Source organism: Melanostigma gelatinosum (assembly GCF_949748355.1).
Source record: "Melanostigma gelatinosum genome assembly, chromosome: 16".
NCBI lineage: Eukaryota > Metazoa > Chordata > Actinopteri > Perciformes > Zoarcidae > Melanostigma > Melanostigma gelatinosum.
This window is the reverse complement of record NC_136649.1, coordinates 23395435-23539613: the sequence shown is the minus strand read 5'-3', so window position 1 is coordinate 23539613 and position 144179 is coordinate 23395435. Positions and strand designations below refer to the sequence as shown.

The following is a 144179-nucleotide window of genomic DNA, read 5'->3' as shown; positions in this document are numbered from 1 at the left end:
TTTGCAATAATTTGCAATAATACTACCTACATTGGGCCCCTTAGCTGTATCTGAGACTATACAATCAAATGGACCCTCTGTAACCTTGAACAGAGGTGGGGTATTATATTATACAGGTGGGTAATCCCAGTGTAGCCTCTGACAAGTGTGATGGAGGGGCAAAGTGTCATCAGTAAACAGAGTTAAAATACAACTAAATTCAGGACTTATGAGTCTGAATCTTGAAGGAACTGGTGTTGCTAGGGGTTGCTAGGTCCTGAACACACAATACAATCTGTACTACTGACTCTTAAAGGATTACATCTACCCACCCCCTTTGTACACATCACAGGCATAATATGATAACAGCTTCCCATACTTATGTGTGGCAGGCCCACACTGGTCAGTTATGATGCACAAGGTTTTGGACATCCACCCGTAGGTGTGTTCATACTTGGGACAGGAAACTACTTCACAGAAGTCGAACTGGACCGTTGATGTTGTACCTTCTTTGAACATAAGAGTGAGAGTTACATTTTCATAGGTGAGTGTCGTCAGAGAAGCCTCTCTACGTGGTCTGAGATCGGTTTGATTAGCTACTGAGGCTAAATGTCGAATCCTGATGTAGTCATGCATGTGATCTGGTTCCTGTCTGTGGTTAATTCCACATACTAAGAGGGAAGCTACTGAACTCAGGAATAAAATAATTACAGACTTCCATAACCCACTGACCCTAGAGTCTCCTAATGGACGCCCTCGCTTAAACTGTGGGGAAAACGGCATCTTCAGTACTGTCTAACCCCTCTTTTGAGGTGTCTTTGGCTTCAAATTTTCCTGTTTGATGTTCAATCCTGTCTCTGCGAGTGTCTTACTCGTTACCTTCGCTGCTGCACAGTGAGTGAGGTGGTGCCAAGTCGCTCCCATTTTACCTTTTCTGCATGTGAGGTTGCCAATACTACCTCCCATGGACTGGTCCACCTTGGTTCACTCCACCTGCGCTAGTGGACTCTTATCCACACCAGACTGCCTGGTGACACGTCAGCCTGCTTCCTTTCGTCAGCTGCTGCTTCTGCGTTTGTCACCTGAGAAAACAACACTCGGCTCATGTTAGTTAGAGCTCCCGTATATTTCTCAATTTCTAGAGTTAGCAAGTCTAGGCTAAGACCTATCACTGAGTTAGAGGACTTGGATTGTGCTGTATTTAAATTCAAAGTTGTGGTTTATCATGACGTTATTAATCTCAAAAATTGTGAGTAGCACCTTTACTGACAACTATTCTAAATGTGGATCTACAAAAATGTTTGACACCTTACCATATCCCCCCTTCACCTCGATATCTCTGCTGTAAGGGATCACATGGCAATCATCTATGTATCTTGGCTATACACTGAACCTCCCCATGGTCCTGGTGACAGCATGGGCATCTGTTGATGTCTCACGGGAGGAGGTCCAGATGGACCTGGTCGTAGGTACTGCTGATGTTGTGGTGGGAACGGAGCATGTTGTGGTGCTGCACTGATCGGTCCTCCTGCTCTTTTATGAGGGCAATCTCTCACCCAATGACCTTCTCTCCCACATACGTAGCACTTCCCTCTACCTACAGGTCTTTCATAACCCCCTCTGTAGTTACCTCTCCCTCTGTTGGATGCTCGTGCACGTCCTCTGCCTCTATAATGTGGTGGAGGTTGGTAGTACACCACTGTGTGGGCTGGTACTGCTGGATTTGGTTGGTATGAGGTCGGGGGTGCAGCTGGATATTGGGGCTGTTGTGAGGCCTGAGCCTTGGCTACGGCCATCTGTTTCTTGGCCAGATGTTTTCTGCTGATTTCTCTGTCGACCTCTGCTACTTGCAGTTTCAGCAGTCGCCGCTGCATTCTCCTTATCTCCTCGTCTTCTTTACTTTCTGCTCGTCTTTCCTCTATCTGCTGTTGCAAATCTTTTCTGATGCGTTCTACTTCTCTTACTTCACATTTTAGTCTTCTTACCAGTGCTCCTACTTCCTTACTCTGCTTCTTTAATGTAAACATTATGCAGCCTAGGAGTATTCAAATGTGTGTATTAAATGTGCACGCTTGTCATCACATGAATCAAAGTCAACTCACCCTCTGTGCTGTATGGTGTGTGGCCGCTGACTCCAAAACTGGGATCCACTGCTTCACTTCCCAGATCTGGACCCACTCAACCACGCACCTTGACTAAAACAAACACAAAACTGCCAAAAGTTCAGCAGTAAATGTTAGCATACGTCTGTAGTGTAAGAGAGGTCAACGATCTCTCAAATATGTTGCGCCGTCCGTGTCAAAATTGATTCTTAGGAACGATGTAAAATAGTAAATGTACCAAAATTAGTCAATACTGGATATGTGAAGGAATCTCGAATCCAAAATTGAAGCTAGAATTCCGAAATCAAACTCAACATCTAAATCAGAATCACAATCACAATCCAGTTCCAAATCAGAATTCGAAAGGTTTAAAATTGGAAGTAAAATGAAATTAAAAAACAATGAATAATTAATCAATTAAATATTAAATTCAACTTTAAAAATCAATAACTGTGTTCAAAGATATTCAATCAGAAATACCAATGCAAGTCAAACTGTTGAACTGCACTTACACTCTGGTCTGCACAATAATGAATCACAATTAAGTTCAAGAATTTAAGAACAACTGAAACCATTAATCTTTGTTAAAATGCTGAATTAAAACCAAAGTCAACGACTAAAGTTATAATGCTTAATTAAAACTAAGGTCAGGATATAAGCTCACAGCTCTTAGACAATGAATCTCTGAAAAATGTACAGATTCTAAACACTTATTTACGGTTATCTGCAGTTACTCCTTCTTCTGTTTAATTGTTTTTAAATCTCCTTTTCTTTTGCCTTATGTTTTGATGCTTTTAATGGTTTTATGTGAAGCACTTTGAATTACCTTGTTGTTGAAATGTGCTATACAAATAAACTTGCCTTGCCTTCTGCGCCGAACCGGAAGTTGTCCTGCGCCGAACCGGAAGTTGTCCTGAAACTGGCTGTTTAGATAACGGATATGCTAACCGCTATGCTAACGACAATAAACGGAGCTTCTAATAAAGCATACGCACACACAAGTATCACCAAAATCCCACACTTTAATTCCACTGGTACGCCCTCTGTCTCCTCTCACACTCTACTGGTTATTTTATTTTATAAGCACTTATTTTACATACAGAGTACCGCAACACCGGAGCTACACGTAGCTAGCGTTAGCTCCTCACAGCGCGGCTACAGATCATGCAATGTTATTCATAATTTTAAACGTATTTCCACGCTGCTAAAACACAGACTAGTCACACGTATTATTGGACTTATTGTCCGGTTTTATTAAACCTTAAATCCTCCGGTTAACAGGCTAATAGCTCCTCCAGACCTGAGTTCATCGTTACGTCTGATCACGAGTTATACACTGCCAGTGTCACACCACTCTCCTCAGTCTGTCTAGTTTCACCAAAAGCCTACTATTCTACCTCTTCTGAATCATCCACACGACCCTCTATTTATCCATTCACGGCCAAAACAAGCGAGAGTGTCTTTCCCGGAGCCGCAGCCTCAGAAGCTAACTCCCGCTAGCCTAGCCTCTCTATACAGCGTATGCTTAATAGCCTGAAACTCGTGGGCTAAGCCTACAAAGGTTTGCACACCTAAGCCTCTCAAAGCCACGATATTTCAGTTCGCCAAGCTACATACCTGCTTTTGAACTAGTTGTCAACAAAAGCCCAACCATGCACCCCGGAGCCAGAGGGTCTCAAAGCTGTGCAAAGTTAGTCCGCTTTAGCCAAACAACTGCTTGATACCAATGTGATGATTTAATTACAGCGCTGTCTGCCTTTAATTTCTTTATTCTTAGGATCCTTATACTCTGGACTAATCCCTTAGTTCATCATACTTCAGAAAGTAAATCGTAGCTTACCTCAGTGGAACGTGGTCATGAAACGGCTCTGCCTACCGATATTATGGGCCCAGGATGTCTGCTTGACCAACGCTGCCTTCAGCACACACAGCGAGGCCGGTAAGACTGTCCCTTCGTGTGTTTGCCAAATTTGTTAAGGTAGAATTTACCTCACAACAAGAGAAGGCCGGAGCACATGTGGCCGGCTTTGTGCCGTCGACACACACGCTGCAATAATAACGCTACCAAAACTGGTTTACAATTATAAGGAATTTAATTCCACTGATGCAAGTACGATCACAGTTATACATGGAGTACATACTCCTATGAAATATTACAATATTAACCCTCTTTGGAAAAAACTCCCTCTGGTCCCAGGACACAGCCGTCCTGCAGATCCACGCGCTATAGAGAGAGAAAAACACTTCTAACCCCCCCACATATTAATTCACGACTCCTCCCCTTCCGTCTATCTCAATTTCTATTGGCCAAATTCCCCTATGCACTTTTAGCTACTTAAACCTATATCACTTTATGTTTATCTTAATTATGCATTCCAAAACCCTTATGATTATGACTAATTATGAATTATTAATTATTAAACACTTTTATTATATCTACTAACTACAGTTTTTTGCTCAAATTTCTTACAATACTATGACTGTTTTTGACTTTTTTCAACATGCTATACTATGACCGTTTTTCGACATGCTATACTATGACTGTTTTTGACTTTTTTCAACATGCTATACTATGACTGTTTTTGAGTTTTTCGACATGCTATACTATGACTGTTTTTGACTTTTTTCAACATGCTATACTATGACTGTTTTTGAGTTTTTCGACATGTTATACTATGACTGTTTTTGACTTTTTTCAACATGCTATACTATGACCGTTTTTCGACATGCTATACTATGACTGTTTTTGAGTTTTTCGACATGTTATACTATGACTGTTTTTGACTTTTTTCAACATGCTATACTATGACCGTTTTTCGACATGCTATACTATGACTGTTTTTGACTTTTTTCAACATGCTATACTATGACTGTTTTTGAGTTTTTCGACATGTTATACTATGACTGTTTTTGACTTTTTTCGACATGCTATACTATGACCGTTTTTCGACATGCTATACTATGACTGTTTTTGACTTTTTTCGACATGCTATACTATGACTGTTTTTGAATTTTTCCGACATGCTATACTATGACTGTTTTTGAGTTTTTCGACATGCTATACTATGACCGTTTTTGACTTTTTTCAACATGCTATACTATGACCGTTTTTCGACATGCTGTACTATGACTGTTTTTGACTTTTTTCGACATGCTGTACTATGACCGTTTTTGAGTTTTTCCAACATGCTATACTGTGACTGTTTTTGACTTTTTTCAACATGCTATACTGTGACCGTTTTTCGACATGCTATACTATGACTGTTTTTGACTTTTTTCGACATGCTATACTATGACTGTTTTTGACTTTTTTCGACATGCTGTACTATGACCGTTTTTCGACATGCTATACTATGACTGTTTTTGACTTTTTTCAACATGCTATACTATGACCGTTTTTCGACATGCTATACTATGACTGTTTTTGACTTTTTTCAACATGCTATACTATGACCGTTTTTCGACATGCTATACTATGACTGTTTTTGACTTTTTTCAACATGCTATACTATGACAGTTTTTCGACATGCTATACTATGACTGTTTTTGACTTTTTTCGACATGCTATACTATGACTGTTTTTGACTTTTTTCAACATGCTATACTATGACTGTTTTTGAGTTTTTCGACATGCTATACTATGACCGTTTTTGACTTTTTTCAACATGCTATACTATGACCGTTTTTCGACATGCTATACTATGACTGTTTTTGACTTTTTTCGACATGCTGTACTATGACCGTTTTTGAGTTTTTCCAACATGCTATACTATGACTGTTTTTGACTTTTTTCAACATGCTATACTGTGACCGTTTTTCGACATGCTATACTATGACTGTTTTTGACTTTTTTCGACATGCTGTACTATGACCGTTTTTCGACATGCTATACTATGACTGTTTTTGACTTTTTTCAACATGCTATACTATGACCGTTTTTCGACATGCTATACTATGACTGTTTTTGACTTTTTTCAACATGCTATACTATGACTGTTTTTGAGTTTTTCGACATGCTATACTGTGACTGTTTTTGACTTTTTTCAACATGCTATACTATGACCGTTTTTCGACATGCTATACTATGACTGTTTTTGACTCTTTTCGACATGCTATACTATGACTGTTTTTGACTTTTTTCAACATGCTATACTATGACTGTTTTTGACTTTTTTCAACATGCTATACTATGACAGTTTTTGACTTTTTTCAACATGCTATACTATGACTGTTTTTGAGTTTTTCGACATGTTATACTATGACTGTTTTTGACTTTTTTCGACATGCTATACTATGACTGTTTTTGACTTCATTCGACATGCTATACTATGACTGTTTTTGACTTTTTTCAACATGCTATACTATGACCGTTTTTCGACATGCTATACTATGACTGTTTTTGACTTTTTTCAACATGCTATACTATGACTGTTTTTGACTTTTTTCGACATGCTGTACTATGACCGTTTTTGAGTTTTTCCAACATGCTATACTATGACTGTTTTTGACTTTTTTCAACATGCTATACTATGACCGTTTTTCGACATGCTATACTATGACTGTTTTTGACTTTTTTCGACATGCTATACTATGACTGTTTTTGACTTTTTTCAACATGCTATACTATGACTGTTTTTGAGTTTTTCGACATGCTATACTATGACCGTTTTTGACTTTTTTCAACATGCTATACTATGACCGTTTTTCGACATGCTATACTATGACTGTTTTTGACTTTTTTCAACATGCTGTACTATGACCGTTTTTCGACATGCTATACTATGACTGTTTTTGACTTTTTTCAACATGCTATACTATGACCGTTTTTCGACATGCTATACTATGACTGTTTTTGACTTTTTTCAACATGCTATACTATGACTGTTTTTGACTTTTTTCAACATGCTATACTATGACCGTTTTTCGACATGCTATACTATGACTGTTTTTGACTCTTTTCGACATGCTATACTATGACTGTTTTTGACTTTTTTCAACATGCTATACTATGACCGTTTTTCGACATGCTATACTATGACTGTTTTTGACTTTTTTCAACATGCTATACTATGACTGTTTTTGACTTTTTTCAACATGCTATACTATGACCGTTTTTCGACATGCTATACTATGACTGTTTTTGACTCTTTTCGACATGCTATACTATGACTGTTTTTGACTTTTTTCAACATGCTATACTATGACTGTTTTTGACTTTTTTCAACATGCTATACTATGACCGTTTTTCGACATGCTATACTATGACTGTTTTTGACTTTTTTCGACATGCTATACTATGACTGTTTTTGACTTTTTTCGACATGCTATACTATGACTGTTTTTGACTTTTTTCAAAATGCTATACTATGACCGTTTTTCGACATGCTATACTATGACTGTTTTTGACTTTTTTCGACATGCTATACTATGACTGTTTTTGACTTTTTTCAAAATGCTATACTATGACCGTTTTTCGACATGCTATACTATGACTGTTTTTGACTTTTTTCAACATGCTATACTATGACTGTTTTTGACTTTTTTCGACATGCTGTACTATGACCGTTTTTCGACATGCTATACTATGACTGTTTTTGACTTTTTTCAACATGCTATACTATGACCGTTTTTCGACATGCTATACTATGACTGTTTTTGACTTTTTTCAACATGCTATACTATGACAGTTTTTCGACATGCTATACTATGACTGTTTTTGACTTTTTTCAACATGCTATACTATGACAGTTTTTCGACATGCTATACTATGACTGTTTTTGACTTTTTTCGACATGCTATACTATGACTGTTTTTGACTTTTTTCAACATGCTATACTATGACTGTTTTTGAGTTTTTCGACATGCTATACTATGACCGTTTTTGACTTTTTTCAACATGCTATACTATGACCGTTTTTCGACATGCTATACTATGACTGTTTTTGACTTTTTTCGACATGCTGTACTATGACCGTTTTTGAGTTTTTCCAACATGCTATACTATGACTGTTTTTGACTTTTTTCAACATGCTATACTGTGACCGTTTTTCGACATGCTATACTATGACTGTTTTTGACTTTTTTCGACATGCTGTACTATGACCGTTTTTCGACATGCTATACTATGACTGTTTTTGACTTTTTTCAACATGCTATACTATGACCGTTTTTCGACATGCTATACTATGACTGTTTTTGACTTTTTTCAACATGCTATACTATGACTGTTTTTGAGTTTTTCGACATGCTATACTGTGACTGTTTTTGACTTTTTTCAACATGCTATACTATGACCGTTTTTCGACATGCTATACTATGACTGTTTTTGACTCTTTTCGACATGCTATACTATGACTGTTTTTGACTTTTTTCAACATGCTATACTATGACTGTTTTTGACTTTTTTCAACATGCTATACTATGACAGTTTTTGACTTTTTTCAACATGCTATACTATGACTGTTTTTGAGTTTTTCGACATGTTATACTATGACTGTTTTTGACTTTTTTCAACATGCTATACTATGACCGTTTTTCGACATGCTATACTATGACTGTTTTTGACTTCATTCGACATGCTATACTATGACTGTTTTTGACTTTTTTCAACATGCTATACTATGACCGTTTTTCGACATGCTATACTATGACTGTTTTTGACTTTTTTCAACATGCTATACTATGACTGTTTTTGACTTTTTTCGACATGCTGTACTATGACCGTTTTTGAGTTTTTCCAACATGCTATACTATGACTGTTTTTGACTTTTTTCAACATGCTATACTATGACCGTTTTTCGACATGCTATACTATGACTGTTTTTGACTTTTTTCGACATGCTATACTATGACTGTTTTTGACTTTTTTCAACATGCTATACTATGACTGTTTTTGAGTTTTTCGACATGCTATACTATGACCGTTTTTGACTTTTTTCAACATGCTATACTATGACCGTTTTTCGACATGCTATACTATGACTGTTTTTGACTTTTTTCAACATGCTGTACTATGACCGTTTTTCGACATGCTATACTATGACTGTTTTTGACTTTTTTCAACATGCTATACTATGACCGTTTTTCGACATGCTATACTATGACTGTTTTTGACTTTTTTCAACATGCTATACTATGACTGTTTTTGACTTTTTTCAACATGCTATACTATGACCGTTTTTCGACATGCTATACTATGACTGTTTTTGACTCTTTTCGACATGCTATACTATGACTGTTTTTGACTTTTTTCAACATGCTATACTATGACCGTTTTTCGACATGCTATACTATGACTGTTTTTGACTTTTTTCAACATGCTATACTATGACTGTTTTTGACTTTTTTCAACATGCTATACTATGACCGTTTTTCGACATGCTATACTATGACTGTTTTTGACTCTTTTCGACATGCTATACTATGACTGTTTTTGACTTTTTTCAACATGCTATACTATGACTGTTTTTGACTTTTTTCAACATGCTATACTATGACCGTTTTTCGACATGCTATACTATGACTGTTTTTGACTTTTTTCGACATGCTATACTATGACTGTTTTTGACTTTTTTCGACATGCTATACTATGACTGTTTTTGACTTTTTTCAAAATGCTATACTATGACCGTTTTTCGACATGCTATACTATGACTGTTTTTGACTTTTTTCGACATGCTGTACTATGACCGTTTTTGAGTTTTTCCAACATGTTATACTATGACTGTTTTTGACTTTTTTGACATGCTATACTATGATCGTTTTTCGACATGCTATACTATGACCGTTTTTGAGTTTTTCCAACATGCTATACTATGACTGTTTTTGACTTTTTACGACATGCTATACTATGACTGTTTTTGACTTTTTTCGACATGCTATACTATGATCGTTTTTCGACATGCTATACTATGACCGTTTTTGAGTTTTTCCAACATGCTATACTATGACTGTTTTTGACTTTTTTCAACATGCTATACTATGACCGTTTTTCGACATGCTATACTATGACTGTTTTTGACTTTTTTCGACATGCTGTACTATGACCGTTTTTGAGTTTTTCCAACATGCTATACTATGACTGTTTTTGACTTTTTTCGACATGCTATACTATGATCGTTTTTCGACATGCTATACTATGACCGTTTTTGAGTTTTTCCAACATGCTATACTATGACTGTTTTTGACTTTTTACGACATGCTATACTATGACTGTTTTTGACTTTTTTCAACATGCTATACTATGACCGTTTTTCGACATGCTATACTATGACTGTTTTTGACTTTTTTCGACATGCTATACTATGACTGTTTTTGAGTTTTTCGACATGCTATACTATGACCGTTTTTGACTTTTTTCAACATGCTATACTATGACCGTTTTTCGACATGCTATACTATGACTGTTTTTGACTTTTTTCAACATGCTGTACTATGACCGTTTTTCGACATGCTATACTATGACTGTTTTTGACTTTTTTCAACATGCTATACTATGACCGTTTTTCGACATGCTATACTATGACTGTTTTTGACTTTTTTCAACATGCTATACTATGACTGTTTTTGACTTTTTTCAACATGCTATACTATGACCGTTTTTCGACATGCTATACTATGACTGTTTTTGACTCTTTTCGACATGCTATACTATGACTGTTTTTGACTTTTTTCAACATGCTATACTATGACCGTTTTTCGACATGCTATACTATGACTGTTTTTGACTTTTTTCAACATGCTATACTATGACTGTTTTTGACTTTTTTCAACATGCTATACTATGACCGTTTTTCGACATGCTATACTATGACTGTTTTTGACTCTTTTCGACATGCTATACTATGACTGTTTTTTACTTTTTTCAACATGCTATACTATGACTGTTTTTGACTTTTTTCAACATGCTATACTATGACCGTTTTTCGACATGCTATACTATGACTGTTTTTGACTTTTTTCGACATGCTGTACTATGACCGTTTTTGAGTTTTTCCAACATGTTATACTATGACTGTTTTTGACTTTTTTGACATGCTATACTATGATCGTTTTTCGACATGCTATACTATGACCGTTTTTGAGTTTTTCCAACATGCTATACTATGACTGTTTTTGACTTTTTTCAACATGCTATACTATGACCGTTTTTCGACATGCTATACTATGACTGTTTTCGACTTTTTTCGACATGCTGTACTATGACCGTTTTTGAGTTTTTCCAACATGCTATACTATGACTGTTTTTGACTTTTTTCGACATGCTATACTATGATCGTTTTTCGACATGCTATACTATGACCGTTTTTGAGTTTTTCCAACATGCTATACTATGACTGTTTTTGACTTTTTACGACATGCTATACTATGACCGTTTTTCGACATGCTATACTATGACTGTTTTTGACTTTTTTCGACATGCTATACTATGACTGTTTTTGACTTTTTTCGACATGCTATACTATGACTGTTTTTGACTTTTTTCAACATGCTATACTATGACTGTTTTTGAGTTTTTCGACATGCTATACTATGACTGTTTTTGACTTTTTTTCAACATGCTATACTATGACCGTTTTTCGACATGCTATACTATGACTGTTTTTGACTCTTTTCGACATGCTATACTATGATCGTTTTTCGACATGCTATACTATGACCGTTTTTGAGTTTTTCCAACATGCTATACTATGACTGTTTTTGACTTTTTTCAACATGCTATACTATGACCGTTTTTCGACATGCTATACTATGACTGTTTTTGACTTTTTTCGACATGCTGTACTATGACCGTTTTTGAGTTTTTCCAACATGCTATACTATGACTGTTTTTGACTTTTTTCGACATGCTATACTATGATCGTTTTTCGACATGCTATACTATGACCGTTTTTGAGTTTTTCCAACATGCTATACTATGACTGTTTTTGACTTTTTACGACATGCTATACTATGACTGTTTTTGACTTTTTTCAACATGCTATACTATGACCGTTTTTCGACATGCTATACTATGACTGTTTTTGACTTTTTTCGACATGCTATACTATGACTGTTTTTGAGTTTTTCGACATGCTATACTATGACTGTTTTTGACTTTTTTTCAACATGCTATACTATGACCGTTTTTCGACATGCTATACTATGACTGTTTTTGACTCTTTTCGACATGCTATACTATGACTGTTTTTGACTTTTTTCAACATGCTATACTATGACTGTTTTTGACTTTTTTCAACATGCTATACTATGACTGTTTTTGACTTTTTTCAACATGCTATACTATGACTGTTTTTGAGTTTTTCGACATGTTATACTATGACTGTTTTTGACTTTTTTCAACATGCTATACTATGACTGTTTTTGACATTTTTCGACATGCTATACTATGACTGTTTTTGACTTTTTTCGACATGCTATACTATGACCGTTTTTCGACATGCTATACTATGACTGTTTTTGACTTTTTTCGACATGCTGTACTATGACTGTTTTTGAGTTTTTCGACATGCTATACTATGACTGTTTTTGACTTTTTTCGACATGCTATACTATGATCGTTTTTCAACATGCTATACTATGACTGTTTTTGACTTTTTTCAACATGCTATACTATGACTGTTTTTGACTTTTTTCAACATGCTATACTATGACTGTTTTTGAGTTTTTCGACATGTTATACTATGACTGTTTTTGACTTTTTTCAACATGCTATACTATGACCGTTTTTCGACATGCTATACTATGACTGTTTTTGACTTTTTTCGACATGCTATACTATGACTGTTTTTGACTTTTTTCGACATGCTATACTATGACCGTTTTTGACTTTTTTCAACATGCTATACTATGACCGTTTTTCGACATGCTATACTATGACTGTTTTTGACTTTTTTCGACATGCTGTACTATGACCGTTTTTGAGTTTTTCCAACATGTTATACTATGACTGTTTTTGACTTTTTTCGACATGCTATACTATGACTGTTTTTGACTTTTTTCAACATGCTGTACTATGACCGTTTTTGAGTTTTTCCAACATGCTATACTATGACTGTTTTTGACTTTTTTCGACATGCTATACTATGACTGTTTTTGACTTTTTTCAACATGCTATACTATGACTGTTTTTGACTTTTTTCAACATGCTATACTATGACTGTTTTTGACTTTTTTCGACATGCTATACTATGACTGTTTTTGACTTTTTTCGACATGCTATACTATGACTGTTTTTGAGTTTTTCGACATGTTATACTATGACTGTTTTTGACTTTTTTCAACATGCTATACTATGACCGTTTTTCGACATGCTATACTATGACTGTTTTTGACTTTTTTCGACATGCTATACTATGACCGTTTTTCGACATGCTATACTATGACCGTTTTTGAGTTTTTCCGACATGCTATACTATGACTGTTTTTGACTTTTTACGACATGCTATACCACACGTGTCAAACTCAAGGCCCGCCACGTCATTTTATGTGGCCCGGTCGAATCACGGCCCTGCTGGATGTGCTGCATCCGCCATGAACGCTCTGCGTTTCTCATGAGAGACCAATACAAAGACCATAGTACACAGTTGTTTGCCCAAAAAAATGTGGTATTGAGATAAAACTTATAGTATTCTTCTAGATATGATCTTAGGTCATGTATAATTGTGTTTTGCAGTGTGTAAAATGGCCCAGAATCTCTTTATTCCACAGGTATTTTTTTATTTTATTTTACACAGGGTACCCCCTCTAGTGTACCCCCTCTAGGTCCCCTTAAAAGGGGACCCTCGAGATTAAAAATCTTAATATTCTACTTATTATGAAGAAGTCAAGTATTTAATTCACTCTGAAGTATACAAAAATAGGCTTTACCATTTCACAGACTATTAATTGAATTTGAAACATGCTCTACAGATAGAGATATATTGTCATCGAGATAAGAGATGTTGTGCGTATGGCGCAGCCCTACTGTAACCTGTAAGTAACCTGTATTTACAGCATAGTTTATCACTCTTGTTAAGTTAACACAGAACTTTATTAATACTGAAGGAGTATATAAAGTTAAAGCCATACATATAGACATGTTTTTCAATGGAACTCCTCATGTGCATCCTGCAGCCGTGACCCACACGGCAGTGCTGCTCCTCTGTGCTGTTTACTGAAAGCTCCTTAGAGACCCAGGAAAACAAACCTCGCGCTCCTCCTCTCCTCCTGCCTGAGCAGACTGAAGGCAAACAAGCGCGTACGTGATAATGAGGACTAAGAGGTTTGTGAGGGGAGAGGCGATGCACGTCACGCGCTCATCTCCACTGGAGTTCAGTCTCGTATGCCAGGCACGGGCGAGCCGCAGTTCTATTTGTGTGTATAATGATTTTGGCAAGGAGAGTTTTAATTCGAGCCAATAATCGGGAAAATGAATCCGCCCCAGGAGAGACCCTCGATGTTCTCCTTTCCCCCATGTTCCTCGTGTAACCACAATGTACAGAGAATGGAGTGTTATTCATTTTGACGGGAGCCAAAAGCCCGTCCGCTCCTCCGCCGATGGCTGTGTTTCACCATTAGACAGCACGAGCCTCAATTAAATAGATCCTCCTGGTCTCGTTTGGTGCTTACCTCTGTTTGCGGCGGCCCCCCCTGTGCTGGGGCTTCAGATGGCCTTTGATGACTTGGTAATTGAACGTGATTTGGTTTCCTGCCTCTGAACTAATGAGGTGGACAGAGAGAATAGTGGCAGGGAAGAATACAGTCGTTTGTAGACGGGAGGGGAAAAGCTGCTGAAAAACAAATCCCTCTCTGGAACGAGCGCTCTCAGGTTTTAAAAAGCAGCTGTCACCCTGTCTTACCACCTCATCGCAGCGATAATAACCACATCCCGATGCAGAACTGCAGCTCTGGACTTCTTCCTTCTCTGAAAGCTGTGTGTGTCAGTGAAAAAAAGAGAGGACAGATGGAGGTGACGCTCATTTATTTCTGCAATTATTCAAATTTCTTTCTGGTAGTTAAGTTGGTGTTCTAACAGTGAGGGTAACCAGCAATGTGTCAGGAAGGTTGGGGACAGGAAAGGGGCGTGCACAGGCTGTGTGGCTTTGGAACCTATGAAGTCAGTAAAAGAAAGACGCCCTCAGGGAGAAACTTAAAAGTCAAAGAGATGCGAGATGGTGGTGCTTAAACAGCCGCGTCCAAACACTTACAAAGGAACTGTCACAACAGTTTACCACTGAAGATATCTATTGGCACTTCATCTCTGCGTGACAGCGGGTGGCGCGGCACGGTGGCGGCAGCTGGAGTTGCACCCTCGCTTCCCTCAGCCGTCAGCCTGCCGGGGGATCGCTGCAGCCCGAACCGCACACTTTCCCACCTGTCCTACCAGCACTAATGGCCCACAGCACCATTAGCACGCCGGTCCGCAGCCTTTCCTGCAAGGTGCTGATGTATAAACACACCGTCAGCCGGGTTCAATCTGCTCCCCTCACTACTGACTTCTGCTGTTGTAAGTTGCAGATTCCCTAATTAGCTGCAGAGCTGGCAAACCAGCGAACGCAGGTCGCCCATCTCCATCTCTGACGAGCATGCTCAGTGTTGCACCAGTGGAGGGAGTCGAGTCAACGCTCTGCATTGATTGCTGCAGAATTTAGTTTGCAAGGGCGATGGATGGATGGATGGATCAATTTGTTAGGACCCTGTGAGAAATCAATGTTTGTGTGTCACACCCGGTACTCCGCTGAAGGCTTTGAAATCCCTTCACGAATCACCAGCGAGTCGCTTCTGAAATCGGAGGTTTTCTTGCTGCGAACAGATGGAATAATGGTGTGATTCTCATTTCTAAGCACCCACATCCATCTTACAGTAGACGCTGTGGCTATTAATTGATGAATCTCTCATTCATGTCTTCATTTGAGCATATTTTAATTGAAGTGACTTTCATGCAAACGTAATTGCTGCAGGGTAACACATGAGCTGAATGAAAACGAGTGCCTACAGAATATGAATTCATCGTATGATCATAACTCATTCTGGTTGTTCTAAATCTAAGAACCTGATGTGAAGGGTGTCCTTTGGGTATAAGTGTGTTTAAGACCATATACCAGAGTGTAAGTTATACATATACTGTAACATCCCTCCAGTCATAGCCTACTGATCATCACAGACATCTGGAAGATGACAAACTGAAAGGCTGACTGACGATTTGAATCCTCTTTTAGGAAACTAAGTCAAAGTCCAATGTCACTTTTCTTTTTTGGGGAATTTTGGAGTTTCGATTGTATAAATTGAGAATCCCGGCTTGTTTGCTTGTGTCTCAGTCTCTGAATCATCTTTGCTGTAAAGTTGTTTTCAGTGCTGACAGCAAAAGGCGTGATTATCTGTTTCAGTCAGGTGAGGATTCAAACCCGAAACATCGAAAGCATCCGTTTGTTTAATAGAATTACATCCAAACCTGAACATCTGTTCCGTTTACAGCTGTGGAGACGAAACACGATCCCTAAAGAGTCAAATTCCTCCAGTAATCATTGCAAATATGCTACTGTTGCAACAACTTAACAGCAGTGTCGAACAGTTGAGATTAAAATTAAATCCGCTCCAGGAACTGTCGGCAGACAGGTTGTGATTTAATAAAACTATCTTCCCACTCTCTTATAATACTCTTATAATACTCTTTTATAACACACTTACTAATACTCTCTTATAACACTCTTACTAATACTCTCATAATACTCTCTTACTAATACTCTTTTATAATACTCTCTTACTAATACTCTTATAACACTCTTACTAACACTCTCTTACTAATACTCTTTTATAACACACTTACTAATACTCTTATAACACTCTCTTACTAATACTCTTTTGTAACACTTACTAATACTCTTTTGTAATACTCTTAGTAATACTCTCTTACTAATACTATTTTATAATACTCTTACTAATACTTTTATAATACTGTTTTAATACTCTCTTACTAATACTCTTTTATTACACTCTCTTACTAATACTCTTATAACACTCTCTTACTAATACTCTTTTGTAACACTTACTAATACTCTTTTGTAATACTCTTAGTAATACTCTCTTACTAATACTATTTTATAATACTCTTACTAATACTCTTTTATAATACTCCTACTAATACTCTCTTACTAATACTCTTTTATAACACTCTTACTAATACTCTCTTACTAATACTCTTATAATACTCTCACTAATACTCTTTTATTACACTCTCTTACTAATACTCTTATAACACTCTCTTACTAATACTCTTTTGTAACACTTACTAATACTCTTTTGTAATACTCTTACTAATACTATTTTATAATACTCTTACTAATACTCTTTTATAATACTCCTACTAATACTCTCTTACTAATACTCTTTTATAACACTCTTACTAATACTCTCTTACTAATACTCTTATAATACTCTCACTAATACTCTTTTATTACACTCTCTTACTAATACTTTTATAATACTCTCTTACTTATACTCTTATTACTCTTACTAATACTCTTTTATAATACTCTTACTAATACTTTTATAATACTCTGTTATAATATTCTCTTAGGCAAGGCAAGTTTATTTGTATAACACATTTCAACAAGGTAATTCAAAGTGCTTCACATCAAAACATTAAAAGCATCAAAACATAAGGCAAAAGAAAAGGAGATTTTAAAAACAATTAAGAACATTCATTGAAACAATAAAAACAGTCATTAAAACAAAATGCAGGAAATTGATGAATATATTAATTGAATTGGGTTCAATTAAAGGCAGCAGCAAACAGTATAATACTCTTATTACACTCTCTTGCTAATACTCTTTTATTATACATGTCACAACTTGTGACTGGGTCACGAGCCACAGATGGTCCCAGGAGATTTTATGAGGGTGGGCAAATATTATAAATATATATCCTGATAAGATTTAGCCCATCTTTAGCAGTACACGTGACAGAATTTCAAGCTCGGTTATTGGAAAATTCTGCACCTTTTCTGTTGATGTCCAATAAATTCCTGTTTGCTCGCTATATATCGACCGAGAAAGCAGATTTATTCTGCGAGCAGCATGCCGGCAGTGCCGATGTATGGCTCAATATCCGAGTACATTTCCCGTCAACACTCATTGAGCATCTTAAGAGGTGCAGAATTCTCCCTTTTAACTTCTCTTCTAAAGTTTTGTTATGAACAGAATCTTATTATTTAAAGAATGAGATATTTTCATCTTTTGCACTGGTGATTCCACCAGGAGCTTCATGCAGTCCGAGCTGTAGAAGTGCTCCAACTGTGAGTCACGTGACAGACGACGCGGCGGCGCTTGCCGGTAGCCTGCTGCGTCACGTTTCCACACACCAAGGCCTCTGTCGGAGTCAGAGATGACGGAGGAACGATCCTCTTGCTTCCCGGCAACATGTTGCCGTCCAATGGAGTTATGTAAACAAAGAACGCTTGATTGACAGACTGCTGCAGCGGATACAGGGCGAGTATTTGCCCTCCACACTGCTGCTCTTCTGTACGAGTATAATTAGCTCCTTAGAAATTCTGTCAAACTCACTTCCCGGTCAAACCACTTGTTCGTCTCACACGAGCAAGTGGTAATCATGGTGTGTGTGTTAGTTTTTTATAATATGACCAGAAACCCCTTTTTGCCATTAATTGAATGTATATACTGCGCAGCCTTTGCCTGACACACTCTTCTATTAACAAGCTTTCTCCTTCTAGATTTACATTTGTACACAGGAAAGTGAATTCCTGCTCACACAACACTCCTTCCTCTCTTGTGTATAGTTGACTGTAGCACTGCAGTAGTTCTCGCCTTATGAATATCATATTTAAACTTACCCCGCAGCCATATGAATAACACATGTTACGCATTTGTTGGCAGTTTCTTACACTAGCGGCCCAGAAAGGCAACAGGATGTATAAACTAGAGCAATGTGAAGGTCCGTCATCCAGAGTCGGGTGGAGCGGTCACGAGTGCTTGTATTTCTCTGTAACTATGATGCATCGCTGGCTGTGAGCACAAAGGAGTACATATTTTCATTTTTGGTCAAATATGTCAGATCCTGCTAGTTTTAGTAGCGCGTCGTGTTGCTGGTGTTTCTGTTAATGCAGTTTGCAGGAGCTTCCTCCATCTATTGCGCCTCGAGTCATGTCCGTTAACACTGCTGCTCTTGTGTTCTAGAGAATGCCATCCTGGCCTTTGGGAACAGGTCGGATGAGAGAACAGCCAGCCAGCCCGGGATGCCCAGTCCAGCAACCGACAACCAGAGCCCGCACCTGGCGACCACCGCCCCGGGCCTCTCCGTGGAAACAGAGCAGAACATTCTGAGAGCACAGATACCGACTCAGGTGAGACGAGACGGGAGACGGAATTGTGACGCGCGACCATTTTGCCGAACGGAGCGGCACTAGCGGAGGAGAGGGCCTCGCTCTGCTCCAGATAGCTTGGGGGCGTTTGTTTCATTCTGCAGAGACCAGCAGACAGCGTCCGGTGCAAAGTCAGTCACTCAACAACCGAGACGCCGTCTGTTTGCTGCCATGTGCACAAAGTACACTTCGGCTTATTTCAGTGCCCAAGATTTTTGCATATATCATTTAAATTTAGAGTGTATGGCAAAACTTTTTAGAGTGAAAAATTTGCTAAAATGACGAGCATGTAGATTACAATTATGTTACTCGACACTCGTCCAAAAGAATAATGATCCACGGCTTTCCTAAATGTCAATTTGCTCCTCATTAGAGTCCAACTTACATCGATTTGAGGGCCAAATCGATATTAGGGAGTTAGAGAACGAAACAAACACCGTATTAGATTATCCTTTTGTACAGAAACACAATAATAACGAGATTTTTTAAACCGTGAAATTCCCTCGAGTCCAAATAAGGTAAAAAGATGTTTGCAGTGCTGACTTACAGTACATGTTGCAAGGAGCTCGTACTGACTGACCCATCGTGTGCTCATGATGGAGGGTTCTGATGAAGGAAGCTTTCAGATCGGATGGCATTGATCCCAGCGGAGTCATTACATCTCTGCAGAAGTAAAAGCATTCAGCAAACTAAGTAGAGCATAAAACAAACAACCTTATTGAAATAAAAGAATTAAGACACTTTGACTGTACACAGATGAGTGTTTGTAGTTTTGAAAATACAGCATGAACATGTAAATGGTCTCACATTCATAACTAGACAAACAGGTTCTGTAAACATCATTAATGTAGTCCAGTAAACAACGTTAAACTCTGTTGAACACAGTTTAATGTGGACAGCCTGTTTTGCATTAAGCACAGTGTTTGAGATGTTAATAATGAGAAATATATGAATCATATAATTTGGCTCCTAATGGGAACCCTCCCCAAAACATAATTGACAATCTGCCAACAGATATAAATAAACTTCACAACTGACGTGTATAACTGGGCCACTTACTTACTTCCAGAGGGAAACTGAAGCAAAAACCCAAATTACATATTCGTGCCTCGGGTGCTCTGAACTCCTCGTCATCCTCTGATTCCTCTGGCCTTCATATTAAGGTACAGAGATGAACAGGGAAGTGGCACCTTAAACATGATATTTCTTCACCTGATAGTCGAGTGTTAACTCAAGTTCCTATTTCATGGCTGTGAAACGCCTTCACCCAGTCAGCTGGGAGTAGAGCCAAAGCTGGTGCTAGACTGACTTCATATGTTCGTAGAGAGAAGCGTCTCTCGCTGTGAAGAATGTCGTCGCCTTCACTCGTCTCACACTCGCATAGTTGATCATTCAAATTGTTTTTCTCTCTCGGCTGCTGCGTGGGAAGATGTCTCGTGGTGGGAACCTGGAAGCAGATAACAGTTTGTTTTATTATTTTACCAAAAAGAACGGACGACTAATCACGCTCTCGTTTCCTTTTTAGGTAAACGAGAACGATAGATTGTGGGGCGACGAGGGCGACTCCACTCTTCCCTCTCCGGGCCTGTCTGGCCGCGGAGCCGAGCCCGTCCACCTGTCCCTGATGCTGGGCCTCGGTTGGCTGCTGCTGCTGCTGCTCTCCGACCAATAAGAGGCCTCGCTCACCGGGCCTCCATGGACCAAACTCCAAACCTGGTGTGGGGGGGTGAGAGAGAGACATTTCTGTGTCAAAGCTCCATCTGTCACAAAAAAAAAAAATCACACTTAATCTCTTTTTGTGAATCATGACTCAGCAGATGTGTTGTTTAGGCCACGCCCCTCAGGACCACAGAGAGGCGGCCGCTACCCAGGAAGTGCACACCTCATTTCTTGCTTCATGCCACCCTGAATACAGACTGTTGTACGACACACACATGCTGACTTTGCTCATCTGAAAACAACGGCCACGCTACAGTGGAGGAGAGGGTGTACAGTGATGAGCCGCTGGTGATGCAGCGCCAGAAGACTCTAAACAATATATATATATAAAGTAAAAAAATACACTGCATTTTGTTTTGGTCCCTGAACATTCCTTGGTGTAAAAGAAAACTATTAAATGTTAAGACCTTAGTCTCAGATGAACTGTGATGACGTGTTCCATGAGATTTAAGGTGGACGTGTGTGTTCGTTCAGCTTTGCTCTCGTTCTCTTATTCTCACACTTTTATTGCAGATGTTTTTGTTACCCAGAAAGCACATAATATATATCTCACTAATCACGATGAAGTTTTTTGACTGTTGTGTTTAAGTGGCAGGATGAAAAGATAATAAATATATATATATATATAGAAAGAATTAAGTTGTTAATTGACATTCAAATAAGTTTAAGAAAATCTCAAAGTCTGTAAAAGTGTTTTATTTTGTCAAACAAGGACCTACATTACTTATTAGCCTTCAAGAATTGTAATTCATATTCATTTCAAAGCTAGAAATGATTTGAAGTGTGAGGGCCTGACAGACGTTTGTTGGTTCCTCTTCAGAAATGTAACAAAAAGAGATGAAATCATGTGGATTTTTGGTGATGCGACGAGATGGAAACAAGTTTATATTTTTTAACTGTATGTGGACTTCGCCGCAGGGAAAACATACCGATCGACAAGTTTGTGGCACGTCACGCTGGGCCGGTGGGAGGACAGCCGGCGTGGGCTTTGATGCATGAACGAATGCGTCGCTCTCTGGAAAAACAAACGTGTGCGATGAAAGTGGTGACCCATGCCGGCCCCGCTGCTGGCTGGGACTCTTCCCTCAACGTGGGACGGATTTACAATATGTACTGTGGAGAAGCAGACGCGTTGAGAAGACCGCGGTCGGTTCGGCACAAAACGAGGAAATGTGTCATCTTCAATACTGCCGTTGAATTCAGTTCTCTGAAGAAACAGCTATTTGTTCCACTGCGTTAATAAATGACAACATATGCTGATTTTAACACAGACTGAACGTGTTGCCCCGAGCCACAAGCACACCTGATGAAAATGACACACTCGTTCAAGTTGGACCTAAACCAAACCTCACCATATGAGCTCGTAATATTGTCATAACAGCACTTGTTGGATTTTGCCTGCCAAGTCCTGCCCGAAGGGAAAAAAAGCTGTTAGTTATTCCTCACTGATGTCTGTGTAGTTTGTAAGGATCTGAAAAACAATTCAACACAAACGGGCAGTTCACTCACATCACAGATATGTCCTCACCACCCTCAGCAGTACTGGGGACACGTGTTTGGTTTTGAGAAACTCTACTCTGACATTGCTGCTGCCATTCAAATACAATAAAGATCATGACATCTTCTCTGAAGAAAGTTGTTCTGTTGATACCAAAGCTCTGACTCATCTGTTACACACACACACACAGAGCATCACTCAAAAAATACAAAAACATAACTAACTAATATATATATATATATATATATTTGGTTACCAATTTCAACCCAAAATGTATTACTTGATATAGTCTCAAACATACAAGTAATTAAATGTATTTATGGTCAGTAAACTGTTGATAATTTACACATCGAGCAGCCATGAAGCAACATAAGCATTTATTTAAACTCCAGTAACTCCTGAGGGAAATACCTCTTCATGGGCTAAGTGCTCGACATGTTCTCCATGTCTGATGTTGGGCCGTTTGTTTTATCAGAGAGGAAACAGCTGCGTGCTACAGCTGCAAAAGACACTAACGAGGGTGTTGAAAGTGAATTTGCTGCTGTTGGTTTAAAGACGACGCTGAGGGGAACTGCACAATCAAGTGTGTCTCTTAGCATTACAGAAGTCATTTCACTCATTGGTAATTAAAACAATGTTAAACACATTCCATAAATTGTATTGTGTGTTTAAAAACACGTCGATTACAGCAAACCTAGCCGGAAGGTTACAGTAGAATTCTAAATTGTTAAACGTGGTCTCCAGAAAGGGACAATCAGGTCTTTAAAGACACCTTTCTGTTTCTTACTGAAGAAATAGTCCCTACTGTCCACAGGACGCGTGACAGAATACATTTAAGAAGGACAGGTGTCTCTAAGCCTGGGCGCATACAGATAAATGCTCTGCATGGCTGATGAATTAGCAATAGATGTGAATGAAAAACACGTTTGTGCTTTGGGTGAACAGATATTTAGAATTCAATTATTTAAAAGAAAATATATACATATATATATATATATCAAAATATAAACATACATATATATATACATATATACATACATATACATACATACATACATATATATATATATATATACACATATATATCACCAAACCTGCATTTCTGTGGTTTTCTGGCAGTGTGCGAGTGGTACCTCTGGTTTTCACAAAGCGTCGGGTCCTGTGATTGGTCCGTCAGCGGGCGCAGCGTCGGGTCCTGTGATTGGTCCGTCAGCGGGCGCCGTGAGGTCACTGGACAACCTGCTCCCTCAGAATCCCAAAGGTGCCGCAGGTCACTTCCTGCACATGACAGTAAACGCAGGTGAATTGAGACCAGTTCTCTCGTGCAGGACGGAGAGACTTTCTTTCACCTCTCTGGAACTTTCTGGTCCCCTGATAAGATGTGACTCTTGACCCCCCCCCCCCCATCCAGATTCATCAGCTCTCTGTATCTCAGAGAGACTCTGGCATTAAGTTCTAAAATACATTTTTCATCACACACAGCGTGATTTGTAAAGATGTTATATTATAGTGTATATACTACACAGTGTATACCATATGATGTCTATAACATTCATACCGTGGGTAATAATAAAAAGGAATTTTATCGAAAGTTTTGCTTTTGATGTGTCAGAGAGAAAATCGCCGATTCTGACAACTTTACTAAGCACAAACTTGTGCATCAGAAACTTTAATAAATGAGACCCCTGGTGTAAACAGACAAAATGTGTGTTTCTTCTAACCCACTGTATACCTTGAGGCTATGGACATATTGCACATTGCAGCTGGAAAATGGGGGCAATAAGGTACCATATGTGAGCTACAAAATAAGTCATTGTTCTTGGAAAAAATATGAAAAAAGTACCTGAAGGTAACCTGGCATAAATGAGAAAGCAGTGCATCATCAACTCACCCACGATGCTTATTGTGGCCAAACAAAAAGGCTCAGGCAGGCATCCTCTGACAGAGTGAGACTCCAGCTGCCTGTTTGCCACCTGTGCTTTGCATATGGCGGCTGTAATAGATGCCGGTCTCCATGTTTCGGGTCAACAGCTAAGTGGGACAGAGCTCCTGCTGCATTGCTGATAAAAGACAAACAATCTGACCACCAACAGGAAGCTGAGAGATCTGAAACTCTGAAATATCTACAAACATTATTTCTTAACTTGTCCGTGACAGGTTTCAAAAGTGCAGAGGGAGCACCAAATAAACTACATACATACTAAAGAGAAAGGTTTTTAAACTGTCAAATGGAACTACTTCTCAACAACCCTGACAACTAAATTGTATTGTTTTGAATGAATAACTTATGTTATTTGTGTTTCTCTGCTGTCAGAGGTTCGTTTTCTCCAGTAAAGTGTGTAAAAATATCTTTATAGTCAATAGGTCAACAAGGTGCATATCTTTTTTAATCTAGTACATACAGTACATAGTTTATAAAGATTTACAACATGACAGCCTCCCAAAAGTGAAGCCAAAACATCCTGATTGTCCCCTGGTGGCTGGCCAGTACAGGTCATAAGGCCCGAATGGCATATGAGCAAAACTAAAAAAATCACATAAATTTCTCCCAAAGATAGTTTCTATCATTGTTAGTAGTTTTTAGTCACCCTGACATCGATTCAAGTGTTTATTTTTCTGATAGAAAGAGGGCGGAACACAGAGCTGGAGTATGTACTCAGAGTAGGAACATGGAGGAGGTGCAGCTCTAACCGTCAGTGATCGTCTATTTCAGACAAACTGTAGATCAAGACCTTTATACAGTCTGTGGTTCATACAGTCTATGGTGCAGTATTTCTGAGTATACTTGCAACAGATGTGATGAACAAAATCAAACTAGATGACATCGAGAGAAGCAAACTATTTCCTTACTTGAGCAGAAATTAAAAGGAGACTTAAGATGTGCTCGCTGAAACTCACGAGCACATACATACGAGCACCACATATAAGCAGTAAACATAATTGCATTTCTGCAGTGCCCATTAGGGCCTCGTCCACCTTTTACCACATCGAGTTCAAGGTAAAAACATCATTATACTCACAAACAAGACCAGAACTGATGTGAGCCGCTTGCTTCTGGCCTCTAGACGACACACAATGTGTTACAGTCTAACTGAACAGTTTGCGTGTGTTGTGTTAACTTACCTTGTTATCATACATTTGCCGTTTTTGGCCTTTATCCTTCTTGTTCTCCAAACGACATTTGGAGTGACGCCAGCGTGGAGGAACAAGCAGCGACATCGTCTGTGACGCTCAGAACACTCACTGACTGTTCAGCCTCACCTAAAGAAAATGGTGATAAATAATAGAAATTATAATAAGTAAATCCTCAACACGTCACATGATAACAGGGGACACCTGAGGCTTGCAGACAAGTAGCTGCTAATGCGATGTTAGCGTTTTGGAGCTCTTTCACTCGAGGAGGAAAACATCTAAAACTTCCGACATCACAAAGGTGACAACTTTCATGTGATAAACACAGCAAAGCTGAAAATCATAGCATGTATTGACCACTCGGGGCCATATCGACATCCCAAAGGTTCTCTGACCCCCGATCAATATCTTCCTATTATGACACATTAAGGAGACCTTTCAAAGATGTTTAGTCCTCAGTTATGATTTCCCCCTATTTACATTGTCAATGTGTTTAAATCACTCACCTACAGCTTGAAGACTACAACAGAGATACTCCTTCAAACCTAAGCCCTCAAATTTGCAGGCAGGACCATTTTCTTGACATCAGACTGATATCTGCACAGCGGCTGAATGGATTTTTAACCATTCAAACTGCATTTGAAACGTCTACCCCACTTTCACGCTTACGCAATTTAAACTGCGAAGAGAGCCCTTACAAATCTGTCACAATGAGCACACTGGGGCTATAGATAGGAATGAACTGGACCAATCACCTCCACGGGTACAAGTGTGGCGTTTAGAGTTTTGATCAAACATCTCAAGCATTATTAAACGTGACAAAAACGATATTGAATCTAAAGGAACTGCTGCATGCCTGCACAAGTCAGTCAATTCCTTAAAAAAAAAAATATATATATATATACACACACATATATATATAGACACATATATATATATACACACACACACATATATATATACACACATATATATATATATATACACACATATATATATATATATATATGCATCATGTGACACACACACACACACACACACACATACATATATATATATATACACATATATACATATATATACAGATACATATATACACACATATATATTTATAAAGTTCAGAGGTTCATACTGTATGGAAGGCAGCTTAGTTTTTTACTATAAAGTAAAACATTAGTATCATATTGTACTAGCACCTATTCAGAGTATCTCTAGCTTCAGATGATGCAACAAATGATGACATCTTTTAAACCATAGTGAAGGATTTGGCATAATTTGATGAGCTTTTACTTTAAGGCGAGTTTGTATTTTTCAGAGTCAGCCACCCTGAAACTTGCTTAGTTAATTATTCCGGCAGCCCAATGGGATAATTTCTCAAAGCAGCAATCTGGAGAAAAAAGAAAACTAACATTTTGTACAAGCTGCAGTCTGGGGGGAACTTTTACTTCCACAACAATAAAGCAGATAACTGGGTTAAGAATTTTAATTAAAGGCCAATATCAAACCATAAGCAGGGCCAGAATAACTATTTTCGTTGGTGTTGCATAATACATGAAGCTAGACAACACTTCGTAAAGGATCATGATCTTAAGTAGTAAAGGTGTTTAAAACTCTTTAGCAGTCGTGGTAAATGGTTGGTTCTTTACTCTGGTTTGCAGGTCACAACGTTCGGGTATATAGGCCTTTAAAGAACCTATATTTTATAGGACATTTGAATTCAGTGACTGGATTTTCAAGGTAACCACATACCACACTATGAATACAAATGTCAGTACAGTGCTTCTTCTGATTATCTACAGAACGGAAATGTTGCAAGCTGTACTGTACCACCAGCAACAGAACTTGCATTAAAGTATCCGACTTATACTAAAGTACACAAGTATATAGTAAAGAATACACTAGAGACACACACCAATTCACAAACTATACTGTAAAGCAGCTTACTTCGAATATGTTGCAACACATGACGTGAGGGGGCGGGGTTAGCATTGCAAGCGGCTAATGTTGCTAGCTTAATTGTCCGTCCGGTAACGTTCGCCAATTAACTTCATTACTTCACAATACAAGAACATACCACACTACAAATACTTCCCGGAGCACACACTGTACACACATTCACCTAAGAAACTGATAAACATAAACCAATGAGGAGACTCATACCTGAAAAGGATTTTTAACTTCTCTTCCGCTAGGTATTAGCATATTTCCCATTGAGACGCTATATTGGAGCGGAGTGTGAGTGGCGTGGCAGTTACAAGAGGGATTAAAATCCTTCGATTTTCATTGGACCGTTTACACGTGGGCGGGGCTTAGAGAACCGCGCAATACGGAGCTCGAGAAAGGACATTTTGCGCCACACACACGTGATACTACAGTCAACTGCTCTTTCCAAAGTCAAGAATTAAATTCTAAATCATTCAGCTAACATGGAAAAGAAATCCCCAAATAATAACTTAATCTGCTGTGGAATATCATGCCATGTGATTGAAAGAGCCGCTACTAAATGGGCCTGACTTTAATGCTCAAAAAGAGTGCGTTTTGAAAGCCAGACATCTGAGCTCCTCAAAAATGATTCTAAGAAAAATAATGCCGTCTTGTTTGTCATAGTCAGTTCGTGCAGTTAGAAACATCTGGCATTATATCTGTAAAACAGCTGTTTTTATTTTAGAGCACCTCCTTCACATCAGGAAACAGGTTTCCTCTCGCAATATGGATTTACTGCAGATTCATTACGAGTGAAACCCTTCAACGGAACAAGTACTGAGGCGGGAAACATCATCATAAGTCAGAATCTGACAGCTCAGTATATAGGATGAAGCGGGAGTGGATAGATCGGAACTCCTCGGAGAAATGTTGACTAATTGTGATAATGTGTCTAAAGCTGTCAGCAAGACGCGCGAGAGAGAGAGAAACAAACGTCTGCAACAAGAAAACTCAAATGCAGCATTTCTGAGTTACATGTCACCGTGTAACCTTTGTTCAGCACATTTGAAATATAACGGGGGAAATTTCCTTTCAGACATTATTGCCCCTGACAGCTCCGCCGAAAAAAACCCGAGGAGAGATAATTATATTGGAGTGTTTGGTGAAAGCAATAAAGACTAGATGACCTGAAAATGTGTTGACAGATGTAAAGTCTGCAAACAATCTCAGCCTACTTGGAATTAGACTCCAGGGGGGGGTTCATAAACAGCATCACCATAATGTGAAGGAGGGGGGGAATAAAGAATAAGAGCCTCATTATCAGCCACGCGCCGCAGAGCAGAAGTGTGCAGGCTGTCAAATGATCAGGATGGATTTAGTCAAAGACCTGAAATCAAAGGGCGGCACCTAATCATCTGTTTACACCGTATAGGAGTTCCTGAGGCGGGGAGGAGAGAAAACAAGTGAGTCGAGAAAGAGAGGGAGGAGGAGAAGGTGTTTAGGAAAGGTGGCAGATAAAGACATGAAGGAGAAGAACATGTCGGAGAATGGCAAAGGAAAGAAGTGCAGTTGGGGATGTGGGAGGCTTGGAAGAGAAGGAGAAGAAGAGGGAGAAGTGAGGGAATAGAATCAGAACAAATAGGGAGCAGGAGTGAGGAGAAAAGGAGGGATGGATGAAGACCATGGCAGGGAAAGAAGAGAAATATACTAATTTAGGAAAAAGGACAAAAAGGAAAACATATTCTCATGCTTCCTTGCGTCCTCTCTCCTTAGTGGACCCATAAATCATCCCCTACGGCCTCCGCCATTATGGAGGATCTTCAAATCCCTTGAATGCACCTCGGGGAGACCAGGAGGCTTCTGGAGGACCTGAGAGCGAGGAAACACCGGTGTTTCCTTTTCCTTTACGGGAATGCTCTCAAACCATGGCAGGGCTCTCCAAATGTTCCGTTTAGTCTCTCGTTGTATTATTTAAGAAGATCAGATGCCAGATCGAACTTTGTGCCCTTCACCGTGTGTCCTGCCTAACGACGCTCCACTTCTTCTGTTTCCATCATTGCATGTTGGCTGTCCCCAAACTCAACTGATATAATCGTGACTGTCTAGAAGCACAAACAGCTGCTGTCGTCAAATTATTATATCAATAACAATATTCTCTTGCTTTCTGTATTATACATATAAATATTTATAAACATCTAAATTATTTGTCACTCACTTCACACAAACATTTGTCGAGCTTCAAATATATAAACACTGTAGTGTGTGTGTGTGTGTGTGTGTGTTAAATAAATGCATGCCCTATTCTTCACATTATGAATTCAATTAAAAGTAAATAAATTGTTGTCATGAACACTGTTCGTCTGACAGAGATCATAAACAGCGGACTGATGCTGCAGCTGGGCCACACATCGTGTTCGCTTTAAAATGACGGCTCGGCGGCGGGGATGATTCCTTTTGTTCAATGTCTGTTGCCTTGACTCCTCTCTCCTCGCGTCTCTTCTTCGCCTCCTCCACCTGCATTTACCGTGGGCTGGACAAGGAAAGGAATCAAGGAGACACGTTCAAATAGTTAAAAGTACACAGTGAAAGAGCTAGAGAGGGAAAGAAGGAAGGAAGAAAGGAAGGACAAAAAGCTAGAGGTGAGGAAGAGGTATGGATGAACAATGGGGAAGAAGGAAGAGGAAGTTGTAGGGGGAAGGAGGGGTGAGAGGTGGAAGTAGAAAAAGAAACAGAGAGGGTATAGAAAAGACATTGAGGAAAGATGATGAAGAAAGAGAAAAGAAGAGAGGTGAGACAGAGATGGAGGTGATGGAAGAATATAAAGACAGAAGGATGGGTGAGTGCTAGAATGGAGGGGCGGAGGAGGAAAGAGGGAAGGAAGAAAAAAAAAGGTGGCAGACAAAGCGTGAGAAAGTGAAAGAATAAGAGAGGAGGGGGGGAGAGAGAGAGAAGAAACGCGAGCTAAGAGGAAGATGAGGAGTGACGGGAGGAGAGAGAAACAAAGAGACGGAGCGAGGGAGAAGGAGAGGGGGGGGGTGAGGTGGGAGATTAAAGGGAGAGAAAGAATGAAAGAGATGCAGGATGACTGTGATGAATAATTGGTGGTGAGAACACAACAGCTCAGAGACACTCAGCCTCTCCTGCTGCCGCTGAGCTGGAGGGCTCAGAGAAACATCCAACAGCAGCATTAAGACAGCAGCCAGTGCTGAAAACAGGCCGGCGGGAAGAAGTGTTTTTACAAATAATAATTCCATTAATAATTCCAACATTTGTTCCAGCGGATTGGCAGCTGCAGACAGCTGTGGTGTGTCTCAACATGACAATCCAACGTGGGGGACTGCGTCCTCTTCCTGCCTGTGATCCAGAGCGAGACCGACTGTGGAACTGGGTTCATTTATTCATGATCCCCTGAGGCTGACCTCTGACCTTTCTTCACGCTCAAAACATCAGCTTGACCAAAGCTGACTTCATCTCAGCCTCATGATGCTCAGCTGATGAATCCTATTGTTGTTGTGACCTTGACTGATAAATGCCAGAACATAACCAAGTATATTTATTCATGTACTGTACTTGAGTATTTCTATGTTATGCTTCTACTCCACTACAGGGAAAAGTACTTCTTACTAGAGGATGAATTTGTTAACCCTTGACCTTTCACTGCACCACTAACATCTCTGTCAATAACCACATCTGTGAGCACATCTGTGAGCACTTGTGTTCCTGTAACGTTGAACAATTTTGGAAACAATTGAAAGTTTTCCTTTGACTCCAAACCGAAGTCAAAGGAAAACTTTTCAACGCAGCAGATTGCCGTGAAGTTTTACGATGCTCCTCAGTTGATTCATGCTTTTGATTTGAAAGACTCCCTGTGAGGCGCACGCTGCACCTCTAGGAGCTGCCAGCATCCTTTTTGCAGATGCACCATCAAAGAAAATCTTTCAAATTCCAGTATATTCACTTGAAAGACATCTTATCAAAAGAACTGCATTGAGGCACCGGCCCTCTGGCAATCCAGGCAGCAGAGTCACAGAAGCACTCAGAAAGCAGTTAACACGTAGTTATCAAGACAAACAGCGCGGGTGGATTTTCACATTTAATAATAGACAAAAATGTTCTGTCATTCTTTTATGTACATCAGTAATTACAAGTTCAGTATACTATCATCCTCAAGTTGTACATGTAGTTTCATCAGCTTCCAGTAATGCTTGTTCGTCTTTACGCTGCCGTGTACTGCACTCGCATTTATAAAAGCCTGGAGAGGTTCTTTCAAAACCATTCAACAAATGTCATTCACAATACTTTCTCATTATTTACAAAAAACAGCAACTGCTAAATCATACATATTAACAAACTACTTCCTCCGTATATTTAATGCCACTACACAAAGAGAAGCGGAGAGAACGAGCGGGCAACGCCCGACGATCTTACAATGACCTTATTCCCATGCGTCCACCTGTGTGTTCAAGCATTCTACATGTTAATGCTGCCAGAGTTTGAGAAAAAAATACGTCTTCTTACGTGAATATTAGGAAGAGTTCCGGTAATTAATCAACGCTTTTATAAATACGCATTTGCTGTACATTCCTACCAGTTAATACAGAGGTTAAGACGATGGAATAAGGCCACTGTAAAGGTAAAATGCTACCCCATTAAGTCTGAGGCTTGGAAAGCGCGGCGAGATGGAGGGAGCTGCTCGTCTCTTTCAATCATACAATTCGACGGGTATGTTATGGGAACAGAGGCTCGATGGCTCGATGGTTCCTTCACATTTCCCTTTTTCAAACTTCCACACTCCGATATTTAGAGCTGCTCGGGCCACTTCACACCCGGGCAGCTCCAAAGGGTGGCGATGGGTCATCATCTGGAGAATCTGAACCTCAGCACCCAGTAAGTTGTGTGAAGCAGCATCAGCACACAGTTGGGTTCATGTCGGGTCAACAGAAGGAGGCTTGTATTGTGCTCTTAGGGTTTAGACTCGTCACTTCTACGGAGTCTCAGGAACGCTGGGACTATTGCAGCTTGTGATTCAGGAACAAATATGCATTTTGACATAAAATTGTGGATTTGAGACACCAGCTACACCCACACAGGTTTTGCCATTTTCTGATGGTGTGGACTGAGCTGTGAGCATCCACCAGCATTCAGAGCCATGCAGGCGTCCTGGTTCTTCCTCATGTGATCACTGTGGGAGTTCTTCTACCACGGTAAGAGTCAGCTCACCGTGGCCGTCTCTGCTTCCACTGCGACACGCTGCAACGTTTAGAAATATATCCGCTGACAAACCGTGACCGCTAACAAAGCTCCACCGACTCATTTCAAATGGCCGCTCCACAAAGCAAGACATTGCTGGTTTGCCTCAGCATTAACGTTTGGTCCCTTCGGCTCCGTGTTCTGATGAGTGGGTTGATACAAGTCCCTGCTACTGAGTTCACACTGTTCCACGGATCTACAGGTGGCAGGAATAACGCAATATTGGTGGTAAAGTGCCTTCAATGTTCTTCAAACAGCTGGGACAGGGCTGGAAACAATCCCTAAACAGTCAAATAAAGCTGATTTCTGAGAATCAAACAGGAACGTTGGAGTAAAACTAAACTCCAAAACCCCAGAGATTTAGTGAGAAGCCAGAAAAACATGAAGAGCTGAACAGGACTTAGATCTGCTCGCCAGCACAAAGACGAGCTCAGCCGTCAGTTCAGCAAAAGTCAGGACAGGAGGGGAGAACTGGTCCCAGGTGGGCTTTGGGTGGATCCATCAAGCTGGACTTTATATTTATCGTTAAAGGTAAATGAGGATTTATTGTGATTTAGATTTGAGGTGTTATTGTCCATGGAAGTCTAATTCATTGGCACCATGACACGTGTAACAAAACTACAAGGAGCGCGAGGGAGATGTCAATAAAGCATTGTTTGTAGAAACAATACGTCTAATCAGCCAAGAGTAAATGAAAAGGCCTGTGTGGGAGGACCAGAGGTGAAAGGTCATGAATCACTGCCCCCCCCCACCTATTCCTAATCGCTTTGGATGCTTTGAGGCGTTGCAGACGTCTGCAGGAACCCGGCGTGAGGCTGCTGCAACAGATTTGGGTCAAATAGTATTTACAGGACAAAAAATAAATCTTTTCTTTGTGAGATTATTACTTCAGTACATTTGAAGCCGTAGAACAGATTCTTATATGAAGTTTCTTTGCAAAATGAGATTTCTGCGTCGCGTGAAACTAAATAAAAGCTGCAAACAGCAGTCGGAGTCGCTGGATATTGTTACCATTGAACGCAATGATGCGATTCTTTAAGGGTGTTTTTGTAACCTGTAGAAAATCCAAAGTCCGAGACGTTGACTGATCTCAGAGCTGCTCCCGGTGAAGTGTTTGGGCTGCTGACGCTGCAGAGAACAAGGACGGACGTGTGCACTTAGTGTCAGAAGACCATCGCTCGGTTGAAGACCAGTCATGTGACTCTGCAGGTGATGCTTGCTCAACTCTCTCAGGGTCACATTTTTACACCAAATACTTGTTGTACTTTTGCTTTAAAGCTGCTTGGAGCAGCACACGAGGGTTTACTAAGTCTGGGCGTCGCATCAACTGAGCCACGCAAAATCTGTCAAGCAGGTTCAAAGAAAACGGAAATAAAAAGAGTAAAAACAGTTTTACCAAGGATGTAAACTTGTCAGTAAAAGTTCAAGCCTTGTGCATCCCAGAATGTTCTCCCTCAACAACATGTGTGGGAATGAAGAGCACCTCCAACAGACAAAACAGCTTCTGCAAACCTGAGAAGAAGCAGCGCGGGAGGACGTTCCCGACTCAAACGTGTTTCATGAAATGCTCCTGTAACCCAGAAGGACTTGTTTTCTTGCAATGTCATCACGTGGACAAACTGACCAACTGCAGATCAAATCTTCTCACTTTCAGGTGATGACTGGTGGGTATTTCCCACCGTCAAGTCCCTGCAGACGCAGCACCTCAGCCCGCTGGCTGAACACGGGCTGCTGCAGAGGAGAGAGGAGCAGACGGCCGTTAATGAAGAGCTTTGATTCCTGCGTGAGCAGAGTTGACTCGTTAACCCTCTCCGGGGTCGCTGAGGAGTTGTGAGCACATCCAGCTCTCTATAATTACAGAATGTCAGCTTTGTTCATGCTTTCTGCGCTGACCTTTCCCCAGTGCTAACAGTGTGCCCTTTCACAGGCGCTGAGCAGCTCTCCAGGATGCAGAGCCTGGAACTACAGATGACGCATTCTTCAGGGCAGAATGTGAGTTATTAAATTGTTCTATTACTGTACCTCTGCGAGGGCGGGAAGTTAATAGCTTTGGGAGTCAACCATATTTCTATATCAGTGCCTTCAGTCAAAGACCTGCAGATGTTATGGAATGGAACTTATATTTTGCAACGATGACCATCGCGGGCTAATTCACGCCCGCTCTGGAGGTCAGTGCTGAAGGAGGCAGAGCGATCCGGTGCCCTGACGCCTCCACTGAACAGAACAGCAGCCTGAGCTTTTCCTCTTTGTGTTTTCTCTCATTTTCCCCCAGTTGACAAAAAGAAGTAATGTTTCTTTGAAGAATGGAGCAGTGATTTCAGATAAGGACTGTGGGAAGAGCAGGTAGAGCGGAGATAAAAAGGAAGAGGAAATAGAAAAAGGACCGGCTGAGAGCAGCGTCACACACGGAGCACAAAAAACAAAGTGAGCCCGAGAGACCACGCAGCGAGATCATTCCAGGAGCCGAGCTTAAGAAAGGCGATGAATGCTCTTCTGTCCCGTCACTTCTGTTTTTTAGGATCTTCCATTAGATGAGAATTCAAAAGTCTCATTTAGCAAATGAAGAAACATTGCTGACACGTGCGTCGTGGCTTCTCGCTCCACTGGCGTTTCTTTGTGTGCTTCGTGTTCAGAGTCGGCACAGTATAAATGTTGGCATTAGAAGCTCCACTGTACCTGCATCAGTATGAGCACTAACGTCACCGCGGCAGCGGCTAATTGGGCGGCTGTAGATAGCTCAGGGATACGGAACCATCGCCATCGAGCGGCAGCGGGAGAGCAACAGGATCTCTGGCACCGGCGGGGGGCAAGCGTTGCACTGGGAGACACAGGAGCAGCGATTACAGGCTGTGGATTTGGGCACTGATGATCACAGAGGATGCTGACCCGTCGCGCAGATCAGCCTCATCACTTCAGTCAGACCTTCTACAGGAAGCCTGTTTCACGTGAGCTTGAGTCGCGGCGCTGCCAAAAGGGACAAATCGTTGAACACCAGACGGGTTTTCTCACCGCCGGCTGTGCTGCCGTTTGTGTGGGATCCATGCCAGTGCACCTGTGTGTGCAGAGCCACCGGCTTTCGCGTCAACTGGAGGCGTAAATTAGCTGGAACTGTTTCATTCGGCGGCGCTGGATTAGGAACCGGCCAGCCAGCGTGGACGAGATGTTGCCGTGGTCTTGTTTTGTACTCGGCTGCGCTGCCAGAGGAAAGGTGGTCGTCTCTGAAGCCAGATGGCCTCAGAGACAGAGAGAGATTGGAAGGGGAGAGAGACAGAGCTCCAGACAGGACACAGAGAACACATTCGACATGTCACCGGCTCTTTAGACGGGCGTTGGCTGCACGGCCGGCCTCCTGCAGTGGATCCTCGTTAAAGGAAGACCGAACACGCAGTCGGCCTGTTCGGAGGTCAAACTGTGCGGGACTCCGGTGACGGTCGCCCTCAGTGCTGAGCTGTGAACACGACAGCAGGCGGCAATGGGCAACGAATGGGTACAAGGGCAACTGCAGAGTTGCCTTTTGGAAGTGTGTGTGTGTGTGTGTGCGCGCAGCTGAACGTCTCCAGTTTGTTCCTGCCTTCAAAATAAAACACAAAAACAACAATAACTTAAGTCAAACAATAAGATTGAGGATCTCTTCTAGCAGCAAGCCGAGGCCGCCTCGACTCTGACGAGGCGGCTTCGACAAATGTAGCATGTTTTTGTTCTTATTTTAGGGGGAGGGGTGAAGTCAGCACCCCTCCCTCCCTCCCTCCCTCCCTCCCTCTTTGTCCAGTTTCTGTCATTCAGTCCGTGGGGACCCACAGCCCCCGCAGGAGGAGAGGGAGGGGAAGCCCCGCTGAGGCTCCAGTCCACCAAACGACACGGCCCCTCGCCGAAATCTTCCAGTCCTGCGTCCCAGCATGCACCTCTCCCCGCCGTAGCGCAGCCGGGCGGGAGTCTGTGAAGGAGGGGGCCGAAAGCGGGGGGGCTGATGGGGTGGCGGGGTGGTAGAGGAGGAGAGGTGGGCGCGGTCAGATGCAGGTGGACGGCTGTGCGGTGGGCTGCTGTTTGCGGCTCCTCAGGCCTCCGGACTTCTCCTTGTAGCCCGCACACATCTGCTGAGACACGTCCACCAGAGCGCTGGCCACCGCCAGACCTGCACAGAACACAGAACACAGGAACAGCAGGATTACAGGGCGACGACGCAGACATTCTCAAGCATCGATTTCTGTTCCAGAGGAGGACAAATCATAATCTATCATCATTTAGTCCGAGTAAAGGTGGAAAGAGACAATCGTTTTAAGGCGTCACAAGACAAATACAGACAGGTGATACTAATTGTAGTAATTTTGTGCAATAAGTAGACAATAGATAAACCTACCTTATAGTTTTATAGTCAGTAAAAAACACGATGCACAAAGAGATGTCAATCAAACTGAAGTTCAGTCGACATTCAGAAGAGGAAGCTCAGTCCTCTGTACGCTGAACGCTTTATGGAGCTGCATGACGACCAGCGGCGACTTTAGGAGCAATCAAACCTTAAACCTCAACTTAAAGCTGCTCTGTCTTTCATTGATCCATTTCTCTACTTCACTTCTATTTCCTTTGGCTTAGAGCCAGATTATCAGTCAGCATCAGCTCATTGAAGATGAGCCGCAGATCCATGAGTCTGCCAGAGAACACTGAAATGTGCATGTCTACACTGTAAAATGTTGTTTTTAACACGTTGATGGTTGATGGTCATTAAGATACTTTTAAACATTGAAATACCAACATTGACAGAAGTCTCAACAAATTAGGAATCAGTTGCGAAATAAATTTGGGGCAACGAATGACTGAAATAACTGCACTGAAAATGTTTTTCTTGTCGATTATTTCTTGCTTTTTAAATTCATTTGTGATTGATGAAAGTATTTTATATTGTCCTTTGTGTTTGCTACACCAATAAACAGGACGGTTCACAGCACTGAAAGGAGGCCGGATACAGATCTCAGACGGTCGACGGCGCTGACCTCCTCTCGGCTGTTTTGGAAAACCAGGAGGGCGGCCATTTTGGAAGAAGCTTAACCGTAAACGGACGCGCTGCGAGGTCGTGACGCTGGCGACAAGTCGGCAGCAGCCTGAGGGTTGAAAACGAACGCGGCCAGATGGGAAGCGAGTTAAAAGCACGATAACGGGGAGACGGTAGGAACACGGCGAACACGGCCTCAACAAACGCTGGCCGAGGGGAAGCTCCGCCGAGAGCCGAGGCGGTTCTGTTGTGACAAAAAGGACTACGTGGTAATTAATAGGGGCCTGCGGCACGCTGATGGTCTGGGGACTGCAACTGTGGGAGGCAAAGAGGCTGTGAAACACAGACGGGGAAGAAAAAGAAGACAGGACAAGGAATCAAGTTGAGTTCTTGTTTGAGTCCTTGAAGAAGACAGTAAGGAAGAAAAGGCAAGTGAAGTGCTTCGTCCTGGGTCCTATCAGACCGTCTCGGGAAAGAAAGATAAGGGAAACAGATGAAGGACGGATGGGAATGTAAAGAGAGACGGCAGAGGATGAGAGGAAGCTTAATCAGACAGAAGGAGGCAGAGAAAGAAGAGCGGCGAGCATGAAAAGACACCAGACTGCACTTTGCACCCAGAGCTCAGACAAGAAGAGGAGAAAGAGAACAATGAAAGTGGGAGAGAGACGACAACATGCAGAGAGAAAGATGAGGACGAGGGCAGCGGCCTTCATCTCACCACCAAGGACCGCGAGGACAGGATGAGGGAGAGGGAGACAGCGCCGCAGCGTCTTAAAGGCAATACGTCCGCGTCACATTATTGGCACAACCGTGAAACAACGACTGTAAACAGAGGAGACCACGGTCAACGCGATTGGTCGCCTCCGCTTTGATGATTTTCTCAGCGTCTCCCAACACGTATTCCATCACCTCCCATTCTTCTGTTCTGCCTCTGAGGATCGCCGGCTGTTTTTCTCTGCTCCCTCATTTGATGTGAGAGGATTTCACTGAAGAGGAAAACAACATTCTGCTCTGTTTGCACTGGAAGAGCCTCATTCCCTTTGTTTCATGAAGAGTCTGTCGAGCAGCGGTGCAGAGAGACGTCTCTGTGAAATGTATGTAATACGCAGTGTAGACAATGACAGAAAGTGCAAATATTTAATCTTCGATCTTATGTGTAAGACCTCGTCCCTACTATAAGCACAGCTGAATTAATCAGGTGGCCCCGGGGCGGACATTGGAGTTCAGACCCCCTCTGACCTCTGACCTCTCCAACTCCTGTGTGTCGACCACGAAGCCTCCAAGTTTACTTCAGTGCAACCAGCAGACTGTACTGCAGGCGGTGCCTTTATTATCCGCCTGCACTCCCACACAGGCTGTGTGTCACTGAGGTTCAGGCATTTCTCCAGGAACATAACGTGAGAACAATAACGTTCTAAAGGCCTTCGTCAGCGTTTTTCCGGTTCCCTCGTCTCGACGTGGTGGCTTTCTGAACAGATGCCTGACACAAGGTCAGTGGTTCACACAAGCTTGAGCGGTTTTAACTTTTGTTCAAATATAGATTACGTCAGTAAATCAGCGCTTGTGATGCTGAACCTTTTTAGGTTTCTTAAAGAGTTTGCTAACAGGAGGCTAAATGAGACGAGCGACCTTCATCACCTTCACGGCCTCGTTGTGTGCACTCGCGCTCATGTGACGCGGTGCAGTTAGCGCTTAGCTTTCCAGCCGAACGTTAGCCTTTAACTGCTGCTGATTGCAGCCACGCTTCAAACATGATAACAGTGGTGTTCATTTGTGAAGATTATCTTGCTGAACAAAACATGTAAGGATCAGAAATGTGTGTTTGCAATAATGCAAAATCCAATGGAAATATCCAATTGGCTTTTTATAGAGGGAACCGGTGACGCTAACTTCCGTGTTCCGTCATCCTGCAGCACTCTCTATATTAATAACACCAGCTTATGACGCAGAGACCCTCAGCACAGGGCTACAACATAAGTAAGAATCCAGGATCTACCTTGATGGGTGGTGTATTATAATTTCATGAATGCAATGAATCTAATTGCCAAAGAGGTCTGGAACCCAGTGGCCCACTGTCTGTTTATAGACCACCTATGAGTAAGCTGGCTACGTCTGCTTTGGTTCATGTCTCGGCCTCTCCAGTTCTCTCCAGAAAGAGGCGGCACACTTCGGTCGATACTTAGTCGTTTGTCTGACGGCAGAAACAGATAAATACACGATGTGAGAGAAGAACTGAACAGAAGACAGAGTATGAAGAGTTTTGACATGTGTGCTTTGTGTTGCAGAGATATCTACTGAAAGGAGCATGCTAACCAGCTAGCTTAGCATGAGGCCAGGTACTACACGTTGCACCTTCAACCAGAGGAAACAGTGTGTGCTCAGTGAGAACCTGTCGCAAAACAACCTAAATCTCTGGTGTGGACAGACGTCATCTGCAGACGGCGTAGCGATCTGAAGGATATGAAAGAAATAAGAAAAGGGAGTGAAAGTAAAAGAGCTTCAGCAGACGGAGGGAGGACAGGGGCTCAAGGAGAGGCGGTGTAAAAAGGTGAGCAACAATCAAACAAAGACGGATGAGGAATGAAAACAAGCGAAAGGTTTCAGCGGCTTCGTCTTACCAGACTGTCCTGGAGGAGGGATGCCGCCGGTGCCCCTGGGTAACCGCACAAAGATGGAGAGCACGGCGGCTTTGTTGCCGAAGCACGGCTCTAAGGCGATGGGCTTTGGGACGGACTGCGGAAAACAAAGAGAAAACAAAAATTACACATCACAACCCTCCCAGATCCTAGGGAACACACACACACACACACACACACACACACACACACACACACACACACACACACACACACACACACACACACACACACACACACACACACACACACACACACACACACACACACACACACACACACACGGAGGCTTTGCTGTTACTGTTCTTTGTGTCAGCAACATGCACAGAAACCACAAAAAGAAATAACTTGAGCTACACGGACTGATCTGTGGGCACAAATTGGATCCCCCCCCCCACACACACACATTCGCCCACAGTGCACAAATCCATGACAATAGACTGTGTGCAGCGCGGGGCTGCGACTGGATATCAAGTGGCGGTCCTGGGAGTGCAGATTTGTGTCGGCGGTGCACTCCTGTTTATCAGTAATTCATCCATATGTGGGGATGAGTTTCCCGCCGGATCTGCTGCCGCTCTCCCTCGTACAATATTCATGGTTTACCTCGACGGAGGCCATGGAGGACGCCGCCACCTCAACCGCATACAGATAGCTTCATATCTCTCTCTCTCTATTTCTATTTCATGAGCCGGACAGGAAACTGGGCCATGGCATGGTTTCACACACTCCTGACACTGCCTCTCAATGCGCACACACACACACACACACACACACATCCCCACCCACCCACTTCCGAACACAAGTCCCTTCCCACGGCGTTCTCTGGAGAGTTGAGCTTAACGCCCCAAGTGGCATTGCTGCAGGACTGTGACACACTAATTTCTCACACTGCAACACAGTTTTCACACTTACATGCAACTGTACACACACACACACACACACACACACGTTTCCCCGATTCATCACAGCTGTCTTACACGCACACTAAGTGTAAGTGTACACATGGGGAGCGGGGCAGGAATGATATTCAGGCTCTGACCCATTTTACACAATTATTCTCTGCTGCGTCTCTCTGAGGCTTACCTTTCATACCGGCTGTCACACAGGTAGCTGGGGAAGTGGCACAAAGACCTGGATGCCTCTGTGTGTGTGTGTGTGTGTGTCTGTGTGTGTGTGTGTGTGTGATGTTGTACCAGAGGGGGGATTCAGTATTTCTTCATGCTGCTACAGATGTGTGTTTATAGCACCTATAGGCTTTACTGTGCAACTGTCTGTTGAGAAAGGCGTTTTATCCTCTTATTTTCACATGTGTGTTCGTGGTTGAAACCCCTTCACAGACGTGCTCCTCGCTCAGTAAATGCGCTGTAATGTCCGCCTCATGTATCAATAAGCCCTCAAATGAGTTTTCTGTAAAAGCCACGACTGCAATCGTGCTCGGTGGGACACGTTTTATATTTTCATCACACTTGCTGTGTTCAGCGGTGCTTTCTAAGGCAGTGATTATGGTTCTCTGTGGGTCCACACAGAGTCGGTGTTATTGATAACTGTGACTGTAACAAAGAAGATGTGTAAACGTGTACTTTGAATATAAACGTATTCAAAGCTTTTATTGAGGTTTTAGTGAATGAAGTTTTGTGCAGTTTTGTGCAGCAAACTGTTATTTCACTGCAGTGAAAAAGCTAAACGCCAACAAATATGGATCGAAGGACAATATTTCAGGGCTTATCAAAGTCGGGCCGTGGACCGAAGTTGATAGTAAGAAGTAAATGATTATTACAGCTTGCTGTTTATGCCATTTTTATTGTTGTGAGGTAAAAATGCTCTTTAAATATGAATTTAAAAAATGATAATTTTTTCAATAATCTGAGAACAGTGGGCAGAGTTTGACACTCGTAAGAGACAATAAGTTATTAAGGTAAGAAAAGAAATGGAGAGGCAGAAAAAGTGGAACACAACAAAAGGCATTTCAAATAAGGGAATAAGGGATCTACCATTTTGCATTTTAACAATAAATTAAATTCATTACAATTGGTGTTATTGACTTTTGGGCTCTGGAGTTATTGAGAATGTTTGAATCACAATCCTATGTAACTATCAATGGAACCTACACATCTAATAACATTGATGATGTTAGTGTAGCCCGATCGGTACAAGGCTAACACAAGGCTAACACAAGGCTAACACAAGGCTAACACAAGGTTAACACAAGGCTAACACAAGGCTAACACAAGGCTAACACAAGGCTAACACAAGGCTAACACAAGGCTAACACAAGGTTAACACAAGGCTAACACAAGGCTAACACAAGGCTAACACAAGGCTAACACAAGGTTAACACAAGGCTAACACAAGGCTAACACAAGGCTAACACAAGGTTAACACAAGGTTAACACAAGGCTAACACAAGGCTAACACAAGGCTAACACAAGGCTAACACAAGGTTTAAACAGAATGAAATAGCTGCGCACTGTTCAAAGTTTTTGCAGAACTTGCTCTTGCGTTAGATCAGTCTTGTCTCTCACTCTCAGATCAGTCTTGCAAGTGTGTTTTAATCAGTTTCTTTTCCTCCTGCAACCAAGAGGGGAAGAAATGCCAAAGAAGCTAAGAAACCCCAACGATCATCTGTTTGCCTGCATTCTCTTCCAATTTCATTATTGCCGACTGCTTATGAATAGCCAGCATAAAGCTTTACACATAGCATGTGTGTCATCAGGAATATACTGAGAGTACGGATCCAACGTCTTTTCATTTCCAAGTCTGCTTGGATGTTGTACTCATACAACAGTGAGCAGAACTTTATATTCCGTCTGACAAGTGACTAAATGGACGAGAGCATTTATCAGCGATGAAAATGATGGAAAGAATACATGTTTCAAAACCAAAAACCAATTACTGAAACAGATAATGAAGCCAGCAAAATTACAAATGTATTACAAATGTGTGAAAGGGGCTTTCAGTGGTTTCAATATGGCTGCTGCCATATGAGTGTATAGTTATGCACACACTGTATCTTTGGACACAGACGGTTATTAAGAGGTGTGTTTGCTCTTCATGGATGCATGCAGCGTTACACCCCCCCCCTCCTCAAATAAAACTGAGAGGGGGAAAAACACCTTGAACAATTCAATTATCCAACTCTTTGTGCATGTGTATTTTTATTTAATTTTTTGCCTGAGATGTTCCCCAAAGGTAGTGTGTCTTCTCCCGTGGTCTTCTTCAGAGGCCTCGTGTGTTTCCCAGCAGATGCCTTTGTTTTATAGCGTCCCCCCCCGCCCCCCCCCAGCATCACTCCGGAGAGTTATAACCAGAGGTTTTGTTAAATTACCTCCAGTAATTAGCCCAGCACGTAGAATCGCTGCTGAGCGCGCACACACACACACACACAGGCTGATGTGGGCATACACTGCGGCTGCATGCTGCTCCGCTTTCATCTCCACTTCAGCAGCAGCTGGGGATGACTTTTCCTCCGCCAGCGCCGAGTCAAACTCTGCTGTGACTCACCAGGTACAGCCACTTCCACTGAGCCACTTTGATGACTTCTTCAGTTGGCTTCTCTTTGAGAAAGCAAGTGTTTTGTGAGCCCGCGATAATGAAGCTATATTGCAACGTATTTAAACGAAACAGAAAGTGATTTAGATCAACAGGATGAGTTTAAGTGAACTTTATCTTTTCATTTTGGTTCTTAAACTGAAACGCGAGGAGGACTCTTGATGTGAAACGGACGAGATAAGAGTGCAGCTCTACAAACCAATGCGAGTCAACAATGAGCAGCATCATCATCGCTGATAGAACTCAAACCAACACGACTCAGCAGCAGATCCTCTGAGAAAGACAGGACGTAAAAAACTGTGCTGACGTTTACAGTCTCGGATTATGGCAAAAAAAACAAAGCACCTTTTGTCTCCGCTCTCACCTCGATCCGTTTCTATTTGAACTGTTGAGGTGAAACTACTGGCTACCTGAAACATCTTATGCGTTCTGTACATGGAACAGTTCTTATCCAGGAGACCATTCGTTCTTCTGAAAGACGCCATAAATAACATCACAGACAAATCGACAGATATAAATAACACGTGGGACGTTACAGGTGCGGTTGTATCACGCCTCTACATCTGATATTCAGATCATCTGCCGTCTGCTGCCGCCTCCTGTTTGCTGCGCTTCCTCCTACGCGCATCTCAGCACAGCGGTGAGTCCGTCTGTTGGCTTCTGTGTTAATGACACACTTAATCATCACAAACCATCAGAATTGAGATTCCTCTGGTGTTTCATTTGACCTCACTTCTTTTGCCTGTAACTCGGCCAATCATGTAATTTAAGATTACCACATCGCTGCTGTTGTTTGAAACAGCTGTATGCTTTTAATTGAATACAATGTCTAGTGAGTGGAGGTAGACAGCTTGATAGAAGATCATGTTACCATAAACCAGACTGCTTCCTGCCCCCCCCCCCTTTATTTTGCATCAAATGTCCCGGTTTACTCTCGTCCCACGATGTCTATAAATACAAGCAGAGCAGAAAGGTAATCATCTGCCCGTGATGCCGGGGCCGCAAGCTCCATTTGGCAGAAGCCGAGTGAATATATCTCATCGGCGGAGCAAGTCTGGACTTCCCACCGAGGCGATAAAGAACTTTAATGATCTTCAGCTCGCTGTGCGGCGCCCGGCCCCCCGTACTCTCCGCTCGCGGGTCTTCATACACGACTGTAGCATCCTGATAAAACAGCATGGAAACAAGGGGAGGAACCCGCTGCGAGCCGCTCAGTCTCAGCCTGGGAGCAGATAGGACAGCGCGCGCTCGCCGTTCCAGCCGGTGAAGGCAGAGAAAGCTGAGGAGGTGAATCGAAATTGGATCTTCTGGGACGCTCCCGCCCTGATGAAGAGGAGGAGAGCAGGCCGGGAAGAATGGAAGAGAAGAAGAGTAGAGGTGGGAGAAGAAAAGGTAAAGCAGAGACGGAGGAGGAGGTGGACGGCGCTGGATTTCCCCACACACACACACACACACACACACACACACACACACACACACACACACACACACACACACACACACACACACACACACACACACACACACACACACACACACACACACACACACACACACACACACACACACACACACACACGGACAGATAAGGCCGACAGGAAACCACAGACAGCCGATAGGATCAGTGACGGGCTCGTAAATTAGAGGAGAACACCACAGCAAAGTAAGGATGTCAGACAGGAGACGAGAAGATACAAAGGGAAGGAAAGGGAGAAGAAGGAAAGGAAGGAGGAGGAAAGGAAGAAGGAGGACAGTGAAACTCGTAGAAGGCAAACACGTACGCTAGATCATTAAATCTGACAAAACAAAACAAAGTGAATCGAACAAACGATTGAACAGAGACGGGAAAAATGATGTGAAAAAACAGGTGAGAAGAGAAAAAAAGAGATGATGAATTGAAAAGAACATAGAAGATAAATAGAAAGTAAGGAAAAGGGACAAAGAGGGGACAAAAAGAAGAGACAGAAAACCTGAGGAAAAAGGAGAGGAAAGGTGTAAAACAGGTGAGAAGAGACAAAGACACGTAGACAAAGGAAAGAAGAAGAAAAAGGAGGATAAACCCAAAAGTGAAAGGAGAGAGAGAGAGAACTTTAATAAAATGAATAGAAGACAACCTAAAGTGAAAAAGGAGGAGCGAAAAGAGGACAAGATAAAAGTCTAAATGAAAAGCACAAAAATAAATCGCAAAGAACAGAGCCAAGAAAAGAAAAAGGACAAAAGAGAAGAAGACAGAAGAAGAGACGAAGAACATGAACAAAGGGGGGAAATAGAGAACAGAGGAACAAGAAAGAGGCAAAGAAGAGAAGAGAAGAGAAGAGAAGAGAAGAGAAGAGACGAGACGGAGCAGCGACTTGATGAGCCGCTGATCTTCCCGAGGGCCCTGCAGCCTCAGCCTGGAGTCACCGTGTGCTGGAGCCCGGCCCCTTGAGATGCATGGTCCCTGTCAAGAGCCGAGGGGCCCCGAGGGGCCCCGAGCCCCCCTGCTGAACCAGCCCTATAATCCTGTACTACATCTCATTCAGAGGCCATTCATCACACAGTGCACAGTCACAGCATTGCCCGCTGCGCCTGCCATTTCTATAACTCGGCACAATTCTGCTTTCTCAAGGTGCTCTGCTGCAACCGCCTCCGACCCGCCGGAGCGTCAAACTCTTCTCTTCAAGGGAGTCTTCTCCAGGACTCCAGCTCCGCTTCGTCTTTACCTTCAAATCGACCTTCTGCTACGTCAACGGGCCCGAGGTCGACTCTCAATCCGATAAACCGATTCTTCTGTGTTTGCATCTACTACAACACCACTGAGCTTCAACTCCACATTAAAATCCATCTCAATAGTTTTGCAACCAAGTCTGCCCTTGGCTCGGTGACAAAGAGTGCGATCAGAACATCCTGACAGCCAAAGAGTTGGTCATGTTATGGACCTCACACATCAAAGTCTGTTTACAGGTCGGCGGTGCTGCCGCATGAATAAAAGAAAGTCTTTTTGTGGCTCCAGAGGGAGCGGTGTGAAGTGTGTTTAATTGCCTTCAGTGATGTCAGTTGAGTCGGCGTCGCTCAGGGCAGAAGACGATGAAACAAATGTGTGGAGGTACAAAGACGTGAGCTCAGCACTGCTGCAGCCCGCTGCCATTCTCTGGAGGCCACGTCAGCGCAACGCACCCACATCTCTGACAAGACTGCCAGTGGTCGCGTTGCATTGTGGGTAATGCAGAGCGCCAGTTTTTGACTAGGAAAAAGAAGTTGTCCAAAATGCCTGTCTGTCATGAGTCTGACTCGGGCCGGGGTTACACGTTCAATAGGTTTCTCAACGTGACTTTTGTCATCCGATCACGGCAGGACGCCGCGTTAACTGTCCAGTCTGCGCGCTGCAAGATCGGACCCGGCTCGCATTGGTGTGCCGAGGTGGCCTGGATCAGAACTCAGTGAGGCTTGGACAGTGAGCAGCAAATATAACTTTTATTGACAACAATTTACAGGTAAAGGAAATGTGTTCATCCAGCGTTTTACAGCCGCTCCTCTGACCATGAAATATATCTGATCAGCAAGTCTCATTGAAGTGTCAATGAAACAAGAGACAGAGGGTCAAGTGGTTCTGAAGAGCAAAGCTGCAGCTGTGCTGATTGTTACCAAAGGTCAACAGAAGCCCTCAGTAGAACTGATAAATACAGGCGACTAAGTGCTGCACTGGATTACAGGGTCCATCTTTCCAAATCTCACTCTCTCTCACACACACACACACACACACACACACACACACACACACACACACACACACACACACACACACACACACACACACACACACACACACACACACACACACACACACACACACACACACACACACACACACACACACACAGAGTTAATGGCCCGGGCGTCTCAGATTTCTGCCTCCTCTCTGATACAGTGGAGGTGGAAGACGTTTGCTTTGTCGTGCTCACAGCATTGATGCAAATATATATTCTAAAAGCTAAAGAGCTGCTGGCATTTTTATGGGAACTAGCTTTCTACCTGTGGAGGCAGATTACTGTGACGGATTGTGTTTACACATAATGGACAGATGGACAGACTTTATTTCAGACTCAGGGTCCAGAGAGACAAATACATAAAAGGACAAACACAAACAATAAAAGCAGCAAGGCGTTTTTGAATGCTTTGAGCATTCAAACGATGGTGGTGGCAGGAGCTTCATAGAACGATATCTACAGACCTCAGCATGACCAGATACCACGAGTTATACAATGTGTTTGTGATTTGGAAGTATGAGACTTTTGTTTTCTTAGTAAAGAAACACATTCAAATGAATTATCTCAAGACAAACAACAATTAAAGACACGACAAGTAATGAACGCAAAATATTACACAAAGGCGAACATGTGAACCAAACGTTTGCCGTGTGATTCCTTCGTCACTTGATGAATATTGTATTCACTTGTTATATTGTTGAAAACTTTGGTTTAGTTTAACACTCCTTCTGTAGCTTGACTAAAACAATAGTAACGCACCCAACAACCTAAAGGTGAGGGTTTGTGTCTGCTCTTTAAGGGGTTAAATACAATTCCAACTTGTGTCATGTGACTCAAATCTTAACTGCAGGACCTTCATTAAAACCTTGAACCCTGTGACCTGGTGTAATGAAACACAGTGCCAGCAGCAGCATGAGCGGTTCTGAAGTTAGAGCGACGGAAGCTTCACTTCTGTTTGAATGACTTCGTACCAACGAGCCGTACGTCCGTATCGACAGACTTCGCCACCTTTTGATTTCTCCGTCAGTGTTTCACAAATACAGACGGTCCGACGCACCACAGCACGACGAGTCCTGACTTTCACAGTGTCCCCTCATCTTCTTCATTTTCATGCCAGCAAACACTTCCTGCGCGTAGGCGTTAAAGAATTATTCATTTTCCAAATGAAGAATATCTCAATGTTGGCATGAAGCTCTTATCTCATTTCTAAGTATAGCATCCTAATCTACAAGACTCTCATCTGCATGTGTTTAACTCCAGGGTTAACTGCATTCCTTCTCATTAGAATTCACAGCCTATCCACAATAACTGGTGTAACAGCCCACTGGCATCATCATCATCGGGCCCTCACGGGGTCCCAGCTGAATGTAGACTGCGTTGACCCTCATTGGGTGTACTAGACCTGCACTACACTACAAACCTCTTCCTCCTAAGAGAGCCTCCTGGGCTTGTTGAAAACTAACGGAACCACCATTAAGAGCTTAGACTGAGACATGACGTAAAACAGATGGTGTGAAGAATATCTACCAACACATACTCTGAGACATACGGGTTCCAAAGGGGTTCTTCCTGAAGGGCCGAGGTTCTTTGCAAGACTTACAGCCAAAGAACCCTTTTTGGAAGAAAGGGTTCTTCAGGGTCTGTTGGAAGCATGGGTGTTAAAGATCCTCGCAAGTGCAAATGAAAAGCAGTCGATGCAAAAGATATTTAATAATTGACCAACGTTTCGGGTTTTTACCTTGAAGAAGTCTGTCAAAATGTTGATAAATTATGGAACATCTTCTGAGGGTAAAAGTGTAAAGTTCATGTGTGGACACGATTGAGAATCCGCAATGTGTTATATTTTAACTTTAGTTGTTAAAACAGGAGAGCAGGAGTCTTACAAAACATTGGACCTGAAGTTTAGGAGTAAAACTCAGCACCTCTGCAACACCTCTCCTCCCCTTCGTGGGTTCTCCATGAAACCCTCGCAATATAAAAGAGAGTTCTTGGTAGAACCCAGGGGGTGGGTTTAGGAGGAAAGGTTCTGGAAAGAACCTCTAGAGAGACTTCTGGGGGGAACCATTACACCAAAGAAGGTTCTCTGTAGAACCTCTCATAGCAGGATCTGAGTGGAACCTTCCATAGATGGTTCTAGGTGTAGCCCTTTATGTTGGGCTCTAGGTGGAACCCTCTGAAAGGGTTTATAAAGGTTCCACTAGGAACCAAAAAGGGGGTCCTGTATTTGTAAGAGAGGACGGCGGACTGTAATCACAAACTGCCGTCGACAGGAAGAAGACGGAGCGACGGCACCGATGACGGATGGAGCTTCCTGTCAGCCCAGAAGAAGAAACAGGGAGCTCTCCGGGGTTTAGATAAAAAGGTCTGCGCTCACCTTGACGTTTCCTCCGATCAGGTCAGGTGGCTCGTCGTCCGTCTCCAAGGCGACGTTGATGGTGGCGAAAGGCCGGCTGGCCATCTGTTGCATCTCCCTCAGCAGTTGCTAGGGAGGAGGAGGAGGAGGAGGAAGAGGAGGAGGAGGAGCAGACAGATAAGCAGACTGTTCGTTGTCACTGCACAGCAGGTCTTTCACTGCTGGATAGAATGTATTCACACACTGTTGTTTTTAAAGGACTACTTCACACACAACTTGAAATCGAGGAGGCGATGATGGAAGAAATACTTTTACTGAAGAAACAAAAGATCAATATACTGTTCTGCTGGTAGAACTCATCACTGTGACAGTACAGACAATCATTTAATCAATTCAGAATGTGAATACATTCATCAGTGCAGCTTTAAGTTTGGGAAGTGGAAGTTATCATTAACCAGGACGATGCTTTCAATGCTTTCTAGCTTCTGTACTTCCTGTTGGCCACCAGTAAAAAGTGTGTTTTATAAGCACATTGTTTTGCGTAGTTGTCAGATTAATATGGTGGAGTGAAAAGTATTTCTTAATTTCCCTGTTAAATGTTGTGTCATGGTACTAGTGCAGTAAAGTACCCTTTTAAAGTGTACTTGAGTAAATGTACTTTAAACGTAGACCCAAAGACCCCAGACCCAAAGACCCCAGACCCAAAGACCCCAGACCCAAAGACCCCAGACCCAAAGACCCCAGACCCCAGACCCAAAGACCCTAGACCCAAAGACCCTACACCCAAAGACCCCAGACCCAAAGACCCCAGACCCAAAGACCCTACACCCAAAGACCCCAGACCCAAAGACCCTAGACCCAAAGACCCTACACCCAAAGACCCCAGACCCAAAGACCCTACACCCAAAGACCCCAGACCCAAAGACCCCAGACCCAAAGACCCTACACCCAAAGACCCCAGACCCAAAGACCCTACACCCAAAGACCCCAGACCCAAAGACCCCAGACCCAAAGACCCCAGACCCAAAGACCCCAGACCCAAAGACCCCAGACCCAAAGACCCCAGACCCAAAGACCCTACACCCAAAGACCCCAGACCCAAAGACCCTACACCCAAAGACCCCAGACCCAAAGACCCTACACCCAAAGACCCCAGACCCAAAGACCCCAGACTCAAAGACCCCAGACCCAAAGACCCCAGACCCAAAGACCCTACACCCAAAGACCCCAGACCCAAAGACCCTACACCCAAAGACCCTACACCCGCCCGCCTCAACAGTTTGTAGTTAATCTGCTGAGCGTCTTCATCCTCCTGTGAGGCTGTCGATTGTGTCTATTGACTTGCTCGCCTTTCCTCTCTTAATTAAATGCATTATAATCATATCCTCAGCAAGGGAAAGTCTCTTTCTCTCTCCAGCACAGCCTGAGAAGAGAAAAGAAATGTCTCACTGCAACGTCCCGGGTTCTCTTTGTGGAGCGAGCCAGCTCATTAAATTCCTGCATGCGTCTGAAGCCTGAAGCCAAATCTCCCAACGCTCCTCTGTGCTGAACCAGCTGGCGAGGAGGAGACCAACCTCTCCTTTCCCTGAGCCACTACTTTAAAAAAGAGCGATTTAACATTGAGGGAATATGCTTTTTCACATTCCTGCCGACTAATAAATGAGATCGATACCATTTTTTATACACATTAAATATGCGGCTACAGCCAGCGGCTGGTTAGCTTAGCAATAAAAAATAAAAAATCTGGAATATGGGGAACTGCTCGCCTGGCTCTGCACAAAGGCAGCAACATGTGCCAGCCTGGCAGCATCACTAAAGCTCGCTATTTAACATTATACTCGGACTTCTGTGAGCTTACCTTTGACTCAGCCAGGCTAGCAGTTTCCCTCCGTTACCAGTCTTTATGCTAAGCTAACGGCACATTCATATTTAAAGGATAACACAGAGTGCTCAACGGGCCATCAAGCCTCTAAATTTAGTGGCCAAAGTACACTTTCTGTGGCCCAAATGTAAACTATGTTTCATAAACATTTAACACAACCTTTCTACTACGACACTTGCATAAATAAAAAGATATTAACAGAATGAAAATATATAATTATTTATCTAAATTGAAAACTCTTCGTTCATTGTGGAACTAAAAAGGAGCCGATGAACCAACCTTTACCTGCAGGTGACCTGATTAACATGGAGTCCATCTTGTTGTCCAACAAATAACATATTATTATCTATTTTGATAACGAGTCATGCAAGTCATTTATATGCGCAATTACAGCTTCTCAGATACGAGTCTAACCGTCATTTTACTTCATTTCATGTTTTTTTTTGACAGTTCACAAGAATAGTGGAGCAGTTTTTCAGACATCACTTCTCCTTTAATTGGGACGGCAATCATTATTCCTGACATTTTATGAACCAAAGGATGAATCAATTAATCACATTGGCAGATGAATCGGTAAATTATTCACACTGCAGCCACTTTAATGTCATCTGATGGAGGATGGTGCACAACCTACTTGGATACTGCATGAATTAATATTAAGATATTTCAGTGAGTGAGTGAGTTAATAAAACATGAAAGTGCTTTATGAAACAAAACAGAAATAATTGTGGAGGAGATTAAGAAATGACAAGCTACAACCAGACGAATAGAAACGCTGTAATGCAGAATAGAACAATAACAACCATGAAGTATGAATGGATCCCAGCACAAAGCCTCATTACCGCGAACATGAATATGAACAGGCTGAAGCCTCCGACGTGCCCGGTGCAGCGTCTTGTTGCCGCCACAGCAGCCGCCGCGCAGCAACAAATGAAAACACAAATGAGCACGTCATTGTGCCGAGTCTCCGATCTGTCACGATTAGACGTCCCACCGTGTGAAGCGTCCGAGAGCCAGAACATGCAGCCCGAGTGGTGCGATGACTGTGAGCACCCTGGGACTCCGCCACCAAGCTCAGCACCACGGGCGACCGGGCCTTTGGCTCGGCAGCTCCACGCCTATGGACCAGATCCCTGACCACCTAAGGGCAACACAGACCCTGGTCTCTTTAAGACCGGCCTAAAAACCTTTTTATTCAGACCTAAATCACTGTCAGTTATTTCTTTTGTGTTTCTGTTCATTCACTGGTGTTTATTTTAACTATGTTTTTACTATGTTTTTACTGTGTTTTAACTGTGTTTTTACTTTGTTTTTACTGTGTTTTAACTATATTTTTACTATGTTTTTACTTTGTTTTTACTGTGTTTTAACTATGTTTTTTACTATGTTTTTACTTTGTTTTAACTATGTTTTTACTATGTTTTTACTGTGTTTTAACTATGTTTTTACTATGTTTTAACTATGTTTTTACTATGTTTTTACTATGTTTTTTACTATGTTTCTACTATGTTTCTACTATGTTTTTACTATGTTTTAACTATGCTTTTTACTATGTTTTTTACTATGTTTTTACTATGTTTTTACTATGTTTTAACTATGCTTTTTACTATGTTTTAACTATGCTTTTTACTATGTTTTTACTATGCTTTTTACTATGTTTTTACTATGTGCTGGCTCTGTGGCACTCTGAGATTTTTTTAAAATGAAAAGTGCGTTACAAATAAAATGCATTATTATTTATTATTATCTTGCACTGGAGTCCCGGCTTTGACACAAATTACAAGCCATTAACACGAACTCTCGTTAAGCACAAATAAATTCTGCGACTTTCTGGCCGACCGACCGGAGCTCAACACTCAGTCAGTCAGGTTTCACTCCGAGGGAAGACAATGGACCTCATGGCTGAAAGAAGTTCTCGCAACTTCATTCACAATGACGCAACGGGCCGAGCACATCGCAGTCTGCATCCGTTTGGCAAACAGCATGCAGAAGAAGTGAGAATCTGCATGCAGACACATCCGTTTTCATAATCGGAGCTCCTCTATAAGCACAATGCCACAGGATTGATTTACTGGATAAAGAGCAGATGGAGGAGCATCTGAATGTTGCAGTAAACACACTTTATAGATTCAGTCCAGCACCGCCGGCACCGTCGGCACCGTCGGCACCAAACACCCCCGCAGCATCAGATCCAACGTTTGTCATTCATTTGTTTGTTTTACCCGTCGTGTTAATCCTGTCACCATTAGCTTCACTAAATATAAATAACAACAATGTAATGCAGTCTCAAGTATAAAAGACATTTTCACACTGACAATAACTACCGTCTGCGACTGGAAATGACTTCTTTGAGTCTGAACCAAAGAAAACATGTGAGGGCTGTAGCATGACATCAGCATGGATCCTGTATCCATGGCCACAACAACAACAACAACAGAGAGCCAGAACAATGTGCTCAACAACAATACCGTTAACAGGGTTGACGAGAATGTAGTCCTTTTACAACATGGGTCCTTCTAGCAAAGTGTTGGCCCTCATTCTGTTCTGCTATGAGAACATTTCACCCTCAGAATCCCCTCCTGAGGTCTGGGAACATCTTCTCATCACTGCAATCGAGTCCAACACACCATCTGCTGCTACATCACCAACATTCTGATTGAATTGTTTATGTGCCGACAGAAATGCTGGCCAGAAACTACAGCAAACTACCTGAACAAAAGACCTGATATCGTTTAGTTATAAGTGATGCGTTTTCAAAATGAAGTCCTCAAACCTACAGTTTACAGTCGTGTCCCGAATGACCACACTGAGCAGCTGGCCAGATGTTTCACACCAGAGGGACCAGAGGAGGGCTGCAGGCGAGAGAGAGAGAGAGAGAGAGAGAGAGAGAGGAGAGAGAGAGAGAGAGAGAGCGAAGAGAGAGCGAGAGAGAGAGAGAGGAGAGAGAGAGAAGAGAGAGAGAGAGAGAGAGCAAGAGAGAGAGAGAGAGAGAGAGAGAGAGAGAGTGAGTGTGTGAGTGTGTGTGTGTGAGAGAGTGAGTGAGTGTGTGTGAGAGAGTGAGTGAGTGAGTGTGTGTGTGAGAGTGAGTGAGTGAGTGTGTGTGTGTGAATATCTGACTGCGGCAGAGCCAACTCTGCATAAATAAAACTAATTATGAGACGTGTGCACAGAGACGGGCACACACATGGAGGCAGGTAGTTCGGAGATTCCGGCACATGAGCAGTCACGTACGTGTGGGAAGGTTTTCATGAATGAAATGAATTCTCTGGAACACACACACGGAGCGGGGAATTGGAAAATGGCACGAGCTAATGTTCCTGCAGGTGAAGTTAGCATGTTTGAATAAAATGCACATCACAGAAAATATGAATACATAAATAATGATAAGCTAACATGAGTGAGAACACACAAGTGCCACAACAATTACATCATATACATATATATCTATCACAAATTATCTTTGGCCAGTTGGGGCCCACACACCATCACACTGTAATATACGTGTGAGTGTTTATCGCTCACATACACGCTGAAAGAAGACGTGCGAGGGAATCGTGTTCTCAAAGCGAGCAGCCGAAGAGATCGAGTGCGTCAGCAGAGAAAAAGAGCAAGAGACAGGAGAGAAACAGAAGAGAAGGGAAATGAGACGAGAGAACGAGGGAGGAGACGGACGAGAGACGACAAACACACGGTGAAGGACCATTTATTTATTGATGCGTCTGTTTAAAAATGCTGTCGCTGGAAGAGCTCTCAATCATCCTTCAGCATCACTGAAGGAAAACTGGAGCGAGAATCATGGAGAGGGCGGGAGGGAAGGAGGGAGGGAGGGGGGGAGGGAGGGGGGAGGGGGGGAGGAAGGAAGGAAGGAAGGAAGGGAGGGAAGGAGGGGGGGAGGGAAGGAAGGAGGGGGAGGGGAGGAAGGAAGGAGGGGGGAGAGAAGTTGGGAGGGAAGGAAGGAGGGAGGGAGGGAGGGAGGGGGGAGGAAGGAAGGAAGGAAGGAAGGGAGGGAAGGAGGGGGGGAGGAAAGGAAGGAGGGGGGAGGGGAGGAAGGAAGGAAGGAAGGAGGGAAGGAAGGAGGGAGGGAAGGAGGAAAGGAAGGAGAGGGGGAGGGAAGGAAGGAGGGGGGAGGGAGGGAAGGAAGGAAGGAAGGGAGGGAAGGAGGGTGCGAGTGACCTTCACTGCTCCCTCTCTCCTTGCCTTTCACTTCAGGATTGATCACCTCAGAAGTAAGCCTTTTGTTCTGGCAGCTCTCTTGGAATCTTAAAGCATCGCTCTGGTTAATCTTCAGGGGCCTCGCAGCGCTACAAAGAACACCGTTGACGTTGCTGCCTCCGCACACAGGAAACAGTTTCCCATTCATGTCCGCATGCCTTCGTTCATTTGCATCATGATCTGGAGCTCAGGCAACGCCGATAGCTTCCTTGTTGGCAAAGTTATCACGTGCAAATTATAAATCGTACGCCAGCAAACAAACAGGAATCCACATTCCAGTACATAATCTATATGACATATAGAGTTGAACTGCATAGATCTGCACGTTGCTATTCGAGTCAGTACCGGCCTGATATTTGTATCCGTGCATCCCTCCAGCTCACCGATAAAAAACAATTGCTATTACAATATTTTATTGACTTACGCCCTTGAAAGGTATAATTCCCTGCTCAGTGTTCTGTCCTGCATTATTTAGAAGCTGCTTTAGACTCATGCGGTCGGATCAGCAATGGTTTCAAGGGAGAATTTTACTGTTCAATCATCTCAGCACTGCAGCACAGACTTTCATTAGCTTTGCTTTAAAATCATAATTTTTTTACGGCTTAATGCCGTTTCGGGGAACTGCAGAGAATTAGTGCAGTATTGTTTGTTTTTTTATGGGCAGCTCTTTAGAGTTATGAGCAAATGAAATAAGAGGATTTAATGAAATGTTTCTCTAAATGGAGTGAAAGTGTAATAAAGTCTGATCCTGTGATAATACATTTCCTGATGATGTAGTACATCATTACATTATAAGGACTAGGAGTTCTCCAGTGATCATAATATGTCTGGAGAGGTTATTGTATTCGCTGCTAATTGACTACATTAGCATGTTCCATTACGACAGCTCTGGCCCATTAAGAGGGGCACAGATTTCTACGTCATCAACCCACCGAGAAAAGGCGGAGTCACACGGCAGCACGCTGCAGGGGGAACGCGGTGGGGGAGTCGCTGGAACGAGACGCCGCCTGTGAGCCGACAGCTCAGAGTGGGAGGTGGGAGGGGCGGCGGCACGAGGGGGCGGGCAGAACGGGGGCGGGGTCACTTTGACCGATCAAACACCACCTGCAGCAGACCAAATATGGTCACTTCCGTTCACCGGTTGCAAAAAGTCAAGATGGCGACGGCCAAATCGCCGAACTTGAGGCTTCATAACGGCGGTCCACAAAGCAGCGGGTGACGTCACGATGATTACGTCCACTTCTTATACAGCGTGTGGTCCTAACATCCCCGACAGCTGAGACAAACATCCGTCTCATGTTTGCTTCAATGAACGCTTTCTTCCTCAACTTCTTAGACTGTTTTCTTTGTTTGCCAAAAAAGCAGAAAGTCTGTGATTTCATTTGTAGACTGCCAGAAGACAAACAAACCACCCGTACAGCAAAAATAAGATATTAAATGATATAAAATTCATCAGCTGAATATTTCTTACACCACAATTTCCCCCGGAGAGCCACGTGGCGTTCCGGCGCGCAGTCAATCATCATGAGAAGTTTGGTTGAAGTGTGCTGGTGCTTCAGAGAGAGGGAGGAGCAGCGGGGGGGATAATATCTGCATTTTGTTCACATGCAGAGCAAGACCCACAAGTGACAGTAACAGTTGTTAATAAAGTGCTGGGATGACTCCAACAGCAAGCAGTGTCCCGAGTTCCTTATATTTCATAAAGCAATGATGCACTTTTGCAGCACAATGCCAGTGCAGCTCACTGTACCGCTGAGCCTGCACAGAGACCACGGCCTCAGAAATCTGCCTCCAAGGGCGCAATTATTCTTACCGAGTGCCGGCACGGTTGAACCCAATTTCAAGGGTGCACAACGGTAACACTGATCCACCTCCAGCTTCAGACAGCATTACAACAGTTCTTTCAAGAGACCGAGAATATCACGCTTCCTGGGTCTACAAGGATCTTTTTTAATACCGTAGCTGATGCCTTTTCATCAAGTGGCCTCAAATGAGAAGAATGTTTAATGAGCAAATGAGAAGAAGAGTTAGAGTGGCTTCATGTTTGCCAAGTCTCTACACTTGGGGAATGAATTTCAATCGGACAATTACTCAAATTTGATGAATTTATGACCTAGAAGCAACAGTCGAGGGTTTATGCACGACTTCTTTCTCATGTCTTGTTAAAATGAACAAAGAAGAAATCACTGTGTGTGTGTGTGTGTGTGTGTGTGTGTATGTATGTATGTATGTATATATATATATACACATACATACATACATATATACATATATACACACACACACACTGTATATATATATATATTTATTTGTTTGATCTGTTGTTACGTTGTGCTGCTGACACAGTTTACTGAGCATCGTTTACCATGTTGAACCAAAAACTCGCTCCACCGACGCGTCATCGGGCCTCACAGTGACGTGAAGGAGTCCGGTTTGAAATCGCTGCAATGACGTCATCAGTGCTGATCAGTGTTTCAGTGAGACTCAGCTAGAAGCCTTTGCACCTCTTTAGGCAGCAGTTTGTTCTTTTGTTGTTGAAGCTGGCAGAAACTCTCATTGATCCGGCTGTTGTGACTCATCAATGGGTTGTTCTTCCCGCTCTCTGCAGAGTTCACTTTGTTTATCTCCGTAATCTTTTTGGAATAGAGAATGACAACATGTGGCATATCAGGTTTGGGCCGAGTGTATCAAACTGCTATCAGGGGAGGCATCCACACATCCGCTCTCTGGATTATGATGTGGAACACACTGAACATTAACACCATCCTAACATCATAATGTATGACTGAGCTTCATGGAGGAGTGCTCGGTGAGGGCGTAACAGCTGCACAGTGAAGGTGGAAAGATGTTTCTTCCCTGCTCAGGTGTGAACCGCATTCACATCCAGCCGTCTGCTTCTGGGACCCGGAGCGTGCGGGTTCAGGAGCAGCCACGCTGGTTTGAGGGTCCTCATCATTCCGGAAACTGATTTGATGCGGAGCTCCACCGTGCGTGCTCAGTGATATCGGCATTGTATTCCAGGACTCGGCGCTCGTTCAGAGGACGCCGGTGCCAATCCCTCCCACTCTGCTGAGCTTCAACACCAAACCATCTGCTGCAGACGTCGCTGCATGTGAGGCGGTGCGTACGAGGGGAGTGCGTGTGAGCGAAGTCGCTGGATGTTTAATGCGTTGGGAAGGATTCTGAGGGAGACGCAGTGACCGATTATGAAGATGCCATTCACAAAAATGCCTCTGAGGTTCATTACCGACTGCTCTGCCCATCATCGTGATCCGTGTTGTACAGGGACGCAAACACGTGTACGGTGAGAAACGGAGCGCATGAAGTCAGATGACGGTGTGATGAAGGCCTGTGTTACATGCTTAAATCAACAGGATGTGTGTGTATAGCCAGTGGGAAGACGCAGCCAGATGAAATACTATGGCTGTAAAAGCTCAACGTCAGAGGCCACTGCAACACTGTTCTACACTTCTCTCCATTACTGCATATCTTAACGAGTTTGCCAGCCTGATTGTAAAGATGTATCTGTTAACATCCGTGACTGTTCAGAACCTTTACAACTAAGAATCAGTCTTTATTTATGATTTATCTCTCTCAATGTAAGGTTCACCAGGACAGGACGGTTAACGTCCTGTATTACTAAAACACTGAAACGCACTCTTATTCAATGGACATGTCACATCTAGTGTTGCTTTTCAATTTGAAGTATTTCATTTGCTGCCACCGGTGTTTATGTACGTATTAATTACATATCTCTGTAGAACAGCAGCACATTTACCAGCTAGTACCAGCTAGTACTTTACTAGATGATCCTTCTGATTGTATCATTGTTGTTGTTTTGTTATGATAATTCTCTTCCATGTAACTTACATGTTATCTGTTCTATGTGCTGCTACGTTGTGGTCAGTGCACTCAAATTAAAGATTTGAAATCTCACTGAGGGACTTTCCTTGGTTAAATTCAGTTATGGTGTTGAAGGTGTGTGTGTGTGTGTGTGAGGAGGTAGACGGAGGAGTGTTTACGTGCACGAGCAGCAGGATTGCTGAAAGCAGCGGAAAGGATCGGCGATGGCACGGGGCCAGAGGTCCCAAAAAACAGACGGTCAGCAGTTTGCGGTGGCAGAGGGCACGGACACAAGGACGAAGCCGCGGAGCCGTTAAACTACTTCATTGCAGTTCTGATACACAGAGGAGATGTGTACTCATCTGGTGTAAAGTGAAGTTTATCTCCTGACTGGAGGTATTCAGCAAAGTAATTCAGGGATACAAAGTGTGACTTACAGAAACGAACATTTGAAAAGGAAGAAATGAAATCACCTTTTTAATAAAAGGCGGTTTCCAGCAGTGATGAACCAGATCACTGAAGAGGAAGGACAAGCGCTCCATCTATCAGAGCTACAACCGACGCGCCGACCCTCGTGAGCTTTGGGTAGTGAAAGAACGAGACGGTGGAGAGGAGCTCAGGCACCGGAGGAAGCTCGGAGTAGAGCCCTCGAGAACGCTTCGGTTCCCCAGAAGGTTCTGGAGAACGTTGGTCTGCTGGCTCCGCGACCCGGCAGAAAGACAATGGACAGATACATCCAAGTGTTCAGGTGGGGAACTGTGCATCTATCCACCTACATAGGTAGAGCTCTATTTAGAAGTGTTCATTGAAACAAAGAGTTCTGAGTAGATTATCTGGTATTAATCTACAGAACGGTTTCATTGATATCATCAAATGCAAACCGACATAAGGACCAGCAAGGCCCACAACAAGCCAGACAACCTGGAACTTCTGTGACGGTACATTTATTGTTTCCGTCTCCATCAGAAACCGTTTCACGATCAAGATGACATCATCGCACCCGGTGCTTGTTGAACAGGTGACGTGTTTAACACACTCCTCTGATCTTTGCTCTGATCTGCTCTGATTCTCCACGAACCTTTATGTGCCGACTGAACACGCCCCCTCACAGAACCATCAAACGGAGAAGTCAAGCGTTGGCCGCTTGCTCCCGGCAGGGGAGTGTGTGTGTGTGTGTGTGCGTGCACGTGTGCGTGCACGTGTGCGTGCGTGCACGTGCACGTGCGCGTGTGTGTGTTTTCAGAGAGAGAAGACTCTTCGGGGGAGCTGCACCTCTGCACATCACTTCATTACCAACACACAACCTGAGCTATAAAACATTTGATGAGAGGAAAAAGTTAAGTTTACACATCACAGGCCATTGAGCAGCTTCCCACTCATTTTATGACATAATAGCAGGAATCTCTAATCGGGGGGGGGGGGGGGGGGTTGGGGGGGGCCTGGGCCTCGACACCCGAGGTCGACATTCATATTTATGTGGAGGGAGGCGGTGGTGAGAGGAGGCGGCGGGGGGGGGGGCAGCTTAATAGGGTAATAAATATGTGAGGGTATCTGGAGACGTTTACGCCGCCCCCCCCCCGCCTCTGGCGGAGTGTAAAGAATCTACAGCTCAGTTAATCATGTGGCACGCCGCAGCACCGATCAGACATTATCGCATTCTGCATTTCAGTCAACACCTCGGGGCGCAATAAGTGTCTCATATACGTCACGTTATGTGTGATGTATGTCCGTGTTGGGGCCACGATGGATGTCGGGGTAAACGCGATGTCGTCGTCGTCGGGGGGGTATTTCTTTGTGGGGGTACAGCAGGAGAGGACGGTTTCACAGTGTGAGGCGCCAGGGCGGACAAAGAACACTGTGAACATGAAAGACTGAGTATTGAGCATTATTTATGAATCAATACATACGACTCAACTCTTACACGGTCAGGTGCTGAAAACTCGAGTAGAGTGAAACTAGAACGTCCGTCCCGGAGGCAGAGAAAGCGAGCGTTAAAGCGGTGCCATTATTACAGTATTTTGCATCATGATATATCACCGCGCCACAGGATGTTCTGCTGGATCTCTGCTCCAATTAGCTGGCTTGCTCATCTGTATTCCAAAACAATGTACTTCTGTAATTCGTGTCTGTTGCAGGGCTGGCGAAGATGTGACTGAATCCTGGAATTGTTGGCTGCTGATGAGAGAAAGCTCTGCGCCTCCTTTTTATGACTTCGTCTCTTTAAAGATGAATATAAAAAGGTAAATACTGAACTCAGGGGAGAAACGTGTACAAGTCTGAATGTCTTCCACCTGAAACATACTGTACTCAAATGTTCCCGCAGGAACAATCAAGCAGCACCGACAGAGCTCAAATTATTTTGGACTGAAGGGCCAAAGATGGCTGCCGTGGTTGGGTCTGCCTTTTGCCATCTGGCAGCTCCTTCAAAGGGACTGCCGGGTCTCAAAGGAACCAGACAGTACAGAGACACACACACATCCAACGCACATCGATGCAAACAGATGCACGGCAGACACGCGCACGTGAGGGAAAACATGCAACCCAACGCTTTGAAACGCACTCAAACAAGCACACAGGCCGGGTCCGCTTTGCTGCAGCCTTCAACCTGCAGTCCGAAGCGCCGTTGGAAGGAGGAGAGCTCAGCAGCAGCGTCTCCTCCTCCGGCCAGGAGCAGAGCTTCTCCTCGCCGCTCAGCCGGGTCTACTGGAGACCCGGGCCGTATTACTGGAGGGAAGACTGGCACGGGAGACCCAGAACCAGGGCTCAGCGGAGCAGCCCGTCAGACCCTGCTGCAGTAAAATGAGCTTCTCTAAAGGACTCTGGTGCTCGGAAACACAACCGCTTTTGTCCACAGGGACGACAGAACCAACACTCAATGAAGGTTCCTCACAGTAACGTTAATGTAATCCTGTTACAGTCGAGAATATATTTATTTTTCACAAATGAATACGTTGGAATAAATGCAATGACGCTATATTTCAAGAAAACTGTTTTTGTCAGTAAAAAAAAAGAAACAATGAAAGAGTTGCTTTGAAGTGGTGTTTCTCCGGCCTTTCTTAAAAAGAGCTCACAGTGACATTTACATCTTAGAGCTTAAGCTAACTGTTACCCAGAGCCACTCACAGCGACTGACAGCACAACAGGCTGAAACTCTGTACGTCAGATGACAAGCAGCCAGTCGGTAAGAAGTACCAGGACCAGGACCAGGCCCAGGACCAGGCCCAGGACCAGGCCCAGGACCAGGCCCAGGACCAGGACCAGGACCAGGCCCGCAGAGTCCTGCAACCCTGAAAACGCCCCAAACTAAATGCAACGGCCACCGTGTCTCACGGCACCGGGCCTAAGTGAGGCGCCTGTGGGCACAATCTGTTGCAAATGCGTGTCACTGTTGGGCTGATGCAAGCGCAGAGTAACACAGCGTGAACGAGGGAAACGAGCCCTGGAGGACGGTGCCGAGAAATAACTGAACCAGTCCCGGTGTCAGAACAGCGGGCGCCTGCAACGAGAGTCGGCCTCGTTGGAAAAAACACGATTAGCTTTCTGCTCGCCGAAAATGATGCGTCACGAGGAAAGCAGGTCTGCTCGGTGTAACTGTGCACCTCTCTGCATGAGTGGGACGAGGTAATTACAGCCAAAGCTGGATGAAGAAATAAGGTTCCCACAGTTCCTCTGGCACAATTACACGCTTTCCTTTCCTCCGTCCTTCATGTGAAATGTTGTTTGGTTGGTGTTGTGTCTCCTCTACCTTTACCACAATGCATCACGTCACTCAGAGCTGCAAATGTGTCAGAAATTCAAAAGTCCAAAATCATATCGGTTTGTATTTTGGAGCAGTAATACAATTATTCTCCATTGCTCAAGTTATGAGTTGTGTGTGTGTGTGTGTGTGTGTGTGTGTGTGTGTGTGTGTGTGTGTGTGTGTGTGTGTGTGGGATGCCTAAAGCTACAGCTGAATATTCCTAAAGGAATCACAGCCTTAATTCAACTCGACATCTGTGATAGGAGCCGCTCACCACATAATTAATATTGTATCTCTTATTCCTAGATACTCCATCATCATCACTTCTGCATTTTAAAAGAAACGTAACTTTCAGTAGAATTGATGTTGGTCCTGGTTCTTTATGAGGACCAAAACAGAAAAGTAGTGTTGACTTCCAGAATGGGGTCAAATCAAAAAGTAACAACAAATATATCTGCAAGCAGCGATGAACGGCTCCGAACACTCAACGGCTCGGCTGGAAGAGAATCCGTCTGGAGAAGAGGTGAGACCGATCCCACGCTGGCTTCATCAACACAATGATGCTGCCTTTCAGGAATTGCATGCTCAGTCCCGCCAGTCACCAGAGAGGATCAGAGCAGAGAGGACCAGAGCAGAGAGGACCAGAGAGGGTTGAAGAGAGGAAGTAGTTCAGGACTTACACCACATCGAGCCTCAAACTATTGTTTCCAATCAGTGCAACACTTGGAACAATGTTGTATAGATTCCATTGCTATCGAAGAAATTCAACGTTTCTTATGATTCATGGCGTTCTAACGGTGATACGTTATCATGTTCGAGTTCTCTCTAATACGAGCCATTTTTGTGCTGTTTCCATAGAGGTCTTATATGTTGAAGAGCCTGAAACTGCTTTAAAAGATCATGTTGTGAATGTAAATATCTACATTTCACTCATGTTCCCGTGTCTTTAGGGGACACCGAGCAGATTCCATTGAAGGCATTTTAGCAAACCCTTCTGTTGGGGAGTTTAATATTGCCCCCCCCCCCTCCTCTCAACAAAGGTCCAGAGCTGATTCTGTCTCAAGGCTGGCCTGTAGAGGCTCCAGCTGGACCACCGTGGCTGTGTGATGGTGAGAGGGAGCAGGTGAAGGGGGCTTTGAGAGGGGTCCGGAGGTCCGGAGGTCAGGGCGATGACGGCACTCTGGGCGAGGTTACGGCCGAAAGGCACTTCAAGCGGGCGAGACGAGCGCGGGGAAAAAAGCCCAAACCGACATCAAGCACAGCAGAGGAACACACTCCTACGTGCACAAAACCTTTCAGCCGCTCATTCAACAAGGCGGTTCAAGCCCTTCAGGAAGCACCACGAAAACACGCCGACACTTCTCTCAGGGAGGAAGCGTTTAATGTGCAACAACCATTTTCATAGTTTCCACATGGCCTTCGTTAGCCCCGCCATAAACCGCTCAAACAGTTAGACATCACGACACAAGTTCATCAAGCACGCCAACAGGCACCTCATGCCATGTTGCAGGCTACCAACATCTCATCGTGTTCCTCTACAGACTAAAATACCATCACATGCGTGTGAGAGTGTGAGAGTGTGAGAGTGTGAGAGTGTGTGCGTGTGCGAGTGTGAGTGTGAGAGTGTGAGAGTGTGTGAGTGTGCGAGTGTGTGAGTGTGTGAGTGTGTGAGTGCGTGAGTGTGTGAGTGTGAGAGTGTGAGAGTGTGTGAGTGTGTGAGTGTGAGAGTGCGTGAGTGTATGCGTGTTTTACAAAGTAGGTTGAAGCCACCGAAGCTGAAAAGCTGCAGTGTATCACATCTGTAACACATCTGACGAGTTCGTTCCCTGATTCAAAGATATGACACAAACAGCACGACGCACGACTTTCCCTCCGATAGAATCACGACATGAATTCATGGATTTACTTCATTTTGTTTCCCAGAATTGCCAGATGTTCAGTCCCGTGTGCGTCCTGCAGGGCTTCCCTCGGTTTGACTGCGTTGGCATCCTCTGTTCAAACAGTTGAAGGACAGTGTGTGCTGAGCCATCGGAACAATGAACTCTGCTCACTGCACCTCACTGCACCTTCAGCGACCAACAGCTTAAAGTAACTACGCTGTTTCATAGGATGAAACCCGGTGCTTTCCATCGATGTCGATGAACTTCGGAATATCTTCACATCTGCAGGTTTACATGAATATGCACCTCGTTTATGCATCTATAGAGGGTTAATATTCAGATGAATAAATGACTTGATAGGAAAGAAACACCTGCACGTCTAGGATTCTGTATCATATAGTTTTAGCTGTATCGAGTATAAAAGAAACATTTGAAAAAGGCACAATTCTACTAAACGCTCCGACGAGCCAAAGAACAGTTTCTATGAATAGAATCTGTTGACGAACATGAGACGCTGATGTGCGCTCGGCCTGCGTCCTGGTCAGCATCCGTACGGCTTCATGCTGAATGACATTTATGTAATTTAAGGTTTTCTTTGGCTCCTCGTGTAAAAACGTCACAGCAATCAAGCCGGCGTGAGATAAAAGCACGGACGGCTTTTCGTACGAGTACAAACCCAGAGAATAGATTGAAGCTCCATATCTCCTCTTCTCGTCTTTGCTCCAGTAATTAAAATGTTCAGCGGGGGTAACTGTTCGTACTAAACCAATTATCAGCAGGACAGATTTATCACCGGTTGATTCAGAAATATACGACGACGAGCACAGATAATAAAGACAACAGAACATCGATGCTGCGCTCCGCGGTTACATTTCCAGCGGCAGCAGCTCGCCGGCAGCAGGACGGAGCCTCGGGGGACATGACCAGTCGGAAAAAAGGAAAAGTTCAGCATTTTGGGAAATGAGCTTCTTTGCTTGCTTGACAAGACGTTCGATACTAATCTCATATCGTCTGTCCAACACGAGGCTGCAGCCGTTAGCTTAGCATAAAGAGTAGAAGCAGCGACCGCGCTCTGCGCAGAGGTAGAGCTTCAATCGAACGTTTTCATTCAACGTTCATCTCCGTCTAGGACTCAAACAACACCGAGGTTCTCTAAAACACAGAAGGACAAAGTTGAAGTATTGTACTTTTTCTAAAAGATATTTTGAATGGGACAACATCGTTCAGGTGTCAAAGTGATTCAACGGGTCGTAAGCAGGCATGAAGCGGTTAAAGATGTGTAGCGTGCAATGAGGGACAATCACTGCAGCATCCACTGAACCAGACTTCAGCCCAGAGCCGCAACTCAGCCCAACGCTACTTCTGATGAAGTGTACCTTCATCCAACTGTCTCTACACGTCCAGCACCACACCGAGCATGACTCAGCAAGCTCGACTGGTTCTGATGGACGATCGGCCCGTGTGTGTTGTCTTCATGCATCTTCTGCTTTTTGACCGTCTGCTCGTGGAAGCGTTTTGTTCCACGAGGCGTCGTCTCTGTATTAACCTGACGTGGACGGTGTGCTGGACAGCTGAGGGCGCTTTCAAAAAATACTGGTCCGATGTTCTTGTATTTCAACAAAACCAAGTCCAGGTTCTTCTGTCTGTCGGAGAACCGAACACTACAGATGCGGTTAAATGAGTGATCGGAGAGCTCGCTGTGCATCTGTTCTTTCCTCAGTGGGCCACGTTGTTTCAAGGGTACAAGTTGGATTCAAAGCACACAAAAGAAAGTAGAATTACAATTCAGCTGTCGTCTTTGATATCTCCACTGCTTGTTCCATTCTCCTTTAAGGACGGAGACAGATACAGGGAGGGGGTCCTGCTGATCTCAGTAGAGAGTTCAGACACAATGTTCCTGTTCTTCTCAATTAAAAATGTTTTCTGATCATAAACCTTGGTCATTTAAGAACATACAATTAAAATTCAACTCTGAAAAGCAAAACCCATCAAAGTGAATCATCTGTGTGACTTATGTTGCAGCTGTCGTGCAGAGATGCTGTCGCGTGTCACCGAGGGTATCTTTATACTTCCAGCGGTGAACAGCAGCTTCACGGCGAGACAAACACAATCTGTGCTCTGCTGGTTGTTAGTTCACCGACCAGAGAAGCCAAAGTCAATGTTTGCAGTCGGCGTGGGTCTCTGACTCACCTCTCGTCGCCTAGACGCCCAGCAGCTCTGTTTGATCTTCCAAACCACGGCGGCCACGAGGAGCAGGGACAGGAAGCAGCTGTGGACAGACGGGGACAGGAGGACACCGATCAAAGAGGGACACAAAGACTGACTCTTGAAGAGGGAAGCGACAAACACTGTGGAGCATCCGAGGTTCTATTTGTAGCCAAAGAAGTGCACGACGACGTCAGTTCCAGGCATACTGTACATGAAGCAATGAGCAGATTCTCTCTTTTGTTCATTCACGAGTGTTCGTCTGACAGCGCTTGGCAGAGGAGGCGATGACATCGCTCTGTATTATTCATTGATGAGCTGAAGCTCGGGGACAAACCTTCAGCTTTGCTCTGCCATGATAAGTACGAGCTTTACAGTGCTTTGAACATTTCACCGCAGTTACACTGTACTTACAAGAGCATGTTACAGCGAGAGAGCTGACCTCAAGTTATCCAACACTCCATCTCCAAGAAACGCAGGGAAGATGAAACAAAATCAAACCCAGCCTGCTCTGCAACAGGACATAGAATCACAACTAAAAATATCTCCACAGCCACAGTTCACCAGATAGCTGAGGATGATGTCACTGGTTCACAACATTGGAGGTGGAAGTGTGAAACGCTGCCAGACGAAGGAGGCAGCTGTCGAGGGAGGAAGACCGCGCTTTGCACTTTCCACGATATCGCCGAGAGGATCGGGAGGCTGGAGGATCAGACACACGGCTGCTCGGTGTGTCAACACCTACCCCTGCATACACACACACCTCCATCCCCTATATATATATATAAATAAATATACATACATACACACACATTTTGGCCTCACGAGGGAGCCAGAATATTTGTATTGTTTTACTGATAACACTGACTCTAATATGAAAGGCTGACGTACATTCTGTTTGTTTTTCTGATTCGAGGAAAAAAACAAGAGCCTGTTAACTCCTCTTACAGAAAGATCTGTAAAATGTCTGGTTGCCCTACTGCAGATGATATGAGCTGATGCAGAACTGGAACGGACCGTCGCTCTGCTCGTGATCCATAGAAAGACTTGAAGGACTGTTGTGAACTGGGTCCTGGTGGTTTGACCCGCTCACTGTGCAGATGTGAAGGGCTCATTCTCACCAACACACACCATTCTTGGTTTCAGGGGATTAGACACAAATGAAAACATCGTTACGAATATTATATTCCGTTTCTGCTAATAGAGCTCCCTAAATCCTGCACACTCAACTTTCAGTGTTTTCCACATTTGCAAAAATAAAATATACAAAGAATCAAAACCGGGGTTCTCTCTGCACTCTCTCGACAAAATCACCTCGAGGTGATGAAAGTAGCGGTGACATGTGAAGAGAAGGTTTTGGAAGCAGTGTCACTGTGTGTGCGTGTGTGTGTGTGCGTGTGTGTGTGTGTGTGTGTGCGTGTGTGTGTGTGCGTGTTCCCTGCCTGCCTCCACTTCCCCCGGCTGCTTTCACACTTGCACTTAGGAAGCTGCTGAAGATGACAGGTCAGAAAACCACAACAAATAAAGACAAAGAAGGAAATAGAGTGTGTGTGTGTGTGTGTGTGTGTGTGTGTGTGTGTGTGTGTGTGTGTGTGTGTGAGTGAGTGAGTGAGTGTGTCTGTGTGTGTTTAATTACATCAGAGACAACATCTCCTGCAGTCTGAACTTCATTCCCTGACTGTTGGGCCTTTCACTGACTTCCTGTCTGAACTGAAGAAGTGGGCCGTGGGACCCTGAACCGTGACGTCATAATGAGACACAATGACCCGGTTAAGAATATAGTGTGTGTATTTTGGGTTTCGGGGACGAATGAGCTACATTTTACATAAAAAAAACGAACTAAACTTGAAGATTCATCTGCGTAACACAAAGTGTCAATGCAGCCGCTGTGGATTCATCTCAGCAGTTATATTTAGCATCTAATTCACCTGCAGTCATTAAGCCTGTGTTCACACAGCTCACAGCACCATGTACCCAACACTGAGCGTGACAGAAGACACCATGTTCACACTCTAAATGATCACAAGTGGGTGGATGTGGATGTTTTAAAAATCCCTTATCTGTCCAGGCTGAGGACGAGTCTTAAGAGATCCGTCCGTTCAGCCAACCTATTGATCCGGCTTCCTGCTCGCTGCTTAAAGAGCGACACGGCGCTGATGAATGAGCTGCGTGAATAGATATCAGCCCCTCATCAAAAAGACCTCCCTGCCCAGCGGGGTGGGAGGGAAGAGGGGAGACGGACAAAGGAGGAAAGACAAAGGGACAGAGGGGAAAGGACAGTAATGGTGGAAGACAGATACGAGATTGGACAGAAGACAGATGTAAGTAAAGTGATGAGGCAGGGTTAGTCAGGCTTCAGCTCTCACCCCCCCATCACACCCAGGAGCTCCCACTCTCACAGGGAATAGAAATCAACATCCACCGGCAGACGCTGCCTCACCAGAAGCGCCGGTACAATCGCACTTCGCCTCCTCCTTTGAAGCGCCACCGTCACATTAAAGGCACATGTTGCCACCTTTTATATGGATGCACAATCAGTGTTGATGGTAAATGTAGACGGTCAGAGCATTTCAATTCCTCACTTTGAAATCTGTTGCTCTTCTTGCATCCAGTGGTGTCATCAGATGTGATTTCAGCTTTGATTTCTAGCCTCTTGGCAGCCGGAGCGTGTTCTCAGAATCTGAGCCATACGGCCAAAGGAACGCAGCGGAGAGGTTACAGCCGGCAGGGACTCTATGGGGGCCAGACGCTCGAGTGCAATGCATGCTGGTAAGTGTAGGCACTGCACTGTAACGGATTTATCATGCAGCGGTTACGTGGTGTCTCTGCTTGCAGCCGCTATAGAGCACCACATGGACTCTCTGGTGTCACTGAGAACAGACGGAGATGCAGCGGCGTCATGGAGGTCAAAGGAAAGGTGTCAGAATGATGCGGTGCATGAGGTATGAATACATGTATGAATAATACATGTATAAAGAACGAAAATGAGTATATCCTGTGGAGTTTTCCATCATATTGTCCTCAAGGCCTCATGAAGCGTTTATGAAGCTTTTTATTGAACGTTTGCTTTGGCTTCGGTCTTCTCTCATTTTATTGCCACACTGCTGCCAACTCTTTCTGTAAGACATGTCATGTCAGACATCTGTGTGCTTCACATTGGCTGGCAAAAGATATGTGGATTCCCTTTTGAAAGTTTTTTTTAATTTGTTTTAATAATTATTTTATGCCCCCCCCCCCCTAGTGGCCAAAAACTCTAAAGATATCTTTAAAAAATAGTATTTTTATTTTTATTTATTTTTATTTGCAGAAACTGTTTCCTCTCGGGCAGCTAATTGGCGAAATGTTGAAAACACATTTTTTAAATGAGATGATAATTTTGAAGCCACCTAATTTGCTCCGCAAAATGACGAGTTAAAAAAACCATGTTCGTGTTCTCCGATTCTTTTTGTTTTCACAATCTGGTTTATCATGATGTCATCATGCCTTCACAACAAAGGCAGTATGTGCTTCATTAAACACGTTCACTCCAACATGCTCTGATGTGTATCTTTTGTTATACATGTGTACCAAAGTGTAATCAATTCAAATCAGTTTCACACGTCGTATCATCATCCAGCTCGTGCTGCTGCCTCTCATTGGTTCCTGATACTACAGTTTGTTAAATGCCCTGATGAAGACCTACAGTGGTCGAAACATGTTGGCTTCTTTTAATGATTTAGCCGCGGATGCTTTTTAAATATTTCCTTCCTTGCGTGTAAGACTTGAGGGCCTGGACTGCCTTCCTGTTTGTGTGCTAATGCACGTCGTTCTCCAGGCTCAGCAGCTTTTCTGCATGACATTCATGCATCTTCCACTTCAACAGAAATGCTGGAAAAAGAATAGTTGATTGATAAATGCTAAATAAAAAGACAGAATGTAAAAACAGAAGGTTGCGCCTCATGAATCAGTGGATCATAGCTGATGAAGAGGCTGATCTGTTCGGTGATGTATTGTAGATGTTTTTTTGCAATAAATGATATTATATTGATACGATATTGAGTGATACTTTTGCTACAATGGACAACGTGTTGAATTAGTTTAGTACTGGAACCCATTTCTTTGGCAGTGCAGTGGAAAAGTAGGTCCACAGTATGATTATGTGACTGTAGGCAAGAAGAAGTCCTGAACGGCAGCTTTACAGATGATGGAAGCTGTCCAGTCAGCGGCGGACTACAGTGTGGACAGAGAGTGTATTATATCCACGAGCTGCCGAGGCCAGAGAGGTGAGCTCTGACGTGTCATTGGCTAACCTGACAGCCAGACAACAGCCACAGGGCAAACACCAACAGACCGCTCTGCTGTCCACAGCCAGCTGAATACTAATCCCGCCGCTGGCTTCTACCCCAGAGTGGGAAATTAAACCTGCTCGACAGCCAAACGCCATTTTCCGTTTCACTATAGCGGCTATAAGTCTGCTGAACCGCACACCAAGCAGCAGCCGCTCCGAGGTCCTATTCTGGCCGGCACTTGTCACCGTTACAAGCCCTGCAGCGCAGTGGGTGGTGGGACACTGCAGGCTCTCTAACCCAGCTGAGATGGAAGCAGAGCTGAACATGTGGCAGAATACAAATTCTCCTCAGCTTTGGTTCGTTTGTTTACTCACTCCGAGCACAATAGGAGCTGGGAAGCAGTCACCAGATGCTCTTCTGGTGGGAGAGACCAAAAGCTCAGTGGAATATGTGCTTATCAGGCAGGTTAGCAGCTTTCTGTCTGAGTCAATTAATACTTCTTTAATTGATTGTTTTTCATGCTGATTGACAGATTTCCAAGAAACCTAAGAGCACGTCTTCGGTAAACAAGGTTTAAAGTGCTGTATTTGCACGATTCTTTGTTTGTGGATCTGTTGATTGCATCAACTTATTAATTAGTCGACAAAAGATTCATTTTCCGCTTGAGGAGCAACAGAAGACGCTGCAGTGAGGTGTGAACAGGTTGAACTGCACTTTCTTCAAACTGCCTTGTTCATCGCTCCCACTGCCAATTCATGGATGTTAATTAGCTACAGATAATTAAATCTGCCACCACAGTTATCGTTCCACCTCTTGAGACGAGAGGCTTACGGCTAATTAAAACTGACGCTTTTGGTTTGAAAACTGTCCTTTTCGGAAGTTCAAGAAAATAACAGCCTTTGAGACAATTTTTGTGCTAAAACACGTCATTTATACTGAACATCTGGAGCTGCAATGGGTGCACTGATATCTACCTGTAGGAAGCCATTCAAGGCTGACAACTTGCTAAATGTGAGTTTGTTGGGGAGGGGAGGCTGTCTGAGATGTGATCTAGTGGAAAACGCAGCAGTGATAAAAAAACAAAAGCTGCAGTGAAAGAGGGACGAAAACAAGTGAGGGAAGAGGAGGATTTAGAAATGGATTGGTGAATAAAGGAGCAGCTTCCCTCTAAAGCTGGAGCAAGTCGAGCCAACTGCTCATTCTGAACCGGTAAAGAGATCAGACCACAACCAATAAAAGGGCTTTTCCACAATCCTGCAACCGGGAGGCCCAGAAGCACGAGGACTCCGAGGACGATGCTTTTCCATCAAACAGAAGCAAACGCTTGCAAATTCACCGATAAACAAACCTTCAAGAGATCCGTAGCACTTAAGACACACGAGGCCGGTGGGAAGGAAAGACTTGGCCTCCCTCTTGGGACTCCCTAGGAGGGCGTTACGGCCCTGCTCACCTTCCCTTTGCTCTCCTCCCTGCTCATTACAGGTGAGGAGGAGGAAGAGGAGCAGCAGCAGAGGGTGAATGCGGCGAGTCAAACTGACTATCAGAGTCATGCATTATTAACCGGGACGGCTTTCAGCTCCTCGGAAGATGAAGAGAAGGCTGCAATGTGGAAGGAATAAGAAAGAAGGTGGAGAGAAGCGGCACAGAGATCAAAAATAAAAAACAAGAGACAAACCAAGGCAGGGAGGTAAATGGACAGGCATGATGCAGCAACAAAGGTCCGGATATAGATGGAGCGAGTGAGAGGAGACAGAGGACTAGAAGAGAGAGGAGAGGAGGGCCGAGCTGCACCAGCCCCTACTGAGTGCCCGGGAGACCCCTGAGGACAGGCGGTCAGGGTTTGAATGAGAGTTGAGAGTCTCTCTCTCTCTCTCTCTCTGGGGGGAAAGAGAGTAAGAGGCACATGTTTTTGTTGTAATTCTGTTTTGACAGGGGGAGAGACAGAAAGAAAGATAGAAAGAGAGAGAGAGAGACATTTGCGTTGACATCTGACTGCTCATAGAAAAATGAGGAAATTTCAAAAGTTTGAACAACATCCGCTCCACAGTTGGATGAAATCACCGCTGCGCTTCATGTCTGGTTGTTTGCGCTGCAGAGTCCTCCACACACCGTCCTGCTGTCAATCACCAACCAGCCGCCCGTCAGCGCTGCCGGTGACGCTGACGGAGGCCGACGTGTGTGTACAAACAGACGAGTGTGAGAGGAAACAGCGAGGCGGCGCGCTCCGGGCCCACGTCACGCTTTGGGGTCAATGTCACTCTTTTTCACACAAATCACGGCGATGGATCGCCGTCCGCATTGGAAGACGGGGAGGCTCTCTGCTCCACAATGAACCACTGAGAACAAATGGCACGGGGAAATAATTGGAACGACCCGTCGTCGGTAAAGTGGTCGCAATTTAAATTGACATTTGGAATTGATTGCATTGAGCAGACCCCAACACGTGCACTATTGCAGGCTGCTGTGCCAAAGCTTTGAAGATGCAGTAGAGACAAAGAAAAACAGGTGTGTGTGTGTGTGTGTGTGTGTGTGTGTGTGTGTGTGTGTGTGTGTGTGTGTCCTAACATTAAGCAGTGGCAGTAATAGTGACTGATGTCAACAATTGCTTTCTGACTCGTTATAATTCCAAGTCATTATATCTATAATGTAATTCTGACTGGTAGCAATTCTAATTACATTATATCTGTAATACATTAATTGATATCAACAATTCATTTCTCACCAGTGGAAATGTTCAATGACGATATCTTTAACTGAATTACAACCAGTAAATGTTGACCGTTGACTTCTATTCAAACTGAGTTACAGGTCTCCATCATTCAATTCTGACCTTTTATCATTTCAAGCCAAAATATCCATGAAGTTTTTGGACTCGTGGCAATTCCAATTATCGGCATCTACACAACTCAGTTCTCTCAAAATGTTCACTGCAGACATCGAACCGTTTCTACGTCACCGACGCCATGAACGCAATTCTAGATATGAAATACTAAATTCTGATGAGCCAAAATGTAATTATTGATCGGCTTGGAATTGTAAGAAGGTGATTACAGATGCCGGTATGTAGAATTGCAATGAGTCAAATAGTAACTGGTAGAAAATGTGTTGGTAAACTATGACATGAGATATCCAGCATTCCAGGTGAAGATGACAGAGATCTGAAATGGATGAACCTGACGTTCTACATCTGATATCTGAAAGGGAAATAAAACAATCCTCTTTCCACATGTGGTGGTTCAGCTGTAGATGTCTTCAATAGTTATTCTTAGAGTAGTGAAAGGTGAAGTACTGATACCAACAGTGTCTTCAGAAATCTTAATCTGACGAGTCAAAATGAGAAATCGATTTGTTGAAATGTCATTTCCACTGATGCCATGTGTAAAGGCCGTAGTGTGATGGATGTGTGTGTACGAGAGGCTGGTCAAGCTTAGATTTCTTCCTCGATAAGATGAACCCACATGCCGAACTGTGTGTGTAAATGGGAGATGCTGAATCCTCAAAAGCAAAATCAGGAGAAGAGCAGCAGTCCGATCGACAGACCGTGCAACTGGCAGAAGTTGCAGACAAAAGAACTTCTCCCCACGGATGAATAACTGAAGCTGTGCTCTTGACTTTAGACCACTTCTCGGAGGACCGGTACCTTTGTGACCCAAGACGATTTATTTCCCCCTCAAAATAACTGAATTCAGGCAAAGTTGAGGCAACAGCGCAGTCCTGAAAGTCTCATTCCAGCACATCAGACAAAGGAAAGCAAAAGGAGGAGGCAGAGGTGAGGGGGAGAGCGACACACTCAGCCCGCCCGCTGACTCCAGAGACCCGGGAGTGACCCGGGAGTGACCACACTCATCACCGCTCCGCTTTCACCAGCTCAGCGTGGAGAACACGGTCTGCGAGTGTAAGAACGCTGCTGCGTGCTGATGGCCAGCGCCGGCACTCGGGCGATTAAGAATTCATCGTCGGGTAGATTTTGACGACAGCGCTTTGATACTCAAAATCACAACAGATCAAAACCAGTACAGAATCCGTCAACCTGCTGGTGCCTTCTGTTCACGCCTGTGCTGCCCAGAACCAACTCACGTCTCCCCTCTGTGCAGACATGAACCACCGATCCTTCAACACGCTGCAAAGGGAGGTAAATAACGATAATTAAGTTGATATTTCAATAATTCATCTGGAAGAGGATGACATTTCAAGGGTGTTGGAGCTGCCAGGTGCTGATGGAGCTCTGCGCTCATTCATGTGGACCGTGATGAGGAGCAGGTCACCAGGTGCTCACTAATGCCTTCTTACAGGAATGCTTCGTGGACAACAACGGAGATTTGTGGCGCAAAGGAATAAGAAATAAAGCTAAACTACACAGAATACTTGTGAGTAGGATTCATTCGTTTGCTTATTTTGGTCTTTTTCAAGGGATTTTTTGTACAATCATAAAACCAGCTGACTTATCCTCTTAAATGTGCTCCTGTGGGCTTCAGCCAGCAGCTGTGTCAGGCGTTCCACGACTAAGGCGTACTTCTGCTGAGGTGTGAACTCGGTTGGGCTCCGGAGTCTCAGGTCCACCTCAAAGCATCAACAACAGTGAACGCCAACCACTCCATCCACACGCAGACCTGAACTCGAGATTGAGACTATGAACGCATGTTTACTGAGGTAGTAAATCAAGACTAGTCCTTTTCCTAACTCAGCTGTTCGCCCCCTGCTGGCCATTAGAAGAGTTGCAGGTTTAAGACGCTTCCACTGGCTTCACAAGCAGAGGGTTACATCTTCAATATTCAGACTCGAGTATCTTTGATGAGTGACACTTCCGGGTGCTAAACACCGCCAGCATTAAGGGTTCCTCTGGGACCAGACTAAAAACACATGCAGGCTCTTGGTTGGATGTAAGTGCAAAGCAGAACGCTATGGCAGCGAGGAGATCTCTCAGGGGAAAAGAGGATGTTCTGGGACATCAGGCCTCGGTGCCGCGCTGACTATTAGAAGTCAAGTTCTTCTTTCACAAAAGGCGCCGCAGCGCTCCAACGAGTGGTCAGTGTGCTCGGGGACGAGTTTCATTCCTGTTACTTTAATGTACCCATCGAAAAGAAAAGAAGATCTGGTCCCACCACAAAGAGCCGGGATCCACTTCACTGCCAGACAGACATGAACACTTGGCTGAAAAGGACTTTCAAGAGTTGTTTCATCATTTTGATGTTGTTGAATTATATATTAGAGTACAAGTCATTCCTCTAAGACACGTTACACTGCGTCGCTTAAGTCTCGCTTTCATTTGCACCTTTGCTGAACACTGGCTTCACGAACCAGATAAACTACTTAGAAAACATACAAACAAACTTTTACTTTTCTCTTTTTGAAGGAGCTCCGGGCGAGAGAAGGATGTAGGCTAGATGACAAACATGTCCCACTGTGCAATGTTCAAAAGGTTGCACTTTATGATCGCTCTTTCAGCTTCCTCCATGCAGCACTTTGGACTTCTGTATCGCCAAGAAATCTGTCATTCAGGTCACTTGTACGTCAAAGGATGCTCGCTTTAGCAGCCGCAAAGTTTTAAATTAAAAACGTGACAGGTTGAGTGAAAAAAATAAAAAGCGCACAAATACATTTTCATTGCATTTCAAAAAATATTTGTTTTTTTTTCCTTATTTTTTTACATTCGCAGGGGATTCTCCAGGCCTGGAAGAAAACATTTAATTTGCACAACAAGAGACAACATTCTGTTTGTCTGACAGTCATGAAAAGGTTCCTGACTTGAGTTTAAAACGGGGTAAAAAGAAGCGTTGATTCAACACAACGAGCCGAAGGTGAGAAGCTGCTGGACGTGAACACGTGAGTGCATTTTACTGTTACTGCTGATGTTTAATGCATCGGTGTTTTTGTTTTTGCGGCTGGAGAACGCTTGTGGGGGAATCTTTGCCGGTGCTGCAGATAACGGGACGGCACCACCTTCATCTGTCCCCACAGGGGAACATGGCACGAGCGAGAAAGCACCGACAGCGAAGGAAGAGTGAGATTAAGACGCAGAGAAAGACGGGAGTGAAGAAGAGCAAACTATTTCCACCTTAATTCGCATCCCTCTCCTCCCCCGCAAACCACAAACAATGCGGCGCTCCAAAGAACCAGAAGCAAACAGGGAGAAGGCTGCGAGCTCGCTCACACACACACACACACACACACACACACACACACACACACACACACACACACACACACACACACACACACACACACACACACACACACACACACACACACACACACACACACACACACACACACACACACAGAGCTGTGGGATTAAGAGCAAATCAGAGCGAGAGGTGGGAGGCTGGGAGGAAAGAAAACAGAGGAGAGGAAGAGAGGGCGATGGAACAAGGGACAGAAGAGAGGGAAGCAGAACAGAAGGAGGAGATGAAAGGAGAGTGAGAGGAGAGCATGAGGGGGAGGTAAATAAGGAGGATGGGAGAGACAAAAAGAGGAGAGGGAGGGAGAAGGAAGGAGGGGGGATGCAAAAATGATGAGTGAAGGAGGGATAGAAAAAGAGAGGGAGAGGAGAAAGTAAACAGAAGGGGGAGATGGTGAAGAGAAGGAAGAAGGGAAGGCAGTAAGGAGGTAAGGAGAAAGACGGAGAGAGAGAGAGAGAAAGGGGGTCGTTGTGTTTGTGCTTTGCTGCACAGCTTTAGTCGCAGGCTGCACGCTCCCAATGCTGACATGCAAACATTCAGATGCTGACGCGAGCGTATGAACATACGAGCATCATGAGCGAGCAACTGCAGCCTCTGCATTCATCTGCAGAGGGAGCGAAGGAGGCACGGGCAGACCGCAGATATTACAGCAGAACAACAAACAGACAAACAAACAAACAAACAAACAAACAAACAAACAAACAAACAAACATCAAGAGTGGACAGCAGAACCAGACACACACACACATGATCCACAGCAGAACCAAACACACACACATGATCCACAGCAGAACCAGACACACACACATGATCCACAGCAGAACCAAACACACACACATGATCCACAGCAGAACCAGACACACACACATGATCCACAGTAGAACCAGACACACACACACATGATCCACAGCAGAACCAGACACACACACACGATCCACAGCAGAACCAGACACACACACATGATCCACAGTAGAACCAGACACACACACATGATCCACAGCAGAACCAGACACACACACATGATCCACAGCAGAACCAGACACACACACACATGATCCACAGCAGAACCAGACACACACACATGATCCACAGCAGAACCAGACACACACACATGATCCACAGCAGAACCAGACACACACACACATGATCCACAGCAGAAGCAGACACACACACACGATCCACAGCAGAACCAGACACACACACATGATCCACAGCAGAACCAGACACACACACATGATCCACAGCAGAACCAGACACACACACACATGATCCACAGCAGAAGCAGACACACACACACGATCCACAGCAGAACCAGACACACACACACGATCCACAGCAGAACCAGACACACACACACATGATCCACAGCAGAAGCAGACACACACACACGATCCACAGCAGAACCAGACACACACACATGATCCACAGCAGAACCAGACACACACACACATGATCCACAGCAGAAGCAGACACACACACACGATCCACAGCAGAACCAGACACACACACACGATCCACAGCAGAACCAGACACACACACATGATCCACAGCAGAACCAGGGCCTCCATCTTTAGAAAGCAACGCGTTGCTCTGACGAGGATCCTTAACGAGCATTTTAAAGCAACCGTCTGTCAGTGTGAACCGCGGAGGAATGTGTGCAAAGCTAAAAAGACATCAAATACATTTTCCATCTCCTCTCCATGATGTGGAATCGTGGGTTTGAATATTTCATCTGCTGAATAAATAAATACAGAATATAGTGTACATGTGATACTGTCATACATGGTCGACTTCAAAGGCTGGAAGCTAAACGCCAGCGCTTCTGAACTCCTCACGCTGACGTGTTGCTCTCGCTACCAACAGCAGCCTCTCAGCTGGGCTGACAAAGAAACATGTCGGCTGAAATCAAACCCTGTGTGGAGAACCCTGTGTGGAGAACCCTGTGTGGGGAACCCTGTGTGGAGAACCCTGTGTGGAGCTGCAGAGACCTAAACCAAGTAAGAGTAGAAGAGCTATGGGTCAGGAAAAGACTGCTAGCCGCCAAGCTAATCCATGCACTGCAACATGCCAGCTGAGAGATTCAGTAACTGGTGAAAAAGCTGCAAATATAAAAAACGGATGCTAAATATGGAGATGCCTCGAGAAGCGTTGATCGGTGAATCTTAATCACAAGCTCCACACCTCTACTGCGCAGCCTGAGAGCCTGAGATGGGACCGCGCTCTTCCAACATGCTACATTAAGGGAAAGCTACTTTCCGCTTTGGCACTAAAAAGGTTGGTGATGTAGAAGACAATGTGCTGCCCAGTTGAAGGTGAATGAAGGGCTGTGGGAGCAGGTAGTTTCCCTCGTCACCTGCAGCTGTTAGAAGTAGGCGTAGCTGTCGACCGATGACAATAAATGAACTTTGTGTGCATAGCGACAACTAACCAGCTCCTATAAACCAGTGAGCTGCAGTGCTTCTTCACAGTAACAGGCACAGCGCAGCAGCTTTGGTGATCCATCAGTGGGGTTCACACACACACACACACACACACACACGTCACTTCGACATCAACACATCTGTGGTGTGGAGTTCATGAATTGACGGGGGGGGGTGGGGGGGGGGCTGCTCACCTGAAGAACGTGACAAAGAACTGCACCAGGTCCATGAAGTTACTGTGCTGCGAGAAGGCGATCTGCAAAAAGGGAAAGAAACGGACAGAAGGCCTCGTCAGAAACACGCTTCAGTAAGAGAGATTTAAAACAGGTCAGCGCTGATATGACAAAATGTCATTGCTGCACATGTGGGCAGAAATATTCACCATGTAATCATCACAAGAGCAATTGTACTGACGATAGCCCGTCTTAATCAAGGTTGCCAGGGTAACGTCCTCCTCCTCACACTTACTCCTCCAACCCCCTGAAAATGTCTCGCCACGACCATAACACGCCACTGCCTCTCTCTGGTGGCATCAGGGTGCTGCACCTCCAGAACCAAGCAGCAGAACTCCACTCACACATCTTCTCTTCGAGGTGACACCTCGGACCAGAACTTATCTCCGCTCCTGCTCATTATTCCTCAGCAAAGCGGGGATTTGCATACAATTCCAGGGCAGAAAAAAGAAAAGAGCGGAAAGGAGGCCCAAAAGCTAAACGCCAGATTAGTATGTGAATACTTCATGTGATCAGGAAGTACAATAATGCAGAGAGAGACTTGGTGTCATGTGTGTGTGACGTTACACAAGAGCAACGCGGGGCCAAAGGCAGGGCCTCTGTGGGGGACGGGGTGACGGCTGGGTCTAATTTACTGGTGTAGTCAGCACCATCTGGATCGCTAATGTGTTGCTGTTGATTACTGTTGAGCGCCGAATCCTCAGTGTGATCATTTTTCTCCAGACTGTTGAACACTGAAGAGAAGTTCAGGAGCCAACACGCCCACAGAAAACCTTTCAACGGCGTCAGCGGTCCGGCGGTTGATCCCCTCGGGCCGCAGTGGACGGAGCGTGGCGCCAGAAATGAAGAATTGAAGCTCCCTAATATTTTGATTCATCGCTTATTCTACAAAGAGTCTTTATCGACAGCATGCCCTCTCTCTTTGGGATGCCGGTGTATTGGGGTATTTTAGGATCTTGATATGTTGGTCTCATCAAGTTATTGTTTCTGATTTAGTCTCAGTTTCTTTACTGCTTTAAACAGCTCTTGAGTTATTTTAGGGGAAGTTCACACGTCACATTTTTAGCACCCTGAAATCCATTGTCTCCAATGTAGACGCGTGGGAAGGAGCGCAAAGCAAGGACGACTCAAAACTGCTCATTATGTCCAACTAGCTGCTCAATTCTCAAATATATCCAATTTATAGTGATGCCAAGCAGAGAAAAGCAGAGACTCCTCACATTGTGCGAGGCTGGAACCGGCAAGTTCATGCAATGCTGCTTGTCGAGTGTCGAGGACTGATCTACTCATCACTGCAGCACCAATGGAAACATACAGTGCCTGTACCGCCACAAAGCACTGGAGAACTTTTTGGAAATAAGTTTCTAAGGTGCAAATTAGGAACATGCGATGAATAGAAAACGGTTTGGAGGGAATATCTCACTTCCTGTGCTCATGAATGTAAAAATGAAAGGATTAGAGAACTCTCACAGATTGTGTGGAGCTCTGAGAGGCAGCGTTTCTGTTGGCAGCAAAGCTTAGAATCACCACAGAAGCCTCGTCGGCCGGTTCGCTCCGTGTCAGCGGCCGATCAAAGCCATCGACTCCTCCATGGTTCCAGACCCATGAAGTCATTCTCTTCTCGTGACCTCGTCCCCTTCAAGGCCAACGCTAACTTCCCCAACACACTCAATGACATGTGCTTCATGTCAGCAGCATAACTTAACATTACTGTAGCGGCTAATCTCAAGTGTCAGCGGTGTGCTGTGTCACCGAGAGGCAGGCCGATGGGGGCGGCGAGATGTGCCCAGCAGAGGGCCACTCTTTTTGGGGCCGCAAAGGAGCTCGCAGCGCAGCAGGTCCCGTCAGCCGGCCGCCGGGCAGCTTCTGCTTTTAATGGCTTCTGACAGCTACGTTGGAGTTTTGAAGGAAAGCGTCGTTGACGGAGGGAGGGAGGGAGGGAGGGCGGGAGGGAGGGAGGGAGGGAGGGAGGGCCGCTCAACAGGTTCCACAGAGATAAACAGAAGGACGGGACAGAAGGAAAGGGAATAATACGGTGGAGCCGGATGACGTGTGTGTGATCTGTAAGTGCCATCGAGTAATGTTTCACAGAACATTCCTTCTTTATAGTTTGATTGTGACAACAGAAAGAAAACTGATGAAGCTACAGGGTACATGCAGATACAGTTTTATCCTTTATTATGTTTACGATGTCAACACGTGCAGCCATGCTGGTGCTGTGACTGACATTTGGTTCAATTCTGTACAGACATGCATGGTTTCCAGATGATGTACCGTCTGGTGATGCTCGGACTTGTCTTCATCTTCAGGTTCAGACTTCTGTTTAAATGCTATTGGATGGATTATTCCCATTAATCTTATGTAATATGCATATTATCTTTGCATCGTGTCATGTGTCTGCATAAACTCTAAATCTACCGTTGAAATAATAAGCAGCCGCTGTTGCACGCTCCGTCTGTGTTTTCTAACCTCGCGTGTGATCAGTGTCATCAGGCAGCCGTGGAGAAACGCTCCACGAGTCCACAGACGCAGAGCGGCCGCCAGCTGATCGCTGCAGCTGCTGCTGCTCCACAGCGGGTATTCAACTGGAGGCTGTTCTAATCTCTACCATATCACGACATGTTCACTAAGGCACGGAACAGGAGATCGCAGCGCTTTAATGTAATTAGTCTGGGATTTGCGTTTCATTACAAACATCATTAAATTCAGATCCATTCTTCATCAGGAGAAATGAATAAATAAAAAGAAGGGTGGGAGAACTCCTCGCCGACTAATCTGGCTGCTTTGATGTTGCGAGCGGTTTAACGGCAATGAAGCCGTCACAGAACACACTTTGAACATCGTAAAAGATCTCCATCGTGGTGGGTCAACGTGCTGGTGACTGCAACAAGTGGAGTCAACGCAAATGGACAAACTCCCTCAACTGCATATGGCATGCACGGCACGCCTACGCTACTCCCTAACCACGGGAAGGCAAACAGAAGAGAGAGAGAGAGAGAGACAGAGAGACAGAGAGAGAGCGAGAGAGATAGAGAGAGAGAGACAGCGAGAGAGAGAGAGAGACAGAGAGAGAGAGAGACAGAGAGAGACAGAGAGAGAGAGAGAGCGAGAGAGAGAGACAGCGAGAGAGAGAGCGAGAGAGAGAGACAGAGAGAGAGAGCGAGATAGAGAGACAGAGAGAGAGAGAGAGAGAGAGAGACAGAGAGCGAGAGAGAGAGACAGAGAGAGAGAGAGAGAGAGAGAGACAGCGAGAGAGAGAGAGAGAGAGAGAGAGACAGAGAGAGACAGAGAGAGAGACAGAGAGAGAGAGCGAGAGAGAGAGACAGAGAGAGAGAGCGAGAGAGAGATACAGAGAGAGAGAGAGAGAGAGAGAGAGAGCGAGAGAGAGCGAGAGAGAGCGAGACAGAGAGAGAGACAGAGAGAGACAGAGAGAGCGACAGAGAGAGACAGAGAGAGCGACAGAGACAGAGACAGAGACAGAGAGAGAGAGAGCGAGAGAGAGAGAGAGAGAGAGAGAGAGCGAGAGAGAGAGAGAGACAGAGCGAGAGACAGAGCGAGAGACAGAGCGAGAGACAGAGACAGAGAGAGAGAGAGAGAGAGCGAGAGAGAGCGAGAGAGAGCGAGAGAGAGCGAGAGAGAGCGAGAGAGAGACAGAGAGAGACAGAGAGACAGAGAGAGATAGAGAGAGAGAGAGAGACAGAGACAGAGACAGAGACAGAGACAGAGAGAGAGAGAGACAGAGAGAGAGAGAGAGAGAGAGAGACAGAGACAGAGACAGAGACAGAGACAGAGAGAGAGAGAGACAGAGCGAGAGAGAGAGAGAGAGAGAGACAGAGCGAGAGAGAGAGAGAAGCTTGCACACTGCCCACTCTGAATGCAGCATGTGTTTCAATTTAACATTCCACTTTGCCTTCGCTCCGCTGCTGTTTATGAACCGCTTTCCAACACTGCGATCTCTGCCAACTGCTGGATTACCAGCCGCCTACGAATACCCAACACACACACACACACACACACACTGAAGGCCAGGAGAGTGAGTGAAAAGGCAGGAAAAGAAGGGCTGTTATTGAGAAGGGATGATTTGCAGACGAGGAGGCAGAAAGAGGACAAACAAAACAAAAAGTGGAAAATGTTACCTCGCTGATGAAGGTAAAGCTGCATGAGTGCGAGGAAGACAAATGAAACGCTATGATGGGGGCGATCTTCTCTATGATCCCACCCAGCAAGACGGAGGGTTTAGGTGGACCAGAGGAGGCCGAGGACTCTCAGAGCTGCACCGGAGGGCTCCTGAGGCCGGCAGTCTGAAGCGGAGAGGACTAAAGGCCCTCACATGGAGGATGGAGGCAGGACGTTCTCCCTCCTCTTCAGGAGGAGGAGGAGGAGGAGGAGGAGGAGGAGGAGGAGGAGGAGGGCAAAGGGGGAAGGAGCTTCGCACAGGGCCAACCAGTCAATTCACTTCCAGAAGTGATCGGGGAGTTACTTTTCAAACACGGCATCTTCCGTGTTGATCTCATGCTGCACCAGTGCGTCTAAATAAGAAATTCATCGAAGTTTGATCAAATATCTTTCGTCTCTCTCTGTGTGTGTGTGTGTGTGTGTGTGTCTGTCTCTCCAACCTAACACTATCTAATAAAACACAAATGGCCCAAAAGATATCCCAAAAATGGATTTCCACAGCTAAAAGCCCGTTGGTTTACACGTTACATGGATTTGTAATATTCTGTCCCAGAACAGAATAAAACACGAGACTTGTTTTTGTTGACACAGCTTTAGAGAGAACTTCATTTCGGAGGCTGTAGTTTGCGGCGTTGAATACTCCATTAAACTGAGAGGTATCTAGAATACACATGTTGATTTAAATGGGGTTGGGGAAGTTTAGCTAAGTGTACCTAATAAACTGGCAGCTGAGCGTAGAATATTGATTACTAAATTCAATAATAACAAGCCCTAATAACAACTGTTGGACTCTATGAATAAGTAATAAATCCAGGAAGATCGATTCTCTCACGTTTCTCTCTTCTACGTTCATGTGATGGTGAGTTTCCTTTTCTGCAACATCTCATTCACATTCATTCCAGTCATCGCCGACGTCGCTCATGTTGTCAAAGCACAAAGCCTCCCATTTACAGATTTCAAGCGTCATATCGAACCGGTCGGCTTTCTTCCCCTGAATCAACACGACACCGTCAGTGGACGCTAAACCTCAGATGTCACAGCTGCATGTGTCCGTCAGTCAGAATTAAAGCTGGCCAGTTAAGATGAATCTAAGCAGCACAAAGACTCCTCTGTTGTGGATTTCAGCGCACTAAAAAGTATTTCATTTCTTCTATAAATACATTTATCCCAGTGTGCAGCGTTTAGACTCGTGCTGGGATGAAGCGGTATACCGGTTTAAATGTCTCGTATGATATGAATGTTTCATGCCGGTGCACAGCCGGAACAACTGCTGTCGCTCTTCAACAGGCAGCACAATATATTGTGTTCGCCGCTAAGCGCGCTACGGTCGGAGCTAGTTGTCTTAAGTGTGTCGAGAGGGAGCCCTAGTCATGGTTATAACAATTAATAACTCACAACTAACGCTCTTCAGCACGGCAAAACACCACGACACAACAGTTTGTGACACTAAAACAATTTGTAACACTAATAATTGTACATTTATAAGATTACACCACCGAACGGCATGCTGGGTACAACAGTCGGCTAACAGCTAGGAGAAGCTCTGTCGCTACATTAAAGAACAGAACAGAGCGATGCAGGAGGAACAGAGAGAGACCGGAGATGCACCGATACAACTTGTGCCCAAGGGAGGAGCGGTGTCCGCTGGTTGGAGGTTTTTTGGTTGTAAAAAATCCGACGTAGATCAAAAGATGATATGTTGTAAAGTTTGTCGAGCCGCTGGTATTGCAACACGAGCAATTTACTCCATCACCTCAGCCGAAAACATGTGTTGGAATACGAAGAGTGCGTGCGATTACGGTCCGCGGATGCTTTTTGGGGTATTTTGGTCAGACACATATGCACCGCTGATTACCGTAATGTGTGTGGTATTGAATGGCTGTTGGTACAGAGGGTGATAAGAAGCTGTACATGGAGGGACTTAGGGGAATGTAGGTGAAGGAAACAGGAAGTGACGGAAACAGGAAGTGACGGAAGACACGCCACACAAACAGCTGTTCACCGCTCGCTGGCCGGTTCTTGTTAGTTTTCGGCGTTATTTAATTAATGCGTTAACGCGGAAAAAAAAAATACCGTGATATACCGTGAAACCGCCAGAATCTTACAAAATACTGTGATACACATCTTTGGTCATACCGCCCAGCACTAGTTTAGACCTACATTTTAAAACACGGTGAATTATGGTAGCGGGACGGTAACGATCATAATGTGAGCAGGATGTGCTTTAAAATGCATTGCAATAGTCTTGTTTCCTCACATATGAAAGCATGTGCATTTATCTCAGCGAAGCATTAAAGCATAAGTAGCGTAGCTTGACGAAAATGACAATTGATTGTACTGAAGCACAAAATGGTTCAGACGTCAAATGAACGAGCTGTACTGGCGACGCTTACTTGAATCTTAATGGGCCACGTGAAGTTGCTGACGTAGACGAAGAAGGTTATGTTCGGGCTGTTGCGGAAATCAAAGTTCTCGTTGGAGAAGCTGTCTTTGAACTCCTTGATGTTGCTCCGGGAGACGATGGGGATCTCCTCCCCGCTCTGAGTGCCTGCTGAGTGACAGAGAGAGGAAGAGAAGAAGAAGGACGGAGAGGGAAACGAGGGTTCAGAATGTGAAGAGGTGGACAGGAGGATGGGGGAAACATGAGGGCAACGATAACAAAGCTAACGGGATCAGGCCACAAGCTGAAGGCAGACGAATGAGGAGCTTGTGAAAGACTTTTTAGAGATTTACAAATAAAAGGAATACTTCCCTCGCAGAGTAATCATGTGTTTAGCAATTACTCACCCTGTTAGTAGAGAAAAAAACGTAAAAAATCTTCACCGACTAAAACGAGCTCCCTGGTTTATATCCGTCTCATTTAAACTCAAGAGAAGATGAACTTAAACTACAACCAGCAGCTTATTTTCCATCTATACGAGATGAGCACATGGAAGATGACAGCGCTCTCTCTGTGTGATAACCCCACGTTAGGATACCAAACATGTTGAAATGGCAGGAGGAGTAACGAGCGGCTGAGTTTAACCGTCCCTCCGTCATTAACGCTGAATCTGAGCCGTTCCTCGCAGCACCTGTCCACGTGAGAGCTGCCAACTTAATTAAGTGTTCAGCTGCAACCACATTTTAATTATCAGTTAATCTGCTGATGATCTTTTCAGGCAAATTATTGAGATGATTGAGACATCTTCAAACTGCTGTTCTTGCCTGACAGTAAATGACGAAGGATCTTCAAATGACGATGAAGTAAATCAGAGAACTCAGAGAAAATCCTTACATTTGAAAAGCTAGATCAAGAGTGTGTGTTTTCTACTTGCTGAATGATTGTTGGGGACATCTGTTGTGCTCTTATTGTCTTGGGGGTGATCTGTTGTGCTCTTATTGTCTTGGGGGTGATATGTTGTGCTCTTATTGTCTTGGGGGTGATCTGTTGTGCTCTTATTGTCTTGGGGGAGATATGTTGTGCTCTTATTGTCTTGGGGGTGATCTGTTGTGCTCTTATTGTCTTGGGGGAGATCTGTTGTGCTCTTATTGTCTTGGGGGTGATATGTTGTGCTCTTATTGTCTTGGGGGTGATCTGTTGTGCTCTTATTGTCTTGGGGGTGATATGTTGTGCTCTTATTGTCTTGGGGGTGATCTGTTGTGCTCTTATTGTCTTGGGGGAGATATGTTGTGCTCTTATTGTCTTGGGGGTGATATGTTGTGCTCTTATTGTCTTGGGGGTGATCTGTTGTGCTCTTATTGTCTTGGGGGAGATATGTTGTGCTCTTATTGTCTTGGGGGTGATCTGTTGTGCTCTTATTGTCTTGGGGGAGATCTGTTGTGCTCTTATTGTCTTGGGGGTGATATGTTGTGCTCTTATTGTCTTGGGGGTGATCTGTTGTGCTCTTATTGTCTTGGGGGTGATATGTTGTGCTCTTATTGTCTTGGGGGTGATCTGTTGTGCTCTTATTGTCTTGGGGGAGATATGTTGTGCTCTTATTGTCTTGGGGGTGATCTGTTGTGCTCTTATTGTCTTGGGGGAGATCTGTTGTGCTCTTATTGTCTTGGGGGTGATATGTTGTGCTCTTATTGTCTTGGGGGTGATCTGTTGTGCTCTTATTGTCTTGGGGGTGATATGTTGTGCTCTTATTGTCTTGGGGGTGATCTGTTGTGCTCTTATTGTCTTGGGGGTGATATGTTGTGCTCTTATTGTCTTGGGGGAGATCTGTTGTGCTCTTATTGTCTTGGGGGAGATCTGTTGTGCTCTTATTGTCTTGGGGGTGATATGTTGTGCTCTTATTGTCTTGGGGGTGATCTGTTGTGCTCTTATTGTCTTGGGGGTGATATGTTGTGCTCTTATTGTCTTGGGGGTGATCTGTTGTGCTCTTATTGTCTTGGGGGAGATCTGTTGTGCTCTTATTGTCTTGGGGGTGATATGTTGTGCTCTTATTGTCTTGGGGGTGATCTGTTGTGCTCTTATTGTCTTGGGGGAGATCTGTTGTGCTCTTATTGTCTTGGGGGAGATCTGTTGTGCTCTTATTGTCTTGGGGGTGATCTGTTGTGCTCTTATTGTCTTGGGGAGATCTGTTGTGCTCTTATTGTCTTGGGGGTGATCTGTTGTGCTCTTATTGTCTTGGGGGAGATCTGTTGTGCTCTTATTGTCTTGGGGGAGATCTGTTGTGCTCTTATTGTCTTGGGGGTGATCTGTTGTGCTCTTATTGTCTTGGGGGTGATCTGTTGTGCTCTTATTGTCTTGGGGGTGATATGTTGTGCTCTTATTGTCTTGGGGGAGATCTGTTGTGCTCTTATTGTCTTGGGGGTGATCTGTTGTGCTCTTATTGTCTTGGGGGTGATCTGTTGTGCTCTTATTGTCTTGGGTGATGCACAGAGACCTACCGGTGAAGCTCGAGGCCCAGGTGATGTTCAGGTTAAAGTTCTTCGAGGCGTTTATGAACATGTCTAGATCCCGGTTTGGCTGAGGAGGAAGAGAAGACACAGAAAGTAGTCATCATCATCGTCATCATCAGTGTTATTGTAGTCTATCACAGAGGTCTTCCAACAGGGGGTCTGCGGCCCCTAGGGAGTCCGCAGAGGTACTGCAGGGGGTCCGCAAAATTTTTGGTTAAAAATAAAATAAAAAAAAGAATTTTGTTTTTCTCTAAACATGAATGTGTCCATTGTTTTAATAGTTCAGTATTGTATGAAAGGTAACAGGTATGTTTATGCATGGCAGTTGCACTAATCGGCCATCACTCATTTTCGTTTCCACATTTCTGTTTAAAATGAAAACATCAGTTTGAATATCTTGTGTGCATGATTATCATGCCATCAACAGACAATGTTGATATTGGCATCAGCTGACAAGGTGTGTTTATAAACTGCAGTGGCACGGCCTCCCTAATCACTGTACCTTGCACATGTTTAAAATAAAAACATGAACATATGAACCTGTGGATTATTTGAATAGCTTAGTATTGAATGCAGGGCGGCCGTGGCTCACTGGGTAGAGAGGGTCGTCCGGCAACCGCAAGGTCGGCGATATATATATCTCAGTTTGGGGCCTTGGCCTGAAAAACGTTGAAGACCTCTGGTCTATCATATTAATGTGCAAAGGAGGATGAATCACTAACAACATGTAGAAATAGTGTTTCTAGATCAAAAGGCCTCTTGGCATTACAGTAATGCAGAGCCCCCCCCCCCCCCCCCACACACACACACACACCAGTCTGCACTGCTAATGGAAGCTGCATTAGCAAAACAAATGTTTGAACAGGAGTCGGTGATGAAAATGATTTGCATTAAAGAGGGAGTTGTTCAGCGATATCTGCTGCGATAACCTCGAGTGGGTGCTGAGATGTTTACTTTACTGGCTGACAGGCAGCGTTCGTTAATCATCATTTAAACACATTTAGAGATGACTGAGTAAAGATGCTCTGAATATTTGTTGTTACATTTGTGTAATTTATACATTGTTGTTCTGACTAATACCTGCTGAACATCACACGACACCCTCGTGCAGAAGGCTGGAGGAGAGTAACGTCTCTACAGGACATTATACATGAAGTCACAGAAGAGACACATCATCACAACGCTATTTCTTGTGACTTAAAAAGCACAACGGGATTACAGCTCTTGAACTGGTACTTGTTGTTGGGGGGGGGGGGGGGGGGGGGGGGACCATCTGCAAAGTTTAATCAGATCCTCGTGTTGCAGTTCCGTCTCCAGATGCTGCAGCCGCGTGAACAGGACCGGACCAGCTTCCACTTACAGGGAAAACATCTGTGTGATAAGTGTAGACGCATCATTCATTTTATTATTTTCTCTTTTTTACGATCTATAACGTGTTCTTATATTATTAGAAGTCATGCTTCTTTGTGCCAGTGCTATATTGTAAATGTTCTTTAGTAGCTTGTTATATTCTAAAAAAATGTTCAGTTTAATTATGCGGATATACCTTTTTATGTACTGTAGATATGAGATCTCAGTCTCAAAGGGACTTTCCCCTCTTAATAAAGATACCATGTTGATATACTGTAATATATCGTATACTGTAATACCGTTTATATTCTTTTAACCGGGTTGTAACGGCGCCAACAGGGGAAGTACTCCCATCATTACGGTCGCTGCTTGACTTTACACTGGAGTTGAAATGTCTCTCCACTTCTCAGCGTGGTCTTTAATGTGGAGCTCGTGGTTATTGTGGATGTAGATTGGGACTTTCTGTGTTCTCGAGTTAAATAAACCTTTAAAGATCCTTTCGCTGGAGAGTGAACCGTCACGAAGCAGAAGACGGGGCCGTCGTCCTTTTGTACATTTAGTTTACAGGACAGCAACATTTTACATTAGTTCTTGAGCACCGGCCTCTCTTAAGACTTTCTTATCGTTACTATTATGTCATAATCTCTGTTATCATCATTACTGAATTGGTGAAGAAACAACAGGAGAAGTGTCGCGGTGAGAGAAAATCATGGTCGCCATCCTGCACCGGCTTTGCGATCTCTAATCCCAATAACAGCTGCTGCGACGGCGGGGCGCTCGCTGCTCGCCGCTCACATACCTCCTCGGGCGTGGCCACGAAGTTGATGGCGGTGTAGTAGCGGTCGTCCTCCTGCGACAGGCTGAAGGTGAACTGGTAGTCGATGAGGAGCGTGTCTGAGCGTGGAGGGGATTAGAGAAGAAGAAGAGCTCGATTAGTTTGAAAGTCACACAAGAACATGTTCTCACACAGCGCTCGGGGCGGAAAATGACCCAGAATCCTTTTTTGAAATTGATTGACTTTTTTTGGGTGGGCCTGAACATTTCACTGCGTCTGTGGCGACGGTCTGAGCGAGCTGCACTGAACAACAGCTGGACGTCTCCGTCACAGCAACCGTGATGACGTGTAGAAAGCCAAACTCCACCCAAAGTATTTCCACTTGTTTCAAACCTGTCTGTCCACTTGTTGCTCCAGCCTCTCGTGAACTCTCCTCATGCCACCAACACACATCTGAACTCAACGAGTGTTTGTTACTGCTGGCACAGGCTGACGTTCAACAAGATTCACAACACTGCAAAAACAAAGCTTCACCAGAACGACACTCGATATGTACCGCGAACACGTCTCACTCGCTGCTGCTGCTTCAGTCTCTTCCCGTCTCCATTAAACAGTTCAAACCGTTTACTCGCAACGGATGATTCTTTTTTTACTGTCGATTGATCGGTAACAGTAAGTATCAGAATTCAAGAGGCAACCTCATGAAAGTCAAGATCAAAAGATTAGGAAATTATTCAAAGAATATTAGAAAAATATGAGTAAAATATGAGTACAATATGAGTAAAATATGAGAGAATATGAGTAAAATATGGGAGAATATGAGTAAAATATGGGGGAAATTATTTTTAAAATATGTGAAAAATACTAAAATATTATTATTATTATTATATAATTCATTTAAACTGCTAGACGCACGTCAGAGAGGCGGGTTACTAAACAGCAGCGGACGACACGAGTTGACCCATTTAGTTCGACAGCTTTGTGTTATTTATAGCTCCTTCTGTACGCTTCAAAAATACATTATTCAATGATAAAATAATGAGGAATAAGTGTCTATGTGCCATGGAGGACAGAGTTAGTTAGAATCCCACGGCGTCCACATGATCATATTCCACAGCACGTAATGATCGTTGACAGGAAGAAGAACGACAGCAGACTGCAGAGCGTGGAGCGCTGCAGTCTGCGGCGTCGCAGCGGGGGAGGAAGAGGAACGTCACGCCGTTCTTCAGGAAAACACTTTTCACCTGCGACTTGTTCTAAGAAGCGCTGTTCCTCCTCGGGCGGTTTTCTTTTTTCCCTTTTTAAACATCAAACTACTTGAGACCTGCTTTGATTTAGGAGTCGTGTGTCTCGGCACACACACACACACACACACACACACACACTGAAGTCGATAATTGGATTTCCACTTACAGTAGCATGTTCCTTTGAGGGGGTTTCCTTGGTAGCGATTCTCGATCTCACACCTGAAAGAAGGAGGCGGCCGACAGGTGAGGGGAAGGGAGGCGTAACACGGGAGGGAAGAAAGCAGGCACATTAGGAGGATTTAATTGCCGATCGTGGGAGAGGTGTTGGTGCTCTGCTTCAGTCACAAAGAGAAGCAGGAGAAAGAGAGTGAAGCTGACAGACATCACTGACACGCGACAGAGAGTCGCCTCATCTTCACACTGATGGTTTGTGAAAGTTGTCGAGTATTTAATGGGTTTTGGGGCCCGATGGTAATGAAGGCCAGAGTTGAGATTAGTGCTGCGAGCACGAATGAACAGCTGCTGTTACTGGACGCCAGACGAAGAGAGGCACCGAGTCTATTAGCATATTAGCATCTTCGCTTCAAGGTTTCTGTACATTTACGTTTCTAATCAAAATCCTTGAATTTAAAGTGGGTTTTTTTTTTTGGCACTTAACAAAAAGAGTTGAGTTTTTTTGAAAATGTGTGCAAATACAAATTCATTTCAATGAAGTTCACACAGAACACGAGTTTCGGCAGCCTAGAGGCGTGTGTAAGAACACACGTAAAGTTCATGGAAACTCCTCTGAACCTCACAACACACAAACATCTGGCAAGCTCCTGAAAGAACACGGCCGGAGTTACACCGTGTACAGGAGCCAGAAACGGTCCTTGAACGAATCACAAACAACAAACGAATAAATCATAAATTTGTTTTAATCAAAATTGCTGATATAGTATCGCATGTGAGAGCCTGATCCAAAACATCCATGAACTGCTCGAGGCTCAGAGGGTAAAACATTTTCCGAGGCAGGACAGGCGGGGACAGACTGGGACAGACGTGGACAGACGGGGACAGACGGGACAGGCGGGGACAGGCGGGGACAGATGGGACAGGCGGGGACAGATGGGACAGGCGGGGACAGATGGGACAGGCGGGGACAGGCGGGGACAGGCGGGGACAGACGGGGACCGGCGGGGACAGACGGGGACAGGCGGGGACAGACGGGGACAGGCGGGGACAGGCGGGGACAGACGGGGACAGGTGGGGACAGGCGGGACAGACTCACAGGTGGCAGCGGTCTCCTTTGATGCCCTTGGTGGTGCAGAAGCACTTGCCGTTGTTGGGGTTGCAGATGCTGGCGTGGCCGTTGCACTTGCAGGCTGAACAAAAGACACGAGACATCAAACTTTAAGTGCATCAGTAAGTGAAGACACACCACCACGCTTTTATGAACACACATCGAGTGACGTTGATGGGTTGACTCTTATGTAACATGGTTTTTATATGTTGTGTGTGAATGCAGCAAAGCGAGAGGTTTTCTGAACGGACTCTGGTGCTTAGAAACACGACCGCTTCTGTCCACATGTTCTTGAGTATCACATTTGATTCAGTTAAGAGTACTTGTGTTTTTACTAAATACCAGCTTTTCCTGTCTTACATGAACTTTGACACGTTATGAAAAGTTCGATGGTAACTCTGCTTTTCCTGACCGTCTCATCAAGTGTCTCATTCTCCAAGGAAAGGACAAGAAGGGAATAAATCCAGAAGTTTAGTTTCAGAGCCGACGTTAAAGCTGCATCTCCCACAGGAGGCAGAAATAAGAAGCATCAACAACGAATGCATAATACTGACAAGATGAAGATATGCAGAGCGGCTGGTTTATGGCCGTCACTGATGTAGAACTAAGTCGAGATAAATACACACATATTCCAAAGGGACACATGGAATTAGAGCATCCCGACAAAAAGAGAGAAACGTGGAGCGGCTGTGCTTATATCGGTACGCTCAATTACGCTGTTGAAGGAATGGACGACTGATTTGTTTTCTGATCGACCGACTGTCAGCGTTAGCTGCAGGGAACATCTGCAGGCAGACATGAACCACTGAGGAGTTACATGAAGCCGCTTCACTCGGTGGCGGGCGGACGGATACTCACGCTGGCAGCTGCCCCCGTTGGTCGGATCTCCGTAGAAGCCGGAGATGCAGCTCTCGCAGTGCCGGCCGGTCGTCAGGTCCTCGCACTTCTCGCACACGCTCTGGTTGACACACTGGCTGTGACCGTTGCACTGACAGGCTGTCGGAGAGCAAACAAAGCCCACGCTGCATGAACACCACCGGGAAAACGACAATGAACAGCCCAGGCCCACACACGAGGGGAGATGGATGTTAATATGAGAGCACAGAACGTGGAACGTGTCCTCGTGTGACACGTAGCGTTCCTCTGATTTCCTCTGTGACTGGCAGCTTGATCTGTCGAGGTCGACTACAGGTCTGTGGATGTGAGAGAATCACAGGAACAGCTGCAGGGCGCTGGCTTCTACTTCCGTTAGCCTGGATCGTAATGAACGGCATAAAACAGGAAGACTCTCAGATATTATAGTCATTACAGGGCGAGTAGTTTTATGATTATATACACGGAGGAGCCTGAGACGATGGTTGTGCGTCGTTACGTTTGGATCAGAAGGTTCATTACAAACTGGACGTGGGGAGCCTGAGAGAGGGAAGACCGCCGCGCTTCAGTTCTATACGTTGTTGATTTGGTTTAGTTCGCTACATGTGTCCAGTTCTGTTCTGGGGTTCAGGGCCTGGTTTTACCGTGTATATCAGAAGTTTCTCACTTGCTAAATATATGGATCTTGGAGTATCCCTTTGAAAAGGATATTCACTCAAAAAACAATAAACAGTTTTCCCCTTTGTTCTTCCAAATGACAAGTGACCCGACTTCCCTTTAAGTTCAGTAACGTTCACAGAACACCGTCGCAGAAGTGCGTGCTGGTCGGCGGTCACCTGGGCAGTGGATGAAGGACCAGTTGTACTCGGCCTCGCTGGGGCACATGCTGGCGTTGAGGGCGGGCTGCGGGCTGGCGGGCAGGCCGGGCAGGGTGGACGGGGCCGGGACCGAGGTCTGGAAGGGCCCGCGGTACGAGCCCTCGATGCACTGCCCTCTGCCCGTGTCGCTGGGGTCGGTGCACCAACCGCAGCCGGGCTGGTCCAGACACTGACCGCACGTCCTGTAGCCGGAGCAGTTCTCCGCTGCAGCAGAGCACACGGCAAGCAAAGAGATCATCAGATCATCAGACCTGTCATTCAGAAAGGATCGTCCTGCTACAGTGTTAGTGGTGAGTACGTTAGTAAATATCTGTAATGTTTGTAAATATATCATTCAGATACATCATATCAGAGAGAGACAGAGAGAGACAGAGAGAGAGAGAACGAGAGAGAGAGAGCGAGAGAGAGAGCGAGAGAGCGCGAGAGAGAGAGCGAGAGAGAGAGAGAGACAGAGAGAGACAGAGAGAGAGACAGAGAGAGAGACGGACAGACAGACAGAGCGCGAGAGAGAGACAGAGAGAGACAGAGACAGAGAGCGAGAGCGAGAGAGACAGAGAGTGAGAGAGAGAGAGAGACAGAGAGAGACAGAGAGAGAGACAGAGAGAGAGACGGACAGACAGACAGAGCGCGAGAGAGAGACAGAGAGAGACAGAGACAGAGAGCGAGAGCGAGAGAGACAGAGAGCGAGAGAGACAGAGAGCGAGAGACAGAGAGCGAGAGCGAACGAGAGAGAGAGAGAGAGAGAGACAGAGAGAGAGAGCGAGAGAGAGAGCGAGAGAGAGACAGAGAGCGAGAGAGACAGAGAGAGAGAGAGAGAGAGAGACAGAGAGAGATTTGTGCGCACTTAAAGTCGAATGGTTTCCACTGAAGATGTGCCGATGCTGCAGAAAGGTTGTTACACTGAGGTATGACATCATCAATGAGTCAAGTCAGCCGATGAAAAGATATGATAGATTACTAACGAGATGTTCAGCGCGATGCCTCGTTACACTAATTACAGGAATGTCCTTAAAAGAAAAGCTTCAAACCAAGTAAATGTTTATCAATTATTAAAACTTCATCTTCCACATATGAAGACATTCTCGCATGTTCAGATGAACTGTTTGTATGGAGTAGTATCAGTGCCAGGCATAAGGAATGACGGAGGAGGAAGATCTTTTTATTTCGCATTTCGAGAATTTCCTTGAAATGCTAAAACTGAACTTTCAGAAAAAAATTCAACGATTTTTTTCTTGTAAAAATTCTGAGAATTAAGTCGAAATGTTGAAACATTGTTCGATTAAAGTAAAAATCTTGACAAAAACAAACTTTATTCTCAAAATGTTGAAATGAATACGCGAGAGCGAGACGTCTTACGTGGACAGCTGTTCATGGTGTACCACTCCATGCACTGTCCGAAGGGGAAGGAGGCCACGTAGGCGTTGGAGTCCACGCACTGCTTCATGTTGCTGCACCACATGCACTCAGAGCTGCTGCTGGTGCATTCGCTGCAGGTGGCTCTCATGGCGCACGGCGTCCGGCACTGCTTGGCGCTGTGGTTGGCTGGGGAGCAATTAGCAAGAGGTTATTGCCGGAGCCCTTTGGAGAATGAATGGGACTCTATCCAGAGAGCAGACACACCAAGAACAGATGAACAACGTTGATCCTCAAATACAATCACAACTCTGAATGTTTCAATCACAAGTCAAGCTGTGAGTAAAGCTGCTGCTGAGGGTTCAGAGAGTTTCAAATAAAATGTTGAGACAACTTAGGAGCCAAGAACTTTCTTTGCTTTTCAACTTTCAAAAGCAGATTCTGATGGTTGCGTTGTTGTCAGGAATCACACCGTTGCCCCGGACGTCAGCGACACAAACAGAAAGCACGATGTCGGCGATATTTCATGGAACGTGCACGACTCTCCTTCACGGAGTGTTGTGAACCCACCTGGCCGCTCACACAGACTGCCGTTCACCGGGTTGATGCAGGTTTGTGCCTTCAGTCCGCTGGACGCCGGCTCGGCCAGGTAGCCGCAGAAGCCGGCGTCGCTCGGCTCGCCGGGGAGCCACTGCAGGGTGGTGTTGGTGAAGGGAGACATGTCCTCCCAGCACCAGTATGACACGTTGATCTTCCTGAGCCCCACCCACGGCGTCACTGAAGCCTTGTACTGCAAACACATGACAGGAAGACAACGTCAAAACATCCACACATTCTTCTCTTTATCATCCATCGCTCTGCAGAGTCCGACTCCTGACCTGCAGGCTGTTCACACAGAGAGGAGAGGACCAGAGGTTCTACATCTTTAATGTACAGAGCAGAGAGGACCAGAGGTTCTACAGCTTTAATGTACAGAGAGGAGAGGACCAGAGGTTCTACATCTTTAATGTACAGAGAGGAGAGGACCAGAGGTTCTACAGCTTTAATGTACAGAGCAGAGAGGACCAGAGGTTCTACATCTTTAATGTACAGAGAGGAGAGGACCAGAGGTTCTACATCTTTAATGTACAGAGCAGAGCGGACCAGAGGTTCTATATCTTTAATGTACAGAGAGGAGAGGACCAGAGGTTCTAAATCTTTAATGTACAGAGAGGAGAGGACCAGAGGTTCTACAGCTTTAATGTACAGAGAGGACCAGAGGTTCTACAGCTTTAATGTACAGAGAGGAGAGGACCAGAGGTTCTACATCTTTAATGTACAGAGCAGAGAGGACCAGAGGTTCTACATCTTTAATGTACAGAGCAGAGAGGACCAGAGGTTCTACATCTTTAATGTACAGAGAGGAGAGGACCAGAGGTTCTACATCTTTAATGTACAGAGCAGAGAGGACCAGAGGTTCTACATCTTTAATGTACAGAGAGGAGAGGACCAGAGGTTCTACAGCTTTAATGTACAGAGCAGAGAGGACCAGAGGTTCTACATCTTTAATGTACAGAGAGGAGAGGACCAGAGGTTCTACATCTTTAATGTACAGAGAGGAGAGGACCAGAGGTTCTACAGCTTTAATGTACAGAGAGGAGAGGACCAGAGGTTCTACATCTTTAATGTACAGAGAGGAGAGGACCAGAGGTTCTACATCTTTAATGTACAGAGAGGAGAGGACCAGAGGTTCTACAGCTTTAATGTACAGAGAGGAGAGGACCAGAGGTTCTACATCTTTAATGTACAGAGAGGACCAGAGGTTCTACATCTTTAATGTACAGAGCAGAGAGGACCAGAGGTTCTACATCTTTAATGTACAGAGAGGAGAGGACCAGAGGTTCTACAGCTTTAATGTACAGAGAGGAGAGGACCAGAGGTTCTACAGCTTTAATGTACAGAGAGGAGAGGACCAGAGGTTCTACAGCTTTAATGTACAGAGAGGAGAGGACCAGAGGTTCTACATCTTTAATGTACAGAGAGGACCAGAGGTTCTACATCTTTAATGTACAGAGAGGAGAGGACCAGAGGTTCTACAGCTTTAATGTACAGAGAGGACCAGAGGTTCTACATCTTTAATGTACAGAGCAGAGAGGACCAGAGGTTCTACATCTTTAATGTACAGAGAGGACCAGAGGTTCTACATCTTTAATGTACAGAGAGGAGAGGACCAGAGGTTCTACAGCTTTAATGTACAGAGAGGACCAGAGGTTCTACATCTTTAATGTACAGAGCAGAGAGGACCAGAGGTTCTACATCTTTAATGTACAGAGAGGAGAGGACCAGAGGTTCTACATCTTTAATGTACAGAGAGGAGAGGACCAGAGGTTCTATATCTTTAATGTACAGAGAGGAGAGGACCAGAGGTTCTATATCTTTAATGTACAGAGAGGACCAGAGGTTCTACATCTTTAATGTACAGAGAGGAGAGGACCAGAGGTTCTACAGCTTTAATGTACAGAGAGGAGAGGACCAGAGGTTCTACAGCTTTAATGTACAGAGAGGAGAGGACCAGAGGTTCTACAGCTTTAATGTACAGAGAGGACCAGAGGTTCTACATCTTTAATGTACAGAGCAGAGAGGACCAGAGGTTCTACATCTTTAATGTACAGAGAGGAGAGGACCAGAGGTTCTACATCTTTAATGTACAGAGAGGAGAGGACCAGAGGTTCTATATCTTTAATGTACAGAGAGGAGAGGACCAGAGGTTCTATATCTTTAATGTACAGAGAGGACCAGAGGTTCTACATCTTTAATGTACAGAGCAGAGAGGACCAGAGGTTCTACAGCTTTAATGTACAGAGCAGAGAGGACCAGAGGTTCTATATCTTTAATGTCTATGGCAGAGGAAGCCACATCTTCTTCCCATATCGGTAACGCTTGTGGGCATGTTGTATATCTAGATTCCATTTTAAAATGATGAAAGAAATTGAACTTGCATGTTTTCTTTTTTTAAGACTTCGCATCATAATTGTGTTATACTGCAGGATAGTTTTGAGTGATTGTCGCCATTATTGTGTTGTTTCCATAGAGGCGCTTGTATATTGAGAGGTGACATCGAGTAGAATGTGACACCCTGAAACTGAGAGACAACGTCATCGCCAGGAGCTCTGTAGCTGAAGACTGTTTCTGAGATTGATTTTCACCAAATATCAGATTTTCACAGCTTTGTTGTGTTTTTGTTGTTGTTAGGAATCACAACTTTGACCTGGAAGTCAGCGACGCAAACAGAGAGCATTATGTCAGCGAAAGTTCATCTGCGCCGACGTAAACTGCCCTTTGGAGTGACCGAGCGGCTGTAAAGGCAGCAAGACATGTAAGCATGTCACGGCTCAACTGGACAGTTTGAGAACTCGTTTTATTGCAGAGAAATGAGGTTTTTACCTCTTCTCTGCCTTTAAGCCCAGAGATTACCTGGAACTGACCAACAGAATTGAATTTAGACCAACAGGGGAAATCTACACAATCCCATTAGTACGGATGGAAACCACTTTCCAACTCCAGCCCAGGCGTTGTGATTCAGACGAACATCTGCGTGTCTTATTTAGCTCCGGCGGTACATGTGGGCGTGGCGGCTCCAGGGGAAGACGTGGGAGCGGAAGTGGCTTACATTCTTTGCACGGTGGCTTTCAGAGAGGGATGGCGGCGTCGGTGCCCGCTGGGTGATCTGAGATGCACCATGCAGCCGGAGACGACACCGTGTTGCATTCAAGTGCAGACTGGATCGTTGGAAACTGAACCGGTACTTTCTCCACACACACGCAGGTGAAGGTTCGCTTGATTGATGATTAAAATAGTTTACAATTGATTTTTGGTCAATCTATAACATGCATACGTATTCTGGGTATTCACATCTCCTGCTTAATAAATGATAAAACGATAATGACATTAAACCTGAAACAGGTTACGCTAATAACAGGCTAATATATTAGCCGTTAAGAGTCCAGCCCTCATGGTCTTGAAGCTCTTCAACCTTTTTAATTTACAATTTACATTTGAGCCAACATTGAACTCAGTGTTCCGTGAAATATAATCTTACTTGATACCTTGACTGTCAACATTATCAGCCCACCGTGAGTAAAGAGTGCCGGATGAGATGCAGTCATAAAGCCACCGTGTGTGCAGCTGGACTGCTCTCCTGTATTCTGTGTGAACACACAAGCTGCAGAGACTGAAGCCGTCAGTCACACGTCTCTACCTGCACACGTGTGACCTGCACACGCGTGACCTGCACACGTCTCTACCTGCACATGTGTGACCTGCACACGTCTCTACCTGCACACGTCTCTACCTGCACACGTGTGACCTGCCTGTGACGAGATGAACTGAGTCCATTGCTGGGATGGATTTCTGCGTATCTGCTCTAGCGGAGCGCGTAAGGGACGTCCCAGGAAAGAATCTGTTAATGGAACGTTTGTTTCACGCTCACTGGTCCGAAAACCCCAGAGAAACGCTCACCTGCAGGGAAACCAACAGACGGCATCTCAACCGAGAGCAGCTCGCCGCTGCCCACCACTGACAGCAGTCAGGATTTGAGATAACAGGAGAAATAAAGATGGTTTATTCGTGCACTTTTATAGTTTCCTTTCTTGAGTCAGTGTCTCAGATCTGGTTGGATTTCTTGTTTCATCGGCCTCAACATGAAAATATCTGCTCAAAGAAGAGGCTCTGAACAATATATTCTTTTAGATGAAATATAAATATAGTTAAGTTTGTCCTCCTCCTCCTCCTCCTCCTCCTCCTCCTCCTCCTCCTCCTCCTCCTCCTCCTCCTCCTCCTCCTCCTCCTCCTCCTCCTCCTCCTCCTCCTCCTCCTCCTCCTCCTCCTCACTTACCAACACGCTCATTATCTGCAGCTCCTTCAGGACGAAGTCCACCTTCTTCTGCGTGGTGAGCGAGGCCAGGACGGCGTTGTGGCTCCTGCAGGCCAGCTTGGCGTTGTCGTACGAGTCCTTCGCCGTGATGAACTTCAGACAGGAGTTCCCCACCAGGTGCCAGCTTTCACCGCAGACGTTTTCTGGAACGGAGAGAAGCGATGAGGAGTCTGAACTAGAGACACGACGGCTGATATGAACGTCAGCAGGGCCTACCGGGGTCCATCTCTCCTGGTTATCCACCTTAACCATCTGTAAATGAAATACTCTTTAGACAGTTAGCGCCCATCTATTCGACACCTCTCTTAACGGTTGTGAAGTTGAATAATTTTAATAGATTTCTGTATTTTACAAGAAATTAGAGAAAAATCGGAAAAACAAATATTATTTTTCACTTACGCTCCCAAACTGAACTACCCAGAAACATGAGAGGCAGAGAACAGAAACACGAGAGGCAGAGAACAGAAACACCACAGTTTTTCCCGCCACACACAGTCACGTACCTGGCAGCGAGATGCACTCCTGGTTGCGAGGTTCCCACTGACAGTTCTGGTCCACGGCGCAGCTCTTGCAGCTGGTTTTCTTGTTGCACACGTACGAGGGGTTGTCCTTGGGGCACACGTCATACTCCCCTATGGCCCCCTGGGAAGAACAACAGATGACGTCGACGATTGAAATGGTGGGCACAGGCTAATGTCGGTATACTTTTGTATTACATGAGACATTGACACCGCTGTGTTTAGCATCATAAACATGAGTCAGCTAAGACGTTCACCAACGTTAGCTGACTGATCTCGCCAGAGCGTGTTCCCGAGACAGACGGAGGTCTCAAGCAAAGTTAAATTTCTCCGTTTTAGTGTCAGTATCTTCGGAAGGTATGTGGCTTGTGTAATTAGAGGAAACAGACTCAGAACCTGCTGAAGTTTCCTCCTAAAGGAGACACCTAAACACATGGGTGCCTCTGCTTCCACTCTTAGGATTCAGAATATCATCATCACCAATCATTACACTCGGTGCTCCGCTGACTCATATGGAACAAAATAAAATGTGATTCCGTCACCAAGAAAAGGCAACAAAATGTTCCAGATTGGTCAGATATTGAAATGTTGTGGCCGCAACGAGAAAGAATCTCATCATGTCCAAATTAAAATCCTTCTTTTTCTGACTGACAATGTAGCCATTTAAGCAGAAAGCCACATCATCACAAGTGTCGGATTATCAAATGACTGCAGTCAGAGAGGCCGAGCCGTATCGATCAAACGTTCTAGAGACGAGTGCAGATCAGAGCCCGGAGGAGACATTAACCGTCACATCGCATCTCAACGAGACTCAGAGTCAGAGACTCATCAGCTCTTTATATTATCCGTCCTCAAAGATGACACATCCCGATGTATAATGTGTAAAAACTCTAAGGAAATGAACATGTATGTGTCCTGGAGTGTCACTCGATGGAGAGACTACCCATCGATGTACGACAGCAAGTCTGAAATCTCAGTCCAGATGTGGACCTGATGTGCGATGTTGGAGGTAGCAGGTCAGTTGGCGTCGGCGGCTGCTTTCTTACCGTGGCTGAAGTGCAGTTGCTTCCCTGAGACAAGCACTGGCTGGAACACCACTGGCAGCCGTTGGTGTTGGCAGTGCAGCTGTAGCAGTCCGTGTACTGGTCACACCTCTCGTCAGCGTCTGCACAACATGGGACATAGACAGGAAACAGAGGTTTGCTCTTAGAGCCGGTCGTTGAGCAGACACCTGTGGTGGTGGCCGTATTCTGGTGAAAGTAACACGATCACACTGTTCAGAACACGATTATAAGGAACCACGAAACAGGTTTGTTTACAGAAACAGTCACAATGACACCATTCATCGCAGCCACAAGCTGTGCAAACAGTCCGAGTCAGGAGCTGCAGCCAAACTGAAGATTCAAATTGGAACATTTTACAATTTACAATGCACGTCTCATTTAAAAGTTTTGCCCAAAATAAACCGTTGGCACGAACCACATCCTGTAAAAACCATTAAATTCTGCGCCGCACATCTGAGAAGTCTGACTGAACTGCAGGCTGATGACACGGAGCAGCGTTTCAGTTCAGGTGGTGAACATGGACATAGTTCAAGATGTATAAACCCTACACACTGTGCCTTTAAGTAACAGTACACGAGTAGAAGCTAAATGTACTGAAACGTATCAAGTAGTCAGCAGACATGTTGCAGTGTTCCGTTATTAAATATCACATTTGTGTATTATTCTTACTTCAGCAGCATCAACTACTGTCGTCTGTCACGATGGAGCTCGTCGTAACAATGTTGTATACAGGTGGATGGCTTTAATGATGAATGCACAATATTTAAAAACCATCATCGTGTGTTCTGGATGTAAACATCTTGATCTAAAAGATGAGTGAGTGAATCGTACAACATTAGTGACACTTCGTTACGGTCCACCACTGCCAGAATTCATAATTCTCACAATTTAATGTTGATCTACTGTTTCAACTGATGGAACTTCTCTTAAACGGAAGCAGAGGGACTTCATTTAGTCCTTGTTCAGACGTCATGGTGAAGTTTAAGTCATGCAGATTGTGCCGTGAACCACGGATCACTGGACACCTCGTGGACGTGAGGTTTCTTCAGGGGGAACCGGGGCAGCAGAGCAGGAAGGCCTCGCTGCTATTAAATGTGCTGGAAGATATTCCAGTTTCCATCTGCCAGAGGAGACGAGACCGGCCGTGTCGGGGAAACAGAGGAATTCTTCTTTTTTTGTGACAAACAGAAGAGAATCCTCAGCAGGAAGCCAAGAGACCTGGCTTCCTGTCCCTGATGATTACAGCTTCCTGTCCCTGATGATTACAGCTTCCTGTCCCTGATGATTACAGCTTCCTGTCCCTGATGATTACAGCTTCCTGTCCCTGATGATTACAGCTTCCTGTCCCTGATGATTACAGCTTCCTGTCCCTGATGATTACAGCTTCCTGTCCCTGATGATTACAGCTTCCTGTCCCTGATGATTACAGCTTCCTGTCCCTGATGATTACAGCTTCCTGTCCCTGATGATTACAGCTTCCTGTCCCTGATGATTACAGCTTCCTGTCCCTGATGATTACAGCATCGTGCGCACGCGCGTGAATGTAGTGAGATGTGCTTCTAGAGCACATGCACACCACCTCATACACTCATCAAAATGCTGAAGCTAACAATTATTACAAATTCATGATTGTTGACAGCAGGATTTATGACAGCGGTTATGTGATTCCAGCATGATTTCAAAAGCTAAAAGCTAGAAATAAATCCATCTGCTGAATGAGTTATTCATTCATACAAATCCACACATGTGCACATCCGACGCCGTGCACTCTGTCACACTTCGTAATGAACTGACAGCCATCCCACATGTACCGTCGCCCTCAATCATCACTGCACTCATGCTCATGTGCTCCCCAACGTTTCCACCATTCATCTTGCAGCACAAAGGGGCTTCTGTCCAGTCCCGTGTACCCGTCATTATTCACAACAGGAGAATGATTCCAAGACCAATACATCGTAGAATGAGTTGTTTCTCTGCGAGTTCTTTGTGAGTCCAAAGAACAGAGATATACACATCAGAAGCATTAAAGCGCTGCCAGTCACCAGCACTGTTCTCCCCTCGTGGCTCCTGATGAACGATGACAATCACTAAAACTGTCCAATCAGCAAGTTGCCCGTCAGTCTGTCTTTAACGTCATGTTCACTCCTCGCAGTTTGTTTGTAAAAAGTCAGCGTGAACACACACAACTACTGACATTATTGATTGATCTGTCGGTGATGTTTTCAAATATCTTGTCAGAAATATATTCAATTTAAAAGTGAGAGAAGAAGCGGACCCTCACGTGCAGCTGCTGAACGTTTGACATGGTCTTGTGATGAATGACTTAAAGCGCGGATCAGAACTGTGGATCGATGTTTGAACCAGTCTCAGCACATACTCTCACATACAGAAATGACATCATCGCCAGAGCCAGCAGCACCGAAAGATGCATGAAGGCCACGCTTTCTCTCACACACACACACACATGAAGAAACACCCCGGTGACACATTCTTTTGCCATCTTCACTCTCTGATGTGTGAGGCTGCGTTGGCAGTCTGTGACAAACAAGCCGCTCCTGCCGGTGTGTGCGTGCCATCGGACGTCAGCGCTGTGAATGCAGAGGAGCTCTGCAGCAACTCCAGCAAGGACAGCGAGCATCCAAAATAATCTCGGATTACTTTCACACGGCAGACGTGCACCGGCGCGAGATTTTAGAGAGCACCGCCGGCGTCACCTACATGACCGGGTGTTGCAGGAGGCCGGTAGCTGCTGCAGCTGCTCTCCTGCGATGGCGGTGCCCTCCCAGGGCAGGCAGGACCCTCGGGTGCTGTTCCAGACGCAGTGGATCCCCGGCCAGGCCCGGCTGCAGGACTCCAGGCTGGAGAAGGCCGCGCAGCTGGGCGAGGTGTACACCAGGACGTCGCTGAGCAGCAGGCTGTTGAAGCCGCCGAACACGTACATCACGCTGCGGGACGAGAGGGCAGAGATGTTAGAGGGCTACAGGAGGGGAAGGGGGGTGAGAGGATGGAAGGGATTCAGGAAGTAAGGCCGGCCGACTCATGACCCGCGCCGTCTTCCCCCGGTTTTTTTTCAGGGGACTGCGTGAATGAGCCGCCTCCTTTATTTCTCATTTAAAAAGTTCACGTGGGCGCTAACGCATCTACAGCAGCCGAACTGTGGAGTGCTTTAAAAGCAAAGAGTTAAAACTTCTAAAATCAGGCGGAGGCCACTGCAGAGAGGCTGGAACAGGTTTGATGTTCGACTTATTCACGACCGAGTAAGTGAACCGTGATTTCCGTCACTATTTTCCTTTTAACATTCAAACCAAAACCTGTCTCTTCCTTTGTCTCTAGAGCATCTTCTTAGAGTACTTTTTTTTGTAACAAATCCTCTCTATTCCTCCACATGGTGTATTTTCATCATTTTATTTTCAAGCCTCACTGTGAAGCACTTTGAAACGTTTGTTTTTTTTCTTCCCAAAAGCAAAAAGAAAGCCTTCAGAGGCAGCTCAGCACCACGGCTCTGAAGCCGCTGATTGAATCCGAATTCGATCAATGACCGAGTTGCATGAACAAACTCTTAATTGCTCCTGAACAGGAGTCATCAGTGAGGATTGACTGGAACAGGGCCGGTGATTCGTGTTCATATCTGATGCGTTCTCTACAGCAGCATGTAGAACTTAATACGGATCGCTGTGTCTCGCTCCGCCGGCGGCGCACACAACACTTACCGATGAGTCATCCCTTCTATCGCAGCGCCGGCTCCCATCACTACCTATCGCATCGGACTATCAGAGGAATGTCACGAACACAAAGGATTATCTTCCAAGGAAACCACTTCTTTTCCAATCCTGCCTTCCGTGTCGGTCGGCGTTTGCTGGAAGAGTTTGAGTTGACGTAAAGCGGGATGTGGATTTATTCTGAACTGGAACATTGGAAAACAAGCACCGAGCAAGTGTTGCACACATACACTATGAATCCAGATGGTATGGCCCCGCCTCCACTTCGTGATTTTATTAAACAAAGCGCTCAAAGCAGCAGACTCACTGGATCTGCTTCAAGAGGTGATTGTGTCATTCCACATCAAGCTCGTTCAGTAAATCTACGTTCTCTGTGAAGGCAGCTCACTGTGCCACCACACACACACACACACACACACACACACACACACACACACACACACACACACACACACACACACACACACACACACACACACACACACACACACACACACACACACACACACACACACACACACACACCACTTAAAGGAATGGCTTGTTGTCACTCAGGTGTGCCAGCATTGATGTGCTGTCTGTGCTGCTTGTTTCATCTGTACGTGCATTAGTCTTGATCAGCGTTGCTGTTTCCATTGTTTGCTGTGTCTGTGAAGTGCTTCAGTGCTACCTGTGCTTGTCCTGTAGGTGGGGCTGTTCTGCGTGACGCATGCTGAAACCTGTTACGTCTGCTCTGCTTTAATGTCGTTCACTTTTCTTTTGCTGTGTTTCGGTTTTGTCTGTATGTTGCTGTCTGTTTCTCTATGAATTTTAACTCCGTTTCTATTTGAGATTTTGTTATTTTCGGCTGCCTTAAACATCTGACCGGGGACAGCAGCTGGAAATGAGCCTCTCTGGCTCACTCACAGTGTAACTGTTGATTCGTGTGCATTGTCCCTGAAAAATTAATAAATAAATCAAATAAATAAGAGATGGAAGGTTTCTATCGTGATTATATATTCAGTGATAAAAAATGCTTCATGTTATAATCAGAGAGCATCAGCATAATGGAGAAATATTACATTTACAAGGTCCGCTCATTAGTATCAATGTTATAGTATTGGTGTAGTATTATAGTGTAATATTATAGTATTACAATCATTTGTACCACCAAATAGTGGTATAAATATATATATACATACATACATATATACATACATATACTGTATATATATATATTATTAGCCTCTGTTGAATGTGTGCGGTACATTGTACGAACACCGTGTGTAGCGATGTGATCATCAATAAACAAACTAAAGAGCAACCAGAGGAGCTGAGACGTCACATGGCGTAAAACGTAATGCATCGTATGAAAGATGAAAAGACTACAGCTCATATTCACATCAGAAGCAGACGCACGCCGAACACGTTTGTGGAACACGTTCCACACGGATGAGTCTTTAAATGCCACCAGTGCATCATTAAACAGGAGTGGGCCCCGTGGAAATAAAGCCCGTCACCCTGGTCTACATGAGCTCCGGAAACAAGGTTACCGAGAGACATCAGAGTACGACTGAGCGTCTGAGAAACATATTCATATGTACTGATTCATCTTTAACCCCGCGTGGTAGATCTTTGATGACAATGAGTATCCTTAGTATTAAAGTCTTTGACGTTACAAGTATAAAGAAGTCTACTGGAGGAATGAAATGTGTTTCGAATGATCATGTGCGCTGATGTTTTGTTTGCATCTTATTGTGTTTTCATTCATCACATCACCCACGAAGCCTTTCTGTGCCGAGTGCCGCATCAACGATTACCTGTCACTGAAGACCGCCGAGTGTCCGAAGCGGTTGACGTCGTGGTAGATGTCCGGCCGAGGCAGCGCCGTCCACTCGTCACACGCTGGAATGAAAAGACGACACCAGAGACAAGAGAGGTCAAGCCGCGTGGACGTGCTCCCGCACATCACGTCGTACTCGGAGGTGCGGCTGACGTGACGGGACCTCCGACAGCTCAGAGGCTAATCGGGGAGTCAGTCGGCGGCAGAGTGCCGTTGACCCAGACACCATGTGGAGACAACGCAGCCAGGCATGTGAAGAGAAATACACCCATAAAGTATGGTGGCTCTGTGGGTTCAATTCAATTTGCTGTTCTCTCTCTCTCTGTGTGGAAGGACTGTGAGACGGTTGGGCAGCGACCTGTAGCGTTGAGAATGCAGATTGCTACCGACTGAAACTACCACGGCACAACACTCATGTCCCTTCGTAGAGCCGGCGTTTGTTTGTCCGTTCTGGGCTCCTGTAGAAACATGGCGGCTGACTCCGTAAAGAGGACTCGCTCTGTCTGTAGATACAAACGGCTCGTTCTGAGGCAAAGGAAACATGATTCTTAATTCCGGTGATTATACACTAAAAAACACTGTTTCTTTAAGTGCTGAGATTTGGCGACTTAAATGCTGTTCGCAACAACAAATATGTCATAAAACTTGAATTCAGATTTAGGGATTTGACCTAAACCTTGAGATGTCTTGACCTCCGAATCGGTCAGTGTCTGCTGACTGGGTGAAGGCCTCAGCGAATAAGAACGGCAGCAGTGTGTGACAGTGAGCGCCCATCATCAGCACAAACAGCTGCACAGAGACCCGGCGTGTGAGCGGGAAAGTCAAAGCTGCTGGAAGACGGACCAGCGAGTGCAGCACATCTCCTGCAGTCAGAACAACGGCGTGCAAGTCATCGTGGTCTCCCGGAGGAAGAGAGCGCCACATTCAAAAGGTAGACACTGCCCTCTGGTGGCTCACGCTGGCGCTGCATCGCCCCCTTCAGAGTGGGGATTTATTATGACGCCACCTACCAACGTCAGGACAGCGCACGGCCCTTAAATTGTGCACTCTAATTGAGTTTGGCTTGTTAAGGGGGGGGGGGGGCAGCCCATCTCCACTGTAATTACCAGACAATTACAGTGCTGCTGCTGCTGACAGTGATCCTGCAGTGGAGGTGAGGAAAACAGTCGACTTGTCTTTTTTTTGTCCAATTACAGAATCCTGCAGGTGAGGAGGAGCAGGGAGGACGGAGAGAGAGACGAGCTGAGGGAGGGACAACAACAACAATACTCAAAAGTTTTTCATTTCTGAACTTCCGCATTTAAATGTCAACTCTCCGGGGAAATCACAAAAACAATTTGTTTCCTGTGGTGACCGGCGCGTGATCAGCGTCGTAATAACACAGAAATAGCAGAACGTCCTGGGGCCATGCGGGGAGTTCTGCCTCTCATCCACACAGACTGAAGCCTCCCGTTAATGAGCAGCTTACCACAGCAGCACTGCGGCAGGAGGGCCGACGCAACTCAACAACAGCAAACGAACAAAAGGAGGACGTCAGCGGTGGTTTCTGACAAAGCATCGCTCACTTCCAGTAGGAAGGCAAAAAAAGGTGCGTGACAACTGCTCTGGTTGGTCAGCGTTTTTAGGTCTTCTGCATCTGTGTGTGTGTGTGTGTGTGTGTGTGTGTGTGTGTGTCAACTACACACCGTACATCTGCCGCTGACTGTTTATTGCTGACATCACAACCGCACATAAGTCCTGATGGCTCGTTTAAAGGCACCGTTTCTGAATATGGGCTGTGTGCGTTTCTCCTTTTTATACTTTAACAGCATTTCTACAGCACCTGAACCTTTGTAAGCAAAGAAACCAGGTTTCTACAAGGTCCACCAGGTTGTGTGAGTCCGTCATCCTTTCCTGTTATCCAGAGTTTAGATTGAAGACCAACTGTACACACAGCAGAGTGACCTCGGGATTGGCGGTAATTTAAAAATCATAAATGATCTTCTTTCAATGGAATCATATCTGGATTTAACGATATTTTGAGATATCGTGATACACGGTTACGTCGTCTAAAGTGGCGTACTAACTAACTTTGCACTACCGTTCATGTGTCAAGTATTTCATTCACCCAAGAGAGTACCAAACCATGTGGGTATTTCATAAAGACTGTCGAGTGATTAAATGACCAGAAAACATGCTATATCGAGATATATGATGTCATCGAGAAATTAGAAGATTTTACCCGTTCAGAATAACCCTTTCCGAAAATGTCTCCATTCAGAACTCAGTGGTTTGGATTCAACTCCACACAGAGCGGAGCAGCATCGACCTGCTCATCAACAAGCCACCGACCAACAGGCGCTACGCTTCACTTCCTCCGTCCGGGAAAACCGCGTCGCATACGAGCGCGTTCCGTCTGGAGATATTACAAATGTCTGCGCGAAACCACTCCACCTCCGGAAAAACGCAAGACGGCATTATTGTGAGCGTTACGCGTGAAGAACAGCGGCCGCGGGTTTACCGCCCGCGTACATCGAGCAGCGACACTTGACCTTCCGTTGCTCAGCTGCTCCCAGGTGAGTCTGTGTGAAGGCAAAGCAGCTCAGTGCAGGGGGGGGGGGGTTACTGACCCAGACTGTAAACCAGGAAGTCGGAGGAGAAGCACTTGGCGCCGTGGCTCATGGACGTGTCGTTGTGCGTGTTCCCTCCAAACACCAGCATGGCCCCGCTCACTATCACCGCCGTGTGGAGGTAACGGAAGAAGCCGCTGTCCCGCAGAATGGTCCTGCAAACGCACAGCGATGCTGGTTATTCTGCTTTATCCGCACACGCTGCAGTTACCCGACTATCCGAGGGACTCAAGAGACACGCACCCCACAACCAACGTCCTCCCGACCATCAAAACAGCACTTTGTCTTTTACAGGATTTAACCTGCTTTTGTCTCAGTTTTCACAACAGAATTTTATGGCGCAGAACTTTTAATGCAAAGAGCAAAACTGATTTGCTAAATTCAGATTTTCAGATTCAATGCACACCTTCTTATTTAAACTTCATAACATTAGAGATGCACCGATACTCAATACGCTGGATTAAGATGATGATTCATGTGCATGAAAGTTCTTTAAGTTACAGAATGGTGAAGAACTTTTAATGTTTGCTTCTGCATACTCCTCTTTGAACAAATACTAACTATATATTTACTTTATTCACAATTTGATGCACGTATTTTATTATTTTTGTTACGTCCTCAAAATAAATCAATCGAATCATTTCATGACTATTTCATATAAATGTAGCAACAACTCGAGCTTTTCATTTGCATTCTTAATTCTTGCATTGTGAGATTTTGATATAATCACATGAGATACTGCGTGTCAGTACGTAATACTTCACAGTACTGTCCGAGTAAAGGAAGCCTCACCATTTCCTCTTGTCCACGTCGAACTTGTACAGGTCTCCGGCGAGGCCGTACTTGTTGGCGCTGAAGGCCTTGTAGCCCCCGTGGATGTAGATGCCTCTGGTGCCGGGGTCAAAGACGCTGCTGTGGCCGTAGCCGCCCTGAACCAGAGCACCGGCTGTGCTCACCATGCTCCACGTGTTCCTGACTGGAGTGAAGAACAAAGAAAGATGCATTCCACCGGGCATCAAGTCATCATAACACCAGAAAACAATGAGGAAAGCTACAACCTACCGACGCTGTACTCCTGCACCTTGCCGATGTAGCCGTACAGAGGACAGTGTCCGAACATCACCAGCATGACGGCACCGTCCCCGTCCTGGCCGGGAGGCACGATGTGGGCCGAGTGTCCCACCACGGCGTACTGCTCATTGGCCCGGGGGCTCAGGAGGACCCAGGTCTGGTTCTGGATGTGGAAGACCCACAGCTGGCTGGACACGTTTCCCGTGGAGTCAATCTTTCCTCCGTACATGTAGATCTTACCCTGGAGGAAACAAAGACAAACAGAGCAGCAGGATTAGATCAGGCTGCGATACCCGTTGCACCTCGTTATGATTGAACCAAAGCCGGGCACAGTTACACTGAGGGTACCGTGACCCTCATCAAGTCCACACCACGGATCCTCCAGGAAAGAACAAACTCCAGCGCTACTAACCTTCCGTATGTCTTTGAATAATCATCCACCGTGATGCAATGTGTGTGTGTGTGTGTGTGTGTTGCAAACACTCTGCAGCTCAAACTGGGTTCTCTTCAAACCCACAGAGCAGACAGACTGCGTCTTCCTCTGTAATTTATTATCCGAACAGCCCGTCTGTCTGAGAGGAAACGGCCACTTCACCACTTCACTGCAGCACATCAGAAGCACTGAATATTCTCCAGACAACAGATAATAACAGCACGGGGAGTTCATGATGCTGCTGCTCGGTGCCTCCAGTTAATGTAGGAGCGAGCTGTTCTTTTCATACGACACAGAGACGAGCAACGACGGTGTACAGTGCGGAGTCATATTGTTCCTGATGGGTATGCATCTCTGCCTCCCTCCACATACCTCATGAAGAGCCAGTGAGTGGCCGTATCGCGGCGTGACGGTGTGGACGGAGGGGTCGAGGGTCAGCCAGCTCTTGCTGCTGAGGTTATACCTACAGGAAGAAGAGAGGAAGGTGAGACGACAGCGGCCCAGCGGCTTCAGGGAGCTCCTCGTGTCCCGGACTAGTCTGTGTTCAGTCATTGTTACACGTCGAAATACATCAAACTGCTCAGCCGAGATTCCTCCGATCACTTCAATGTGACAAAGAGTGGCTGAGCAGCAACTAACATGGTCCAATAGCATGATTGTTCTGTCTGAGATGTAGTAGAAAGTAAAATAATAAATACTCAAGTAGGTACCTCTAAACTGTGCTTCAGTAGAGTACTTAGTTACATTCTACCGCTGCTCAAACAAGAGCACGGAGGTCTTCACACCAGCCTCCTGATCTTCCTCTCAAAGAGCACCAGATTGATGCGTTCAACCTTAAAATGTACAACATCTTCTCCCACCCAAGTCTCAGTGAACTCCGTGGGAAATACTCGGCTCTGATTCCAACTCTTCTTCATCTGGAGCTGCAGCTTTACTGCTTCTCATCTTCTTCAACCAAAGCGCCATTCAACAAAGGACGTGGTGAACAAAGCCACAATGGAGTCAAAGTCCAACTCCTCCAACGTGAAGGTGCCTCCTCGTCACTTTACGTCCGCTGGCAAAACAAAAGACAAATGCCAAAGCTGCTGTGCTGAAATTCCAATCAGTTCGATTTCAGTCGATGTGTCCTCGGGCAAGACACTGAACCCCAAACCGCTCGTCTGCCTGTGAATGTGAATCAGTTAGCACCTCGCACGGCGTTGGAAGACTAGAAAAACTCTACAAATTCAAGTCCATCCGTCCCATAAGCTGCAGAACTGAGAAACTTGAGCCTTTAAGAAGACACAAGAGAGGCGTCGGCTGGAAGAACTGAGGGAGAACTGAGGGAGAACAGAGGGAGTACTGAGGGAGTACTGAGGGAGAACTGAGGGAGTACTGAGGGAGAACTGAGGGAGTACTGAGGGAGTACTGAGGGAGAACTGAGGGAGTACTGAGGGAGTACTGAGGGAGAACTGAGGGAGAACTGAGGGAGAACTGAGGGAGAACTGAGGGAGTACTGAGGGAGAACTGAGGGAGAACTGAGGGAGAACTGAGGGAGTACTGAGGGAGAACTGAGGGAGAACTGAGGGAGAACTGAGGGAGTACTGAGGGAGAACTGAGGGAGTACTGAGGGAGAACTGAGGGAGTACTGAGGGAGTATGTCGACGTGTGCAGCAGGCATCGTGTCTACATGTGCGTTTTAGGCTAACTGTGTTTCTCTGAAGCGTCTTCATGTAACGTCTGTTATAGTGGACCGTGGATAGATCAGGACGCTGTGCAGTAGTATGCAGTACGTGCCTTTGCTAACTACAGCAGCTTGCTAACCACTCAATTGATGACGGGATAAGTTCGCCATCGGCCCCGGCAGACACAGCGTGCTGAGAGAACCTGCGAGAGGCTGGAAGCTGAAGTCTAGCGCTCGCTGCTATTCGTGTGTTGCCCTTTCAGTCCTTAGTTGAATAAGTCGGCGGCGATTGCGTTGCCCTCCAGTGGCTGTGGTTTTGAGAGTATGACGCTCTGTCTCTGCAACGGGCATAAAAGTTAGAAACATTCACTTTTTGCAACAGAGACGCTGTGTTTCAACAGCACATTGCCTGCAGTCGCATAGCAACAGCAGGACTCGTGTCTGGCAGCTCCGTTGGATGAGAGCTGCAGCTGAACGCCTAAAAAGATCCCACGTGTGGACTCACGCTTTGACCATGTGATAGTCGGAGGCGTTGAAGACGTAGCCTCCGATGACCCACATGACGCCCCGGTGCACCACGGCCTTGTGGGACGCCCTGGCCAGCCCGGCCTCGCCGTACTCCTCCCGGCTCCAGAAGGACGAGTTGGCCGGCACTGAGACGAGGCAGCCTGGACCTGAGGAGGAAGGACACCTCGGAGTCAGGGACGGATCATTTACAGGCTTGTTTGTGCACTTATATACGGCAAACACGATAAAAGCCTGAGCCTGTTAGGGAAACGTAAAGAAAGAGACAGCCGGAAGAGATTAAATACCAACACAGAGACGCTGCATTAACACAAGAAACAAACGTTCCTGCAATTGATGAGGATTCAACTTTATCAGTCGACTTTAATGTCCTGCAGCCAGGAAGAGGCCGAGATATCTACTTACCATATATTGAAAAAAACAACACAATCAATTATTGATTTCTCTTGAATTATGGAAGCGAGAGGCGACCGAGAGGGCAGGCAGCTTCACGAAGCACTTTAGAACCTTTAGATACCCGAGGCCGACGCACAGCTGTGGAGTAACTCAGCGTTAGAAAGTCGTTCGACGCTTTGTGAAATGCCAGATTGTCCAATGTGGAAAGAAAAACAGGAATCTTTATCGTGTTCGGAGAGATTTCACTCTTTCAACGTTCTCTCAGCAAACAACCTGTCGAGGCTGACCGGTGCGGGCGGAAGACGTCCTCTAAAGAGAGACGGCCGTCTCCCGTTACAGGACGAGAACAATGACGGCAGCAGCAACCGGAATCACTTCTCAATGAACGGGGAAAAGACTGCCGGCAGTCCAGTGTCCTCGCCTCAGCTCGTTGCTCTGGTTCGTCTGTCCAGTCCTCCCCGAGGAAAGACAACATTTACTGACCAATGACTGCGTCACTCGTCTTACAGCAGAAGCAGGACGTGACCCTCTGAGGGACTTCATCATTGATCATCATCAAACAATGCAGAAGTGGCCGCGTGACGGGAGAGGAAGTGTTGCAACAATCAAGGTCCCTGAACCCGTTCTCCTCTTTTCCCTTTCCCCCGATGGCTCATAATCTTCCACTACCTCCAAGCAAACCTCATGACCTCTGCAGCTCGGTGGCGTTTTGCATAAATAACACAAATGCAGCCTTCGCCTCCCTTGAAGACGTGATTTGTTGCGGGTCCGTCTGTGAAAGGGAGATTAAATGCAAGGCTGGCGTGAATAAACAGGCATCGGTCTGCTGTTGCACTGGTTGCTGCAGAACATGAGTTCATGTGTGAGCTGGCAGCGCAGAGCACGCCGAGTGTGCTATTCCTCGGCTAACGCACCGTGAAGAAAACACCGGCTGCTGCTCGGCTCCCTCTGCTTTGGTAATTAGATGCTGAAACACGGCGAGCTGCTGATATAACGGCCGTTAAATGAAGCCGTCGGCTCAGCGGAGCCGTTTAACAACCAATGGAGCCGTTAGGAAGCGCAGACTGTCCGATGTAAAGAACGGGACACGGCGTCATCGCCACAGACAACTAAAAAAGACTCGTGACTCAACTGGAACAGATCAGGGAGCTGATCCCGCAGAAAGTCCATCTGAGGTCCATCGGGTTCAGCACCGAGACAAACCGACGAAGTCACGACCACTCGTCACTAAACCGGCTCACCGGAGGTTCAGTTGCTTTATTCTTATTCTTGGGCTTGTTCGAAAACCTGGAAAGCTTTGATCTTCATAATATTATATTAAAAATCATACATTTACTGAAACATAATTGAGGATGTTATCCACGATGAAAACACTCATTCAGGTGCTGGGGGGGGGGGGGATCAGATCTTTGTTTGATATTTTTAAACTGAACTCAACTTCCTGTGTCTTCTACAGAGTCGGCATGTTTTCTTAGTGTCTGTCGGCTGACTGATGGTTTCACGTAGAAGCATTGATCCCAGTCCTGGAATAAAGACTCAACATATGAATGTGTTCTTTGACCTGAACACCATCTCTCACTACCGAACGTAGAGTCATCGGCAGGAGCCAAACAATCCAACGCCCTCATTAAACCGCTCAGACACATTTCCCACCCTGATTATACGAGTGTGTCCCGCTCCGGTCTAAGTGGCAGGTGCACTCAGGTACACACCCGCCTGATAAGTGCAGTGAATCAACGTTCAGTCCGTCTACTTGAGCCACTGAACAAACAGCAGATGTTTGCGAACTCTGAAGTTATCGCGTCTCATCTTTCTCCAACTGAAAGCAGCACACCTGCTCCATAGAACAGCGCTGAAAACAGGAAGCAGGCACACTGCCCCCCCCCCCCCCGAGACCAGAGGCTCATTCTGCACGGAGAACACAGACCCAGTAAGAAGCTCCTTCAAGCCACGAGGAGGGTCCGTGAGGAGCGGGCCCGCTGAAGCCCACCTGAGGACGGTGTGGTTATTCAGCGGGTCACATGACGCCGGCCCACCTTGCCATCCCGTCTTGCAGACGCAGGTCTTGCCCCGGCAGCGGCCTCGCTCAGGGTAGCCGCAGTCAGCCGCGCAGTAGGGGACGTCACAGGCTCCGCCCTTCCAGCTGTCGTCACACTCGCAGTACACCGAACCGGTGGAGTTCCTCACGCGACACTCTCCGCGGCCCGAGCAGTTGTTGGGACATGTGTTCACCCTGGGAGGGAGGGAGGGAGGGAGGGAGGGAGGGAACAGAGAGAGGGTGAGAAACCAGGATTCCTGAAATACAGACTGAATTAAACAACAGGGACATGTTTCAACAACAGAGTTACATCTGCTTCCTCAGATGTCTCTCGGCTTAAAAGGGGACACATCATGAAAAATGCACACTTTCAGTGGTCGAACAGAGAACTCTGCTCCTGGTCGGCTTTGACTTTCGTGAAAAGTGACAAAAACGCAACAAATTCACCCTGAAAATAGATAAAGAAAAAGGGCTCGTGTGCAGTTACCCATGTCCACAATCCCAGTGAACTCATGTTCGGCAGGTTTGACTGAAACATGAGCCTTTGAGCTTTAGACACGTCTAATCTCCTAAAACAACTAACGACATGAATTTATACATATTTGGGCTTCAGTGAGCATTCACAGAAGCAGCACAATGTTTGTCAGATCGACATAAAATAAACTACAATATCCATGTTCATGGTCATGAAGGAACATGTCCCGTTTTGAGACAACAGTGGAGCTGTTTCGTGCAGAGGAAGACGACACATCAGACTTTGATGCAACACAACACTGTTCGTCGATGAATTCCCTGTTGGTTTGGTTCCGTTTATGGAATCTGACCGTAGGAAAAACATTCCCTTTTGCCAGACCTTCCCTTCCGTCGTGTTGTTATTCAAACAAGCCGCCGTCGGTGCTGCTGCAGAAGCACCCATCAGAGAGCGTGAGACGTTTGGAGCGCGACAGACGACACAAAGGGCTCTCGGCGGTCTTTCATGTTTTTCGGCAGCTTCGTGGTTTTGATGTTTTTCGGCTCCTCCGCCTCCCAGAGACACCAAAGACCGGAGGCACTTTGCTTTCATCCGCCTCGGCGCTTCTCAGCCCAACTTCAATCCCATCTCTATGGCGACGGCACCAATGAGCGTGGGGTCCATTGTGTCCTTTGCAGATGTTTGGAAGGGACAAGCGGCGCTTTGGTTTTTCACCATACTTTTCCTTCTAACGCCAGCTGAAGCCACCGGCTCGGAGACAACGAATGACACGTCTGCACCTGCTGCCGTGTTCTGATGTATGAATGTTTGGCAGATTTTAGGAACAAGACGATATTTTTAATGCTGGAAAGAAATCCCAGCTGGTCTCTGAGAAGCTGATGTCAGATGCAGACGACATGCAGGAAACACACAACGCATGGGCGGAGTGAAGCTGCAGCTTTTGCTTGAGTTTAAAAAATCTGCATAAAAAGAAAGAAAATGTGTCCTGAACCAGGAGGAGAAAGAAGTTTGATCAATGACCTCAAATGGATCTAAAGAATATATAAATATCATGTCAGCATCCCTCAGAAGAACCAAACACAACAAAACATGTCAGTGTGCCAGGCTGGTAGGCGACGGTGGTGATGCAACCAAAACCAACTGCAGCAGCCCGACACAGATCCTCTCACCGGAACGCCGTCGCCCGGCCGCTCGCAGCCTGAATCACGCCGAGAGCGACGGCTTCCTGTGAGTCATCGTGTCCCAAAGAAGAGCTCCTTCGCCGAAACACATCTCAACAGCCGGGAGCATAACCTCCGCAGGTCCTCTGAACGCGTGTTGTGTTTCACTCACCTGTAGGAAATGTTGAATCCCGTCAGGTTGTACGCAGCGTCGCTGAAGAAGTGCAGCAGGGCGTAGCCGGACTGAGACACCACCTCAGGAACCGTCTCATTGCCGTAACTCTCGGGAACGATCAGACCGCTGCAATTACATTTGAAACGTGGCACATTTTTATCACCATTCATACATATTTTACTCCAAAAGTGAAATGTATATGAAGGCCAGGCTTGTTCGTGTGAGCATCCAATGGGCTCGTAACGGTTTGGAGCTTTCTCTGCCACCGTGGAGACAGAAGTGAACACTTAAAGCAACAGTTCAGCCAAAGTAGAGGCAGACTTCCCCTCAGGGCGGCCGGTCCTCCACCCAAACCTCAGTCCAACGCACCTGAAGGCAGCGAGGAGCGGGGCGTAGATGGAGTCTCCGTCGAACACGTACAGGTGGTCCCAGCTGCATTCAGTGGCAAAGTGGTTGAACCGTAGTCGGAGTATTGTGTTCGGCCTGGAAAACACACACACACACACACACACACACACACACACACACACACACACACGAGAACGTCTGTTTGGGTTGCTCGTTACTTTAATTCTGCCCAAACCACTCTAGCAGTGATATCTGAAGTCTATCCGAGTCACCAAAATAAGCTCAAATATCAGTAATTTCACGCACACCGATTCATTAATATATATGGAAATAAATACTTATTTTTTACGTATAAATACGTTTGACAATTCACATTAATTAACATTGTAACAAAAATAAAAAGTCTGCATAAAGGTAAGCAAGCGACTCCTAACCTGATGAAATCGGTCTGTTCACCGTTTGATTGTATTAAATAAAGAGCTCACGCTGCCGTGTCTTCTCTTCGTAGTGTAATGACGTTTGGGGCTCTGTTCCTGCATGGATCACAGATGTCTGGAACATTAGGATTCACTTCATTCAGTCGAACTGGAGGAATCAATAGATTAAAAATACTCAGTTGATGAGCTGGCGAGTTGGTGCCAACAGCGCGCTTTGGTAGCGTCGACCATCCAAAGAAGAAGATGACCTCACCTCTGCTCTGCAGAACATTTCAAACTGTGTGCATGTTTCTGATTAGATTCCAGTTTCTCGGTGTGGAATCCTGACAAACCGCCTTTTTGAAAATAACGCTAACGTGACGAATGCGTCATCTCACCAGCCTCAACATACCCGTTCAGATATTTAGTTCCTGCGTCACCGGCCGAGGAGGCCGAACGCAGAACGGAGCGCCCGCTTTCACACACGAGCAGAATAAACGGGATCGTGAGAACGCAGGATTAACAAGCGCCGACCTGATAGAAACAGTCACCACCTGCTACCACAGACCTCCACGAGCACTCGTCCTCCTCGTTCACATGAAATCAGAACAAATCAACCAACAACATGTCGATTCTTTCATTTTCCTTCTGCGCTGGAGGTGGTGAATGTAACAGCTGTACCGCAGAGGAAAGCCCAGCTGTTACATGTGACAGAGAAGCTGCATCGTGTTACAGACGAGTCGGATTCAGCACATTTAACACTGAACATCATGAACAGACTAACAGGCCACGTCCAAAAGCAGGTAAGACGTTCGTGAAGCCGCCTCTGTTCTGCAAAAATGAAAAGGCTCCCCTGGTGTTGGATGTGCACTTCCACTTACTGTCCCTCGATCAGCCAGGTGCACTTGGTTTTGTACTTGTAGTTCCCTGGACCGTCGGTCAGGTGACCGGAGGGTCCCGTCAACCTGAAGGAACAGAAGAAGAGGAGAGAGAAGATCAATTGAAGGTCCCAAAGGAAGATGTGACACAGCAGCTAACACCCCCAAGAGACGGGCAGCTTTCAGGCAACAGTGTCCAACAAGCTGGACGGAGAACAGAGTGCATCCGTCACATTAAAGAGCACAAGAAGGGGACGCCAAATGGCTCCATATGGGATTAATCCACATCATATCTTTCACCAATCAAACTGTTTCATTTCAACAGAACTTCATCAAAGTAACTCAATGAAACAACTGATTTATGGTGCAATAACAAGTGAACACTGAATATCGTCACGTAGCATGCTGTGTTAGCGTGTAGCTCAAAGCCCAGTCACAACCTCACTGAGGCCACATGGCTGTCGACTACAAACCATCGAACTGACGGATCAATTCAGTGCAGAAATGACAAGTAGGTCGACAGACAAATAAATCATTTATAAAGCAGCTCCCCAAACGTTGTTTATACGTCTGAGATGTGTACGTCTTTGGGTTGTGATGATGTTTCTGACGGTTATAGAGTGAATGTTTAATCACACACACACACACACACACACGTCAGTCAGCTGAGCAGGTGAACATTAACCTCGGACACTTTGTTATTTGGCTCGTGCAGCAACAGGCTCCGAGGCAGAGGATGACTAAAGCTCACAGAAATGATCATCCGAGGAAAAGTACGGTACAGAGGCGGCCCGATGACTCAGCGAGCGCCACACGGGACGCTTTGCAGGCAGAGACTGTATCATTACTGATGTCTGTCTCAGGGTGCGATGACTCCACACACACACACACACACACACACACACACACACACACACACACACACACACACACACACACACACACACACACACACACACACACACACACACACACACACACACACACACACACACACACACACACACAGTCAGTTTTGTTCCAAAACAGTCTCTCAGCACCGCTCCAGGCCGAGGTCTGCAGAGAACACCTCCTCCCTGTTCCGCTTTCGTCTCCACGTTAAGGATCTCGACCTGACGACCCTCTTTCAACACGACTCACCAGTACAGAGCTTTCATCTCCACCTGATGCGGATGAATTCATTGAGTCAAAGTTGTGTTTATTCTTCAGAACTTCAGCGTGGCAGTGATAAATGCTCTGTGGAGATCCCTGGTGTGTGTTGCATAACAACGTGCATCCAGGCAACAGGTGTGCTGCAACGTCTTGTTGTTGAACACGTTCTGCAGCGGAGCGGGCCGAGCAGGTTCAAGGCCACGGCCGTCGTTACGTTAACGACAACTTTAACGGGCCGAGCGCGTGACTCCATGTCACAATGCTCCGCTGTGGACCAGAGGTCAGTGCGCCGGCAGGAACCAGAGTTTAAAACCAAACAGAAAGAGAAGTTAAGTCCTTACAGCAGGTGTTGATCAGTCTGACGCTGAGGACCACAGAGGCTTTCTTTGTGCTGCAAGGGGTCAACACAGATCTGGGTTTCTATCGGGTCAGGTCTCAGCAGCACAACAGTTATTCTGTCTATGTATAATATTCTAGTTATTGTGGATTCTTTACTGTTTTATTACGAGATCTCTTGCACTATGCTGCTGTAAATGTCCCCTCTGCAGGACGAATAAAGGATCATCTTATCTTATCTAATCTAACGAGTACACCAAGGCTGTGATTACAGGTCGCTCAGCGCTAACACAGCCGGGGCCTGTGGGGCTCTGGGCTCGCTCAGACAAACAGCATCCTCAGAGGACTCACCTGGACCCAGAGACACCATCACCCTCAGCCCCAGAACCCAGATCTCCAGCATGTTCAGGGCTTTCTGCAGTACTGCAGTCTGCTCACTACTACTACTACTACGACCACTACTACTACTACTACTACCACCACCACTACTACTACCACTACTACCACTACTACGACCACTACTACTACTACTACCACTACCACTCCGACCACTAATGCGACCACTACTACTACGACCACTACTACCACTACTACTACTACTACCACTACCACTCCGACCACTACTACCACTACTACTACCACTACCACTACTACGACCACTACTACTACTACTACTACCACTACTACTACGACCACTACTACTACTACTACCACTACCACTCCGACCACTACTACCACTACTACTACCACTACCACTACTACTACCACTACTACCACTACTACTACCACTACCACTACTACTACCACTACTACTACTACTACCACTACCACTCCGACCACTACTACCACTACTACCACTACCACTACTACCACCACTACTACTACTACCACTACCACTACGACCACTACTACGACCACTACTACTACTACTACCACCACCACTACTACTACCACTACCACTACGACCACTACTACCACTACTACGACCACTACTACTACTACTACGACCACTACTACCACTACTACTACTACTACCACCACTACTACTACCACTACTACGACCACTACTACTACGACCACTACTACCACTACTACTACTACTACCACAACTACTACTACCACTACTACCACTACTACGACCACTACTACTACTACTACGACCACTACTACCACTACCACCACTACTACTACGACCACTACTACTACTACCACTACCACTACGACCACTACTACCACTACTACTACTACTACTACTACTACTACCACCACTACTACTACGACCACGACCACTACTACCACTACCACTACCACCACTACTACCTAACATCAGTGGAATATGAAGCTAGAGGGCATGTTTTTATCAGTCGTGACCACTTAAAGGACCAGAGGGGAGGGGGGGGGGGGGGGGCGGAGGGGGGGGGGAGCTCAGACGGAGAGTCAACGCGACAGAGGCTGAAGCGTCTGAGCTGGCAAACGCTTACGTCCCAAAACTGTGGTGGACGTAATTGGATAACTTCACACGTCAGCAGAAATAAGCTTCCCTTAATATCGAGATGATCTCTCGGGGACGCACTTTTCTTTCCTTTTGATGTTACGACCCAGGCCCATCAGGAGCAGAGCGGTGTGGAGCTGAGGTTCGAGTGCGGTGAACAATATACGCGCTGAAATAAAGCCGGCCCTCCCGATGCTGCTCCACATAAACATGCCGTCCTCCCTGGTTAATGTAAAACATTTAACAGACACGTAAGAGGACGCAGCGTGATTTAAAGTTACTCTGCAGCCGCCACGGGGGAGGAGAGCTGTGAACCAAACATGGCGGGCAACAAATCTACAAGAGCCAAGTGTCCAAAACATGCTCATGCAGCAATAAGTCAGTTATATTGTCTCATAAATATTTCATAAATGATGCTGCTTTTACAGTTGCACTTTAACGAGAGCTTTGTATATTTGATGAACTGAAATGAATCCTTTTATCGGTCCTTCTCCACCGAGAGCCTGCAGGTTCACCTCAGCTGCACAAACTAAATCCTGTCCTTTCATATTCCAGAAGATACTGAGAGCAGTTTACCGATGGTACTTCTGAGAAATCACCGCCAGCCACCGATGTGAAGAAATCCATCCGTCCAGTACCTGCATGTAAAATGTCCTAAACTTCCTAAGGCTCTACAAGAGCAGAGAGCTGTGAAACTGAAAATACCAAAAAAGTCACTCTGAGGTCAGCGCCAATGACTCGGCGGTGCATCAGAGGAAAGACACGGACGTCGATGCTACACTCTGGTCAGGATTCAGCGTCTTGAATGATTCAAACAATTGGAATATGAATTAATTGACTGACAGAATCTTTAGGTTTTTAAGAGCAGGTCCCTCGGGCGAGACCATACGAACTCTATTCCGCCGACAGACACTCGGTGGTGGAACGCATTGTGCAAAATGATACGTATATAGAAGGCTAGGAGCTGCAGACACAGGCGATGGCATTATGGGAGCCGTTTACGTCGCACCGGTGTGGGGATGACGGAGTTTACGTCATCCAGACGAAAGAAAGAATATTCATGCGCATCTCAGAGACGGACAGCTCAGATCTCAAACCCGGAAAAACAAAACCTCCGAGCACTCGGCGATCACGAGAAGCAAGAAAGTTTCTATTTGTATTTGGGTGAGTCGACCCTTTAAAAATGAAGACATTGACGGAAGGTATGGTTCGGCAGTGGAGCCGATTCTTTTACACGTGATGTTGTCAAACTACCAAACACGTATCTGAAGACACGGAGTATTATATAAACGGCATTCATTCCTGCCACACAGGTTCAACATATCCTCAGAGGAAAAGCAGATCTGATGTTCACGCCATAAAAACAACAAAACCCACTCGTCTGTTTTTGCCCCCCCCCCCCCCTCCTCCATGTTGATTCTGGCCCTATGGCTGTAGCCGGGTCTCCATCTTGGGCGGACCCCGCCACAGAAGGCTGCTTTACCAGCATTCAGCCAGCCTTGTATGGCAGCATTGTGCGTATGCTAAACACGGTCTCAGAAAACCATCGGCCCTTTGAGCGCGCTGACAAAACAACACGCCGTGGCTCCACCGTGGCATCGCAGGAAGCAGGAAGAGGACCATTACATTTAACGACAATCGGCATCACGCTGAGATAACGCTGCACACGTGTCACAGGAGAGCTGAGGCCGGAGCCGCTGAGCGTCATGCTGTAAAGTCAGAGCCCTGCTGCGTTATTAGTGAAGTCCAGGATCACACCGTCACTCCAGCAGACGAGCAGCACCACAACCTCTCCACACAGCAGAGCGTTAGAACAGGAAACAGACAACGACACGCTGCTACTTAGAAGATGAATACATCATCATCAAAATTGTATTTATTAATCATCACTGAAGGAACCAGGAGGCTAGATGATTCATCCCCCCAAAGATAAATCCAGCCTCGTGTTTCCAGCTCTTCCAACGTCACGTAATCTAGAGAGCAAGTCGCCAACACGACAGCCCTCCCTCCAAAGCCACGCCCCCCAAAACGATCAGCGTGAAGGTAAACAACAAACATGGCTGCCGTTGACGCTCACAGCTGTTCGGCCGGCAGCACGGCGAGCAGGCAGGTCGGCCGATCGGACGGGATATTCACGGCCCCGTGACAGCCGCAGACAAACGATGCATTTGATTTATCGATCGCTTGTCGGGGCGTAAAGATAAATTCTAGGGCTGAACATTTTAGAAAAATATATAATTGTGACAATTTGACTGATCTTTCACATTTGTAGTTTCCAGCTTGTCCGATGTGCTGCAGCTGGTGGCCAGTGATGCTCTCCCAGTGACGGACTGAGTCGATTACTACTTCAATGCAACAGGCTCCAGGTTTGTACCCACAGCAGCGAGGAGCTGCTTCACGCGGAGGAGCCTCACCGCCGTCCTCCTGCAACATTCGGAGCTCAGCAGTCCTTCAGACTCCATCCGTTCGGATGTGCTCAGCATTCAGCTGTGCTAATGTGCAAACAGTTCCGGCTTCCCTTCCTTTGACCGTGACCGATTTCAGAGGATGCGTAACACAGCAGCCCCCCCCCCCCCCCCCCCCAGCTCTGCTTTACGACCTGCTGGGCCGGCAATAAGCTGAGACAGCAGGACAGAGAACATCAAATTAATTTCAAAAGAAAAAGAGGAGAATCGGTCAGGATCTCCAGAAAAAAGAAGGCGATTTCTCCGAGGCCTGCAGTACGGCCCACGGACCTTATTATTGCTTTTATGAAGCGGTCACTTTCCTCCCACCTCTCGGGTGCGTTTCCACGAGTTCCACTGGCTCAGCTGTGTCACACGTGTTTCTGGCTGAACAACACAACTGGAAAGAAACACCTGGCTGGGTTGCATGACAGCGTCAAATAAAAGGGTTTCAGTGCATGACTTCCAAAATGATGAAGTGATGAGTCAATAGAAGGGAAAACAACAATTTTGATCATTTAAATATTCTTTTGCTTGTTTCTTAAACGCCAAACATTCTCCGTTTGCAGCGTTTCTGTTTTGTGTCATTTTGAAATGAACACCTTTGGGTTTAAAGCTCCCGGTCGGACAAAACAAGCCATCACATGACAGATCCTCTTGCATACCGTATCTGTGAATACATCACAAACACAAATATAGAGAATGAAGCCCAGCACTACTGTGACTAATGCAGTTCCTTCACACTCAGGGCTGTGATGTGCGACTTGTTTGGGGACTGAATGAGATGATGACACTCATGAAGATGTGAGACACTGAAGCTCAATAGTGATCAACTGTGAGTCACTTCCAGCTTGTCACGAGCATCCAAATGACACAGCTGCACTATTTAGCATGTATAAAACATGAAGACACTGCATTTGAACCAGGAGTGTAGTACAGGTGGTAGTAGTACAGGTGGTAGTAGTACAGGTGGTAGTAGTACAGGTAGTAGTAGTACAGGTAGGAGTAGTACAGGTAGTAGTAGTAGCAGTAGTAGACCGGGTCTTTCTGTGCCCCAGGTGAGCACTGCTCGGTATCTTTGGGCCACAAAGCACAGCGGATGTAGAAAACATAACACGACCACGTCTGAAGTGACAACAGCATGCTCGGTATTCTGCCGGTGCGTTCACGGTACCTGAATCTGCCTCCGCAGTGCTGGCATTGGTCCCCAACCCAGCCGGGGACGCACACACAGTTGCCAGTGGCTGCGCTGCACTGCCCGTTCACGCAGGGTTTGTCGCACTCCTTCGCCTCGGTGGCGCCGGAGAGCAGCCCGACAACCGAGAGCAGGAGCGCGGTGGTCGGCATCAGCAGGCTCCGGCTCCGGCCAGAGCCGAAGCAGGCCCGCCGTGACGCCGCGTCCATTTCTCTGCACAAAAAGATGGCTGCTCTGAGGCAAAAGCGCTCCGCTGCTTCGGCGGTAGACAGCGACTCAGCGAGCGGGCTGCAGGTGTTTGGTGCGGTTCACGGTTATCGGTCGGTTAGGGTACGCCCCCCCCACCCGCTGGTTACGGTCAGCGTGTCTTCGCTGAGGCTTGTCTTCCCCCGGAGACTTGGTTTACATCTTTCCAATGGTTCCGTTTCCCAGCCCCGCACCGAGCCGCATATTGACATCCAGAAGTGACGTCATGGCAGCGGAAATGCGCAACCGGGGGATGGGGGGGGGCGAAGCGCGCAGGACTTTAAACTTTTATTTTGAAAACCGAGAGCAGAAGCCCCGTTCCTTCACATGCGAGCTTGTTATTTTCCTTTCAGTCATATTTTCTCATAAATGGCGTCTTTCATCGGTTATTCCGTTAATATGAAACTGGGATGTTTGTGTTTATATTCATTTTAAAACCACACATTATTTGTGAAGCAGTAGTTATTGAATGCAAACAACTTCTTGATTTAAGTAGTTTCACCAAACAGTCATAACTCAAGGTCCACTTACCTTCTCAGGGTCTTCATCAGTGAAAATAAACGAAGTATTCAACAGTAAGTTATCGATAAGCTGCCAATTGAATGATGAGACCTCCATCCCCGATGAGGACCGTGAGATGTGCTGGAAAGTGTTTTTAAGAAGCTAGTAAGTGGACCTTGTGTTCATTTAAGCTGAATGAATAACTGAATAACTGAGTGTGCAGGGCCTTTAATCCTTCTATTGATGTATAAGAGCTGTGCTCTTCTGCTCTTTATTTACATAACGTGTGCCTTCATTTCATGTGTATGAATTTCTACATTACAGGGTCACGTAGTGTAAACGTGTGGTATTTTTCTACGACATAATCTCACAAAATATATATTTTGTTATTGTTTCATAATGTTTTGAAAGGGTCTTTATCGTAATATTAGCATCTCGTCTTTCCCAGGTATGTCACAGTATTGCTGGTTATTAAACTACCGCGGACACAGCTTGACATCAATATATTGCATCTGCAAATACAGCAATTTCAAGTCGCACTAAACCAGTGTAAATTATTCATAGGACTGACATTTCTGTTTTTCATGAAAGCCATAAGTTCGGTGGTCGTTTACCTCGTCGTGAGATTCAGAATGATCAAACTGCCCAACAACCCACAGACTGCACACCAAGGACACACAACTGTACAAACGGTATAGAACGGTTTATTAAAGTTAGACTTGTAAGAAGTCATCATATTCCAACGCGCTCCATCGCAGGAAGAGCATTGATAATAACACCAACCCCCGAAAGGACTGATCACGGCATCAAAACATAAATAAAGCAAATGAACATATTTACAATTCAACACGGACAAGGGAACGGGTTTGTGCACACAAACAGGCAACTACACATCCAGACAGGCGTCAGAGACGAGGGACTCATTGTTCAAATGCAACCGCTCAGGAGACACCTGGACGCAGGAGTGACAGGAGGGCGAACGCGATTTAACAAAGCAAGAAGAGCCGACAGCGTGAGCACGTGTTAACATCTCTAGATCCTCATATAATACACTATCGTCAATAATGCTGTTTTAAGTCGTAATGTTATGAGCTGACTGTAGGCGAGTCGAGTTGTGAACGTTTCCTTCTCTCCTGTTGCAAATCCTCCTCAGACGAGTCTTTAGATCACATTTCTCTAAGAAATAGACAGAAATAGTTCCAAATTAATTCCAGCTTAGTGGGAGAGACGGACTCATCCTGGATCCATTATTGAATTGCTTTGAAAAATGATTCATTAATTCAACTAAATAGTTGTACATGGTCAACACTTCAGTAACCGTACCGCGCACTGTCGTTCACAAAGCAACATTTGTCTGAATTGGCGGCGCGAGGTTTCACATTTCCGCCTCCCGACTTGAGGATTTGCCATTTCTGGAACTGCTCTCCGGTTTCCAGCCTTGTTGGTGGTGGAGTACAGTCTGCTGTAAACTCTGAGGAGAGAACGGATCCTTTCACAAGAAGAACGACTCATCTTCACTGAGCTGAGCGAGCGGACGAACCAACATCAGTTTGACTTCCTGTACCAAACGCAGTCAAGACTTTACAGCGATCAAAAACCTGCAGAATAATCTGAAAACTACGCTCGTTAAAAAAACAAAAAGAGAGAAGCCCATTCTTAGAAAAGTACAATCATTGAAAGCACATTACAATTAGCAGTTTGTGAAGTTACAAGCGGGTCATGTGACTCTGCCAGCACGTCTTATGTACATGAAACAATGCTTCTGTGGATCACATGACCAACATCAGGTCCCCCTGTGGCGGCGTAGAGGTGATGAAACAGAATCATCCACTCAATGCGAGTTCTCCTCTTCACGGGAACACCAGCGGGACGGGTCGCAGCGCGCTGGCACAATTCCCCCACAGAAATGTGAGGCGAGTTTATCAGTCACAGAAAAGTGACTTTGTAATGGCACTCTGGTCCTGCAGGTCCTGCAGGTTCTGCTCCGGTGCTGGAAGCAGGCAGACCCCTACGGTGGCCCACACATGTGAAGACAAACACTGAGAATCATTCTCCCACAGCGAGAAGAGGCGACGCCATCGTGTGTCTGGAGGTCCCACTGGAACATTCAGCTGTCCGTTAATGGCAGAGATCCCCCCCCCCGCAGTATATCACACTATCTTACAGTTGCCTCATGGAAAAAGCCATTTACAAGCAACGGCGCCTTACAATATGTACAGGATTGATCGAACATATCTTCTGAATTAACAAAGAAAAAAAAGGATATAAACAGATTTCTCCCCTTGGATTATATACACGGAGCAGAGAGGAGGTGTTGAACAATGCACCTCAGAGTCAGTGTGTCGATTTACACATAGAAAAACTGCTTCCAAGTACTGGACTCACACTCACCCCTTCACTTCCCTCTCAGGGACATGCAGAATGGACCGGAGCCAGTGGCTCAGCATTCATTCACTTTCTGAAGGCAAATCATATCGGATGATCCGGGTTCATGAACTCTTCTCTCCGCAGTACGTCACCTTCTCTCATTTTAAAAAACCAACACAGGGAAGAAAAAGATGGTCTTTTTTTTGGTCTCCCAAATCAGGCATATTGGGTCAGAACACCGGACAGTGCTTGTACCGGTGATCAGTGCTGGTCACCGGCAGAGCGGATGCTCAAGCGTCAAAGGCCCCTTTGGAGTGTCCTCTTGGTTTGTGATACCTGAGGTGTAGCGTGGGTGAGTGCACACTGGCTGCACGCAGCGTGCTGTGACCGCAACCGGCGTTCAAATCATACGTTAACCGAGCTCTCGGGGCGTCCGTCTGTCCTCTCAGAGATGATCGAGTTAGCCACGTCGGAGTGAAACGCGCCCAAATCAATGAGTTACAAAGTCCTGTGGACGATAGCTGAGTACACAGCGCCCATCTGGCACTCGGAGCCAGTTTAAAACAACCGCTGAGAATCATTTTGCTTGTCCCACTTGAGCCAAGTCTGGTCGTGGACATTACAGAACGGCTGTTGCTTTTAAAATATTCTCTCACTTGTAAGTGTGATTAAAATTGGGACCGTGGGGATGATGGTGTGCGAATATGTAACAGCGTGTGCGTTTGCCGAGGAGAGTAACCGAGCAGGACTTTGTCTCGCTGCTCTGAAGCCGCGCAGATAAATTCCTGCACGTTTCTGTCGTTCGAGCGTTTTAAAGTCTGAGGCAGTGTGTGATGGCACAGGGGGCTGAGGTGTTTCTCTCGGGCTGGGGGGGGGGGCTTTCAGTGAGACGATGTCTGGCGTGAGGGGCGGCCCATGGATGAGGCGCTGTAGGTGCGGGAGCGCTGCCTCATGGCCAGTCGGCAAGGCAGCTCCAGCTCCTGGAAGAGAGGAGTCCCTGTGATCTCGGCCGCCTCGGGACGCTCGCCGGGGCTCCAGGACAGCATGCTGCGCACCATGCTCAGCTACACACACACAGACACACAGAGGAACAGCAGGGTCACGCTACAGCGATGCTAATGCTAACATTGTCATTTATTACTGCAACTGATTTGCTGCACTTCGAGCTCGTGTGACACAGCGGAAACCTGTAGAAATTGAAATTTACGCACAAAACTCATGATGAAATAATACACACACACACACACACACACACACACACACACACACAGGTGTACACACTGTGCAGGACATCTTAAAATAGAACAGGACTCGAGCGAGGGGATTTCCAGTGCTGGAGAATGTGATTATGCGATGGGATTATGTTCATCTCATTACAAAGTGAACAGGGGAACACGGTAATGTGAACAAGCCCTCACAAACCCCTGCTGTGGTATAAAGAACATATTTAAGTGGTTATTTAAACATATGGATAGTTTGATTCTAACGGGATTATTATTGAACATTACAAATGATATTTTCAAATCATGTCTCGGTCACAATGCTGCTGTTTACACTTTAGTGTGTAATGTGAAACGATATGCATGTTTAACTTTATGTCCTGTAGATCTGAGGGCACACCTCCTCATAGATTCTCTCATCAGATTCACCGAGGTGTTAATGTTGTGGACAGATTATTAAATCTGTGACAGACTACACAATGAGAATCAACCCTCCCAGCTTTGTTCTCAGGATTGTTCTTGGTTCGTGTGCAGTTTGCGTTTTCAGCCACTAGGTGGCGACAGACGATCACTCACCTCCTGAACGTTGTTTTTGGAGAAAACCTCTGGGAAGCGCAGCGCTCTCACCTCAGTCAGTGTCTGGAAGAAAGGATGTAAACACCTGTGAGCTGCTGGTGGCTCATCAGGCCCTTTGTTACCGAGACAAAGACGCCCGGTCCAACGCGCGCACGCACACACGCACACACACACGCACACGCAGACGCACACACGCACACACAGACGCACACACACACACACACGCACACACACAATCTACCGTTAAACAGACAATAACCGTCCTTCAAAGGACAATCAGGATGATGTGTTGCAGTTTGCCCAAAACAGTTTCCAGACAAAACTGAAAAATGAACTGAATACGACAAGAGGCAGAAAGACAAACTGGCTCATGAGGAAGTCTCTCTGGTCTCCAGCAGTGGGGATTCTATGGAGTCATACCATTCTAACTACTTTTACAGTTGAGGAAATTATCTCAACATTTGAATTGTTTCCCAATGAAATAGTTCGGTTTTGGGGGGAAATTGCTTCCAGCATGAATGTATTTTAAAAACACATTTGTAAAATATTGATTTTGTTTTCGCTTCGCTAACATCGCCTTTTGACTTCAGTGATGTTCTTTTTTTTTAATGCGTCACAACCTCATTCCTCATTCCTCATTCACTAGAACAATCAAGTGCTCGGCAGTTAAAAAAGCCAACTTCATGAATTGAATAAAAGGAGAGAGAAAGCGTGATTGTGTCTTTGTGACTCACCCTCACTCTCTCCATCTGGGTCCTGAAGGGATACAGCAGCTCAAACAGGATCAGTCCCAGAGAGTAAATGTCCACTTTGTGAGAGTACGAGTTTCCAGAGAGCTGCCGGGACAAAAGGGAACAGATGGAGTTTGAGAGTTCCTGCTTTAGAGGTAGAAGAACAAACCACTAACTCCGCCCATAGATACATGTTGGTATCAGATCTTATCCCGTCATAGTTTCACTTTATGTTTATTGTTCTGGTGAAAATCAAAACATTTAGCGCGCCGGCTCACCTGCTCTGGGCTCATGTAGAGCTTGGTGCCGACCTGGCCCGTGTGCCGGGTCAGCAGCGGGGCGGGCGTCAGGGCGCTCGGCTCGTCCTCGTCCTCTTCCTGGTCCATGGCCGTCACCAGGCCGAAGTCTCCCACCTTCACCACGTCATCCATCGTGAAGAAGATGTTGGAGGGCTGGAGGACCGACGGAGACGGGTCAGTAAGCACATGAAGGCAGAGAGCATTGCTAAATACATCAACTCTTGCCTGTGCAGCAGACAGTGTGTGTGTGTGTGTGTGCGTGTGCGTGTGCGTGTGTGTGTGTGTGTGTGTGTGTGTGTGTGTGTGTGCACCTTGAGATCCCTGTGCATGAGCCCCTTGCTGTGCAGGAAGTCAACGGCCTCTGCGATCTGGAGGAAGATGTCGAGACACTGGTTGTTCTCCCTCTGCTCCGGCAGGCAGCGCTGAGCCATCCAGTCCTTCAGGTTCTCCTTCCGGCACAGCTGCATCTGGATGTACAGGTACACCTGCAGACAAGGAGGGCAAGGTTCCAATGCTTTGGGTTTTACGTCTGACAATACTTCACGTTAACATCTGCAGCGTTTTTACTTTTCATGAAAGTACTGTAAATATAGCAGGTTCCAAAATGATAGATGGCGTCATTGTGAGCAAACAGTAATCAGTGACTGACCTTAGGAGAAGGCTGGACTCGCTGGGTTTGAGGAGTTGGGGGGATAGCCAGGGTCAGGGAGGTTGGCCGGGGGGGAGAGGAAGAGGAGGGCGGGACGGATTCCTGCTGTCTCGTGCGCGAGGAAGACGAGCTGTTCTTCTCAGTCGACGTGCTCGGGCTGGCTGCACTGGACACCGAGTCTGTGTCGGCGTCGGCGTCCCGGTCGCAGCCCGAGTCCTCGAACACGATGTCAAAGGAAGAAGATGTGCAGTCGCTGGGGCCGCGTGGGGGACAGAGCTCGAAGGAGTGGGGGGGGTCCGAGGCGTCGCGGTCCGCCTGGCTGTCCCGCTCAGACATCAGGCTGTCGTGGCCCGGCGGGTGGAAGGACAGGTCTCCATCGTCGGCGCTGCCGGCGCTGCTGGAGAGAAGGGCCCGCGAATCCACAGAGGCCTCCAGGACGTCTCCTCCGGGTCGGACCGGCGACACCGAGCTGGACACCGGGACTTTGACTGACAGCGCCTCCATGTGGTCGAGGAAGCTCATTGGCCAGTCGGTGGTGCTGAAAGAGAGAAAGGAGGGTTGTTGCTGTCAGGCTTACTAAAATAAACTAACCACTATCACAACTAGTCATTCAAGATCACTGTGCAAACCAGCAGAAGACGTATGATGACAAAAGAGTTCACGACATACGAAGGGAACAAAGCAAACGTCCAGTTCAGGCTGTAACCACACCAACACAGGAAGAGGAACATTTGCTGTGGACCGTCTGGTGCCTCACAAGAGGAAGAGGATGGGAATGTGTAACTCTCTGGATGGTTCTGGTGCTACTTTTAGTTGTAATCCGCCCGACTCAAACAGGTTCAAAGACACCAGACCTTAAGGAGATAGGGTCGATGTTTTGAAGTGGGGTAGAAAACATGATCTTGCCTCGAGAACGGGAGCGTCCGTTCTACCGCTGACTCGATCGACTCGTGCGTTTGTGTTATTGTATGACTTGGTAAGTTCGGATTCACAATCCAGGTTTTGCTGCAGCCCCCGTGCTGGAACTGCACCGTCGACTGTGGGTACATACTACACTACGGATGAGTGCCTCATACAAACACTTCAAAACACCCAAACTATTCCTTTAAGTTAACCGCCCCAAACATGCGTGTGTTAATAAGGATGCATGAAATTCATTTTTTCATGCATTTTTCATCCCCTGGCATTTAAACATCTGTCTTAATCAAGCAGTGAAGTGAGGCGAGTGATGTTAAGTCTGGGGAGTAATAAATGTCAGCGATGCCATAATTCCTCCTGAGGGGGGGGGGCCTGACTACAGACCCCATGGCCGTGCTCCTGGACATGTCTGACCTGCTGCGCTGTACAGGGCGACGGGTTTAAGGAATATAGAATAATCTGGCTAACCTGCCGTCCTTCAGCCACCTCTGGTCCATCTCCTCCTGCCAGCCCTCGGGGGGGCTCTCCTGCCAGGCGTTGAAGTAGCGGATGATCCCCGGATGCTCCAGCTTGGCCAGCGCCTTCACCTCTCGCATCACCTTCTCCCGGGCGAGCTCTCTGTGTGACGTGAAGCTGAGCATTAGAGGCGAATACATATGCAGGACCACCGGCACGACGTTCTTCAGAAGTCGGGCGACACATTTCCAGGATCTCACGACACAAATCCTTTGAATTCCTACTCAGACATTGCTGTTTGTTAGATGCATTTTTTGAGGCATTGCTATAACGATCAGACTGTGATGATCTTCATATGGTCTCAATAAGCGCTTTCATAAAAAACACTGTTCCTAAAAACACAATCTGGTTTGATATGTGTGATGTTCCAGTGAACAACGGGGTCTGAAATGAGAAGACACGCAGCGCTGCCGGCAGCGTAACACCACACTTCCATGCTCGTCAGCAGGAGTATGACTACATGGCTATTATTTGTACCAAACTGTCACTTCTGCCTCTGTGTGTGTTTCGACATGGAGGTTGCAGTTTACTTAATTCAGTCTCAGGAAGCCGACACAGAGGAGGGCTGTGGTGTGGCCGGCGAGAGGCGCTACCTGTTGGGCAGACGGATTCGTTTGATGGCGTAGTTGCAGTCGTCCACTTTGTTGCGGGCTTCAAACACAACACCGAACCCCCCGCGGCCGAGGCACTGCACCGGCTCAAAGTCAGTCAGGTACCTGGGAGGAGAAATAAAAATGCATTGCTCTATTATCCTGTATTCATTCGTTGTTTCCTGTTGTACATGTGTGGATATGTGCGTTGTATATTGGGGCTGTTTGTGGGGGTTCTGCTCTGCACCCTGGTGAAGCATCTCTTCTCAGGCTCCTCTGGGGACTGAAGGCTGTCTTATTAGGGAATGTGTGGGCACATGTGAGTTACGCCTCCATTCCTGATCTCTATCTGCCTCCCGATGATCCTGACTCACGCCGCTCAGCTGCTGCAGCCGCCACCACATTTATTTAGGGAAACTTTTTTCGGCGAAAGCAATTTGCACGGTTTGCAGCAGCAGCAGCTCCGATGGAAAGGGGAGGGGCGGGTGTCATTTTGGGATGGATCAAAAGAGGAGAATGCGCAAGTGGTGACAGCAGGGGGGGGGGGGCTTAATCAGCTGCTCCCCTTAATCAGATGTTTGGGGGAGAAGAGTTGTAATATCCAGCTCAAGAATGTAAACATGCAAACTCCCTTCGATCAGAAGACACGAGGTCAGTGAAGGCCCATCAATTATGGCGACTGATCATATTTGGGATGTCCACAATGAACTTCTGCCAATGTGCTGACAGCGGTGTAAAGTGACACTGCGACCCTGTGGCAGGTGCTGCTGGGCAGGGTGGGGTCAGCTCGATGGCAAACAGCTGAGTTATCCAATCACGCACCACTACGACTCGCATCTCTCCCGTCTCTGTCTGGTCCTATCGAGGCAGGCAGGCTGGAAGACCAGTGGTCACCATGGTAACAGTGCCGAAATCTGTAGCTACACCTTGAAACGGAGTGAGACTCTCGGAGTGAGAGTCTCGCGTCTGCAACTTTCAGGCGTGAGGATAACAACTCCCAGCGGAGCAGCGGTGTTTTGTCAAGCTCCCCTGAGTCATGATAAAGTGTTGATGATGATGTCATTGTGATGATGTACCTGGACACATATTCGTTGGAACGGGTCTCCACAGCAACCGGCTCTTTGGATTCCACAACCTCAAGGTCAAACTTGCAGTCCGTCTGGCACTGCGTCTCCGACTCCTTCCGTTGCTTTGAGGGACAGAAGGAGGACAGAAAGGACACATAGATGTGAGACACGGGACACACATGTGAAACACGGGACACACACATGTGAAACACGGGACACACACATGTTAAACACGGGACACACAGATGTGAGACACGGGACACATACATATGAGACACGGGACACATACATGTGAGACACGGGACACACAGATGTGAGACACGGGGCACATACATGTGAGACACGGGACACATACATGTGAGACACGGGACACACACATGTGAGACACGGGGCACATACATGTGAGACACGGGACACATACATGTGAGACACGGGACACATACATGTGAGACACGGGACACACACATGTGAGACACGGGACACACACATGTGAGACACGGGGCACATACATGTGAGACACGGGACACATACATGTGAGACACGGGACACACACATGTGAGACACGGGACACACACATGTGAGACACGGGGCACATACATGTGAGACACGGGACACATACATGTGAGACACGGGACACATACATGTGAGACACGGGACACACACATGTGAGACACGGGACACACAGATGTGAGACACGGGACACATACATGTGAGACACGGGACACACACACACATGTGAGACAAGGGACACACATGTGAGACACGGGACACATACATGTGAGACACGGGACACACATGTGAGACACGGGACACACATGTGAGACACGGGACACATACATGTGAGACATGGGACACACAGATGTGAGACACGGGACACGCAGGGCAGGACATGTGTTGAACCTCTGCTCAGAAATATGACCGCTTTATATACAAATAATATAAATAAATATTAAATAAATAGAGAATTTCGTTATTACTACGAGACACAGTAGAGAGGGTAAAACTTTTTTTTTTTTTTTTTAATTGGACATTCTCTGAAAAACATATTGTCTGATATAATGAAGTCATAAATGGCTTCACGTTGCAGGGTTGGATGACCTTCATCACTGCATAGACGTCACCGGTAAACAGGGAACGCACACGCACAGGCTCGTGAGGAGGACGGACGCTGTTTCCGCTTCACGGCGATGTCTCTTCAAAGCTCAGATGCTTATGACAATACGGTGCTTCTGAGCTGAAAGTCTGGAGTATTTGCTTATTGTTAGATGAGATGAGGTCATCCGCTGCAGACGCAACACACCAGCTGCGGCAGCTGTTGTGCGACAAGGTTGAGCCGGCCTTGTCACGGAGAAGTAATGTGGTTCCACTGTCATCTCAGAGAGTTTGCAATTTAGTTTCTTGGAAAATGTATTTCTTTCAATTTGGAAATTATTTTTTCTCTGAATATTACATTTTTGACCTACAATGGCCCCAACATGCCGTCGTACATCCTAGTTTTAACATCCAAATGAAAACCTGGACATCCGAGGACGTGGACGGGACAATATGTTCAGAGACATTTTGAGGAAATATTTCCTTGACAAAATCAAATGAAGCCATCTCTCCACACAGAATGTTAATCATAACCATGATGATGATTCACTGGTGGAAGCTGTTATTCTGTGTGCGCACTGGTTTCAGAAGCTGCTCACCGCGTCTCACATCAACATCACAGGACAAGCAGAGCCCCCAGCAGCCACTGGGAGCGTGCTTCGCTTCTTACCCGCACGTAGGCCACCGGGGCGGGAGGGTGGAAGAACTTGCGGACGATGTAGGTGGTGGCGGCGATGCAGAAGACGATGGTGCCGAGGATCTCCTTCCACCAGGGCAGCAGCAGCACGGGGTCCTTCCTCCTGCGGCTCTCGGCCCCCGCCCCGCTCCCCTTGATCAGGCTGACGGCGCTGTCGCGTTTCTCCCGGTAGCGCTTGTTGTAGGGGAAGTAGTAGCCGTTGTCTACGGGGAAGAAAAGCAGGAAAACGATCAGCGGGTTTACGTTCGTTTTCGTCCGTCTCAGCCAATTCACTTTTCTTCGTACACGAGACTTGACTGTGGTCTTTCGCAGCCCTGTGTCCAGTATCAGGACCTCACCGTATGGATACTGAAGGATGGACAGGGCTCCGTTGCTGTATTCTTCATGGGAGAACTTGTCATTATTCAGACACTTGTCAAATTCATCAGAGCCGACCAGGGCTGGTGTCCGAGAGGGGGAATCTGTGTCAAGGACAAGATAAATCACACATTAATGGGAATGAAGACAAAGCTCGGAGCAACAGGGAACAAGTCCAAAAGGCTGCTCATTAAAGCCATGCTAATGAAGCCATGGCTGGGCGGTTAGACAGAGGAGGTGAGGACTTACGGACTAGAGGCTTCCACTTGACTGTGGGCAGAGGAATTATGTCTTTGACCGATCCGATAGCTTTGGAAGAGAACTTTTCGCTGATCCTCACCGAAGACTGGAGGTAGAGCTGTCCCTGGTACATCCCTGATAGAACCAAAGAGTAAAGACACGTACGACATTCACTGGTAGTTCATGATGAATGAGCACGAGCACGCAGTGTGAGCGTCTGTGTTTGTTTACCAAGGTAAACACTGGACTCTTCTGCTCCTCTGGCCTGCTGGGAGTCCTCGTCCTCGTCCTCCTCGTCAGTTTCCGACTGGTTGCTGTAGGCGTTGTCGTCAAACAGGGCGATGGGTGTGACTTTGCCTCCGCCCACCAGCCAAGCCGAAGCGATGGGTGTGCAGAACTACACAACACAGGCGCCGCAGAATGAGTCGGTACACTTCACCGAGTAAACAAACCGCTGCAAACACGCCGAGTGTAAATGTTCATAACATCTCTACCTGACGTTCCCAGACCAGCTGGCCTTCCGGCGCCGCGCTGAAGGCCATGACCTTCCAATCGGGAACAGACACTTTGATGACGAGGTCCAGATTCTGGTTCTGCTGGTCCTCCGTCTCTTTTGGTTCGTCAGCGATGACCCGCTGGCTCTCCCTCCAGGCGTCGCCGTTCGCCACCTCTCCCTCCAGGAAGTTCATGCCAGACTGCGTCTCGGGAAGGAGCTTCAGCTCAAAGTTCCCGACGCTGAAGTTCCACCTGGAATCCAGAGCGATACCACGCGTTGTAAAACATGAGAACGTTCATCAAATCTGCTGTACGTTCATGATCCGGTCAGTGCGGTAAAGCCAACAGGTAACACAGAAGACATGCTGGTGTTCGCTCCTCGCGGCTGAAAGGTTAAGTCGATGGAACGCCACACAAGCTGCAGCGGCTGATTGACCGGTCGAATGAAACTCACTTCTCCATCCCTGATCGCGGCCTGATGGCTCGCACCGTCTTCTGGGTCCTCTGCAGCAGGAGCACATCTTCGGCCTCCATCTCCTCGTCCCCCCAGCGGCTGCAGCCCCCCGCGGAGCACATGTACCGAATCTGAGGGGAACAAAAGGGTTATTATACCGTCTGCATGTGGCGAGAACAAAATGAATCAACACACCTCGAGCTTCAACCGAAGGGATCTCACTGACCTTGCCGCTGTAGGCTCCCAGGGCGTAGGTAGTGAGCGATTTCCCCCCAACCAGGACGGTGTCCTCCCCGATCCGGTAAGACGAATCCAGCAGGGACTCCACGCTGAAAGGCACGGCCTCCATACTCTCCCTGTCCCGGTTCCACTGGAACAAGGCACCGTCCAGTGACGGGATCACCATCTTACTGCCAAACACCTGCAGAAACAAACACGTTGGTTGTCAGGAGTTGATGTCGATTGACTACGTGTCAAAAAACAAATTGATGGGAATGAGTTTGAAAAGCACAACAGAAGAAAGGGATCAGTCCTCTCTCCTAGAGGGATGTAAAAGTCGCTTTTCGGGCCCTTTGGCTTGAAGTCTGAAGGTCTAAGAATCTGCTGAACAACACTGTCCTTGGCAAAAGAACCGTCTGATGCAACAGCTTTTCACACACATCATCTGGAATATCTTTTACGCTTTAGAATGTCGTTCTTTTAGCTCAGACAGACAATCGTTCAAACACAAAACCACTGGCCGACACACCTCCGCCCACACTTGGCCTCGATTGGTGGGACCATTACACAACTAAGAGCCTCAGTAATTAACCTGGATCTTGTGTGTGTGTCATTAGGTGCTCACTGTAAGGGCCCAGCGAGGATGACATCATTGCAAAAGAACCTGAGCCCTAATCCTGATTTAGCCTCCGCAGCTTTAGCTCGTCAGTGGGTTTAGGGACAATTGTTTCCTTCACTTCAGTCATTGTTATACAAAGACTGTCGTCAAGAATCTGGACGTCCAGTCGTGACTCACTCGTTTCAACCAACTGTTCAGGGACATAGCGGCAGCGTTTGGACTATCACTGACTCCGTGTCTGGTTCATGGACACGTCAGGTGCTGCTGCTGTCAAACCGTTGAGCTGTAAATCATATTTAGACTCTTCAAATAAAACGCCGGTGTACTTGCTTTGTGGTGGATTAAAACATGTCAGAAGTGATAAATGTGTGGCAGGATGATTTACTAGAGAGCAGAGGTGATGTCATCTTTCTAGAGGGAGGAGGGGGAGGTGCTTCAGAGACAAGAGGATAAATTTAGCAAGTGAAAGGAGGAGGGGTAAGAATCTGACCATCACATCGCACCATGCTGGTATGTGTGTGGGGGGGGGGGGGGGGGGGGACTTCTGCTGTGGATGAGTCATCCCGCTCCCGATGGCCTAATCCATGTCTCTGATCCAAAGTGTCCCAACACCCTCCGTGCCCACAGACTCTCACACTCTCGTGGTTCCACCGGCTCCTGCACCGGCCCGCAAAACTCGGGGAGGGTCCTTAAAATCCAGCTCACAGTGTTACACTTCCTATGACTTTAGGCATTAGACATGCAGAATATTATGTGAGATGCATTTCATTTCCCACTGGTGGGTGAATCTACTCATGTATTTTTAGTTTATAGAAATCCTGCATGAAATTGCAAAAGAAAATGATTTTCATTAAAATGGAAATTTGTTAATTATTCAAAATGTGTAGCTGTGAAGCATCACAGAAAGGTTTGAGGAAATTATTAAGTTCTTGATTTAATGAAAAACAAACATCAAAGCAAGTTAAAGGTGTTCTTTGATGAGCCGTGTATAAATTAATAAAACGGCCGAACGCCTTTACTGGTGATCCTCTGTGTGCATCAACTGCTTTGGTTTAACACGTCTTTCTTTTGTCTTCTTTTAAGTTTCATATTTTTGCTACATCTTGAAAACAGGTGAAAACAAATCAGAAAAGAGCTTATATTTTTATATTTTTAGGAGAATAGTTGAACTAAAGATTCAAAAAGAGCCACTTACAGAAAATATTCTCAGTGATTAAAAAATACTGACTGCTCAGCACAAACGCTTTCTTTCTCCTCGTGTCTCTTTTGCTACGAATTTCCAATGCCTATTAATGTTTTATGAGCTATAACTCAGACCCATTCACGTCTCCAACCCTCTTCTCCTTCATGAATATGCGGATGCGCCCTTTTTTCACAAATAGACCCACTATCACTACCACTACCACTACCACTCAGCTATTTTCAGGCATCCATCTGTTGGCTGCAGGCAGCATGAGGTTATGTACTATACTACACTATAGCACGATGTACTATGATGATTATTAGCTCATCTGTAAGGGTCTATCTTTATTAGTGGTGCTTTAAAAGGTATTCGTTCTGTACACACATCTCTAA

The 144179-nt window shown here is 45.6% G+C and overlaps 3 protein-coding genes across 4 annotated transcripts in view; 1 reads left to right on the top strand and 2 right to left on the bottom strand.

Moving 5' to 3' along the window:
• gfra4a (GDNF family receptor alpha 4a) overlaps positions 1–21110 on the top strand; it is a gene marked incomplete at both ends in the record, with an annotated part of 121796 nt that extends 100686 nt beyond the window's left edge. Inside the window, 2 exons of the mRNA XM_079287257.1 lie at positions 19254–19420; positions 20964–21110. Of these exons, the coding sequence (XP_079143383.1) occupies positions 19254–19420; positions 20964–21110 (314 nt within the window). The remainder of the gene's footprint in view (positions 1–19253; positions 19421–20963) is intronic.
• Positions 21111–36909: 15799 nt separating this feature from the next.
• Positions 36910–129160, bottom strand: atrn (attractin). The gene is made up of 29 exons (XM_079286606.1): positions 128731–129160; positions 122136–122219; positions 120860–120973; positions 120488–120616; positions 118682–118878; positions 116230–116398; positions 114434–114524; positions 113620–113869; positions 113350–113533; positions 112558–112712; positions 109926–110010; positions 107126–107352; positions 104390–104508; positions 103329–103467; positions 102787–102968; positions 98484–98703; positions 97917–98102; positions 96519–96764; positions 95668–95805; positions 94798–94891; positions 93694–93746; positions 92305–92399; positions 90144–90222; positions 87662–87819; positions 81054–81115; positions 67978–68056; positions 50253–50360; positions 40566–40680; positions 36910–37092 (listed from the first exon to the last, which is right to left on the bottom strand). The coding sequence occupies exons 1-29, from the start codon at positions 128958–128960 to the stop codon at positions 36968–36970; spliced, it is 4113 nt and encodes a 1370-aa protein (XP_079142732.1). The 5' UTR covers positions 128961–129160; the 3' UTR covers positions 36910–36967.
• A 1038-nt stretch (positions 129161–130198) lies between these two features.
• The window catches only part of eif2ak3 (eukaryotic translation initiation factor 2-alpha kinase 3), a 27726-nt gene continuing 13745 nt past the window's right edge, over positions 130199–144179 (bottom strand). Inside the window, exons 3-19 of one of the 2 annotated variants that reach the window (XR_013772684.1) lie at positions 141993–142187; positions 141767–141897; positions 141312–141564; positions 141049–141214; positions 140827–140952; positions 140559–140681; positions 140194–140423; positions 138441–138553; positions 137368–137490; positions 136727–136876; positions 135341–135878; positions 135003–135176; positions 134671–134844; positions 134396–134497; positions 133662–133724; positions 131890–132929; positions 130199–131506 (exon numbers count right to left, since the gene is read on the bottom strand). Coding sequence is in view for 1 of the 2 variants with exons in the window: in XM_079286267.1 (XP_079142393.1) it covers positions 132747–132929; positions 133662–133724; positions 134396–134497; positions 134671–134844; positions 135003–135176; positions 135341–135878; positions 136727–136876; positions 137368–137490; positions 138441–138553; positions 140194–140423; positions 140559–140681; positions 140827–140952; positions 141049–141214; positions 141312–141564; positions 141767–141897; positions 141993–142187 (2844 nt within the window). In the remaining variant the exon portion in view is untranslated. Of the gene's footprint in view, positions 132930–133661; positions 133725–134395; positions 134498–134670; positions 134845–135002; positions 135177–135340; positions 135879–136726; positions 136877–137367; positions 137491–138440; positions 138554–140193; positions 140424–140558; positions 140682–140826; positions 140953–141048; positions 141215–141311; positions 141565–141766; positions 141898–141992; positions 142188–144179 lie in introns of both variants that reach the window. The other variant, XM_079286267.1, reaches the window with a different exon arrangement.

Excerpts from the sequence above, each read along its gene's own strand:
- atrn (XM_079286606.1), bottom strand. The coding sequence starts at position 128,960 with ATGGACGCGGCGTCACGGCGGGCCTGCTTCGGCTCTGGCCGGAGCCGG. Across the intron at positions 116,399-118,681 it reads CTGCAAGACGGGATGGCAAG|GTCCAGGCTGCCTCGTCTCA; the intron begins GTGGGCCGGCGT and ends CTTCCTCCTCAG. Across the intron at positions 37,093-40,565 it reads CCCTCCTCCAGGACAGTCTG|GTCTGGCGGTGGCCAGCGCT; the intron begins GTAAGACGAAGC and ends TGTTCTGTGCAG.